The sequence below is a fragment of the Poecile atricapillus genome, chromosome 23 (assembly GCF_030490865.1).
Source record: "Poecile atricapillus isolate bPoeAtr1 chromosome 23, bPoeAtr1.hap1, whole genome shotgun sequence".
Classification (NCBI taxonomy): domain Eukaryota; kingdom Metazoa; phylum Chordata; class Aves; order Passeriformes; family Paridae; genus Poecile; species Poecile atricapillus.
In genome coordinates, this window is record NC_081271.1 from 5,010,996 (window position 1) to 5,154,107 (window position 143,112).

Below are 143,112 nucleotides of genomic sequence, written 5' to 3' on the forward strand. Positions count from 1 at the left end.
GAATCAGAACTAAACCAGAAAGTGCAAGAAAATAGAAAAGTTATTGAATCACAGCATAAAGCCATTCAAGAATTGCAGGCCAAGATTGTACAATATACATTGAATAGATGAAGTAAAGAGAAAATGCTTCTTAATTTAACAGAACAATATTACTAGTACAATTAATATTAAAGGATGTTGCATGTTGATTTTTGCGTTGAAAAAGTCATTATTCTGAGCAGGGGTGTGCACCTGTCCTGCATGAATGTGTGGATGAAGAACCTGAAAGTGTTTCAGTTGCTGGTAAATTATTGTTTATTATTCTGCCTTTCATGCAAAAGATGCAACATGGAATACCAAACAAAATAGACTTCTATCTTTTGGTCAAAAAAATTACTTTTCTGCATGAGATTTGAGAAACAAAAGTGTACTTCAAATATATTCTTCAATAATAATGTGGTTTCCTATTCGTTCCCTTTGAAATTAGTTTGCAAATGAAAAAATCAGTTTAAAACTGGAAGACGAGATATGTGAAAATAGAGATCTCTTGAAAGAGTAAGTAATACAGACAAATTTTGGTTTTTGTGAAACATTTTTGTGCTGAGAACTGTGCTGGTGTGAACAGGTATGTTTAACTGTTAAATTGTAAAGGTCATTACATTGTTAATCCACAGGGTCACAAAGTTTGTGCATTCCTGTGACACATATGATGGGGATTTTCTCTCTTTTAGAAGCACCACTTTGAGATTTCAAGGAAACCCTGTAGAAGTCCAGCAAATTTAAATGCTCTTTAACTCTGCTTTTAATTCTGTGTTTTGATTTTGGAGAACTTTCCCAAGACTCGATCAATATTTGGCGAGGACCAATCACCTTATTTCACTTGAATGTCTGCAGACACAGGGACAAATGAAAGTAGAATCTGTCCTTTTTCCTTCATTATCATATTATTCTTATTCTGTTAGATTTCAGCTCTGACCATAAAGAAAGAGTTGATTTAATGGGAGATATCAAGGCTCAGCTGCAGGACTCACAAAATCAGTTTGCTGACTTTATAGAATCAAAAAGCAAGAGTTCACTTTGCTATAGTAAACTGTAATTGTTTCTAGAGGCATAGAAAACAGGATCATGATAATTTTACTCTGTTACTATCAGCAGGAGAATTTTGGTGCATTGCAGGCCCTATTTTTGTCTGGAACAGACAAATGATGTGGGATCAGGACTGGCAGGGTAGTTTTTAGGACAAGTCAAACAGTGAGAACTTTTGAAGATTTCAAGAGGAAAAGATGTTACTTGAGTTTTGCACACTTACAGTCAGGTTCCACTGAAGAAATTTACTTTCCAGAACCAGTTTTTCAATATTTTAAGCAATTTATACTCAAAATACTTATAGAATATAATGCTACTACATTTGATCTGTGTTAAAATCTATAAATATAAATAATACTACATTTTATTAGCATTTTTCAGTAAATCTGTTTTTCTTAAATATAAAGTTGAATTGAAAATTCAGTTCTGAAAAGACAAATACTGAGCTATTTACCTCTTCAATTTTTGTCTTGGTTATCTCATAAAATATTCAAATGACAAGTTGGTATTATTTGTCCATTGTGGTTTTATTGAGCACAGGAAATTTCAAAATTTTCAGCCTTTTATTTAATTAGTACACAGTGCTGGGGGGTTTACTCAGAAGCTGAACTTTCTAAATGAATGTTCCGACCCCCGTTATCACCTGGTACTTAGAATTAACTTCTGTACTGCACAATACTGAGAGATTCAGCAAGAGTCTCAAACTTTGTGACAGCCTGTGTGTAGAGAGGCCTTTCCCCAGCAAGGGAGCCCAAAATCTCTTTGTTCTGTTCAATGCACAGAACAATGTTCTAGTGAGAGTGGGGGTTGGGACATGCTCTGTCATGAATGCGATTCTAGAACAGTGACAAAACTTGATGCAATATTACAGGTATTTCCACCTGACCTCAAACCTGTTTTGACAGCTGGAGAAAACTCACATGTTGTATCTTAGTTGAAGGAGAAGAATTGTAGCCACTTCCAGAATTTAAAACTGCAGTACAGGGAGTCTCAACAGTCCATGTACAGGCACTCCCAGTGTGAAAAATTATTTCCCTTTATCACAGTTTTTATTTGGGCTGGGGTTCCTTCTTCTGCAGGCAGTCAGTGTTGATAGCAGCCTGGGCCCCATCATCTGTTTCCTGGAGGTTATCTTGCTTTGCACAGACAGGACTTAGCCCTAACGTCCAAAATTCTTGACCTATGCTTAAGATTCGCTAGCAGGAGAAAAAGTCATAGCAAAAGCATATAACATATAGCATTCATCTTAATACCTGTGAAAGCCAATATCACAATATGGATTTATTATACCAATATAATTGCCACTCCACACTACTGAAAGTAATTTCCCAGTGGTGCTTACAAATTTGTGCTGTATAAAGCTGCAGGAGCAGAGTTTGCAAAATAGAATGTGGAAAATAAGAGCAAATCTGCAGAAATCTCAGTTAGGACTCACCCAGGAGTGACAAGCTGGATGCAGTGTGTCTTGCTTCTACCAGGAGTGTCTTGGAGAGGAAGAGTTCCTGAGGAAAACCTGCCTTCCCTTTTGCTTTCTTACAGCCATTTTAACTTTTAGTTGGAATCTGAGAGCAGCTTCCCTGTTGGGAGGCATTCACCTGGCAGGTCCTAGGTTGTCACACCTGGGTCAGAGTTTTACCTTCAACATTATTATGGTGCTGAGTTGGTACCGTTCATCCTTGACAATACTGCAGGAGGCTCTGGATTGTCTCTGGTGGTGGTTTGTTGTTTATTTTTTTGTTTAGCTTTGCCCTCAGCACAGTGATTGTGTAAGAGAAATATCTAGCACTTTCCGAAGACATGAAACCAAATCCAAAGGGCTCTATCGTCTGAGCCAAACAGCAAATAGGATTATGAAGTATTTTCAGACCATAAATGGAGATTGCTAGCATATGATATGCAACAAAGAGATTTGCTGTTTAATCTGTGGCTGATAGGAAATGCTGCAGCTAATCCTAGGAAAGAAAGAGAAGAGCAGACTGTGAATGTATAAATTTCAGAGATGAGAGCTGTGTTTTGGGCTGTTACAGAGACAGGCAATAGGCAGATTAGCTTCGAAAATTCAGCAGCCATAGGCTGTTTAAATGCAAAACCTGGCAAAAACACTTGTTTCTATGGCAGCATATCAGGATCTTATTTCCTTTTATCAGTGGAGGGCTGCAACTGGATGGAGTTGGAAATAATTCCTCTACCAGAATACTCATCTTTCAGAATCTGATTGGGTTTGTCTGTTTTTCATCAGCAGAGCTTCCAATTATTGGTTGTTTGCAAGTGAGGACATGTTTTTACTTTACTATCTACAGTTGCATACTTCATGGAAAGAAGAGTAGCCCTGCTCTGTAAGTAACCTGCTCATGAGATCACAAAGTTTTCTTTGTGTTGTACCACTGTCGCTCTATTGGGAATGGCAAGAAGAACAACACAGACTCTCTTGTGAGTTGAACAGGAGAGTTCCTCCAAGGTTTATTACCTCAGATCTTCTTTTATAGATCGATACATGAAAGTACAGAAAGGTAAAACTCTTATTGGTTAGTAAACTATTACCATCATTGGTCAGTGGTGTACACCACCCCTCGACCTTCTCTTGCAAGAAAACAAGAAATGGACAAACAGCACCTGCAAGGCTGTCTTCTATCTCTGAGGATTGTTTTAATTCCTCCTTATGATTTCCCAGGCCACTCTCTCAGGCAAGACTGAGAAAATTATGTGGCCTGCTTTTCCACAGGCACTGTGCTCCCTGCTTCTGCTCATATTTATCATCCATATACCACTACCAGAGGCAGAGTGAGTAGGAATAATATCTGATAACTTCTCATTGTTCCTCCTTTTATTTTATTTTAGGCATTGGTCAGTAACAGAGAATACTATTAAATTACTGTTACATAAGAGCTTCTGGTATGCACTGAATTTCTGTAGCCCATTACAGAGACTCCTGGGGAATGAACCCAAGGTTTTTATAATTACTAAATTCTATTTACAGATATCACTTTAAGCACTTCCTGTAGAACATCAGCACACCATCATTCACTTAATGAAAGCATAAAATCACTGATGTCAGGGAATGGATTAGTTTGGTTAACAGAAAGGTTAGAGATAAATAATTAACAGTGTAACTGGCTGTTCCAGAACAGGACTGCAAGGCTGGGCTATAAAAGCACATTAAAAATTCTATCACTGAGTCTCTGCAGGTCAGCAGGAGGGCAACCAAAGAAATGGGTCCGTAAGCATCAGACTGTGGATGACGGATTTTAGGAAACTATATGGAAGAAGCCTCAGGCACTCACAAATTTTGACACTGGACTTCGTTGTCCTGCCACAGTCTTTTATCTTGCTGCTCCCTGTGGCTTGTGGGATCTCACTCCCATCAGAGAGGTCCGTAGTGGATGAGCTCCTTGGTCACAGCCAGGAGGACAATCCAGGAGGTTTTTTAGGAGCTTGATCGTTTGTGTAAATTACTGAAGATATGTGAACACCACCCTTTAGACGGGCAGGATAGCGGTGCCAGCAAGGGAAAGGCAGCAGCCAAGGGGTTCTGTGACCATATCAGCATGGGGCTGAGCTGATAAGTAGCAGTCACATTGGTCCCAAGCTCCACTCAGAGTAATTTATTGCCCTTCCAGATAACTGAATTTTCATCCTGAAACCCTGCTCAGGTATTTCTCCAGTGCACTGCAGTGTGAAACTGACTGCTCCAGTGGTTGGTAATTGCCAGCATTCAGTATCCCCACACTGGGCTCTAAACCTGACGGGGGGCTCTGCACAGATGGAACCAAAGACATTGCATCTGTGCAATTGCCTTATCAACCAAACTTGTAATCACTGCAAACAATGAAATTGGGTTTGTGTGACATGACCTATTTTATGTAACATCAGTAATTATGTTTTCATCCGTTAATTCTTTATTGCTCAAATCCTGTATCAACTTTCTGTTATTTTACCTGGCTGATGGAGAGTTACCTGGGTCAACACCCTCTCCTTAAATATTGCCATGGTATTAGCACTTTCTTTTAATGTTTTGAAATTTCCTCAGTATTCCAGACTTGTTGAAATGAGCATTAACTAGATAATCATGTTGAGTTTAAAATATTTATTCCTTATGATTTATATAATAATTTTTGTTGTTAATGTGTGTGTGGTTGTTCAGCCACTATGTTTTCAAAAGCTTCAAAGTGCTGAAGCCTTTGCACTTACTCTGCATCAACAGCTTGTCTTCATCTTGTAACATTCCCTGACGTTATTATTGGCCTCTGTCTTGGCAAAAGTTTGTTTCCTACTCTTCAGCTTCCTGTACAGTTTTCTGTATTTTCTCACCTCAAACAGTTATTGTTGGTTTTCTTCTATTTTTATTGCTATATTTTTTTATTGTTGCACTCTCTTTTTCATTGTCATTATGACTTTCAAGCCTTGTTACAATTTGCTACTGACATTTGCAGACATTTCCCTAAACCTTGTTAAAGCAAATTCTTAAATTTTTTTTTTTAAACCGTAATCTCACCCCCACCCCCAGCTTTGCATCCAGTTTTCTCAGCTCAGAGAAACTGGCACTTTGAGGCAGCAAAGAGTACATGTCCTCACACTCTGACCTGTTCTCTGCCTGTGTTCTTATGGGGGGTGTTGAGACACTTTAAACCTGGATGTGGTGGTCTCCAGGGTGCACAAATCCACCTCCAACTGCCTAAAGCTGTGAATCTTTAGAGGAAAGAATCAGCTGTGCATGCAAGGGCCATGTGACACTTCTGCTTTAAGAATGCTGTTTTTTAATTCTTACTTTGAGAGCTTTTTGTCCTCTCCAGGTTTTAGTTTTATTAATTGTGTTATTTTCCTTTCAGGTTCTTTGTCTCCTTTGAAATATGCTCTGTATTTCCCAAGAACAAACGTTCTTTTCTGTGGTTAAAGCTTCTAATAACCAAGTCCATACACTTGTATGTGGAGTGTGTGTGTATGGACAGTGTATATATACATGTTTACATTATCTGTGTGAGGGTTGTGTACAGTATACTGAGAGAACATGTTTGTATTCCAAATATATCAGAAAAATACAGAGCTAAATAACATACTGGAGTAGTATTAGCAAAGTGAGTGCTACAGTCCTGTTGCTAAGTGAGATGGACAGATGTTACGAAGAGTACAATTAATACTCTGCTCATGTACCTAAGCCAGAAAGAGTTTTAAATATAATTATATATACTTCTTGAGAAATTATATGGTATAAATTAACCCAGAATTAAAGACTCCATGAAAACAGAAAGCATTTGGCTAGTCTTAATAGAACAAAACCTCTATTATGTTGCCAAAAAATGCTTGGAAAATTAGCCCAGGACACAGACCTGTCTGAAACCACAGGAAAAGGAGACACTATTATTCAGGAATTAGCTGAACACCCATTGGGACCAAATGGATCACTCCTCCAACAGCTCAAAGTGACCATATTTACCACCTCAAAGTCATGTGTTCCGTGTTTCTTATGGCTGTGTAAATAAGGAATGTGGTTGACCTGCATAAGACATCCATCAGATCAGATTCCAAATGGGAGTTAGGTGATTGCATGGAGGGGCACGTGTTCCCAGAGCTGCAGGCAGGGAGCTCAGGGAGGGGCTGACAGAGAATAGTGGCTTTGTCGACCTCTTCTCCCTCTTGCTCCCACAAATGTGAGTGTTTTCCCCCATCTGGGGACATTGTTTCATTGGCATTGATGCAATGTTTTGTTTCTTACTGTGCTGCGAGGAGTGATTTTGTAAGTTTTTTCTCTATCAATCAGTGCTGAGTGAATTGCTTGTTGCTTCAATATTTGCTGAGCAGGTTCCAGGCCAGCCAATTTCTGAGTGTGTTTTGCTTGAGCAGGTAAATCAGGCTGCAGAGCAATGGGTTTGATTTCAGGTTTGTTGCTTCATGGGCACCGCACATACTTAGAGAACCCCAGAATGGTCTGGGTTGGAAAGAAACTTAAAGCTCATCCCATCCCACTCCCTGCCATGGTCAGGGACATCTTCACTTTCCCAGGCTGCTTTGACCTGGAACACTTCCAGGGCTGGGACAGTCACAGCTCCCCTGGGAACCCTGGGCCAGCATCTCCCAGATGTGCCTGGTAAGGAGCAAGCACAGTGAACCACACCTTGTTAAACCTTTACAAAACACAGGTGTAAAACTCATCATCTGTGATTCTGGAGGACTCCATATCCATGCCAGCCTTCCTGCCATGGTCTTGCTGTCCCTATAGAGCAATTAAATTAATCAATAATAACAACTTTTTAAAAACACTGGTTAGTTTAAAAGCCTGAGGAGAGAATGACTGTTAATATAATTAGATTTCCAGCTCCAGTTTCCAGGTCAGGATATTATGGACACGTTTGTTCCTATCACATTTGCTTTGTGGTTCAGTATGAATTTTCAATAGATGACTTTGTGATAAGAAAGCAGCAATTCAGATGCAATTATATAAACAGTAAGATCAGCCTGGAATTAGCCTGGAGAGTATAAAGCACATACAGAGCTGGTGCTGGGTCACTGCCTCTCCCAGCTCAAGGCAGAATCAGGTTCCTGTAATAGGGAAGAATTCTGCTGACAAGAGGTTGGTCTTTCCAGACTGGTGTTGTTGCAGATACAGGGTAAACCAGCCTGTGTAACGGATGGCTTTACTGGGGGAAACTGGCAGCTGGGAGATACTAGAAGGTGATGTCCAGATGTTGGTAGACACTGTCATTTAAAGTTTATAATTTAGAGGCTCTAGAGTAGTTTCCTGAAATTGTCTTAGAGTTAATCAAGGCTTTGTTCTCAGGATCTCCCCTGCAGGTCTGAGAAATTAGGTCAGCACAACAGACAGATAAAGCAGGATCCACTGAATTGAACTCTTTGCTGATGTTCTTTATTGTAATTTGCTTGAAACTATTATTTAATTCTTGGCTGTGTTCACATCTTATCACGCCTCTAAGCCGCTGGAAATGGAAAAATCCAGTTTTATGCCTGATATGCACACCCTTGTCTTCTTGTCTCTTTAACATGTTGTAAGATGTTTTCTTTAGAAAATTGTTTTAAAGCAGTGAGATTATTTTAATACCTCTGCTTAATTCTAGAGCTTATGTTCTCTTACATGTCACACATTCCAATCTTTCAGCCCTTCTTATTTGTTCTGTGTCAGGATTTTATCACTCACTAGTGAGAAGTGTAATATGGTTTAATGGAGGGAAAGTGAATTTGTTCTGTGTTGTTAATGGCCTCTTTGCTCTTGTTCTCTGTTTAATGATCAGTATTACTTCAATAAAAGGACTGAGATTGGAAAGAAATTGTCAGACTGTAAATAGAAAGGTTAAGATTACTCTAATCTTAACCTTAACCAGGACAGACTGTCCTGGCTGTTCCTGTCAAATGCCAAGGACAGGGATGGAAGGCACATCCCATTTTACCTGTGGTTTGTTTGTTCTTCCCCATCCAGCATGAGTTCCTTCTTTGTGATGTCTCTCCTCTTTGGCCTGATTTTCGGACAAACAGCATCACTCTGTGCTCCTTCTGAGTACACAATCCATGTGGAGAAACGGGAATGTGCCTATTGCCTCGCCATCAACACCACCATCTGTGCTGGATTCTGCATGACTCGGGTACGAGATACAGATGTTTCTGTAACTGCCACCACTGCAAAACAAGGTTCTGTTCTCCCAGAAAATAGCGTGCAAATTATTTAATTGCCATAGAGTTTATCACAGGCGGAAGAACTGCACTGTCACCATGTCTTCAAGTTAGCGTTTTGCAAAGGTTTGGATGAAAAATGCCAAGCCTCTGTGGGCAGTTTGTGAGGGCAGGATGGAACAGGTGAGGGGCAGATTATATTGGGTCACTCTTAATTAATGTAAGTAATTTAGGTAACTTCTCCTCCCACTGATGCTATCTCAGTTGGCTGTGGGGACAACTCTGCAGCAGCCACACCACTCCATGCAACTTCACTGTTGAACACAGCATTCTGAGTTCCAGCTTGGGCAGCAGGGAGCCAGAAGAGATCACAAAGCACAGGGAACACTCTGAGCCACTGGATTAGTTAAACTATAAAAACAAGTGGAATGTGTGTGTGGGGGGAGGGAGCCCCAGTCACAATTAGAGCTCTGAAGTCAGTAGTACCAGAGCTGGGCTCAGGTATGAATTTTGGTCTCTGCACCTCACAGGGCCTTTCTGACACATATGTGCTTCAGTGAAACAATGCATTTCTCTTCTCTTTGTAGGACAGCAATGGCAAGAAGCTGCTCCTCAAGAGTGCTCTGTCCCAGAACGTGTGCACATACAAAGAGATGCTGTACCAGACAGCGCTGATCCCAGGCTGCCCTCACCACACCATCCCCTATTATTCCTACCCCGTGGCTGTGAGCTGCAAGTGTGGCAAGTGCAACACTGACTACAGTGACTGTGTCCGTGAGAGGGTCAGGACAAACTACTGCACTAAGCCACAGAAGCTCTGTAACCTGTAAAGCTTTCAGTGGGCTGCAGGAGAAATGTACTGTTCTGCTCACACCCGAACTGAAATAAAAGTGAATTTCATATTCGGTTTGCAAACTGCTGTGCACAAAGATTTATTCTGAAGGTGTATCATTCGTTGCTTCAAATAATTGGGTGTTCTGAGACAGGCAGAAAAAAATCATAAAGGCTGCATGTTTGTCTTGAGAGCCCACTTGAATTTACTTTGGGGAAGAAGGAAACAGGACTGTGTGGATGGATCAGCCTTTGCTCACAAATCCCAGGTATTTTGTGAAGAGATGCTCAGAGATTCAATATACTGACATATTTCAGAATTTGATATTGATTTATTTCAGACTTCACATATTTCACTTGATATATTTCAGAGTTAGAAAAGAGGCCACACACACTCTTGGTATTGAACATTTTAAATAAATTTTGATACACACTTACAGCCTTCAAATTAGCAGCAGTATTTTTCCATCTGTGTAATATTTAGACACTGCAAATCTGTGTCCTCCCCATTGTTGTCCAGATCTGTATTTACTGGGAATACTTCTCTGCATTAATGTCTCTGCATGAATGGCATAATGCCCCCTTCCCTGCTGAAATACAGTTTGAAATACACCTGTCTCTGTGAGCACTGAGGAATCACTGGAGCTTCCAACCTGGCTGCTCTGTTCTCCACAACACGAGTGTGGTGCCATCAAATGGAAAGCAAAACTCAAAAATCCCATTTTTCCCCACAGGTCAACAGGTCTCCTGGGAGTGGAAGGAGAGCTGAGCCCACCCTGTGTGCTGAACATGCACAGGTGAGAGGTGCAGAGCCAGGAATAAAGAAAAGTAATGCATGTAATTAATGTAAAACAACTGCTTCCTTTCCACTGAGATTGTAGCTCCCAAGAAATTACAGATATTTAATTCACACATTGTTTGAAATAGTAAATAAAGAAACCAGGATTCACAGGATACAAATATGAAATTTAACATTAGAAAAATCTTGCTTTCAGGATTGCAGTTTTCATGACTGTTCCTAGAATCTGACTGTTATTCCAAACACCTTCATACTATTTCATCTGCAGCAAAACCTGTGAGAAAGCCCAAGGGAAACGGCTGGTGCCCCCCTGGAGCAGGGGTTTGGAGTGGATGAGCTCCAGAAGTTTGTTCCAACCTCAACTAATCCAAGATAATCCAAGAATACATGTCACAGATTCTATACAAGGTATGAACTGCAATTATCATATGCATTATTTGGTGATAAAGAAATATCTTCACAGGCAAGGTTTGAAAATTTAAATTCTCCACAAACACGTTTGAAATTTACAGAAAATCCAGGGTAAGGATTAAGGCCTACTTCTGTAAAACTGATCCCTTGCACCTATGGTTTAAACAACCCAGTTATAGCTAATTTTGTACAAGACTATTTCTAAAACTCTTTGGAGCAGGAAAGGTTAGTTACAAATAAGGTACAAATACTTTCTGGTGGTGAGAATCTGGTCTTCCCAGCCCCTTCTGTGTATCACACAGAGGAGCTGTGGTCTCCCAGGCTTTTCTAGAGCTGCAACATGAACTGCTGCTGCTCTCTAGTTGGTGAAGAGCAGAGGAATGGTAGAAAAAACTTGAGAAAGAGGTATTTATTGAACAAAGCAGTCCTTATGGTATCTGCTAAATGCCAAAGAAACAAAGTGTTCGGCTTTAAGATCAGCCAGAGCTTTATCAAGGTGCCTGGACTGTTAAAATTGTGATTTAGCACAGGAAAATAGAATTCTGTTCACTATTAAACAGCACTTGTACTTAGTAAAACAAAGAAAGGGTACTTGGCCTACTTACACTACCAGCAGCACTGCTAAGTTATTGTAATGTCTTTTATAGCCTGACAGATTTGTCTTCAGTAGAAATAAAAACCAAGTCTACTTTTATGGTTAATGCCTATGCAAAATCATTGAGAGAAAAAGAACTAAATGTGCCTTCTTTTACACTTTAGAAAAACCCAAATCGAGACGTTTGCACTGTGCTAACACATCTATTCAACCATACCTTTCCATGCCCTCCGAGGACTGCGTCTCTCTGGCCCTTATGCACTTTTCATGCTCAATTTTAAGACCCCCCCCAGGCGCAGTGACAAATCCCTGTTCAGGTGATGATTCCTTACAGACATGTATTTATTACCTTCCACTTATTCTAAGACCGTTTACACGTAAGTGAGCGATGGATTTGCAGGCAATCCAAAGATCTTCACCTTTTGTCCGTAACTCAGTCCGGATGGGGAGAGCACAGAACGGGCTGGGGGGCCCGGGGCTGGAGTCGCGTCTGCTCCCGGCGCTCTGCGCCCGCGGCAGAGGCTCGGAGAAACACAGACCCGAACGCATTCACACGTGGAGCACGGAGGAGAAGGAGGAGAAGGAGGAGAAGGAGGAGAAGGAGGAGAAGGAGGAGAAGGAGGAGAAGGAGAAGGAGCCAGCGCTGTTCCCGGATCCCCGTGAGGGAAGGAACAGCCTGACACCCCCGGCCTACAGGGGGCGCTGTGGCGAGGGCTCTGAGGCGCAGCCCCGGGCACGGCCCCGCCTGCACCGGCCAAGCGCCCGCCGCCGCTCCCCCACGAGAAAGCGCCGCATGTAAAGCGCCGTGGGCAGCATTTGGGGACGGATTCTGCCCCTCTGTCCCCGCTCAGGTGACACCCCACCTGCAGAGCTGCCTCCAGCCCCGGGGCCCAGCACACTGAATTGGACACAGACTTGTCTAGCCCAGAGGAGGCACCAGGATGATCAGAGGGATGGAACAGCTCTGCTGTGAGGAAAAGCTGGGAGATTGGGATTGTCCAGCCTAGAGAAGAGAAACTTCGGGGTGACTTTACTGTGGCCTTCCAGTACCAGGAGGGAGACTACAAGGACGACAGGACAAGGGGGAATGGCTTCACACAGACAGTAGGTTTAGAATGGATATTAGGAAGAAATTGTTCCCTGTGTGGGTGGGGAGGCCCTGGCACAGGTGCCCAGAGCGGCTGTGGCTGCTCCTGGATCCCTGGAAGTGTCCGAAGCCAGGCTGGACAGGGCCTGGAGCACCTTGGTTAAACGAAATGAACTTTAGGGCCCCTTCCTGCCCAAACCATCCTCGGATTGTGGCGCGTGCAGCCAATGGGGAGCGAGCACCGCCCACAGTGAGCGGGGCCTCACCCGCACGCGGGTCCTGGACGGGAATTGCGGCGGCGCCGGGTTCGGATCCCAGCGGATCCCGATGCAGATCCCGGTCCCGATGCTGATCCCAGTCCCGATCCCCAGTCCGGGGCCCTGCCTGCCTCACTGGCTCCGTCACATGGAACCCACCCGGTGCCACCATCCAGGTCCACCTGGATGCACAGGTGAGGCGGAGGCAGCCCCGAGGTGCCCTCCGGGCCTGGGGGGGCTCTGGGCGCGCGGATCGAGTTCTCTCTGGGAGTCGTTTATTCCAGGTTATTTTTATTAGGAAGTTGTTTCAAATTCAAGACACAAAGCCGATAAAACGCCACTTCGGAACACATCATAGGGAAGTGAAAGTTACTTTCAGCCACAGAGTTAAGTTTGTTTTCTTTCAAAGCAAGAGGTAATTCTGCCACAGACTTGGCAGCATGAACTGAAACGCCAGTTCTGTCCAAAATCAGAATTTATGCTATGTACCATACACATTATCCTGAAAGTGGTTTGTGTTTTGGAGAACCTTGTGACTGGAGCACCAATAGAGAGGAAAAAGATTGAAAAGCTTTATTTATGTACATTTTCTATGAACAACCTCTGATGCTGTTAATCCGTAGCCTGCAAAGGCTTTACAATACAGCATTTGAGGGCTCAAGACAACGCAATTTCTTTTTCAAGACATGTGAAACATGTTTTGTTATAAAACTATCAGTATCAAGACTCTTCATTGTAGGGATGTCACAGGGCTGAGCTTCATTAGCTGCTGTGTGATCTCTGAGAGGTACCAAAACTGGCTGAGGTTTCCCTGTGACAAAGGAAGCTCCCACAGAAATCAGTTACTTAGAAAAATTAGACAAGGGAAATGTGAATAAGGATGTTTAGGGACACAATAAGGGCATCAGTAACTTATATCTTTATACTTTAGAACAAACTGTTTAACAGGAGAACAAGAAAACGTGTGTGATGTGCTTTCAGAATTCTATCACCTGGAGGGATCTGATCTTTTGTCACTTTCCTCTGACACAGGTACAAAGGGCAGGTTAAATGTGTATTTTTGCTGCCTTATGTGGCAGAACTCTCTCAAAAAAACCCTTTATTTACTAAGATGCAGAGAAAACTGCAATTATATTAAGTACCTCACAACAGCAGGAAACTACAAACGACCTTTATCCCTGGATTTTGTTAAAGGCACTAGTATATGAATAACGTTGATTTCCAGCTTAATTTATACCAATAACTCAGAGAACTAAACCAGTAACAGGTATTGTCCTGTTCCTGGTATGCAGTGCAAGTATCCCCTAGACCTAAATAACAGTAACCCTAGAGCTTATGCAGGAATGCTCAGAAAATTAATGCCCTCTTTAGAGGAAGAAAAAAACAAATCACAAACCCAAAACACTTCTGCAGAAAGTTTGGTGGCTGGAGTCTGAATTTATAGTTTTTTTTCTACCACTTTTTCCCATTTTCCTAAGGCACTGGGGTAGTTTTGTAGTTCTGGGGGAGTGGAGGGCTGGGGAAGCAACAGCAGGTTCTGCAAGCTGCCTTGGCATCCAGTGCATCTCAAAGCAGGAGTGGGCATCTTCCAACTTACTCAAGAAATAATAAATAAAGAGATAAACTGGTCCTGTCATTACATTCTGGTGCTATGAATTTGAGGAATGAAACCAAATTATGTGTAGATATGTTTAAAATGAATAGAATACTGTCATTATGAGGGGGAATGTAACACAAGGAGATTACTGTATTTGCAATCAATTTCTAGCCCAGTAGGGCAACAATCTTGGAACCTGAACCACTGGCTGTGGTGCTATTTTTACTGATTTTCCTGGAAAACTGACTTGTCCTGAGTGGCAAAAATGACACTCTACAAGAGTTTCTTCTTTCTGCCAGTACTACCTTGGGACAACACATCCCAGCTGGGCACTACCCCATCATCAACCATTGTAGGGACAGTCTCAGGGACACCTGGGAGCCAGGAAATTGCTTTGCTGGCTGCTGTGTTAAACTAATTGCTAAGTTTCAGCTTGAGACCTTCATGGATTTGCTGCCACTGCCATTCTCCCAGTTGAGTCTGTCTTAGGAGCAAGCAGCAGATCAGGGTCCTGTTTCCTGTTCTGGTTCTTGCAGAATGAGGTCCCAGGCCCTGTTTTTAATTAACATCCATTGCTAATCAGCTGTGACAGAGTGACACAAGCCTGATTCTTTTCTGGTGTGTGATCTCATGTGTCCCTGCCAGCCTAAAGTTCAGCCTGGACACGGCTCAGTCAGCTGTGCCTGCCCTGCCCAGCTCTTAGTGCAGTGCCACAGCTCATGGTTGGACGATTGGAAAAGAGAAATTCATGTAAAAGACAGCAAGATGTGTCAACTAAACAAGAGACTTGCAGCAGCAGCACTGCCCCAAGTCTTGAAGAAAACTGATGGGAGTTTGAGTTTCCTTGGGGAATATGAGATAAAAAATAAGTAATAGATAAAGGGTGATACATCCCACACAAAATGTGCACTAGAATACACATATTTCCTGAAATCCCATTTTGTTCCACTGTGTTTCAGCGGAACAAGGACCCCATGACTTGTAAATTCCAAGTCCTCTTAGGCAATGGTCTATTGGAATGTGTAGTTTGACTGAACTTCTCCCCATCATGTATGGAACAACTGCATCAGGAATCTGAAGTGGTGATCACCAGACCTGTGGCTATGGGGGTATAGCTAGCAAAAAGCAGTTCTCTGAAACTGTGAATTCCCTCGAGTAAGCCAAAAATTAAGAGATCCTGAGCATTTGATGTAATTTATTTTTCTGGGGACAACCTTTCTCCCTTCTAGGCTGGTTCAAAAGGAACATTCTCTTATGAATAAATACAACAAATAGAAAAACTAAAATATAGAAACAAACTGTAAACGCAAGCCCTGAGGTATTTCAAGCACACAGTGTAATTTTTATACCTGACATGCAATCTAAAGGTGCCAGTAAAAAAACTTACTTCATGGCTATGTAAAAATGTCCCATCTTTCCTTTCCTGCCTTCTGCCCCCAGGAAAGGGCGAGAGGTTGAGGTAAGAGCCCCGTGGAAGCTGTGATAGTCACAGAAGCAGAAACTGAGGATATTAAAGTGCTGTGTGTCTTTTTCTGACCACTTTCACTCTTTGTTTGGCTTCCACAGGCCAGTTAGATTCTCCAGAGATCTGACAAAGGGGCTGCTTTTCTGGACCTAGGCTCCACTCCTGCACCAGTTTGTAGCCACAGCGAGGCTTTTGGGACAAAGGGGCTGCTGAATGTGGATTTTAGTGGCCCCTTCAACTCACAGTTGGGGTTTTTGGTGTATCTCAACCTAGCTTGGGAAGCTTAAGCACACTTTCCACTGCAGTTGAACCCAAATGACTGCCTGGTCTTGCCAGCTTCCCACCTCTTTCCCCCTCTTCCTTTAGCCTGGATCTCCTTGGACGTGTTTTCTCCCCCAGAGCTTTCTGCATTTGCATGTAGGGTCCAGTCCTACAAAAAAGAAATACCCAGTCTCTGTATGACAGTGAAGTCAGTGGGTCTACTCACATCAATTCATGTTTGCTGGAGCAGGCCCTCAGGCATTAATTATTTTTTAAAATAAAGTCTAATATTATTAGTTCTACTCTGGGCTTTGGAAAATAAAATCACAAATGGATCATAGGTCTTACTTTTTACAGTGGCATTTGTCCCTCTGCTAATTCTTGGCAAATGGACTCGGTGTGAGAGGGTTCCGAGCTCTGTGTCCCTGTGGGATGTGCACATCCTGCACAGGGACACTCTGGATGCACACCCAACGTGTTCCATCTGCAGGTATTTACCTAGACAGGTACTGCACATCCAGGGACCTGCTCACATCCAGATGTGTTTGTGAGGAGAGAGATGCGTGTGCTTACACAAAATCTATACATGTGTAAACTCTTAACTGCACATATACAAACATTAAAATTCAAATTAGTCTTAGATGCACCTGTGCTTTTTTTTTTCATTAAAAAGGACATTTTAAACCCCTTTTTTTTCACTTCAGCTTTACTGTAACTAATTGTAACTAATACAATTCACCTGATCACCTAATGGGATATTTTCCTCTCAGTATGTTAAAACACTGATTAAAATGCATTACAATTATTAAATTGGGTAGAAGAGCACTTCTTGTAAGCTTAGTCTGGAACTCCTGGGGCACAGTTGTGCAGTGACAGTTTTAGATCATTTCTCTCATGTTACGGATCGTACAGCACAGAACCATGCTGAATATCATGCCAAAGATCTAGAAGAGAAGGGATGTAATTTAGGGATCCACTTACAAAACAGTTATAAAACAATTAGCATATCAGACAGTGTGAAGGTCTCTATGACAGAGTAGTGATGGCTTCCATCTACAAACCCCAAAACATCAGACAATAAATGTGGAAGAGGTTTCATTGTTCGTTGTTCTAAATGTCCAGGCAAGCACAACTGCCCCAAATATTAATGTTATTAACATCAGTTTCAGTCACATAATAACTGTGACTATTTGTGGTATCTTGGTATTGCAGCAGAGCATTCTGAGCTTCAAAATGCTTCTACATGGAATATGAAACACATTTGAGTAAGAGCAAAGGGTGATTCCAGAGCCCCTGGAGCTGGTGCTGAGCTCTGAATAATTCCTGTGCTCAAGAGCAAGACTATATGTTAAATCTGAATCCCCACTCGTGTCAGGGAACTTGTTCACTAGAGGGAATGATAAAAGCAGAGAACAGTGAGTGTTGCCAGAGGCTCTGCTTTCTTGCTACAGGTCAATTCTCCAAAGCAGCTGTCTCCTGAGGCTGCAGTGCTAAGGGTGGGAGATGGGCAATTAAAGCACTGGGTTCATGTCCCCTCCCCACAAACCTCCCTAAGGATGGGCACAGCTGAGCTCTCACAGCCCAGCAAGTGGCAGAAACAAGCACAGAAAAAGGTGCAGGTGCATTTCTGTCACTGAAGAGGTTGTGGTCACTTCAGGACCTTTGCTGTGTCTGAGGTGGAGATCCAAGGGGAGATGATCCCAGTTTTGGTGTGTCCTTGATGTTATTGATCTCTGTCTCACCTCTGCTGCCTGGCTGTATTTTTGAGTCCCTTCATGTTTCATACAAACCCCAGGATTGTTTAATATGCACGCCATGGTTTCTGTTACCTGCAGAAACCCTTCAGATATACACAGCTTTCAGTGTCCACATAATCTGTGAACATCCTGCTCTTCCCAGCAGCTAAAGGAGTGTTTCTTTACTAATATTGTGGCGCCTTGTGCTGCTGGTGGCTGAGTCTGAAAGAAGTGATGGCACAGACACGCTGGAAAAAGCTTTGTGCTAAAGCCTGGTGAGCCCCAGCCTGCCGGTCCTGCTGTGTCCTTGGGACAGGGTGACATCTATTGGTCACAGCTCTAGTGGCTACTTTCTATTCCTCATGAAAACTAAGGAATGTATCCTAAAGGATTTAAAGCTTCAGCCTGCAGTTGTTTTGGAATACATTAAATGCTGCTACAGCCTTCTGCTCTTCAGTTTGGTTCATGTGCACTCTGCTCTCCTACTCTTAAAACAGAAGATTGTTTTGGACCCTGTCTAAGGACACAAAATGAACTTGAAAAGCACAGTCACACAGCTCTGCTTGCACTGATGGGAGAAGTTCCCAGGGAGAAGACACACTGGAAATGATAAGAATTGAGGAATCTCACCAGCTGCTGCAAAATACCTTCCACAAAGCTTTGAGTAAGGGACAGGGTACTGGGCTCAAGGAGAGATTGGAGAACATGGATTTTACTCACTGTGATGCTAGCAATTGCAATTCCAACAATTCCAACTAAGTGCAGCTGAGTATCAATTACATTCTGAATTTCAACCAGGCAGTTCTGTTAAAAACAAAATTAAAATATTTTTTTATGCCTGGAAATCTGTATTTCAATCAATTCTATCAGCTGTTCTCACTGAATAACAGATAAACACAAAAATATTAGTGCAGTCACTGTCCTAATGCCTGCATCTAAACTTTGGGTTTTGCTGGATAATTTTCCCAGCATCTTCCCTTTTCTGGTGAGGCATCTGTACCTCTTGCCTGGAGAGGCTGACACATGCAAGTAATTTTCTTACATTGCGTTTTTTCCCCTAAATTTAAACTCCTTTATATAACAGGCCATGCTAAATCAGGAGGTTTGGTGCTTCATTTTGACATTGAACTCACAAGCAGATTCCAGAAAAGACAGAAATTACAGAAATATCTATCTTTTCTAGTAAGGAGGCTCCATGCACGACTAAGGTGGGCACTTGCCAAAATTCAGCCTCCATGGGGAATTTGGGGTCCTGTTCTGTTCCCTCCTTCTCCCTTTTCCTTTCAGATGATGCAGTATTGTCTCAGCTACCATGGGATGCCACAAACAGGTGTCACAACTGAGGGCAATATGACCTCCAGCTTAATTCTGCCTCCACCCTGCTCCATTCCATAAAGAATTTCATCCTGGAATTTGCAAGGTAAAAAGGAACTTCTTCCTTTCTTTTACTTACAGAATGTCTCCAATTTTGCTAAAAAAACAACATAAAAAAGTGTTTAGAACAAGCAGGACAGAGGACACTTGCCTTTGGCAGCTGGATGTTCTCTGGACAGGGTAATCCCGTTTGTTCCACATTACCTTTACCACAGCACTGGAGCTGAAAGAGAGACTGAAGGATCAAAGAGGGGGAAACCACCGACTGGTTCATACTAGAGGTCAGTTATTACTTTCATACTGAAAGTGAAACAATAAATAGCTAAAATAAAAAAAGCATCTGTACAGATCAAGTAATAACCTTATTCTCTATATTTAAACTGCTGCTTCTGGTAGAGTTCCAACTGCGTGGGATAAAATTCTCAAAAATTAGTTTCAATTGTCTGAGGCCACAGCAAACAGCCACATTTGTATTAACAACAATGTCCAGAAGGGATTTTTATTACAATATTTCATAACAAAGCAAACAAGTGGATTTGGGAAAAGCAGATCCCTGGCTTACAAGAAAACAGGAGTTGTTAAAGGGAGAATGCAGGAAGTTGAAATATCACATACAGAATTATGGGCAATGCATAAAAGCTACAGCAGGGAATGCTGGAATTTTATTTTTGACACAACATTGTGCTGGGTTTGGAGACAGTAATAAATCAGAGTTTCAGAGGGTTTGTTTTTCCTGTTTGTCTATCTCCCACAAATGCTTGGAATTCCTCTTTGGGTCAGAAATAAGAGCTATGGGAGAAGGACAAAAGGGTCTGAGGTTGTGAAATGTTTGTTCTAAAGAACGTGGGAATTGCTGTAAGGAGCAACAAAGCTTGGGCTTGCTCTCCATGGGAGGCAGTATAGATCCAGGACGGACACAAACAGGATTAAAGAAGTCACAGGTTATAACTCTGATTCAGACATTCACTTTTTGGGTGGCCTGAACTGTGTCACACGTGCTTTTGGTCTTTCACCGACTTGGTTCAGCCACACACTGTAGGTCCTGGGACACAGGTCACATTTTCCCAGACAGATGCAGAGGGATGCACACATTTCTCCTTCTCTCTGTACTTGTGAGTATTTCAATATCCAGAAGGGCCATAACAGTCATTTCTTCTGCACACAAAGACCAGAAGCATCAGAAATTTCAAAGCCTGGCTAATTGCACTTTCAAATGTAGAGATCCAAAACCCAGAATTCTGACAGAGCCCTCAGGAAACTCTCAGGGTTGTGAGCCTCTGACTGGATTTTAAGTACATTTAGTTCTACTTTGCCGTACCTCAGAGGGAGGAATTCTGGATTCTAAAGGGCAGTGTGACAGTGGAGCAATGGAGTGAGGTGTTAAGGTGGAGGAGTACTCACAGCCACATGGTAGCGATAGATGGTACTGTTGACCTTCCCCACTGGGTTTTTCATGTAGTCCTCATAAGCATCTTCGTAGATTTTCTGGGCTTCCTGTATTGCCTGCAGAAATCACACTTTTGAAGTGAATTGCAAATCAGTCTTACCCCCAGTCCAAGACTTTCACTCTGTGTCCTCAACCTCTACGGCAAAATTGTGCCTGGTGAACAGGTATGGTGACTCAAAAGCCAGGAGGGTTTGTGGCCTGATGGCATTCAGAGGGTTAGAATGTTCACAGGCTCTATTCTGTCCTTTGGTTCAACACTCTGAGTTGGGGAAGTTCAGTGCCTAAATTTGTTTGCCCTTCTCCCAGGGAATACCCTCTTTTCATATGCTTCCCCTTGATGTTCCTTCAAGGCTGAACCACATCTCTTTTTCTTGAACAGAGGAGGCAAAAACTTCATCCTGTTCTAAACTTGTGATAACACGAGCTCCAGATAAGCATGTCAGAGAGTCTTCCAGGGAAATGTCTCCTGGAAAGTTTTCCTATGGAAGAGCCAGGTAAGTGGGCACTGGAATCTGTAACTACCCCATCATTACATCAGATGCTGTTTGCTACTTACCACTTTCTTGCCTATGAAGGCAAATACTCCAGCAGTGACCTCACCTGCAAATATCACCAACAGGCAAGCAAAGAACTGCAGAGGAAGGAGACAATGTCACATGAGTGCAGCTTGTTCACAGGGGCTGCCAGCCAGCCCCTCGTCCTCCCCAGGCCTCAACAGCCCACACTGAACCAAAGCTTCTGAGGAGACTCTGCACAGGGCTGCCAAGGCAGGTTTCTTGTCACATTCAAACAAAGGGGAAATGACAAAGATGTGGCTCAGAGGGAGCTTGAGGAAAATCAGAGGGTAATTCCAGGGAATACATCACAAGGGACAAGCAAGGGCACCTCTACATGTATGCCAGCTCTGCAGTAGCATGGTGGCTGCTGAGTCCAGAGAAACTGGATTAGCCAATAAAAGGACATAAGAGGTGTTGGACTGTAAAGATCTTTCTGTTAACAACACCAAACATTGGATGCTTTGGATGGTTTTCCTGCACAGCCCAGGCCCTTGAAGCCTTTTACTCACTGTTCCAATTAAGCACTGGGACTCCCGTGCTGCTCCACAGCACCCGAAAAATCCAACTGCTGACATGATGGCCCCTGCTCCCACCAGTACATAGAGTCCTGTGGAAATCAGAGCCAGGCAACAATTTCAGAAGGTTTCTCTCCCCAGAGCCTGCTATCTATTTCATCAGCCCCACCTATTTACAGGTATAACAAGGTCTCTGGCTCTCACAAAACTGGTTGCACAGAAAAGGTTCTCTGACCACAGGAGGAGAGCAATGCTTTCTTCAGAATTCTTGGAGAATTAAATACGACAATTTGATATTAGCTCAGTTGGTTAGAGCATGGTGCTATAAATACCAACTTTGCAGGTTTGATTCCTGGAAGGGGCATTCACTTAGGAGTTGGACCTGGTGATTGTTGTTGGTCCATCCCTTCCAACTGTAAATATTCCGTGATAAGAATCTGTGTCTTCACCTTCCAAGTCTGCTGTCCCAGGGACAGCTCAGTGCAGGAAGAACAAGTGCCATACCATCCAGAACCCCCTTACACCTCTGCAATAAGCAATGTAAGGCAAAAAAACCCAGCTTTGCTAGAGGGCCTGTTTCTGGGAAACCTGGGGCTGGAAATGTACTGTAATGTTCTGCAGGGGGGGAACTGAAAGGAACATGGGAGATGGCAGCATAGCCCCATACAGACCTAGGACTCCAGCTGTAACCTGACACCTGGAAATACTACTATTTAACAGGTATTTTGGTTTTGGTTTTTTGTTTTGTTTTTTTGTTTTGTTTTTTTTTAATCTAGGACAAAAGGAAATCAGAGCACAGAGTTTTTCTTTCCTCACTTGTGAATGTACATTTTTTGAACTGTGCTTAGGCACCACATGGGTTCCTGTGGGAGTCAGCTTCCACCAGACCACAACCGTGGGCTGTGCCTTGGCTCTGGTACCGTTTCGGTGTCATTCTAGTCCTTGCCCTGTACAGGATATGCAGAAATCTGCTGTGCCAAGCCACTGCTGGGGAAAAGAGCTTCATCTTCCTTCTCCTGCAGACAGAGTGCACTAGAGGGCACAGTGAGCCTTGCTCCCAGCCTGGACTGCCCAAGCTTCCAATGAGAGCCTTTAGTGTGCTCAGTTATCAGTGTAAACATTATTATAAAATCCGACCCAGGGTTAGCAGAGTTTGCTGTTAGCAGGCCTTGTGTAACCTGGACTAGAAAATCCAGCAGATGACAGTTTGCAATTGCTAGGAAAATGTAAAACCTGTCAATATTTGAGTGCAGAGCTTCCATCCAGCTGCTCTGCCTCACTGGTGCAGCCTGCACCTGCAGGGAAGGCAAACTCCTGCCTGTTGCCCATTCACTGCCACATCATCCTCCAGCATCTGTGTCTATCCCAGTTACTGTGATCCTCCTCCTCCCCTCCCTCCCTCCTTCTGCCCCACTTCCTGCTGAGAGATACATTCTGCTAAATAGCAGTAAAACAATTACAAGTAATATGGCTTTGCCCTAAGAACTGTAGTACACACGGTGCTGGGGGGATGCTGTTTGCTGTCTGTGTTGGCAGTTCTTATTCCAGGTTTTCTGGGTTTTTAACACTCAGCCACCTGTGACTTACTGGGACTGAGCATTCTTCAGGCTGACACTTGTACACATATTCACAGCACTGTTTTTTACTGATGTACAAATATGTTTATGGCTCAAGGGAGAAAGGTCAGCCAGCCCTGGTGGAAGATGAATTGGAAAAGACAAAAACCCCTCGCTCAGGTGCAGAATCTGGTGCTCAACAGGCAAACACCAACACTGCCATTTCCTGGGATCTCCATGGTAACAAACACAGTGTAATTACAAAGATGTTTCCGGGACGTATTCAGTGTGTCACTTCCTACTCCTGTCCCTGTACTTATCAGGCCACTTAGCAAAGATAAATTTGAGTAAAGAGACAGGAAAGGAGTCTTCCCATTTCTGTTATTTGTAGCTAGGAAAGGCAAAACTCAGTGAATCTAGGGGCTGAGACCACTTTCAGGAATTTGGATTTGCATTTGTCAGAGAAACAGCCTGAGCATTTCACTTGAATGACTCAGAGTTAAACCACTACCTCAATCAGAACTTCCCTTTTAAGGCGTGTTACAGGAAGAACTCACACCAGTCACTAAACAAAGCTGAGCCCTACAGCTGAGCCAGCCAGGAGTTAAAATTCACCTTTTTCCATTTTCTGCTCAGGAGAGTTCATCCCACTTTGTCCTGTCTCAGCCTGGGACTACCACTTGCTGATACCCAGCTATTTCTAGATAGAAAATAATGTTGACACATAAAATTTCCACAAAAATAAGGATATTTTTACTTTTCTACTATATATACACTCATGTAATCTTTCACACTGGAATGAAACTTGTGATTTTGGGGTTGTCCTGAGGCCAGGACTTGGCCTCGATGATCCTTGTGGATCCCATCCAATTCTGAATATTCCATAAGACACATGAAGAGTAGTTTGAAAAAAATTCACAGGGGCCAAGTTACTTCTCAGTTTGCACTGAGAGGTTTCCCAGCACCCACATCCAGGGATGCTCAGGGGAAGATGACATCCAGGAAGGATGTCTGTCGGACACAGAACTGCTATAATTTATGGTTTAAACATCTTCATGAGGGATTTTTACTTATTGTAGTAAAACTGTACTACAAAAGCTGCAGAGAAGAAGACCACCACGCCCTGCCTAAGGCACTGCTCAGTACTCGAGATAAGATAAAGTGGCTCAGCTCAGCTCAGGGGATACATTCTTAGAGGGATCGAGTTTACCACGCTCGGGGTGGGGACGGCAGCCCTGGAGCTATCAGCGGCCAGGCCGGCACAGACCCTCGCTCCGGAGCAGGAGAGCTTTGGGTGTGTGATGACAAAAACCTCTGGGCAGGGGCAGCGAACGCTCCGCCGAGCACTGGAGCCCAGCGTGCGCCCCGCAGCCCGGCAAAAGCCGCATCCCCGCTCCGACAGCAGAGCCCGGCCCATGGAAGGCCCCCAGGGGTCCCAGCCCTGCAGCAGAGCCAGAGCCCCGCGAGGGACAGTGGCAAACGCAGCCCCCCTCGGGAGGCACCGGGGCCTTCCCACCTGCCCCGAGCCTTTATTAACCCGGATTCTGCACTTGCGGCGGCGCAGGACCCTCACTGCCCAGAGAGACATCGCTGGGACCCCCCTCGGATGGGTGATTGCTTCCAACCTAACCCTTGTTGCTCTCTCCCTGTCCGTGCCACCACCCCCCACCACCCATTTTATTTTTCTGTTTCTTTCCTTTTATCTTTGCCTCTTTCACTATTAAATAAAATATGTAATTATTTGGCACCAGCATCTAACCCCGTTTTGTTTTAATAATGTTTTTTGGGTAGATTTTGAATCTTTCAGGGTTTGATCTGTATTATGCACCGACTTAGTTTTCTTTGCTTTTCTGTGTTTAAACTAGTTTGTAACAATATCAAAGGTGTAGATGCAGAAATATCCAGGATGGTGTAAGGATGTAAGACAAGGATCTGGTATTTCTTTTTCTAATGGGCTGTTCACAGCAATGTAGGCATGACCACCTCAAATTCTTGGTAAGAATAGTCCTAAATTTAAAGTGAGACTCTCTAGAGAGAAAAAAAGCAAAGGGTGGCAATGTCTGGCACACAGCCCTTGGAACCCCAGCCTTACCTAAAGCCATCAAGCACTGGGAGCTGTCAGGGTCAGCAGTGCAAATCCAGACATTTGGTGGTTAATATCACAACTTTCCTTGCAATAGCGTCCAGTGTCAGAAGTACCTTCACTAAAACCCACTCCTTCCCAAAAAGCAGGATGGAAAGCCTTAATCAGCTTCTGTTCATCAGCACTTCCATTGTAAAATACAAAGCCTTGGCATGGCCTCCAACTTGGCATCTACAGCACAGCAGGGAAACCAAAAAAAGTCAGTTTATAGCCACAAAATTGAACAGGTTTGAGAGCTACAAACTGACACAAAAAAATCACAAAGCTGAACGTGGCAAAAAGAAGTGTGTGAGTCAGGTCAGGGTAGAGAGCTTGTTTTGGTGAGTGGAAAATGATGAGAAGACTGTCCAGTTGCAGCTTTTTGTGCAGCAGAAGGAAAAAAGTACAAGGTGGAAAGGAAACAAAGGTTTGTGGCTTTGTGAATTTTTTCCTTTCACCTCTTGTTGCCTCTGTTGATTTCCTGCAATTCTGCTCTTCAGTCTGTGTGTGTTCATGAAAAGGAGAGAAGGTTTGACACCTAAACTGAGAGCAGGGAATGCAGAGAGCAGGAATGCTGCTGTGGCATCAAGGAGAGCCAGACTGGCCCCAGAGACAGAGCTCTGCCATGTGTGATTGCCCACACTTGGAATATTTATTCCACCTGCAATTAGGACCCACAAACAGGTCACTCTCACCCCCTGAATGCAAAGGGATGAAGAGGCACATCCCAAAGATTAAAATCCATGTGCAAATCTGACAGAAAATTGGTTGATTTAGGTAGACACAACCACTGCACTGATTACTGAGGGGGTTCTGGAGGAAATAGGGACTTCTTTTAACCGCAAGAGGATGAAAAACAACTTGTCACAGGACCGGGGATCTTTGGACAGAGCCTATTCTCTTCATATTTTTTTTGGTGAGGAAATATTGAGGTTTTGGGGTGTGGTTTGTTTGTCTGTGCTGTCACACTGCCCCCCTCCAGTTTTTTATAGATGTGAAGAGAGATGAACACTTCTCCTTTTATCAGTGAGTCAAGTGAGAGAACACCTGATAACAAATTTGTTTCCCTTCTGGCTGTAACGTACTTAGTGTAAGAGGGGAAGCCTTTTCTTCTGTCTTTGTTTTATTTTGCAAAGACAAATTTGGAAAGCTGTAAAACAGCAGCTTTTCTGTGTATTTGATTTTTGGATTCATCCCATGGGGAAAATCATTCTTTCCTGAAAGGAAATTATCAAATGGGGGCATTCCCTGTGAAAATTCCAACAGGAGGGATTCCCATTTTCTAGCAGACTGCTTTGTAATTAAAAGGGGAATTAAAATGTAATCTGGCAGTCTCAGAAGATCCCGTGGCTCCCCGTAGTGAAGAATGCAAATCCACAACTCAGCAGATCTCTGGATCAGCCTCAGTGCTCATGGCAATGAGTTCTTCCCTAAGAAACTGTCTCCTCTGGATATAAGGACACATCCCTTCTTGGGCTGTACTTGGAGACTGCAAGTCTGAAAAAGCACCTTAAAAAGGATCAAGGGATTCTGTGTGTTATTTCTGAGTGAACAAAACCTCTGTGATTAGCAATGGTAGAGAATTCCATCTCTTCAGACCAGATAGAAGGATGGAATTTTATAGCTACTGGCTGCAATATATTTTTATGTATATCAAAAGTGAGGGAAGGATCAGCCTGGGCTGGAAGAGGTATCATTTCAGACTCTGGAAGACAACCCACTCCCAGAGCTACTTTTGTTTGTTTGTTTGTTTGTTTTTCCCCAAGTCTTACTGAAGGCTTGAAGCACAAATCCCTGTCTGGAGCCTACTGTAAAGAGCAAGAGCAAACAAACACATCCTGTCTCTGGCTTTATTTCACATGGGTTTCTTGTTTACCTGGCTGCTATGGGCACTTTCCATTTGAAATAATTCTCCTTTTTTCCCCTCTCTTTTGGGCTGAGTAAATAACACTGAACAAACCCCCAACTGTTTCTACTCCACAGAGAGAACAAGCAGCTCTGTTCTGGGGGTGAGGGACCCAGTGGCAGTGACAGCAGAGCCTGGGACCCAGACAGGGCTTGAAGGGATTTTCCTGGGGTTGTGTGTTCCTTGCAGCCCGGGAGGCAGATGTCCTCTTCCACACTGAGGCTCTCCAGCCCTTAGGAGAGCACCAAGGAACCTCTAGCACAGACACACTCCTGGAAAATATGATAAACACATGTAGGAGTTGGAAAAAAAACTGTCCAGACAGGGACAGTTGTGTGTGTGGCACCAAACTCAGCTCCTGAAACAGGCTTGTTACTAGAAATTTCCATTGTATATTTATTTATAAAATACATTTACAGAACTGGAGAAAAGCTGCAGAGGCCTCTAAAGTGACATGAATTTCTGTAAAAGTGGAACATACCCTTAATTTGAGCATAATGGATGTATCTGATTAAGTGTCTTGTGTGAATTCAGCAAAGATTTCATGGCTAATCTTCCTGGAACCACAAAAGCATTACAGGCACCAGTCAGTTTGGAGGCTTTTGCTGATGCCCAAATCCTGAATTTCAATTTAAAAGCAGCCTCACTGTAATTCAACATCCCAGCCCACTTGCTCCCTTTCCTACAGAACACCAGCTCTTGTTACGTATTTTGCTCACATGCATCCCAGAACCCTAAATAATTATGGCCCAGATTCACTCGAGGCATTGTGGCAGTGTGTTCCCAAAGCTGATCCCAAAGGCTCTGTCAGTGTCTGTCACCCCACAGGCTGCTCTGAACTCAGGTGTCACCAACACACCTGTTCCAGCTGGAGCTGTTCTACCCCTGTGGCAAGGGATTCTACAATTTAATGAGGTGAAGTGTGGAAAAACTTTCTCACATGGGCACTATTTAGAGTGCACACTCTGATCAGAACCACAGGGTCAAATGTCTTGGTACTTTTTCTAGTTTCGTTGCATCCTTTTTGACTAGAACCACTCTAGAACCACAGAGTGTTCAGGACACTAAGTGCACTGGAAATGTACACAGTGACATTTAAGATTTTTCAGTTGGATTCCCATTTCCTTTCTTCATAATTCCTGACATTTATATGCCTGTTTGACTGCAGTAAGCAAAGCACTTTGTTGTCAAGAGCAACTGATAGTGAGTCTAAGATATGTTCATGTGTGGTTGTGGCTAATTTAAAGTCTGTCAGTGTTTGTAGCGCTTACATTATCTGTTACCACTTGCATTACTCTGTTGATAATGTATTTCTTCTGCCTTTGTAATATTCAGTCATTTGGTATTCTGAAATCCTCTTGAGATTCTCTGCAATTCTCTCTAGATTAGGACACTCTGGATAATCTTGTGTGAGCATGACCCAGCTCAATCCAAAACCTCCAGAAGATGTTTTTGGATTGACACACCCCAAAAAGGAGCCTAAGGGCTTTTTGGTTGCTGGTTTGTTGTCTTTTTTTTTTCCAGCAGACAAAACACTTTCCTCTTAAATGGCTTCGAAGTGGACAATCCAAATGTATTTACAGCTCTGTCAGAGTGAAACACAGCACAGGACATTTCCCTTACAGGAGTTAAAATGGGTTATACTGGTTTGCTTGTTATGTAGAAACTGCTTCACAGCATGTAGAGCTCCTTTTAAAGAGAACATGTATGAAAATGGAGCTTGAGCAACCCTGGAGTGTGAGGTGCTGCTCCAACAAGAGGAATCATGGAATCATGGAATGGTTTGGGTTAGAAGGGTCCTTAAAGATGATGTAGTTCCAGCCCCCTGTCATAGGACACCTTCCACTATCCCAGGTTGCTCCAAGCCACATCCAGCCTGGCCTTCGACACCTCCAGGGATCCAGGGACAGCCACAGCTGGAACCAGGGTGGCTTTGAGGGAGGAGAAGGAAATGGGGTAACTGCGGGTTCAGCTGCCGCTGTGGGGTGGGACTGGCTGGCTTTTACACAGCTACAGCAGGGAAAGGAGGGTGGGAGAAGTCACCCAGGAGGACAATGTAATGGACAAAAAGTGATTAAAGAAAAAAAAAACCTCCTGACCTTCAGCATCCTGCAAATATGCAGCAATCACCCTGAGGCAGATGGAAGGATTGTTCCATTAGGCTAAATTAGCTTGTTTTATCAGATTTGCCTTTATCCTTGCCTTTATTCTATCAGGGGGAATACTAACTCTTAGGAACTGCTGCAAGGTTTTGTGATCCAGAACAGAGACTGAAGACTTTAGAACAACTTTCATTTTGAGTAAGGTTTTCTCAGGGGGTGGTAGTGGTGGTGTCATATTTTTAAAGCAATTTTCCAGTGCAGCAGCTTCTGTTTTCCACTCAGGGCCACTATCAGCTTTTTCTAAACCACTCTTCCTGAGTGGCAGAAAAAGAGAGCTGCACACAAGATGATAGGAAGAAAGACAAATTCATTGCTTAAGTGTTAAGTACAGACTAAAAGCCTCTCCAATACATGATGGCAGGATCATTTAATGCTCTTCTTGTGGTTTCACATCTCTATGCAGAGGCTGTTTTGCCAACAGCTCTCATTTTAAAGGCTGGTAGAGTTTGAGAGGTGGTGGATTAAGGAGAGAAAATCCTGTTGACTAAGGGTATAGTGCTTGACTCCAAAATACATGAATAAAACTTGAACAAAGTGAGGCACAGGAGCAGAGAACTGCAGTACACATGGATGAAACTCCAGCCAACTCCTGTTTGTATGGGCATCCACTGCTATGGAGAAAAACTACTAATATCCTTCAGTTCCAGACATGACTTCATATCCTAAGGCACGCTCCATCTAACTGTACCTTTCAAAACCAGCAGCATCACTCCTGCTCTCACTGACCCCAAGAAAAAGGCACAATCACCCTAAAACATTTGTCCACAACTCTTCTGGCCCTGATGGATGCCTGGACCACAGATTGGATTATGGGACTGAAATCAAGAACAGAGCAGGAAGGTTGTGAGCTCTGGCTGTGCAGGAGAAGCAACATTTCAGGGCTGAGAAAGAGCCACCCAGATTGATTTGTTTGCATTCACCAGGTTTTGTTACCATTCCTGAGGGGGTTTGTTGAGTACATACACTTCACTTTTATTGGCGCTGGCAGGCATGGGACTCTCTGCACTTCGTTTCTGGGAAATACAGAGTTTGTCCTGCTTGTTGCCCTTTGTCCACCAAAAGCAGAGATGGAAGAGTGGGGGTCTGGAACTGATCCTTAAAAAGTCTTCATGTCAGTTTTTGCTTCACAGGCCCTCTACTTGTACTCAGCAGCACTTGGTCTCCACTACTGTGCTTTAGTTATTAAAATTAAGAATGTAACTACTACAAGAAATTAATTAAGGACCAATTAATTGTGAGACAGCAATGCTGACACCCTGGGTTCCCACAAGCATCTTATTTCCTTCTGACTGTTGCAGACCTTCCTGCCCAGTAAAAAGTTTCCTGCTGTTGGTACAGGAGTCTCCATAAGGATGAGCAATCCAAGGGAATTCACTTAATTCTACAGGCATTTTCTCCATTTGATCAGAGCCATGTCACTGACAACTCAGATAAAAGGTATCTGTCAGTTATGGACCTTTGCTGAAATTATCCTTTTTTCTTTCATTTTTTCTTTCTCAAGTACAGCTAAGAGAGGGTCTATGAACTCTACCAGAGCTGAACTGCAGCTGGACAGGGAAGCCACAGTTTTGCTTAACCACTTGAAGCACAGGCACAAAAACTGTACTGTGAGATGAAGTAACATAAAAATATATCCCAGTGTAGAGGGAACTCCAAAAGCTGGGGAGCTGCAGTGACAAGATGTCCCATTTTAGGAGCCTGATCCAATGTAAGATATGTCTGGTGACATATGATTGGAGACTGTGTTGGTCAAAGAGTTCCAATTCCAACCTTTTCTGTTGTAGGTTTTTCACTGCAAACTGCAGTTGGGAATATGGATCACCAAACAAAACCACAAGCAACAGAAAGCTAGGAACACATATGTGCTTGCCCACAGCACTGCTGCCTGTAAGCTGTTCTCCAACCAACAAAAACATCTCAGTGGCTGGAAAAGATGAACAAGCCTGGTTGCCAAGTCATGGCCTGAACTATTCCAGGGGCAGAAGAGACAGCTGGACTGCTGGTTAAGAACGGGGCTATTTAAGGAGACTCACTCTGGCCTAATGGAAAATGCAAGGATAGAATTATCAATTATTTTACACTAACCCAACATTTCAGATCCAGGAAAAAAACAATCATAAGGAAGCAGAAGAGAGAAGCTGGTTAGATTCGGCTGGCAGCTCAATCCAGGTACAGAAAGAGCAGAATGTGCTGCCCTTTAGAAGAAAGAAAATTAACTGGTTTTCAGAAGATGGTGATTCTGGAGTGTTTCAGCCTACAAAGCAAACTCCAAATGCACCTGCACTGTTGTTCCAAGCACTGACACAAAGTTGATGTGATCACAGGGCCTTGGGTTATCACAAGGAGCCACAAAAGCCATCAGTGGAACAGAGATAAAGAAATTATTTTTGGATGTATAGCTATATGCTGATATTTTAAGTTACACTGCTGATCTGCTTTCTCTTTCAGCCCTCAGGGCAGCTGCTCCTGGTGTGCTGCACAGTGTTCCATATTAAGAATTCCTATGCAAAACGCTGGCTGCCACCCAGAAAGCATGTTAGAGAGCAAACACACAGAGCCAAATAAACAACAGTCCCGGAGACTCTGAGAAAGGCCCAATACACAACTGCCAAGGGGGACTCTGAGCTGAAATCTCCTAGAGAGGGAAAGCTCTTCAGCATGACCTTCAAACACAGCTTTGTCTGCTGCAAACCCCACTGTAACTGAACTTCTCACTGTCCTTTTACCACGGCCTTGGTCCCAGACTGCTGACAGCCTCAGCACAGCTGTGCCATCAGATGCTCAGGAGTCACAACAGCATTTAGCAGGATTTGTAACGAGGGAGGGAGGGCAGCAGAAAACTCTTCAGTTTTCTTTCATAGGAATGCTCTGTTCAGTGCCTATTACAAAAAAGGGCAAAACTTTTGCTTTAGAATTCAGTCCAAAGTGCAAGTTTAAAAGAATTCTAAACACCTCTGTGCCCTGTTCCTCAGCATTTCCTCTCACAGTTATGTATTTCAACAGGCAGCTCTATAAATACATGTGGCAACCCAAGAGCTGAATGTCATGGTGTCTGACGAAACTTTTACAAGAACATTCCCCAGGGCTTCTCAAAATTAACAACTTTGAACAACTTTTGTAATTTCTATTCAGGGCAGAAGCAGACTGCATTTTTTGGAGATTTAAATACACATGTACCAAAGAGTATCTTGTTTACACCGTGTGTTCCAGGCTGTACTGGAGCTGTGGTGCTTATTTACAGCACAGGATGTAGCACTTTCCAACAAACCAGCAGCACTTGATTTTCAAGGCCAGAGCATCCTTCTGTCTTGTTTGCTCTCCTGGGACAAACATTAGTGGATTGGGCAGGGAAGCATTCCAATCTACAGCACAGGGGATTCAGCAGGTATGAAATGGATCTGGAAATGAAGTTGGTGATCTAATATACTGCTGTCATAGCAGCTTAGATATAAGAGGAAAAGTAAATCATACTTCCTGGCTCTCTGTGTCAGTAGAGGTGCTGTAGGGTGTTTTATAATAACCCTCAGGTCCCAAACTACATTTTCATCTGAATGGTTTTCTTCAGCCTCACAAAATGCCAAGGAAACATTGCTGGACATAACATTCTCCCCATCTATTCCCATGGCTGTACAGCCAGTTCTGTTCCTCTAGATGTTAAAAAACTGGGCCTGGGGTTGTGGTGGATCTGAATCAAAGTCTCCACTGAGAGAATTGGGGTATTTAAGGTAACTGCACAATCTTGGAGTGATGGGTAACTGCTGCAGGACACCTCTGGTCAACTCTCAGTCCTTCCACTCTGTCAGAGTAGCTTGACAGCCAGGACAGGACCGGGTATTCACTCACACTTGGCATTTGTAGATAGCAAAAATGTTTGCACCAATGGGATTTTACTGGGTCCATCTCCAGGGGTGATGTATTAAACAGAAAAAAATTCAACTTTCCTGGTGTAAAGGTATGTTACAGTTGCCAGTGACAGAGTGCTGCAGTTGCTGCCAGTCCCTGACATCTGCTGTTTAAGGGTATCTATAGATATAAAACACAAGTGGCTTTTCCCAAAAACCCAACTGGAAATCCCAGAGAAAAAAAAGTTATCTTAAATGCTAAAATTAGACATGACTCATCCCAGTTCTGTGGGCACAGGAACTAGCTGATTCCTGCCCAGGTTGGACAAACAGCTCCTGAGATGACTGAACACCAGGTAGTTTCACTTTTCAGCTGTGGAAGTGTTTGCTCTGACACTTTGGTCCCACTGAGGCCTCCACAGGGAGAACTCCTAAGCAGAATTTTGCTGCTGTCCTGATTCTGGGAACATTCTGAAAGGACACTTGTTTTGTTTGCTGGCAGCTGCACAGAAAATTCTGGAGGGATATATTGGTGAGCCCCACAAGTCTCTGACCTGTCTCACCTTCTATTCTGAGAGTATTAGCACAATTCACTTAGGATATGTGGGGACTGGATCAAATCCAGGAGAAGAGATTAGTTAGATCTAAGGAAGTGGATGCCAAGCAGAGAAAGGTCAAAAGCCTCATACACATGGCAGACAGCAGCAGAATATCCAGTTTTGTGTAGGTCAGCCCAGGAATTGTTGACTTTCCTGTAAGTCAATGCATAAGGTGTGTCACTTGGCCCAGGATGCAAGCAAGGCTGGAGGCTGCTGCCCTCCCAGCACTGGAACTTACCCATGAAGAAAAGTTCCGGGCACTTTTTGTCTGTAGCAAACTCCGCCATGGGCCCACCAAACCGCAGCCAGAGCCCGAAGGCAATGACAGCCAGTCCTGCCAGCTGCAACACAAACAGAGCAGTCAGGGTTGCAGTCACAAATGGCTGGAGAGCAGCGCCGGGGTGTCTTGGCATCTTGTGCTTTCTTGAAATCCCTCAGCTCAGAATTGCACTGTCAGAAAATTCATGCTGCACTTGCCAGGGTCTGATAACAACAAATTCCTATTACAGTGCAGTATACTTATTTCTTTCAGCTCTTCAGTGTAGTGGTGTTTCTGAACTTACTAGTGACTCTCAAACCTTGTCAGTCATTCAATCATCAAAACTGGGCCTGAATTGTCATGAAAAATGGAGTGGGGCAGGGGACCCCCACCAAAACTAGGAGGCACAAGGATTGTTACTGGGTAGATACCTTGGATCACAGAAATTACAAATCAATGATAGATGCTGTCAAGTGCAAGGAAAAATTCCCTTTAATGTGAACAAAACTAGGTAACAAAGGAGTGTCACAGCATGTTGTTTGAGGGGAAAGATCTACAGTCAGAAGTCTCAGCCTCACCACATGCCAGACAGATCATCAGCCTGCCAGGCAGTGCTGTGTGACCTGGCAGAGAACTCCAGCATCCCTCAGGAGCCAGAGCTGTGTGTCCAGCAGGCAGCTCCAGCATCCCTCAGGAGCAAGCACAGTGTCCTGCTGCTGTCCAAGCCCAGAGCCTCAGTCTGTGGCACCTGCACCACCTGTACAAGGCTCACAAACACCTGCTGCTTCCCACGTGGGTGCCAGCCTGGCATGGTGCTCTCCTAACCTGTCCTGCACTCCCTGGCACTTGATCCATTGGCGCAGCTCCACAGGCCAAGAGAGCAGGCAATTGTACAGCTGGGGAGCTCGGGATCATGGCTTTCCTCACAGTGTCCTAGCAGAGGGTGAGGGTCCCCTGGCACCCTGTCACAGCATGGGGACCACCCCGCTGGCAGCCTTGGGCTGCCAGGGCCTCTCCAGGCTGTGGAGTGCCCCTGGCAGCTCGGGATGAATGTCCCAGCCAGCTGAGGAGATGGTTCCTTCCATCTCAGCCAAAAGCCAGATAACAAAACACAGTACTTGTCACTTTTGAGAAACAAATAACACAAAGCTTTGTCCTTCTCCTGCCTTGCAGCTGCAGCTGGGCAGCATCACTCTGCCCCTCCAGCTTGAGCACAGCAGCACTGTGTCCCCGGAGCACGCAGCGCTGTCACCACGAGGGAACAGCCTTTGGTTTAACTGTGCTTCAAGCATAAAGGAGACAAAAGCCCAAAACTGCTTGGTCCAGAGTGGCTGAACAGGATGACTTTGTGACTTCTTTTAAAAAGACCCCAGTGAATCATAAGGAAAGAAAAAGACATTTAAGAAGATAACATTGCTGATTGTTTTCTGGAAAGCTGAAGGGAGAACAGAGCATGAGGGAAAGTGAGAGAAGAGAAAGCGTGAATTCAGCTGCGTGGAACTGTGAGACTATTGAAAAGTTGCAATGAGGGGAGAATGGACACAGCATTCCCTAAATCTCTTGGGGGTGATGCGAGGACTTTGTCTTAGGATGAACTTGTAGCAGCTGTTGGCTCCCTATTTGAAATGACATTAGGAAAAGCACCGTGATGCTGTGAAATGTTCTCCTCACTGCGCTGCACTGGAGGAACCTCTCGTGCAACCGCGTGGTTGCCGCGGAAATGATCGCTACTTTAAATGATCAGTTTAGGCAGATGCTGTCTCTGCTCAGCAATGTCATCTTACACCGAGCCGGTGCTTTCCCAGGCAGAGCTGTGTCTCCTTGGGAGCGAGCAGAAGCGGGAAGCGCTGGCTGGGCGCTCCCGCAGCCCCAGCTCGGGCAGCCGATCCCGCAGGGCTGCCCGGAGGGACCCGCGCCGGTGCCACCTGCCCGACCCCCGCACCCCGGCACCCGGCATTCCCGGCACCTCGGCACCCCCGGCACCCCCGCTATCCCGGCATCCGGCATCCCCGGCACCCCCGACACCCCGGCACCCGGCATCCCCGGCACCTCGGCACCCCGGTACCCCCGCTATCCCGGCACCCGGCACCCCCGACACCCCGGCACCCGGCATCCCCGGCACCTCGACACCCCGGCACCTTCGGCACCCCCGACACCCCCGCCATCCCGGCACCCGGCATCCCCGGCACCTTCGGCACCCCCGGCACCCGGCATCCCCGGCACCCGGCACCGCACCGGCAGCAGGTGTCCCCGCCCCGCCCGGCCCCGCTCCGCCGGACCCCGCTCCGCCCGGCGCGGCGCTCACCCAAAAGGTCAGGTTGAAGATGAAGAGCAGGATCTTGATGCAGCGCATCCCCCCATAGCCCACGCCCATGGCGGGCGCCGGCTCCAGCAGCAGCTCCCGAGGCGGCTCGGCCCGACTCCGGCGGGGCGGCCCCGGGGGCAGGTGCGGGGCCGACGCTGCCCGGGCGGATCCGCCGACCTGGGCCCGCCCCGGGGCGGACTTTGTGCCCGGCGCCGTGCCCGGGGATTCTGCGGCCGCAGCTGGCCGGGCGGGGCAGAGGCGGGGCCGGGAACCCCGTTTGCCCCGTGCCCTCGGTGAAATCCCTCTCCACTCCCCGTGTGTCTCTGAAAGGCGCTCAGATCTTGCAGATGCTGCCCATAAAATTACAGTCAGGATCAAGACTGTGATGTCGTTAAACTTGTCTTGGGTCATAGCCATAGCTAAGAGTCCCTCAAGTTCATTTTCCGATCATCAATTTACTCTCTAATTTGACCCAAAATGCTGATTCTGCTGTCAGAATCTTACAGCTTTCTCATCTTATAATTTTTTTTTTTCAGCTGCTCCCTCGAGGTCTCCAGAAACTCTGAGTCCAAAGTTGCCTGTGGGGCTTTGATGGGAGCATGAGGTAAGGTTGTGTCTCTAGAAAAGCGGGGTTTCTATATTTTAAACATTTCTTCGTATTTAACAAAATAACAAATAAAACACTTATTTCCTATTTGTTTTAGTTTGTGCTCTAGTCATAACTGTAAAGTTCTATCTATTCAGATTATTTTCAGGTTTTGAATAAATTTTCCCTGAGGTGTGTATGGAAAACATGCAAAAATGCGTGGGAAAAGATGTTTGGTGTTGTTATTTCAAATTACACACATCTAATGATGCAATAATACCAAAGGATATTGGAAAGTGGTTTCCTTTTTCACTCACTTTGCTCTTCATTTGTAGTTACGTTAAAGCCAGGCCACATTTTAGAAAAATAATTCCAAACAGTTTATTTGAATTGCAATGACAGAGTTCAATTAAAAATATCTTATTCCATTTGCAATGAAGAACACTTTATTGGTGTAGTTGTTTAGGTTTTTTTTAAAAGAAACATTGAATCTACCTTATAATTCAGAGTAAAACCCCACAATTTCACTCTTCTTTTTCTTCTGTGATGCTCTGCTAGATGGTGTTGACCTACCAGGTCCGATGTATTCCTTCTAAAGTAACAAAAGCATTGAATGCATTTGAATAATCAAAGTAACTTCATGAAAATGAGATGCATCAAACAGTAGCAAAAGTCTTCATTATCCTCTGATACATTTGAAACAGAGGAAAAATGAGGGAGCGGTTTTGCCTTGAATTGAGATGGCAACATAAAAGTCTTTTTTTAGGCTTCTCTATTTCTCTAGTAATTTTCATGCTGATTTTTTCTGGAAGTATAGGAATAGAGCATTCAGCCTTCATAAGTAGTACGTCTCCTTCCCACATAATTCTTGCAATGAATTAATCCCAAAGTGCTGCTTTTCAGCACGTGGTTCTTGGCATCTCTAGGAGCTCTCAGCTCCTCACATCTTCCTCTCACAGCTTCTCTCAGCTTCTCAGGCATCCCACGGCTTCCTCTGGCACTGCCCAGGGGGTCACACAGGTTCGGGTGCCCGGCGGGGTTCAGGCAGGTTTGGGGTGCACAGCGGTTACATGAGGCTGGCAAAAAGTCACTGGTGGGGCTCTGCTGGGCTTGGTTTTACTTGGTCAGTGCGCTGCAGTGTCTTCCTAAACGACTCGGATCAGGACTTGAAAGGATACTGAGAAATTTTGCGACACGAAACTGGGAAGAGCTGTTGGCTCCCTCGGAGGCAGAGAGATCTTGATAAATGTGAGGGCTGGGCAATCACCAACCATGCGGAGTTTAACCATGCGGAATCCTGTGCCTGAAGAGTTGCAGGACCTGGAAACCCTGGACGTACGGACAGAGTGGGGAATGAGACTCTGCAAAGTAGTGCCGTGGAAAGGCACCTGGGGATCCTGGAGATGGCAACTCGGATGTGAGTCAGTGTGCCCTGGGGCCAGGAGGGACATCCCCGTCCTGGGAGCACCAGGCACGGCATCGCCGGCTGGCGGAGGGAGGGATTGTCCCCTCCGCTCAGGGCTGCGGCAGCCTCCAGTGCTGATCAGTTTGGGGTGTCACAATATGAGAAAGATATAAAGTTGTTGGAGTGTCCAAAGGAGGGGCCACACGAGGAGTGGTGAGGGTGCTTGGTTTGTTCAACATGAACGAGCCTGAGGTCAGAGCTCATCGGGGGCTGCAGCTCCTCCCGAAGAGCAGCGAAGGGACAGCTCCGATCCCTGTGACAGGGACAGGACCCAGGGAAGGGCTGGAGCTGCGCCAGGGGAGTTTAGGATGGATCTCAGGGAAGTTTCTCACCCCAGAGGGTTCTGGCACTGGCCAGACTCCCCAGGGAAGGCGCAGAGCCCTGAGGCTGCCAGAGCTCCAGGAGTGTTTGGGCACCGCTCCGAGGATGCCGAGGGTGGGATGTGGGGCTGTGTGTGCAGGGCAGGGTCGATGATCCCCGCGGGTCTCGGGACATTTCCCAGCCCCGGGAAGGTTCCGCGGCTCCCGCTCGGGCCCTCACGGCCCGGCCGTCCCGCGGGCGGCAGCGCCCCCTGGCGGCCCGTGGCTCCCAGGAGCAGCCGCTCCACGGACCCAGCGAGCCTCGGCACGGGCACAAAGGTGAGCGCTGCTCTCCCTTCGGAGCCTGCTCGGAACAAAGCGATAGCGTTGACGGGAGAGCCATTGAATTTTTGTCAGTAGGATTATCAGATTGTGAAGGAAGCATTTGCTTGGTAGACAATTCACAGTATTATTCCATGAGCTGCTGTAATTAGTCCTGTTTGCTGGGAAGAGTGACATTTCCGTCTTGAACATGTCCAGCTTCAAAATCCATGGATTTCATTGCTTTTTATATTAAAGACCCTTCTGTTATCAAAGTGTCCTTTCCCCCTGAGGTTCTTAGATGAAACAAACGCGTGCATATTTGTAACAGGCTTCAAGTCTAGCAATTTCTTTGCAGTTAGATTTAAATTATGCATATCCTGGGGAAAAGACTATTTGGTTTTAGCTATTTTCTGACTGCAGACCATGCTAGGAAACTTTTCAGCAAAGTGTTATCCAACTGTAGTATTAGGTGTTCAGATACTGCTAAACACATGGAATTACTTGTAGTGACAGATGGAAAAGAAACTGTCCTTGCTAGAACAAGTGCTGTTTAATTTCAATTACTAGAAGAAAGCCTGACTTATTATTCCATAAATTTCATCCTGACTTGAGAACTAAAATATTTAAAAATGTATTTGGGTGGGGGAGGAGGTGAATTTTACCATTTTCCTTCCAGATCTGACCTACCCTTCTTCTGTTTTTCAGTCTTCCAAATAGTTCTCTGTAACCCATTAACCTTTCAGATATCAAGAGAACACAATATTCTTTTTTCTTTCCGGTGTTTTACTGTTTCCTAAGTGGTTTACAATTCCAGTTTTATGCTTTGTGAACAGCAAAACTTCTATGAGTGTTTCTTAGCTCTGCAGAGGATTGCTCAGATTTCATGGAATTAAAGAAAAAATTATAGAATGGTTTGGGTTGGAAGGGACTTTAAAGCTTGTTCAGTGCCACCCCTGCCATGGGCAGGGACACCTTCCACTGTCCCAGGCTGCTCCAAGCCCCATCCAGCCTGGCCCTGAACACTGCCAGGGATCCAGGGGCAGCCACAGCTGCTCTGGGCACCTGTGCCAGGCCACCATCACCCTCACAGGGAAGGATTTATCCCCGGTATCCCATCCATCCCTGCCCTCCCCTCCGGCAGTTTAAAGCCATTCCCCCTTGTCCTATCTGCTTCCTGTTTCTCAGCTGCTTCTATGCATGATAAGCTCAAATTCCCTATCCAGGGTCCAAAATAGCCCTTCAGAGAAACATCAGCCAGGGAGTGAGGATAAAATAATCTTATTCCCTGACTTAAATATTAAATTTATGTGGAACTACAACTGATTTTAAATTCCAAGCAAACAGCCCCAAACCCATAGTGGACTCCCATTCTTCCAGGGACAATGAAACTTGCATCATACCTTTGGCATCTGTGTTGCTGTTTCCATTTCCACTGAGTAATTGCCGGAATTCTGGGCCTGGCAACTCTGTTTCTGTCTCTGAATGCAGCTCAGGAATTGCTCCCTGGAATACAAAGGAGGTCAGAAGAGACTACTTCTCAAAGTGTCTGGGCAATTTGTCTGCTCCTTTGTTTCCTTCCATGCTTTATTTTTTGATATATTTACTTGCTTTGCATCAGGCATTTGCAATGCTGGGTCAGTCTGCAAAGCTCACATGGCGCTGTTGAGAACTGGTTGGATGCCCTAGCAAATACATTGGCCTTGTTTTCTTTCTTCAGGAGGGTTCAGAATATGCTGTGCTTCAAATCCCGGCCTGTGTCTGAAAGCTGCATTGCAAGGGTGTAAAATCCCAGAATCTTGTCATTTCTACAGCAAGCATGATCTGGATATTATTTCTAGCATCACCCCTTAAACGCCAAAGTGGGAAGGAAGAGAGAACACCAAGTTTTCTTTTCTGTTGTGTTCCAACAAGCCTTTCCCAGCTCCGCACTAAACAAACAAGAGAGGTTCATCTAATTACCAGTTATATTCTCTCTTTGCAGATCCTTCTGCTCTTGGGCCTGGTTTCTTTCTACTCAGGTAGATGTGAGCTGCACAATCCCTCTTGGATTCAACTCTTCCTGCTGAGTCCCTCTACAAGGTGCAGGTGAGTGGTGCCTGACACCCGGATGATCATCATGTGTGTGATTTTGGTGGGCAGGAACAGAGAATGACCTGGTTTGCAGGGTCTTGTAACAGGCACAGCCTGCACAGCCTCTAAGATGTGGGTGTTCCAAAGGAACATTCCCACTAAATCTCCTCTTGCCAAGGGAAAGAAGCTTCTGTATCATAGTTCAGCCTCTCTGTCCCACTCAGGTGGGATCCTACCTGCCTCCAGCCCTGGGGCCCAGCACAGGAGGGTCCTGGAACTGCTGGAGCCAGTTCAGAGGAGCCACCAGGGTGATCAGAAGGATGGAACAGCTCTGCTGTGATCAAAGGCTGAGATCTGAGATTGTTCAGCATGGGGAAGAGAAGCTTTGGGGTGACCTTACTGTGGCCTTCCCAGAGCTGAAGGGCTGGACAAGAAAGACAGGGAGACACTCCTGTCCTTGGAGGGACAGGACAAGGGGGAATGGTTCCCACTGGCAGAAGGCAGGGATAAGATGGGATTTTGGGAAGAAATTGTTCCCTTTGAGGGTGGTGGGGCCATGGCACAGGGTGTCCAGAGCAGCTGTGGCTGCCCCTGGATCCCTGGGGGTGTCTGATGCCAGGCTGGACAGGGCTCGGAGCGGCCTGGGATAGTGGAAGGTGCCCCTGCCCATGGCACGGGGTTGAACGAGAGAGGCATTAAGGTCCTTTCCTTCCCAAACCATTCTGGAATTCTGTGATGTGGTAAGAGCTGGAGTTGGTGTCCATGGGAAGAGCCCCTTTCACACATTTTTGCTGTAGCAACATCCCAGTCTCAGCAGTGGAGTTTCCTTGACCAAAACATAGAACTGCCAGAGAGGAACATTTGATCCTGGTTAATGTTGCCTCTGGACATGAAGTAGACTTTGAAAAAGCAAGCTTCATTGTTTCAGCTCCCCCATGAATCAGTAGCACATTCTGGACAGTTGACGTTGATTTATCCATGAACCATCTCTGACAAAATGTAATAAATGCTCATGAAATGTTTTAATTTGGCATCATTTCCCTGGAAGGATTAGAAAAGTAAGAAGATGCTTTGTTTCCCAGGAAACCTGGCCTAGAAGATAATAACATGATCTGTCAAACTGTGAGAAACACGAAGGAAAAACAGGTTATCAGAACTGTTGCTCAAGTTTAATTAGAAGGAATTCTTCTAATACATGTGATGGCTGAGGTCTTTTTGAGCTCATCTGGCTGTTTGGGTCAGCATGGAAAATGAGGTGTGGAACTGATTCCATGATGAGTCACAGGGGGTCTAGGACAGCTGGACAGGGATTATTTCTTTTTGCCCAGGCCAAAGAGTCTGTGCTGTGGATTACAGTGGGAGCAGTTCCCAGGAGAATGGGGTCCCTACTTGCATGTGGATATTTCTCCTGTATTTACAACCTTCCTAGTGAGAAGGATTGACCTTCTAATCCTTGTTCTTACAGACTGAACACCTTGAGAGACTGCCTGCTCTCAATGCCCAGTGACATAGAAAAGGCTGTTTTTCCAGAATTTTTGTGCGTTCATTGCCTCCGGGCCCAGAGGCTTCCACAGGTCCAGGGGATATGTATCACAACCAGTGTGGAGTGGAGATTTTCTGCAGAGATTAGGCCACTGGAGTGATCCCAGAACTGTAAATTCTTGAGTCTAGTCCTAGCTCAGCCCTGTGGTTTACTCCCTTATAATCTGTTGTTCTCTTCAGGGAATTAAAATCTAATACATATAAAAGGGTCTATGAGTGACTTATTTCATAGTGCTCTGGAACTGTTTATTACAGAAAGCCTATTAAAAAGCTCTGCTAATCTCTGAGCTGTATTCCATCATCTTTTCCAACCTTAATGATTCTAGGAGCTAGAGGAGGGTGTGCAGCTCTGCCCTTAGCCTGGAAAGTAGCAACAGCAGAAACCCAGGGTGCTGTACAGAGATCCAAACACTGCCAGCCATTCCAGGAATACTCCTGGGGCAGTCCCCTGGGGGCACATGGAATTTCATGCAGTCAGCATGAAGGTCCCAAAGGCCCTGACTCACAATCTGCATCACAGGAGGGAACAAGCTGTTGCTGCTGTCTTGATTTGAAAATTTTTTGAGCCAAGTAGGAAAAGGAAACTGCTCCAAAGGGCAGTGGAAAAAAAGAAAATTACTCAAATTCAAAGCTTATGCCTCAGGATCAAGGAAGTTTACTAGACAGGTTTTAAACTGCACATTTCTGTGGTCCTTCAAAAATGCATCACGGCTGGAATGTGAAATCAGAGAAGTGAGTGGTGAAACGTGCCACGTCCTCTCTGCTTTCACTTGACTGCCATCGGGGACTGGGCTGATTTGCAAAACCATGAGAAATACCAGTACCAGACCAGTGAGGTCTGGGAGCTGGGTCAGCTCCTGGGGAGGGAGGGATGCATTGCTGGGTGTGCTCCCTCCAGCAGAGCCTGGCTGCAGTTCAGAGCTGCCTCCAGCTGGCAGGAGATGAAGATTTCAGTGACAGCAGGGGCTGAGTGGCACTTGCCGGGTTTGCACCTCATTGTGATGAGGGAGAGGGTACCCAGCAGACAGCAGAAATCCTTAAAGAGAAGTGTCTGCTTCCACAAAACTGCATTAAGCTGGGAATTGATGGAGGTTTAGGTATTTTTTCAAGTTTCAGTATAAGGACAGCAGCAGCAGGTGATGTATGAACTGTAGCAGGTGCTCGGTATCACAGAGAAATACTCCCTGAATCCCAAGGCAAAGGGAAATCTGAACACATTTATGGCCTTTAAGGATATACATTTGTTCATTGGTTAAACAGAAGAAAACAAGGGAACAGAAGAAGACTAGAAAGCCCATTTATTTTGCTATTTCTCTGAATATTGATGGCTTTCCATTAGGAAAGGCAGCTTTTAAAACAAACAGACAAATAACACTATGGAGTTGAAAAGCTTCATAATTATTAACATTTGGTTATTGTTACATCTGGGGCACCACCATGCTGCCTGCTCTACCCTTACTATGAAATGTGATTTTCTCTTGGCACAGAAGAACTCTGCCTGTGTTGTATCAGAAGAATATTTGGACACAGAATTCGGTTATCCGAGGGAAGTTTTGGTTTCTGTTCAAATAAATTATCAGTCCAACATGTTTACGATAAATTATTTTGTTACTTTTTTGGGAAGATTTCTCTGTTATTTAATCTGTCCTGCAGGCTACAGGAGGGCTCCATACAAGTTAAACTGGCAGCAGCAGTGCCTTTCTCCAGCTCCTCCTCCTCCTCACTCCGAGAGTAAATTTTTTTGCTGGGCTGCACCTTGAATTCAATGGTTTTAACTTTGGTACTTCATATGCACCATCAGTGCTGGGGAAGCTTTGGGGTCCAGAGCCTCAGCACTGATTAAATGTAAAATTGTCCCTGCAGGATGTGCTGCTGAGAACAGAATCCCAGTCAATGACAGAGGAGTCCAAAGAGCTTTTCTGAATTCTACTCCAAGTTGCTCCTTTGCAAGGACAAAACAGAAGGGAAAGGTCCAAAATGAGCTTTCTTGTGTGAGTGGTTTCTTCTCAAATAAACAGAAATGCTGCTGAGTTTTCTATTTTCCATGGAAATTTGCTAGAAAGCAGAGAAGCTGAGGAGAGGAGGAACTTTTTTAAATGATGGATCCAAAGCTATTCTTGTGCTATTTATACAAAGCCTTTGCATCAGTAATTGCATATTAGAGAGGTACAAAATGTCCTTCCAGAGCAAATGTACTCAGACTAATTCAGACATATTTGGCAATTCATGAAGGTGTTTAACTGTTCATGGATCTGGGTAGAAAAGTCAAGTACTTTTGACTTTAAGACAGAAATCAGATGCTAATAATGACTGATGTTTATCTCAAGAACCTGCCACTAAGACCAAAATGTCTATTTCCATGCTAAGTCAAATCAACCCATGTCTAAAATCACTATTTATTGCATATTAACTACAGAAAACTTCACTGAGTTTTATAAACCTCCTCCCCTTCCTTAGTTCTTATTAACCCCTGTAAGAAACACTCATAAGGACTGCTGCAGTGTGGAAAAATATTTGCAAGTGTGAAAAGGAAAATTATGGCAGTAGGAAGATATAATTCCTATTTCACATGGATCCCTATTTCAATCATGATAGAATCTTATTTACTGTCCCATTCACATGAGTGGTGCTTTTCTGCTTCTGGCTGGAACACTTGAAGGAAATATATTGATGTGATTGTGGTGTGATGCTGTTTGGGTACAAGAAGAGAAAATTTCCATCAGGGAGAGCTGATCTGAGCACAGCTGCTGCTGCTGCTTGGAAACTTGCCAGTGTTTTAAATAGACTTCTACATTTTCCCAGGTCTAAGAAGTAATAGAAAAGGCTGTTAAGAGTGGAGTAGGATTAAGTGTTTAGGAAAAATTAGGGGAAAGGTATTGGAGTCTTCGTGCCTGGCTGTGAATTGCAGAGGAGAATTGGAGAGACCCATTTCCAGTGCTCCAGTCTGTGTAGCCATGAGCCAAGGGACAGGACTCTTCCTTTGAAATCATCCCACAATTCAGCCTGCCCTTATTTCCATTATTCTCACTCTACATTTTCTTCTTCTGATCTTCTTAAAACAAACATCACTGAATTCCAGCAGGCCAAACTGGGAATGTGCTCCTCCTATTCCTACCCTTACATTCCCAGGCTGTTTCCTTTAGCATTTACTGGCAGCTGCCCATAAAGTGGACAGGCCATAGGTGCTACCAGAACATACATTTATTTCTCTGGCATTCCTTTCAAGTCAGCTCTGAGAATTTCACTACTATGCAAGATGTCTGAAACATTATCTGTCCCCAGCCTGTGCTCTTCCCATTTCCACCTTCAGTCTGGAAAAAACAAACCCATTTGGTGCCTGAGTCTGTTCGCTCACATGGTGCGCACACGACTGCAGCTAAATCAGAATTAGCTAAAACAGGAAGCTTATTTCAAAGCCTGTGCAGCCCAGCCAGGAAACCTTCCAGAAACATGTGCTCTGAGATGATCTCAGCACGTTCATTATTCAGACTGTGAATAGCTTTAAAAGGGCCAAATTTCTTCGGGTTGAATCAGCTAGGAAAGTAATTCAAATGGAGCAGTAAGAATTGCTTGAGCAGTTCAGGAAATGTTTGTTGGAGCCACTAAGAATGCAGGAGGTAGAAAAATAAAATCTACTTTGATAAATATGTATTCAAAGTTTGGGCTTATAAGAAACTGGAAAAATAAATAGAAGTACCATATATTTTTTTTGTAGAATGGTGATGTTCTAAATCCTTTTATATCAAGAAAAACAATCCAATAACAGCAACACCCCACAAGCAGATATAATGGTCATGAAAATATCAGACATGTTGAGTAAATTTTGCTGTTTTGGGGATAAAGTGAAAGTGGCCATAACTATCATTCAGCAATTTTATTAAAAAATTACAATCACCATCAATTTTGCAGTGAACCTGTTTTTCACAGTGGCTTAAGTCATGAAATTCTATGGATCTATAGAAATGCTTCAAACCATTGAGAAACCCTCTCATTTCATACCAAAAACTTGGGAAAAGCATGGACTGGATGTTCTGAAACCACACTAGAGGGCACTTGAGCTGCTTCTTCTTGAGTCAGAGTAGAGGGATGCTTAACCAGGAGCAGCAGTGAACTGGACATGGGAATTATCAGGATTTATCAATATTAGGTTGGTAGAACGATCAGTGATTTCCCCCAACAGCTTAATGGGGGGGAATAGGTGTGAATTTCCAGGCCTAAATTTTGCTTGTAGGTACTGTAAGCAATTAGGAAGAAATAATGTAAAAATTGCTGATTGATTGCAATCATGTTTTTTCTCTGTACATGGATCAACCACAGAAACGTGGGATACTTTGGGAGTTTCACAGAAAAATCTAGTCTCAAACAGAGCAAATGTCTGGAGAGCCGTTCTTTGCTCCCACTGTAATGGTCTTGCTCCTGTACTGTCCCCATTTGGAGTGTGATGTCTTAAAAGGATTGATTTTGTGGGAATGGAACCAACAGCACTTGACAGCCTTTCTGTAAGTTATCCATAATAAATACTGAAGGCTAGGAAGGTACTGAACATCCCACTGCTTATAACACACTTTCAGAGGTTTGGTTAAAAGAAATTACTATGTTGATCTGGTTCCCAATGTGGGAAACACCCATGGAAGTTTGAGTGTATTTAGAGAAAAGGAGGCTCAGGGGGAATTTCTGGCTCTGCACAACTCCCTGATAGGAGGGGCAGCCAGGGGGGGTTTGGCTCTGTTCCCAGGGAACAGGGACAGGATGAGGGGAAATGGCCTCAAATTGTGCCAGGGAAGGTTTAGATTGGATATTGGAGAAAATGTTTTCACTGAGTGATCAGATACTGGCACAGCTGCCCAGGGCAGTGGTGGAATCCCTGGAAGTGTTCCAAAGTCATGTGGATGTGGCACCTGGGGACAGGGGTTAGTGGTAAACACAGCAGTGCTGGGGAATGGCTGGACTTGATAATCCTAAAAGGCTTTTCCAGCTGAATGATTCCATGATTCTCTGATCTCTCAGGAATCAAGGCCTCCCTACCTTTGGTGCTGGGCCCCATGTTTCAAGGTCCTGGAGCCCAGCCCTGGCAGAGCAGCTCCTGGGCACCTTCTCTGCCTGTGCAGAGCCTGGTGGGCTCAGGTGCTGCTGCACAGCCCCACTGACAATTCATTTCCTGCAGATGACCACGTGTTTGTAAAACAAACTCTGGTCAGGAACTAGCTGCCTCTGCAGCAGGAGCCACTGGAATGGCTGAGTTTCAAACAATTCTCCTTTTTCCCTGACAGGCACAACCAAACTCCAGCTCACAGCAGCTTCACTCCATCATCACTGAAACAAAGCTACGAGCTGCAATTAAATTAAAGTCAGATTTCTTATGAAGGACGTGGACTCTTTGTATGTATTGTGGAATACCCGTTTTTTGTGGATCACGCTCTCCCAGTCCCAGGGAATTTCTGGGCAGTTTTGTGACCTTTCTGTCTGTGTTTGCTGTTCCTCAGCCTCTCATCTTCCCCCTTCCTGTGCCCTTGTGAGACCCCACCTGCAGCAACTCTTAAAAAACCTACAGCTGAATTGCTGTCCTACCACTTCTGCCTTTGAATACATGTTTCCTCATGAGTATCCAGGCACAGTGGGAGTTTTCCTGCTCCCAGCAGTGAGGTAGGACACGTTTGTTGACAGGCTGACACGTGCAGCACGTCCTTGCAGCGAGGACAAACTGAAAAAGCCTTGGGAGAGCTGGACAAGCCCTCACAGGATCCAGGAGCCACCTCAGACCTCTCTGCATTCCATTCAAATGCCAGGTGTGCTCTTTTGATCTGGCTCCAGGAGCAAGGAGGCACAGAGTGAGGCAGGAGCACCTCCATGTGTGTTCCATGGATGAGGAGAGGGGGAGGATGTCTTGTGGCAGATGCTGGCTTTGCTTTTTTGGAGCACTCTTGGGTTATGCTTGCAACCTCTTAATGAGGATTAATGCAAAAACTGAGTGGGATGGAGTGGATGGAGACACAGATCTGGTTTTTACTACTGACATATTGATCTAATCTCTCCATGCTTTCCATGTATATCCTGGATATTTATGGCATAAGAACACACCACTAGAAACACTGAGCACCCAAATCCTCCAATTTTTATCACTTTTGTAAGCTCCTTTTTGAAGTATCTTGAAGGGGATTTTTTGCAGTTTAGTTATGATCAGAATTTAGAGCACATGTGTAATAAAAGGAGTTATTCTGTAGTAACCTCCTGAACGGTAACAGTGCTGTGTACAGGGGAACTTGTTTGTCCAAAAGGAGCATATCCTTTAGAATTAAATAAATTTACCTCCCTAGGAGGAGCTTTCTGTGCCTGTAATAAGAAGAAATTACCTTCTTTCTGATGAGTGGGGGTTTTGCAAATATATTTTGTTGTTGTTGGGTTTTTAAATTAATTTTATGTTGTGTTTTTTAAAGCAAATACCATAACTTGAAGTTTTTGGTGAACTCCCTCATTCCCAAGTGGTTTTGGGTGGAATAGAGAACAGAACTGAAAGTTTAGTTGAATTCTGAAGCTAATAACTTGGTTCTTTAGCTTAAATTAGATAGTTTCCATGACAATCCTTCAGTTAATTGCACTTAAGCCACTTGATACCACAGTTTCTTCTGGGCTTCCTGTGCTGCTGCATGTGTGGCCTGACAGGAACTTTCTTAGCAAAACATCTGAAATTGCATCAGAGAGGACTCAGAACACAGAAAGGAAAAGAGAAGTGAGGAAGAATAACAGAACAATGGACAATAAGTGTGAGTCTGACCCAAACTGCTGGGATGCACATGGAGCTGGAGGACAATTTAGGCAGAAAGGAAGGAATGAGAACAAAAACTTCTCCCCTAGGTTCAAAGCTCTTGGTAAAAGCATAGGAGCCCCTTGAGTTGCTGAGGTCAAACATGGAGGAGATGACTGTGTAGAGATTTAGGATGTCTGGAACTGTCAACTTTCCAATTAAATTACAAAACAGTGCTCTGACCATGGAGAAATGAGCAGGAAGAAAGCCTATATGGTACCATATGACTTGATTTGGGCAGAGCTGGCAACAGATCTGGACTCGGAATTTTGACCTGTTACTGAAAAAGCAGCATTTCAGATTTTAGACATGGAGTTGTTTCTTTGAGCTCTGTGTCTGAAGAAAACAAGATGAATGTGATCAGATCTCAAGATCTGTGAGAATTTTCTGGAAGTCAGTCTTTTTCCTTGGATCTTTTTGGTAATATAACCTGTACCAGTTCCCTGTGCTTCTTAGTGCCTATCAAGTGAAGCTGGGTGATGTTTTGTTGGACAATATTTTCTTTTACATAACCTGGATAATGGGAACTCTGACAGGGATTTATGAATGACAACAAAGCTGTAAAATGCTGCCAGAATGGGGGAGGACAGAATTCGGATTATAAATGACAGACTGGGGAAAACCTTTAAAAGAGTAGCTACTTAATCATAGCACAGAAGATGATGTGTAGGAATGATCATCACAGGGGCAGCATTGGGAGCAAATGGCCAAGTAAGGTCTGCAGTGAGGAATTTGGGAGATGCTGTGAGCTGAGCAGAAAATGCAGGTAAGGAGGCAACCCCTGGTAAATGGGAACAGGTCCCAGTTTGGGGGTGACCATGACAATCAGCACTCACAGCCCCTGTGGGGTTCTGCTCCACAGGGAAAGGTGGGAACCACTAGGGGACAATCCAGACCAACTTTCAGCTCTCTGATCCCTCTTGGAGCTGTAAACATGAGATCATTCCAGGATATCTCCTGCATATGTCCTACATATGTCTCAAGTCTTCACTGTGAACTCTGCAAATACTGCAAAGAATAATATAAAAACACAGCCCAGATGAGGTGGTATCAGAATATAGGAAAAAAGATTAGAATGTAGGGGGAAAAAAAATCCAAGTGACAAAAGCTGGATGAATCTGGAAACTTGCTCCTTTGTAGCTTTGTGGTTAGAATTCTGCTTTTTGTCTTTCTTTGGCTGTCCTGTTTGATTGCTCAGAATTCTGTGAAGTCTAAATCCATTTCCTTGATTCTTACAGTCTAGCTGAATTTCTTTTCCAGCCCTCCCCTGCACTTGCAGGCCAGGTAGGTAACTTCTCATGCATACTTGATAAAGGATGCCTTGCAAAGGTGTTGGTGCTGCTCAAAAGCTGGAAATCACAGGATTTCCTCTGATGCTGGCCTGTATCTGGCTTTCTTCTGTGACCTTCACAGGTCCTTGAGAATTAAGCACTTCTGCTGGAATTGAGGTGATGTGGGAGGGTCACCATTCCTAAATCTTTTTTCTTTCCACCCACATCTCTTGGGTGTTTCTGTGCCTGCCAGTTGTATGTCACAGTCATGCCCTGTTGCAAACACTTGGGGAGACACAGATTTGTTCTGGCTCAGGATGTTTTAATGCTTTTCAGGTAAAAAAGGGACCAGCCACCAACCTTTCCTGCCCTGACGACTACTACCAGCTCTTCCTGATCCTGCAGAGGGAGGGACATGGATAAGGGTGGGTTTAGATCAGATGTCAGGAAGGAATTGTTCCATGTGAGGGTGCTGAGGCCCTGGCACAGGTGCCCAGAGCAGCTGTGGCTGCCCCTGGATCCCTGGAAGTGCCCAAGGCCAGGTTGGACAGGGCTTGGAGCAGTTTGGAATAGTGGAAGGTGTCTCTGCCATGGCAGGGGTAGGACTGGATGAGCTTTAAGTTTCTTTCCAACCCAAACCATTCTGTGGTTCTACAATCTTACAACCCCATCAAAACAATACTTATTATTAAACATATTAATTTTTATTTTTTTTTGCTGAGCAGTAACTTTCCTGTCAGTTTTTTGTGGCTGCAGTGAATTCTGGGCTAAGCTCAGATATCAGGGTACTCTTGGTCCTGTACTACTGGTGAGACATCAACCAACATTTAAATGTGTATTGAGTCCTGTCTGATAAACCTGGCAATTTGCAGCTTCCCTATAAATGCCACTTTGCACAGCAAATATTTTTCAATCACTATCATCTGTCTTGCAGGTTTTGTTTCTTCCAGGATAACAAATCCCTCCTCTGTTTGCAAGAGTTTTTGCTCTTTCCAAGAGTTGCAAACTATTTACTGAGGATACAACCTCAGTAAAAAGAACCATACGGCTGAGTTAAGATCCTCCAAGGAGGAATATGGCTGGAAGCAGCTCAGGTCTCTGCACTGAGCTGTTAAGGCTGAGCTTCCAAGTTTCTAATCAAAAGCTGAAACCAGATGGAAGCAAAATGTGAGGAATAATATGAAAAATATGTTGCTGAGGAGATCAAATGGAAGAAAGAAAATGAAAATGTTATCAATTGACTGCAGGGTTCCTTCAGAAGCAGCTTTAGAGGAGTCACCTTGTTTGTCCTACACCTTTATTTTGTCCCTAGGTGCACCCAGGTGAAGCCAAGTAGAGCCTGTGGAGCTGGGGCTCTGCCACAGTGCTAGTGCCAGCACTGAGTAACTCAGGTTTTCTGTGTTACTGAATCAGATTCAGGAACCTTATGGGTTTGCTGTGCTCTCCAAAGGCTCTCCCTGCAGTAACCAGCTGAAAGGACAATAACTGAAGGTGTCTGCTCTGCAGGTAAAACTCTGCTCTTGTTTATTTGAGGCAGTTAGGATGACTTTCTTTGAAGAGCAAGATTTAGAAGGACCTGAAACCTCCTGGTCTGAAGATCCAACAATTCAAGAAGGAGAAGGGAAAATAAATAATTAAATCTCTCTGACAAGCAAGATGTGTCCTTATTCAGAGAACAGGAATACCATTCTTTCCTTCTTTGGGGAATACATGAACAGAAAAATGAACCCAGAGACAATAACATAAGAGTGTTGTCAAAGTATTCCAAAAAATAACTGAGACTTGTGCAGATGCCAAGTCTAACTTTGGCTGATTCTCTTTTTTAGGAATGTTGTAGAGCAATTTTCTGAATTCTATTAATATAACAAGCAAACAGACTTTGGATGCTCTGGATCTACATTGTGGGAAGTCAAGGTGATTTCTTGGAGATTTTATAGAGGCCAAAAGCGTGCATGCTTTTGAAATATGAACTTAAATGTTATTTATAAATTTAAAAATTGTTAAAAGTTTAGGGAAGGGTAAGAGGGATGCAAGGCCTATAGAATATGCTGGTAGTGGTACAGGATATGTGCAGCCCATGATGAGGGATGATTACAACAATAAATTCTGTTTATTCCAACCATGGCAGGGAGGATGGAGAGGGAGGGTCTGTCCAGGGCTCTGAGTTGATTCCTTCCTGTAGCACTTTGCCTGCTGCTACAGCAGCTTTGTTTGAATGTACATTGCTGTGTCCTTCTGCAAAATTAGGACAGGAGTGAACTGCTGAACCTTCCACCACTGAAGTGCATTTGTCTTTCCCAGACTCCTGGTAACACTGGTGTGTCCTAAAGGTCCTTACAGGGCTGACAGTTTGGGTGGTGAGTTCCAATACAGGAGGCTGAAATGTTTATTTGAGTCCTTGCTCATTCCCAGCTCCCTCAATGTCTTACATTTATAATGGAAGAGTCTAAGCAGAGGCACAGATACTTTTACAGCAATACCAAAATCCTGTTTAGGTGCTAAAAGCAGCTGGTTTTGACAAGGTTAAGAAGGTTTTTGGGTTTTCTGCTGTTAGCTCAGGGGCTCTGTATTTCTTATCTCTGGTTTTTTTTTTTCCTATTTGCTTTCTTACCCCGATAAAATGAACCAAGAGCCTTGAGGTTTTCCCCCCTTTTTCGGGAACCAGACTGTTCCAAAGCCACCACAATTCCCAGGCTGAGAGCAGTGGGCTCAGCTTTCCTCTGTTACTGCTCTGAACACCCCTCAGCTGGAGCCTGAGCCTCTGTCTGCAGTGTCAGAGTTGTCACAGAGGAGCACCACCATGTTCTGCTGCTTCCATCACACTGGGAAAATAAATAAAAGAGATTTCATTTTGACCTCTGGCTTAGAGAGGAAGGCAATTTAAACACTAAGAATTAACACAAAATGGAGGATGCACAGTTGAAGCACTACCAAGTCATTCCTACGTATTTTGTTTATCTTTTGCTGTTTAGACTCTGCTTGACAAAGGATCTTCTGTGCCTTCACAGCAAAGATGTAAATGAAAATAACAGGAATTTAACAACAACAGTGAATTAGTTCTTGTAATGTTACCTGTCAGCAGTAGCAGACAAGAAGCTGACAAATCATCTCCAGATGATTTCAATTTCTCACATCTTCTATCTTGTAAACAGCTTTAGGTAATATTCCAGCAGTCAAAGAGTAGGAAAAGCTGAGTAACGGTGTCACCTGAATCAGGAAATATATTCCTAAGCATGCTGTCACAATATGACTGCAGGAGTGCAGATTTAATGAACTTCTAACAATATGTGTGTCAGATTTCCAGGCATAATTCACTATTTTTATGATGTGTGGATGTGTGCAGAAAGTACTCAGAGCAATCTGCTGGAGCAGTGAGGAACAAAAATTAATAAAACTCATTTGAAGGGGCTAAAAAGGCAAGGTTGTGTAGGTTGCAGCCTTCATTCAAAGTGAAGGCAAAGACAAAAATGCCTTTGAGAGTAGAAATGTTTTGAATAAGAAGCACAGCCTTGAGTGGAATCTGCAAATTGAATGAGTCCAACTCAGAAGAAGAAATGGGAAAACACTAAGAAGGAGAAAAAAAACCCAAGCCACTGTTAGGAGATGTTGCTCCAAAGTAGTTGATGAGGAAAAATGAGTAGGGGCTTAAGTTTCTAAGGTCTCAGAGGCTGGTTAAGCTCTGGCTGGTGCAGCACAGTGGAGGTGCAAAGACCATGTTCCTGCTTCCAACTTCATGCTGCATTTGCACTTTCTAACTCTCAGTCCTGACGAGCTTATCTCTCCTGCTGGATCACTGATTTAGGAGTAGTCTTTAGCTAAATATTTCCTAGAGCTCTTGAAACCTACAATCTAGTGAATCAGGAGAGAGTGTTTGAAGAGAATGATACCTTCCTTTTCTGATCTCCCCATGTTTCTCCTTCTTCTTTCTGGTTTCCATTTCATGATGTTTGAGTAATACGAGCTGAACCAAATGGGTTGGTATTGGAGATCTTAGAATTCCAAAGTGGTTTGGGTTGGGAAGGACCTTAAAGCTCATCCAGTTCCAACCCCAACACTTTCCACTAGACCAGGTTGCTCCAGCCTGGCCTTGGACACTTCCAGAGATCCAGGAGCAGCCACAGCTTCTCTGGGCAGCCTGTGCCAGGGCCTGCCCACCTTCCCAGGGAAGAACATGAACATGGCTGCAGATTTGCTGGGTGCTCCAAGTTTTTTGCTCCCTATGAACAGGCAGAGCACTCAAAGACACCTCCCTGTAGCACTTTTCTCCAGGCTTGGCTATAACCTTGCCTTCTGTCCTAGGCAGACCACAGGCACATCTCTCAGGACTGCTGCAGGACTTTGTCTAAACATTTTCCCACTGGATCTAATCCAGTCTGGGATCGCAACTGTCGTGAGAATGCAACAAATCATTCTGGGAAGTATCTAATTTTGCCCCTATTGGTCAAAGCAATGTTTATGCACAGCCAGAGCCACATGACAGGAGAGGGTACTCTTGAACCCTGTTAGCAATGTGTACTAAAAAAATACCAGAGCTCCCAAGTTTTTGTATGAGTAAATGGCAAAACTACTGTTTCATAGTTTGAACAACCCCTGATTTGAACATCACTGGATAAAAGCCAGGAAAGCAACTGGAGTCAGCCCAGAAATATTTTTTATCCTTGTGACTGCTTTATTTAATCAATAAACAAACAAACAAAACCTCTAAATAAACCAGAAAAAAGCTTTTAAAAAATGTACTTTTTCTTTGAAAAGGTGTTTTAGAGCTTTACAATGATGCTTGAGATGTGCTACCTGTACAGAGACTGCCAGGGATATGTGAAACATAAAATAAATGCCATAAGTGCATGTGGTTCTGCTCGTTTTCAGTCCTGCCTTAAATAAATAATTGAATAAATAAAGCATTGTTCAATTCCTCTATAGGAACTTCTTCACATTTCCCAGGTGTCTGCAAATGCCCAGCCTTGCAGGGATCTCTCTTTAGCAGTTTTCCAGCACAGACCTCTCAAAAATCCAGGACAAAGGGTCCATGGATTTTTTCCATGAGTTGCTCTGATTCCTCTGGAGGGATGAGTTTACCTCCAGCTCTAACTGATGCTTGAGCTGAAAGCCAGAGCATTAAAAAGGACCTGAGGGGAAGATCTGAGGCAGCTGAGTGGCAGAGGCTGCGTCAGGGAAGAGGGAAGCAGGCAGGAGCACCGTGCTGTGCAGCCTGTCCTGCAGGAGCTCTGCAGGGTAAAATGTCTTTATTCCCTGGGCACCACTTCATCAAAAGCACTAAAACTGGCCAAGGTGCTCCTGCCTCCAGCTGCCATTTCACCTTAGGGTATTGACAGGGAAGGAATAAAACCTGGTTTGTAGGCTCAGACTGATGGAGCACCCATCCTGTGCGTGGTCACCTGCTTGGGGGGAGTCACAGCATCTCATGGGTGACAATTTGAGAAACAAATGAAGGTGCAAAGCAGGTAAGTGAAATATATTGCAAAAAATAGGAAAAACAGAATGAGAGCTGCTGCTGTTGAGGAGCATTTAAAAGTTATACTAATAAGCAAGATCCTGAGCACAAAAAAAAAAAAAAAAAAAAAGTCTATGAAAGTTAGAGAAATAATAATAGGATGGAGAAAATGGCTAAACCAAAACAGAAACTGGGCGATGCTGAGAAAGTGACAGTGTGAAATGTTTGTTGAATCACTTTTGATGCTCAAACACAAGATCCTGTTACAACTGGTTAACACAAACCCAGGGCTGGTTGATGGATGGGAAGATAAGTGCTGTATACTCTGTTTGAAGAATGATGGGTTGTTATGAACATTAAGAATAAACTATTACAATCAACATCATTATTCAGCCCAATGCTGAAGGAGCCAGAGAAGATCCAATTTGCAAAAAATCTCATTTATTAATTTGACTCTCCCTGTTTGCCCTCACATGGCTTTGAAGTTCCCAAGTCAGTGTTTAAGCCTTGCTGCTGATGACAGCTGTATTTGAAGTTATTAATCACCAAATGAATCATCTATTCACTCACATTAGACGATGTCTAAGCAGTTTGATAAAGCTGAAGGTGATCTGAGTTTAGGGAAGATGAGATAATTTATTTTTTTTCAATTTGTCCCAAATCCATTGTAGGTAAGATAATCTGTGTCTTAAATCCTCCAAATAAATTTCTGGCTATTTTTAAGCAAATCAGAAAATCTTGACCTGTAATGTCTTTAATACATTGGTGAAATAGAAGCAATTTAGTATTTCAAGTGCAAATTTCAAGGAAGTTTTTGGGTTGGTTATAGTTGAGGTGCTGGGGACCCTATTTTGCATTTTCAGAAAGAAAAATCTCTTGATGTAACTTAATTGGATGGTTCTAAAGTGAGAGAGAGTAGGTTTAGATCAGATGTCAGGAAGCTATTCTTCCCTGTGAGAGTGGTGAGGGGCTGGAATGGATTTCCCAGAGCAGCTGTGAATGCCCCTGGGTCCCTGGAAGTGCCCAAGGTCAGGCTGGACGGGGCTTGGAGCAGCCTGGGATGGTAGAAGGTGTCCCTTCCATGGCAGGGGTGGGATGGGATGGACCTTAAGGTCCCTTCCAACCCAAACCATTCCATGATTCCATGATTGTATGAAAATGGGGGTTTGTCAGCAGTGCTGAGCTTATACAGGGTCTGCTATTCCTGGAATATGTGGCCTTAATTTTCACAGTTCCACTCTCCTCCCTGTGCTGGCTGTAGAAATTGCAATCAGAGTAACTGACTGCACTCAGGGCACAGCAAAAAGCCTCTGACTTCTCCCAGAAGCTTTATTACCACCATTCTCCTGGCTCTGAGCTCTCTCTTACTGCAGCAGCATGAAGGAAGCATGGAAACTCCAACAGAAGGTTGTCAAGAGCAAGGAACATGAATGTTTGGGTTTTTTTCTCTTTCCTACATCAGCAATTAGTCACTAATTGTATCAGTCCCTTCTCTGCATAATGAGCTGCATTCTGTGTAGTCACTGCTGATGTGGCCAGGGTGGAGCAAGAAGATGCCGTTAGTTAGACGTGGCTTTTCTGCATCAGCTCCTGGCCTTGTGGCAAAAAGGGTTTCTGCAGTTCCATGGCAGAGCTGTGTGTGGCAATTCTGAGCCTGCAGCTGGAAAATCACACTGCAGTGGTGGGGATGGTTTTGGGGCGGGTGGTGGTGCCCGACTGATCTGTCTGGGCTCACAGCTTGCTGCAGACACACAGCTGAGGGGTTGTTTGCTTCAGCCTGACAATAACCCTGGCCAAGTTTGTTGTCTTTGGCTTCAGGGATCTGCTTTGGGAGCGCACTTTGAAAGGGAACTTCAAGAACTCTTGACTTCCTAGAACGAGAGGACCGGGCTTCCATCATTAAACAGTCCCAGTTTAGAACAGCACTTTCCCATTAGATACTGCTTTTCCCCAGTAAACAGTCCCAGGTTAGAACAGCACTTTCCCATTAGATACTGCTTTTCCTGTGCTACTAATCATCTAAAATTATGGATATGATTCCAAAACCTCTTTTTTGCTCTCCTTGTCTATTCTGATTTATAGTCTTGAGAAGTTAACAGAGGATTTTTCACACGATTTTGGATTCTGGTCACCTTCACTTCTTCATTTTAGCTCATTACAGATGTTCTGATTCAGAATATTGTTAACAAAGCCTCCAGTTTTACTGTTTGCTAAACAACATTTGTGGCAAAAAATTCATTATAGTTGTTTTCAGTGATGAAAAGGCTTTTAAAAAATTTGTGCAAAATCTGTCTGTTTGGTTTTTTTACCACCTTAATAGGAAAATGTTTTCCATGACTTTCTAAAAAGTATTCTGCACCTTGTGTGAGAAAACAAAATAAAAACTTGGGTTTTACATTTATAGGTTTGATATAGTGGACACTGTCTAGCAAATTGAGCACACTCTCTTGTTATTTCCCTGTTGAGCAGCTCCTTCCTATGTTCAGCATGTTCCACCCCACTTAAAATGTCAACTTACAGTGCCTAAAGGCTTGGAATGCACATGCTTTTAGAAATTTGGGTTCCAGTCTCTGTAAAGAGCCTAGAACCAAAGCAATCCTTTGCAGCTGATGGCACGAACACTTTTCCTTTCCCTTTTCTCCCTGTGCATCATCAATCCAAAGAGAAAACAAATAGAGCTTGAATGTCAGTGCAACAGATCAAACTGACTTTTGGAATGAGTGCTCAGTTTAGCTCCTCGATCAGACAAGTCCTGCTCTAATTAGAACCTGTAGTAAAAGGCTCGTTATTTATTGCTTAATAGACCTGTCACCAGGGAATTGGGGTTGTGCACGCTCCTTCCTTCCTGCCACAGCTTAACTTGTTCTCAGACTTGGACTCTGTGCAGTAGAACTGGAATGTAACCAAATCCAATGATTCAAGAGGAAAAAGGGAAACGGAACAAAATCCCCAGAGGACACATCTGATCAGTAACAACAGCAGATGTGTTTTGCACAGAGGTGCCACGAGCATCTGCGCCGCGTTCATCCGAGGCTGAAGGTATCACCTGGGCTGAGGTTACTGCGGCTGAGTCACTCCTGCACCCATCACCGTTGGATCACAACCCCAAGGGCAAGATCTTGCTAAATGCCTGACAGGGCCCACTGTGTCTGCTGGATTATGGAAATAGAGGCGATAAAAAAAGAGGCAGTCCGTGAGTCAGTGTGCTCAGTACAGGCTTGCCTTTTCCAGGCAGAAGGAGCCTTCACACAGGCGCTGGAGCCGAGCACCACTTTGCAGAGTGGGTCTGGGGGGGTTGTGCAGGAGCTGCTGGCAATATTCTATTTAAAAGCCATGTGTGCCTAAGCAATGCTTCAAAAGAAAAAGCCATTTGCATTTAAAGCAGAAATCCATTTCACTGCCTTAGACATGAGCAGTTTTGGATTGTTTTTATTTTTCTTTTGGTGTCAAGTGAGACATTTTTTTCCTCTAGAACAGTTTGTCAGAAACACTACAGAATAACCTCCTGCTCCATCCCAGCTGCTTTAATTGTCAAATTGTAGTGTCCCCATCATCCAGACAGCAAAGGTGCACAGCAAAACTTGGCACCTTCATTGCTCCTCTTCATGTCTCGGAGAGTTTAGGGAAACCTTCCAAAAGCCATGAATTTCTGATTCCCTCTGGAAGTATTTGATGTTTGAAATCTGGAAGGACAAGAAGGAAAACTCAAAGAGCACTGAGAAAGTGCTGACTAGATTGTTGAAGTAAAGACAATTATTGCAGAACAGTTATCACTGTGAGGATAAGGACTAAATATTTTATCTGGTAATTTGAGGCCAATGCCTGGTTTCTGCTGTAAAATTGGGCATTCAGGAAAGAGCTGATCATCTGATCCTCTTTAACACCAACCAAACCAAAGAACATCTATTTTTCTAACAAGATTTTGGTCCTGTCAGGATTCCTGTCTGCTGTCTAAAACCAATGGGTGCTGTCTCCTGGCCAGATCAGGAACTAGATAATTCTGTCTTGTATTTTCTTAGTTTCAGCCCTGTGCCAGATGTTCTGTTGGAGTTTTTTCTCTATGGATTAAACTGCTGTTCAGTGGCAATTCCATATTTCGTTCTGCTTTGGGCTACATTCAGTGTTCCTTAGGTTTTGCTGATCCCTTTTCACTTCCCAAAGCAGTTTGGTTGAAGGGTGATATTGAAGTGTCAATGTACAACCCTTGATGGTTTTACTGACCAAGGGATTCTGGACTGAATGTCAGGCCCAATGGTTCATATCAGGCTGGAGATGCCACATCAGAACGTTTGTAGGCACAGAGACACTGACTTCTCCAGAGCAGGGAATTCCTCAGGAAAACAGACTGAGAAAAGTGAAAACACACACACACAGTGATTCCAAACCCTGCAAGTAAATTCCCGGCGTGGTTGTAATTGCTCTCCTGAGGTGTTGCTTACTAAGGAAGAGCTGGCAAGGGTGTGGCTGCTCCTTAATTGCATGTTTGAACAAGGGATTAGAGAGTGGAGCAGCAGTGTCATGTAAGGGTTGAAAGGAAACTGGGAGAAAGCACGACCCGTTATGTAAACCATCTCTTCTCTGTCAGTGTCAACATTTCCTGTCTGTATTGCAGCTGAAGTGAAAATAGTCACCCAGGCCTGACGGAGTGCAGCCTGGTTGCAGGTGTAGGCATTGGAATGGGCTTTCTGGCATTCCAGACCTTCTGGCATTCCAGGCTCTTGGCATCCCCCCAGCAGCAGCAAGGGCTGAGTAACCTGTGGGGTTTCAGATGTGTTGTTGCCACCCTCCCACACCCCCCCTCAAAAAAGCCCCACCAAACTAATAACAGTGACGAGAGGATGAGTCCCATGCTGGGTGAGGGAAACTGATTATAATCCATCTGTCCAGAGATTGATCTGTTTTTCTCCAGGCAAAATTTAACCTTCACTCCTTAGTCAGACCCGCTGAGCAGCAGTGAAATTGTGGGTGTCAGGCATTTGGCTAAAGGTGAAACCAAATTGATCTGATTTGCTTTTTAAATATAAGGATCTAGCTTTTCAGTCCTCAGATCCTAAAGAAAATTTCAGATTCTTGAATTAGTGACTATGCAATTCTTCCAATAAAACTGCTTCATAGCAGTCCCTCTAGTTGATCTTATTTTAGATGAAGTAGCTTTATTTTTTCTTAGCCATAAATGTTTTCAATCCTTATATTTAGAAACAGGGCTTTAAGAAGACATGAAGATGTTCCATCTTTAGGGAAGCAGTTGGTTATCATGCTTATATATATATAATTAAAACTGGTAGACTTCTTAAACAGTCAGAAAAGAATTCAGCACACAGTGAGTAGCACTTGTTCCAAAAGCAGTGGAAAAGCTGAGGGTGCCAGAGGAACTCCTGGGAAATGCAGAGAGCTGTGAGTGAGCAGTTAATGCTGAACAAAGTTGGTCTGTAGAGACCCTTCCTCACAGGTTTTTCAGTTATTGTCACCTTACACAAAAAGCTGAGCAGGGCATCAGCTCCATTCTCCACACTGAGCTTCAGTCTTGACTCATCACACAGATCCTAACGCAGCTCTGACAAGTGAAAGTAACTTCTCTGAGTATGGATGGTCCTGTCAGATCTTGGACACAGCAGAAACAAAGCAGATGAGGCTGATTTGGGTGCCTTTGGCAGCATTTCAGCAGCATGAGCTGAACTGTGATGTTACCTGGCCCTTCCAGCCCTCACCCCTTCTCTTGCAGTTGTGGGCTCGGTTGATCACCTGAGATCTCACTCAGAACCCAGCAATTTCTTGCTGAGCAGTTAAACCCTGCAGATGTTTTCTTCTTTCCCTAAAGTGACATCAACAAACAGTTTTTCCCCTTTGCTCTGCTGTGTGGCCTCTTGGTGTGGTCTGTAATTAGGGATGGCAGCTCCCAATATTGCTTTAATTATCATGGAATTGCAGAATGGTTTGGGCTGGAAGGAACCTTTAGGATCATTTTCTTCCACCCCCTGCCGTGGGCAGGGACACCTTCCCAAGGTGCTCCAAGCCCTGTCCAACCTGATCTTGGACACTTCCAGGGATGGGGCAGCCACAGCTGCTCTGGGCAGCCTGTGCCAGGGCATCCCCACCCTCACGGGGAGGAATTTCTTCCCAATATCCCACCTAAATCTATCCTCCTTCAGTTTAAAGCCATCCCCTCCACTATCACCAAATGTCCTTGTCAGAAGTCCCTCTCCAGCTTTCCTGAGGAAGAAAGGCATCACTTTCAGGGCTTTTGAAGAAATGCCAGCTCTTACACATGTTTGGAATTACCAAAGGCATTCAGAAGACACTTTCAATTGCAGTTCTCTTATGTCAGTGGTAAAATAATTTCAGTCTCCATAAACCTAGGAGTCCTGAATGAGCAGCAGCTCCATTCTTCTCTAGTCCCTTTGTGTCAGGTCTGGAAAACGGTTCTACAGCAATTTGTTACCGTGGCTTTAAGGCCACTGAGCAGCACAGCTGGAAGCCTGCTCCAATTCCATGCTTTCCTCTGCCTCAGAACACTACTGATCACTGATGTCCCTCCATCCCTCCTGTGATGGTGGCAGGGACGTGGCTGCCCCTGCTCCTGTGTTCTGCTGTTGTGTCAAGGCATCTGATACCTCTGTGATTGCTCTCGAAGCACCCTGAGCCTTCCCTGCCTCCCCCTGCTCCAGAACAAGTTGTTATTTGGAGCATCAGGACAGCCAAGAGCCTGCCTCCTCCTCAGCCTTTCAGATAAGTGATTATTCACGAAAATATTGCAAATATGTTGTTCTGGAGAGAGTCATACTTTGTCACTGGGACATTGCCACCTCACACTGTAAAAACTGATGGGAGGGGAGTGAAAACTGGCAGAGCAGTGATGGTCAGCAGTGGTGTCTGTGCCCTCCACGTCACACAGACTGGCACTGTCCCACCAGGAAGCACCTCTTGCCTGGCCTGGGGTAATTCCACTGGCACTGTTTTACCCCAGCACATTTCCTCTGGAGATTTGCTGCCCTGCTGTGCTGCTTACGTGGAGGAAGCAAAGGCCAGCTCTGCTTTTTGCATTAAAGCAAGAACCGTGCAGGAGGGGAGGCGAGGGTGGCTGTGCCCTCTAGGATTTGGAAGGGACCATGCTGAAAAACCTTGATGGTATTTGTTTTGAAACAGTTTCTGCAATGGAGAACAGCTGCTCTTCCAAGGGAAACAACGAGAGGATCTGCAGCTTTTGGAGAGTGCAGTGAAACGCCCAGCACAGGCTTGGGGCTCCACTGGGTATTTCTGGAGGCTGATGTCCCCAACACACAGAAATCTTGAGCACAGGGTTATTTTGGGTCCTTGCTAAAACACAACCTCAGTGATTTTTTTAATATTTATTTTTTGATTTTATTCTGTCACGCATGAAAAGACTTGCTCCTATGGCAGGTCCCCATTACCAGAACACTGGCTTGAGAAAATTATCAAATTTGGATTATAAAGCACATGAAATTTTTTAATTTATATAAGCATATTGACATTTGAAATCCCATCACCCTTATAGAGCTCTGAAGTAATGAGCTGTAAAATACCACTTTAACACAAAAATACATGCTTTCAGATTCTACTCTTGTGCAGACAAATGTTCCAAAATAATTCAGAATTGATTATTTTTGCAATGAAAATATTTTGGCAATTTAAAAATATGCACTAAAGGTCTTAGAAATTGATCTGGCAACAATGAAGAACTAGTGTTTCAACCAGGATTCACTAAGATGATTAATTATATATGATTAATACCTTTATGGATAATTAGTAACACTTGAAAGAAGTTTTGAAAGTTCTGTTTCGGTCTCTTGGCATTTGGACAAAAAAATTTCAATTGAAAATAAACCTACAATAAACTGGCAGGGAAGTTTTCTTGTAGAAGAAAGCAATATGTGTGAAAACTGTGTGGAAAATGTTTTCTTTTTGCCGAAAGCTTGTTCAATAGCCCAGAGTTGTAGAGGTGAATGAAACCGAAATGAACACGCATTTTAAAGAGCTCTGCCAGTAAATAACTTACAAAACACCAAAGGTTTCCAAAAGAGTTTAATAAATAATGAGGTTCTTTCTGTACTGTATAAACTATAAATATACCATGCAGTCCTTTATAACTTAAAATAATTTACAGGCTGAGGTAGGGGGGTCGGAGGGCGCGGGCTCAGGGCCTGGCCGCCTTCCTGCTGAGCACGCAGACGCAGGCGGTGTCGATGCGGATGAACCTCCAGGCCGCCTGCTTGCCCTCCATGGTCAGGGCCTTGACGAAGGTGTGGGTGGTGGTGCAGTACGAGTTCCAGTGCTTGGCATCGATGCCACGGCACCCGCCCGACACCGGCTTGGGGTCCCTGCACTTGGTCTCGAAAAAGTACTGCTTAAAGACATTGTTGTTGATGTTGACCTCGCCCAACACCGTCACCTCCTTGCCCTTGATGTCGGTGGCCGTGGTTTTGTCCCCGACCCACATGCTGACGCTGTCGCACACCGAGAACTCCCCGCGGTGCAGCACGGGGTGCGTGCTCCTCCTGCTCCTGGCAGTCCTGTTGGGAGCCCCCATGCCGCTGAGAAATCCCAAATTCTGGTCCTGCCCGGCCACCGGCGGGGGCTGCGTGCTGAACAGCACCCGGGGAGACCGGAAACGCCGCTTCCGAAAAATTTTGGGGTCCACGGTGATGTTTACGGCTTCTCTCCTGCCGAGGCTCCACGTGGCGTGGCCGTGGGATGTCTGCGGAGCCGCCTGGGCAATGTGGTGTCGGTCGCTCCGGGTATTGGGCAGGGAGTGTTCTGCAGGAAACTCCAGTGGAGCATTGTCCTCTGACTTGGGAGCTGCCTGTGTGCCGATCAAAAAAGCTACAGTCAGAGTGTAGAACAGCATGGGCATTACGTTATGACCTAGAAGGAGAGAGAAAGGCACTGTTACTGCAGTCAGAGTGAAGAACAGCATGGGCATTATGTTATGAGCTAGAAGGGGAGAGAAAGGCATAACTGTGAGCCGGGCGGGCACAAACTGCTGCCATTCTGGCCATAAATTTATCAGATACCCGGGATCATACGGATTTCATCAGGTATTCATGTGAGTGCCAGATGTTGTTCTTCCGGAAGAGCTCATTCAGACAGCATCAGTGTTCTTAATAAAGCGAGAACATTAGAAAATAATAGCTAGATTATTATTAATTCCTCTGGTATTTGTTGTTAGAGCACTGTTTATGAAGCACTTGTTTGGTGTTATTAATGTGGAGACCATATGGTGACAGCATGTTCCCAGGAGTCAGATCTCTAGTGAGTTTTGCAGCAACCTTTTTGGCCAGGGCCGGTCTCTTGGCTGCAGAGGAGTGAAAGTAGAAGCAGTTCCTTGGCTAAAACAGCTGTCCATCCCCTAAATTTGTCTGCAGAGGTGTCCTCAGGGCTACGGTGGGGGCACCAAGCCAGTACCTCGGGCCATTATCACAGCCTTGGCAGCCTCACTTACCTGCTGTGTGGCCAGGCCCCACTGCTGGCTGGCTCAGCAGCCTCCAGCAGCTGCCAGCTCTCCCCCCTGCCCTTTCAGGACACACCACATCTCTGAGTTAGGGCAGATGAGGCTCCTTCCTTGAGCTCAGGTATCTGTCTCACAAGGGCAGATGGAATTTTTCCACAATCAGTGGCAAACATGGGAGCACTATGGGTGCCAAGCTACCTCTTGCCATCTTAGATACAGCAGAGCTAAAGCCACTGTGGCCAAAGTACTGGGAATTCTGGACTGGGAAACACCTGTTTTTTATAGAATGCCACAGGCAAGAACTCCCCAAATGTCCCTGCAGAGCAGAGGCAGTACCAGTGCTGGTCCTCCTTCAATCCAGAGGACAGACACATCTGTTTGGGTGTAGAAAAGTGCAAGCCAAATGTCTAAACCTTTGCTAAGACCCATTTCATGCTGGAAGAGCAGCAGCAGCAATACCTCGTTGGGCAACTACCACGTGCTGACTAATTCAGCCACATGTTGGGAATGAGAGATTCAAAAATGCTCTGGAGCTGCAGTGAAGGGCAGACATTGTATTTCCTCTGTAAGGACTTAATAAGCAGAGACAGGGTATAAACAGAAAAGCCCGGGTGAGGCTCCTCCCCGTCTCTTTGCCTTGTTTTCCTGACATGTCTCAGCTGGCCCCAAGCTCTGCCCTGGCCGGCCAGCAGGCAGGGAGCCCCAAAGCCACTGGACAAACAGGGTTTTGTACCAGAGGAATTGGGCTCTGCAGTTCCACTGTGATTTCCCAGAATGTCTTAATGTTTTTTCTGGGTGTGGGTCAATTATGGTTGCAGTTCTCCCTCTCTGTGGAGCTTTCTCAGATTAGAATCCCAAGCAGTACTAAAGGACTCGACCAGGGTGCTCTGCCAGAGCATAATCCTGTGGAAAATGCAGAACAACCCTAAGATGTCCCACAGGACCTCGTGTGTCTTATCTCAGACAGGAGCTGAAATGACATAAACAGCAGGGTTTGTGCAGGGATAGCAAACATTTAGGAAACCAGCAGGAGACGCCAAGTGAAGGTAGTGACTGAGGAGGGCGGAGAAGTGGAGCCTGCCTGGAGGGGAGGAAGAGAAAGGCCAAAAGCCATGTGAGCGCTTGTCTGTGCGACTGCTGGGCTGGAGGCACTGGGGACAAAATGATGACGAGGCGAGTCAAGTGTTTGTCACAGAGCAAATCCTTACTGTTCCAAAGTCACTTTAATTTGCTTAAAACAAGGCTGAGGGTTGCTGTTTTCCCACGTGCTGCTCGTGCTGGAGCACTCGTCATCCTCTGTATAAGGAAACAGAGCTGGGTGTAGCTCGGCTTGGCTGTGCACCCTCCAGAGAGTAACCCCTTGTTCTACAACCAAATTAAAGTCAGATGGTTCATTACATCTCTCAAGAGCCAGCTTTCCCGACAGAAATGTTAATGGAAAAGGTTTGCAGAATAAAATCCAGGCACAATTTAGCCATGCCAATAGCAGCCTCAGTGTATTGTGTTTATGTATAAACCCCTTTTTTATTATTTCCTTCTATAGGAAAGAGATGCTTCAATGTCAGCAAAGAGCTGGTTCTGGTTTTGTGCTATACAATATTTGCTGCTCTAAAATGCAGCTACATTTACCTTCCTTCTCTGGGTTTGTTATTTTGCCTGTGCTAAGATTTTTATTTTAAGGCCATTAACACAAAAGCAGAAAGACCTTGCCTGCTTGTCTTTTTTCTTTAATTGCCTTGTATATCCTCTCCTTGTAGTAAATCATCATGTGGAGTGGGGCCCAAACAGAGACAGAATGTATTTGGGATATGTGGTAACTTTTCTGAAGATTCAAAATTAAATATTTTTATCAATCAGTGAGTTAGGGGAGAATAGAAAGTGGCACCTTAAAAATGTGAACTCAATGACAACACAGGCAAGAGAAGTTAACATTAAATAATAGGTGTGCTTTGGGCTGTGAGGGTTGTGAACTCTTTTGCTGTCACATAGAGGTATTTTACTGGCTATTTTGGGGAGTTTGGGGTGTCCCTGCCCATGGCAGGGGGTTGGAACTGGATGAGCTTTAAGGTTCCTCCCAACCCAAACCATTTTGGGATCCTATGATTCTCTCTCCAAACTTTGTCACATAATTAGGTATCAGAGCCTCTGACGGTGCTCTCTGGAGATGTTTGCAGTGGATGCCTCGTGCAGCCACCTGAACTTGCAGGGGATGTGCAGCTGCCAGTTCCAGTGCTGGGGGTCCCTGGATGTCTGATGGGAGCCCTGGCCACAAAGCTCATCGCAGGCATTGGAATGCCAAAGTCACACCACCTGTACTAACCCCGCTCCTGTGCTGGGCAGGTGGCATCAACCCTTCCTCCAGTGCAGCTGCTGTGGGAGCCTGGCCATGGGTGACTTCAGGCTGCCGTGGGAGGGAGGGCTGCCTTACCTCTGAGTGGACTGCACGAAGAACTGCTCCCCCAGCACGGTCCTTACTTCATCCAGAGCTGAGCCGGGCTGGGCTGCACCTTGCCATGAGGCCCTGCTGCTCCTGCCAGCTGTGGCTGCCGTGGGTCACTAGAGGCAGAAGGGTTTGTGTCAATAATTAGCAAATTAGTCTTCTCAGTGTCATTCCCCCCTTGGCAGCAGGAGCTCAGGGACAAACCCCCTTGGCTTTCTGAGCTGTGCCTTTTTCCTGTCACAGCATCAAGCTCGTCCAAAGCAGTTCCAGACTTTGCAGAGCAACACATTTGTAAGACAGGGCTGCCTTTACTCAGCACCTTTACTAGACTGTGGTTATTGATCCACTGCTTCCCACTCCTCTCAGACACCTTCCAGGCTCAGCAAACCCAGGAGTGGGGCAGCAGTACCTGGTGGCACTGCACAGCAGCCAGGCACAAAACAGGGCCCATAGACCCAACATCTGTTCTGGGAAGCAAATCTGGTTTCAGTTAAATTCAGGAGGAGAATCACAGATTGCCGTTTATTGGAAGACAATTATCTGACTGATATTTGAGAAGAATTGAAGATACAAAACCTGCAGGCACATAAAAGCACATACTCAGGTATTTGCTGTGTTGCTGCTGTAAGGGCAGCAGTGACTCCAGTCATAATCACTACATTGTGAGTGGTCATATAGACCCCAGCTAAAGGAAAACCATTCTTTTCTTCACCAACTAAATCAAGCACACTGACACCTTCTCAGCAAAACACATTTTCTGATTGTAAATTCATGGCACTGAAAGGGATAGAAATAGTATTTTATTAATCTTATTATTCAATAGCTTATCTGCTCTATTTCATAAGGGAAGTAGGGGTTGCATAAGGTAAATAGGGGTTGGATAAGGTACTCCCATACTGCAAAAATCCTGCTGCATTCAGCCTGAAGTGCATTTGCTAAGAAGAACAAGCTGCTAATGCCAAAGCATGAACTTTCCACCTGCACAGCGTCTGTCCGCGGGAGCACTGGCTGCCAGCAGAGGCAGCCGCTGGCTTTGGCTCTTACCAACACCCAAGTACAAGTTACTTGATGTTTAAACCTCCAGCTGAAACCTTCCCAGCCTGTTTCCATCAGTGCAGGGCACAGGAGTCACCTGGTTACGTGCTCCTTGAGCAACACTTGTGCAGTGGTTTGGCCACCCTGCCTTTGGGGCCGTGGCTCAGGTTCCCCCTGGGTGTTGCAGTATTTGGGAGCTGAGCAGGTCACGCTCGTATCAGCGTGTCAGAAAGGTCATGCAGAGTTCCAGAATCCAGTGCTTCATGCTACAGATGGAGTATGCTGTATTTTTGCAGGAATGCACTAGTGAAGTAATAACCCTTTCAATGAACTTTGGAGGGCTGAGTACCAGTAATGATAGAGCCATAGTGTGCTGGCCACTGCCAAAAATAACCCAACAACTTTTCCAACTGTTCTGCCACCCTAAGCAAACACTGTTTCAGTTCCAACTGGCTGATTTTTAACCACAAAAGCATTTATTTTCAGCAAGACTTTTTTTTAAAAGTTCTTTTACTGTCTTTTTCCCGGATTCCTGGCTGTGGTGGAATCCAGTAAATGATGCAGTGTTATTCAGCATCCATAGACTATTCCTCTGTTCCACCACTCCCAGACATTCATAAAATATCCTACTGAAGTGAGTCTTTCTTCAGGATTTACATGCCTACAGGATGACAGACCTGGTGGGTAAAAAAAAACTCGCTTCAGTCTCATTTCTTAGTCTTAGCAGTTGTAGAGTAGAATTAAAGAGTTCCAGATGGGTTTGGGCACAGGGTGCCCAGAGAAGCTGTGGCTGCCCCTGGATCCCTGGCAGTGTCCAAGGCCAGGTTGGATGGGACTTGGAGCAACCTGAGATGGTGGAAGGTGTCCCTGCCATGGCAGGGGGTGGAACAGGATGAGTGTTCAGGTCCCTTCCAATCCAAACCACTCTGGGATTCCATAATTCTGGAGAGTGGTGAAATGGATCACACCAAAAAGCAAATGGCTCTGTGTCTTGAAAAGCTCTTTGCTTGCAGGACCTGTAAGTGCAACAAGTGCCAAACAAATCATGTTTAGGGAATTCCCTTTTTTTATTAAAGTTACCCACTGAATCTGAGGAAAAATGGATGTCCTGGTTTAGGGCAAACAGGGAATGTTGCCTGGAAAGTTATCAGGAATGAAAAGTTAATAAATGTACTAAATTAATTGTTTCCAATAAGAACAGCAGTCAGTGCAGCCTTCTCACTGCACATTGACCAGATGCCATTAAAGCAGCTCCTACACAGAGAAAAGATAAATTAATGCTCATTTGACTCAGTCAAACACAGCAAGTAAATTATTTTCTAAATAAAAATAAACATAGTCAATAAACATAAGCATAGAATGTTGTAATCTAAGGCATGATACAATTTGGAATGTTGTTTTCTGTCATTCTTGAAGTTGTTGGCGTATTTTAGGGATGTGCAAAAAATAAACAGAACTGCTTGGCTGTCAGTGCAGCAAATAGGATCGTGGAGGTCACCAAAATAAGCAACAAGTAGTGAATTAGATTTGTCTCATTGCTTCTGGTAGTGAGAGAGAAATGAGGGAGGCAGTTGCTGCTGAAGTTGCTGGTAAAGAGAAGGAGCCTCTGGCACATCTCTCATGGAAACATTTTCACAGGTACATGAGTTATATGAATTAAAATTTAGCAGCAGCAACTCAGGGAAAAGATTTCTGAGCCCTGGGAGACCTTGAAGGGAATCCTGAAGACTGACTAAGAGCAGTGTCAGAGGCACAGCTTTCCCTTGATCTTAGCTGATGAGCAAGAAAATGGGAATCTCTAATGGACCAAACATTTCATTCCTCCATTATATCTTCAGTGACTCAGCCTGTAAATAAGAGGTTTATGGGTGCTGGAGAGCCAGCTGGAAGCTACCTGTGTCTCATACACTTCCTTTTTTTTTTTATATTTTCCTTTTTTCCAAATGCCTCCGGCACTGGAATGTTCCTTTGAGGATTTCTAGGGAGAGCAGTAGACTGAGAAAAATGCTGCCCTGCAGCAGGGAGCATCGTGTCACCGTGACCCTCCTCGTCATCAGGATGTGCACCCAGCACCTGCCCCCAGAGCTCTGACTCAGCCTTAGCCCAGCTAAGGATAATGACAGGATAAAGATGGTTCACAGCCCACTGAGCCTCTTGTAATTTGGGGTGCTTAAGGGGGAATTGCACCTTGAGTCTTGACCCATCCCTGGAGGTGCTCGAGGCCAGGTTGGGTGGGCTTGGAGCAATCCAGGATAGTGGAACATTCCCTGCCCCTGGCAGGGAGTGCAGTCAGATCATCCTTGAGGTTCCTTCCAACCCAAACCATGCTATGGTTCTGCAGAGTGGGGATGCACCAAATCCAACACTTTTTAAGGTTTACTCTATATTTATTGGGGTATAAGTAATTGAAGTAGCTTATTTGCAAGGGCCTAATTTTATCTCTTCTTTCATCCTGAACCAGTACATCAATATTTCACTTGCTGGTGTCTCTGTCAAGAAGTCCAAGGAGAGGAAAATAATTTTTCCTGTCGCCTTCATTGACACCCCATTCCCTCAGAGCATTTGGTGCTGAGTGAGGCCACCTGTCAGGAGAACTCCAGCCTGGAGCCACAGCTGGAGGTTCCTGACAGGAGGTGACAGGTCTGGTGACACGGGACAGGCACAGCTCACCTTTAGAAGGATCACTTTAAAACTTCTGAGTGTTTTAAACCAAAACTTCTAAGAATATAATTATTTGTTTTTCTTCTCAAATTTGTTTTACAGTGTTTGGCATCATGATACTCTCGCTTGTAGAACATGCTCATGGGAATTCAGAGGCATCAACAGTCATCTAAAATGTGATTCCTTTGGGAAAAGCCCCATGATCTTAGGTCAGGGTGGCTGTACCAGTAAAGGCTTGTGACAGGATGCAGCCCTTGCTGTGACAGATTGGCTGTTAGTGAGTGTTAAACATGCACAGAGCCACCCTGACAGAGCAGAAAGCTTTATCCTGCTGCAGATAGCAAAACCAAACTGACAGTTATTAAATAAAAGATAAAGAAATTGTCAAGATAAGATTCTCTTTAAATAAAGTGAAGGAAAACACATCACTTACAAAACTAGTGACAAATCTGAAAATAAAGGACAGAAAACAGCTTTTGGACGAGCATGTGAATGTGATTCTCCTGAAGTCAGTGACCTCAATGGTATAAAGCTGATAAATTAAATGAGCTAGAAATAAAAATCCTGGATAGGAGTAAGTTATTGGAGCATACCAGGGCCATATATCATCCCTATATTATCATTCAGACAGCAAATCCTAAAATCAATGATTGGCATATGATGATGGCTTTGGAACTTTCCATAAGGCCTTGGAGCAGAATATGTATATTTTATAGGACTCCAGGGTTTCATATATCCTAATTCATAGGCACCAAGGAGTGACTAAAGATCTCAGGCACTAACTGACAGGAAAACTACTGCAGGATAAATGGGATAAATCCATCCATATAAAGCTGGATGCCTCCATCCTACAATCCTGTCCAAACACAGCAGGACTCATTCCCTATTGCTGCTTGGAAAAGTGAATCCAAACACCTTCCTGAGGCTGGAGCATGGCCTGCCCGTCTCCCCTCTACACCTTTCCCAAATGCATTTAAATTTGGGAATAGCTGCCTTGCTATACTTGGCCCTGAGTTTTCCAATACAAAATTACCAGGAATGAAAGAACTGGAATTTCAGACTTCACAACACTACCAAAATCAATCTGGAATTCAGCTGGGAACAGAAAGTATGAGGGCAGTCAGACTGTGATGTTACATCCCCTCTTACAGCCAAGAGTAGTTAAGACAGAAAAATACAATATCTTTAGGGCTAGTAAACCTTTCCAACTAGTGATCTTATTCCAGCTATTCAGAAGGGAATAGAAATCCTGATTCTTTTCCAAACCCTGATTAATAAGAACCAGCTGAATCCCAGCAGCAGTGCTAGCATTTAGTTTTTATTCAGGCTCATAATTTTCATTTATACTCTCCTTTTTCACTTTTCTACAACTGCACAAATAAACTTGAACACAGGCGATTTTTAGCAATTGCACGTCTTGTAGTGTAAGACGTCAATGTAATGACTCCAAAACTGATGTAGACAGCAAAAATGAGCTGGGATGTCATGATCAGATTCCCAAAGGTAGACTCCATCATCTTCAGTGTTTCTCTGGATGATGAATTTGGAAAAGAACATTCTGTAAGGACAAGGAGCAGCAATAAATTATGGCCATGACTTTTCAGACTTTCCCGTTCTATTAATTATTTACATCCAAAAGGAATTTTATCTTCTACAAATCTTCCAGTGTGTTTATAACTATTTTAAATGACTCAACGATATTTTAATGGAGCAGGAATTCTGAGAAGTTCCAAAGGGAAGCTGAAGGGTGTTTGTGCTTGGCAAGTCAGAGGACAGAAGCATGCAGCAAAGGATAGCTGAGAGAACTTGAAAACCTCTGTTTTACTGAACTGAGGACCTGGCTGCACCTGATAAAAGGTTCTGTAGCTGAAGCAATCCAAACTGATGTGTTGGATTTTTTTTTTTTTCATTAAAAAACCCCTTAGGGATATAGACAAAAATCTACAAAATTAAATCTTATGACATGGAGGTGCTCTTGTGTTCACTCAGAGTGCTGAGATAGGGAAGAAACAGTCAATACTGGAATGGAATATTGCTGTGCTTGTGTAGGATTTTTCCATCCAGAAATGTCGAGTGCTTTTACAAACACTTAATAAAATGATCCTCCCCACTTGCTTATGGTCAGTAGAATTTACTTCTGTAGCGTGTGAAGAACCCAAAGAATAACACAGGATTCTTGCCAAGCAGTAGCAATGTTCCTCTTCTCCATTGCCCACCTCCTTTTGTTTTCTTTTAATTTCTAGGATATTCTTTCCCATTTTTAAATCTATTTTACTTTCACGAGACCTACAGAATTCAATTGCCTATTTAGGGAATGAATTCACTCTCTTATGATTTACTTTACATTTCAATAGGAAAATCATGACAAAAAACCCTAAAATTACACCTTTAGAAATCAAATTCCTTATTTTTATGGCAGCTGGAAATGGGTATTGACCCCAAGTAGTCACAGTCATTCTGTGTCCTTATTGTAACTTACAAGGCACAGGCATAATACATGAAATACTTGAAATACAGGCATGAACTATTGAAAAGTGTTAATATTTTTCCTTAAACCAGCATACCCCAAGATGAATTGTGTGTACAAAAAAACTCAATCATTGGGCTGTTGCTCAGTAGCTGTTTGATTTCTGTATTCTTTGACATATCCTGTACATTTGAGAAGTATATTTCCATATTTTCTGGACAACTGGACATAAGCTTTGTGTTCTGCTGTACAGGAGGTGACCTTCAAGATTTGGGTAGATATTTGTCTATCTGCTCATTGCAAAGCCTGAGTTTTTTCTGCAGATTGTAAAGATGTGGTAATGCTCAAACCCTTGTACTCCACCTGCCTTTCCCATTTGAAATTGAGTTCAAAACAATTTCTTCAGAATTCCTAAGCAATCCACTACAGAGATGTGAAATACAGAATGTGGGTTTTAAACTAAGCAGATCTAAAGAAATAGTGATATAGTAATATATTATAATAAAAAAATATATTAGGTAACAATCTTAGTCTTAAATCTAAACTAAGTAAATACTTCAGCTGGGTGCAAGAAAGACTTTAAGCTTTGAAGTTTATTTGCTACTTGCTGGTGGCTTAAAAATTTAGTGACCAAAGAGGTGGGAAAAAGGGTTTTCTTTCCCTGCACAGCAGGAACCTTTTAGATGTGGTGTAGTTTTGAAATGAGAGGGTGAAACCTCCTAAGAAACAGAGTAGAGATTTCCACAAAAAAATCTGGAAACACCACCAAATAAAACAAAGTAAACCACAGAAACACTGAGTTATCAGATTGCAGTGTCATCTTGTAATGTTCTCTGCAAGCACAAGTAGTTCTTGCAGGAGAAATAGGAGTCTCCTGACATCTAGGGTAGTTTACCAAGAAAAACACGAGGTTTTTACAATTGCTTAGACTTTTCAGATATTCCTTCTAATGCTGTGGCTCATCTGAACACAGTCAGAGAAAGGAAACAAGCAAATGGGGTTTCACCTTCCAGTTCCAGCACTCCAGACAATGGTGCTGCATCGTTTGCCATGAAGAGACAGAGCTGGTTTGTAAACTGTGGTGCTGCTGGAATTTTTACCCCTGGGCTTTCATACTTTGTACATTTGTACTCAGCACTTACTGAGGATTAAAGCCTGCTTTCTATGGAAGTGTGTTGACACCATGGAAAATGCTCCATACCTACATTTTTCCCCTGTATGTTTTTCTGAATTCGGCCTGGGAGATCATCTTGATTACTTGGCACAGAGTAAAAGCACTGCAAAGCACAAGTGTTCAGGATGTTTGGGAAACTGATCCTATTTCTTCACATGCTTTTATTTGCCTTATTGTCCTTATTTGTTCATTGTATTTTAGTGTGTGTATGCCTCAAGTGGTAGAAAAACAAGAGTGGTTTTGCCGGGGTTTGTAATCCATGTACCAGCTCCTTCTCTCTTTACCAAAACCCTTTTCTGCACCTTTCTTTATGGAGTGGATGGATGAAAAAGCAGCAGGAGAGTGAGAGTGAGATCTGTTCTCTGGCTCTCTCATTCCTGCCCCTGGTCATGCCTATGTGTTGACATCCTCTGTTTTGTTTCCTCTCCAGCTCCAAGTGCTGCTCCACGTGCTCTCTGACTCCTTTATCTGCAAGGCTCCTGTCTTCTCCTGTCACACATTGAGTCCAGCTGCCTCAGAGCTGCTGCCCCACACAATCTTCTCTGCATCAGACCTCTTCAGCATCTTGGCTTTCATCTGCTGTGGAAGGTATTTACTCCTTGCCGTGTGATTAACTCCTTGCTCTATTAATTCACAAGGCCAGACAACCGCTGGCAGCCCTAAAGAGGGGTGGTAGCAAAATGTGATGGATTCTGTACATTAGCAACAAAATATATATTCAGAGAAACGAATCCAAGTTGTGTTTCCTTGCACTGAGTTAGCACAGAGATTGATTTAGGGGTTACTTCATTCCTGTGCTCTGAGGATCTCAGTTCTCCTTCAGCTGCGACCCCAGCAGCAAAGCTGTGAGGCCAGAGAAACACAGCCCAAACTTCAGCACCCTCAGTATCCCGAGTGTGTCAGGCAGCTGCTGCACAACAAATCTGCTCACGCTCCCAGGGAGCAGAGACAGTTTGAACTGGGGCCATCTTTCAGCTGTACATTGTGGGCTGCTGGGCGCGGACCCAGCGAGCAGTGGGGAGTAGGAGTTTTCCATCTTTGTATTATGTCAGAGTCTGAGAGGAGGCAGCTGCTGAGGATGTTTTAAGATAGGAGGTTTTTATTCCCCGCTCAGCCATTTAAGGTGAAATGAAATTTAAGGTGACATTTCAATGTGGGAAGGGATTTGTTTGTCTGGATCTTGAACCTCTGGAGCTCTGGAATATCCTCACCTCACACAAAGCCTGAAGGATGGTCGGTGAAACACGCAGAGAAGTGAATGATGTTGCAGTGTGCAGGATGTCCTCCCTTGCTGGGAGCCTGCAGCTGTCTCTGGAATAAATTCCTGTGTCTTTGAACAGCTCTCCTGACCACACAGTCCCTCTGTGCAAAGGGACAATTCAACAGAAAAGTGTCTGTAGAGGAAAGATAGATCTTGTCTTGTGCTGTGGGAATCCTTCAAGCACAGAACTGAGCACAAAGAAGTTTAAATGAAGTTCAGCAACCTTTGCTTAAGAACAGGAAACAGGGAGTTGGACTGACCTGGCAGTCTCAGCAGCTCTTATAAATCTGTGTTTGGCAACTCACTTGTGTGAGAAGCACTTGAAGGGTCTTTACATTTTCTGGCATTATCTGGTGGTTGAAAGCATTTTTTGTTGCAGTGCAAATTATAATGGGAAAGATGCTCCTTTTTCCTTTGAACTGTGCTCTTGAGTGTTTCTACCACTAGAAATTTCTAGAACTATTTTCTAGAACTCTCTTTGGCCCTGCTCTAAATCTGAAGAACTCTGAATCCCTGAATTGCAGCACAGTGATGGCATTGGATATCTTTGGAGTACTCACACTTCAGCTTTCTGTGGGGTTCACTGACTTCCCTGGTATGTGGACTTGGAAATTAGGGAATTCTGATAAAAGTAGGCCAGGATTAGATTATTACTATTCCTGGGTTTACCAGCATATTATTTTCCTTGCTACCTTTTATTATATTAGATATGAACCTTTTTTTTCCCATTTACACAGCAAGAGCAATCAGTGGATTGAATGTAGGAATTCTTAGGCTGGGAGGACTAAACTGCTGTAATGAGTTTCCTCAACCTACATTCACCAAAACAATCTTGCAGAAGCTGATAAAACAAAATCCCTTAGTGCTGTGCCACAACTTCAGAGAAAATAGTGGGGAAGAGTGAGGGCAGGAGAGGGTTCTGAAAGCTGTGAAGTGGTACCGTGATACAGCAAGGAGAAGCTCCAGAACTGAAAACTTTGTAAACAAAATTTCAAGGCTGCAGCTGGTGAGTGAAATTCAGTGTGAAGTTCACAGGGTCATTAAGGTTGGGAAAAACCTTTAAGATCATTAACCCAGCTCTGTCATGTCCACCACTAAACCATGTCTCCAAGCACCACATCTACATGTTTTTTGGACATTTCCAGGTATTCCACTCCACCACTGCCCTGGGCAGCCTGTGGCAATGCCTTCAGTGAAGAAATTTTCACTAATATCAAATCTTCCTCTGGCACAGCTTGAAGTCACTGCCTCTCCTCCTGTCCCTGGGAGCAGAGTCCGAATCTCCCCCTGGCTGCCCCTCCTGTCAGGGAGTTGTGCAGAGCTAGAAATTCCCCCTGAGCCTCCTTTTCTCCAGGCTGAGCCCCTTTCCCAGCTCTCTCAGCTGCTCCTGGGGCTCCTGACCCTTCCTCAGCTTCATTCCCTTCCCTGAACATGCTCCACTCATATCATGCTTCTTCCAGTTCAGTAAGGAAAAAATGCTGCAGAAAAATGCACGTGTGCTCCTGACAGCACAGGATGTTGGGAATCTTTGGGCAGGGACACATTCCACCATCCCAGGCTGCTCCAATCCCTGTCCAGCCTGGCCTTGGACACTTCCAGGGATCCAGGGGCAGCCACAGCTGCTCTGGGCACCTGTGCCAGGGCCTGACACCCTCCCAGGGAACAATTCCTTCCCAATATCCCATCCATCCCTGCCCTCTGGCAGTGGGAAGCCATTCCCTCTCATCCTGGCACTCCAGGCTGTCCAAAGTCTCTCTCAGAGCCCCTTTAGGCACTGGAAGGGGCTCTCAGGTCTCCCTGGAGCCTTCTCTTTTCCAGGCTGAGCATTCCCAGCTCTCCCAGCCTTTCCTTGATCCCACTACAAAATGGAGCCTGTTTTTCAAACCAGTGTGGATAAAAAGTCATGGCCTGCATGGAAGAGAGCTATCTTTGTGCAAGCTTTGATGTTAAAAAATAGCAACTTGAACTCACAGATGTACTGATTACCCTGCTAAAAGAAGATGTGGAATCTCTTCTCAGAATTACAGCATTTTAATTAGAAGAATGTGAGCAAAGCCTTAATCTTGTTAGTAGGGATAGATACGGATGAGGCAGAAACAAAATCCACAGCAACATAGTCCAAACACGAAAAGCTGTGTCTTGGAGGTTGGTAACAGCACCAGAACTGCTCCCTGCCACTGCTTTTCCTGCAAGACTAAGCTTGACAGTGACTAAGTTGGAAGAAATAGCTCTTCTGCCTTGTAGCACTGAGCTACATCTCACACAGCTGTTTGAAAAAAAAGAGATGAAATGTGGGAAAGGTACTTCAGACTCCCAACCCAAATCCACAGATACTTGATTATTCTCTTTAAAGTTCTTTTTAGCCCTTCTAAATTCTTGTGACATTCAAGGATCAATAAGAATTTCATCTGTAGCTGATTCTGACAGATGTTAATCTTTGCCTTGGCTTTGCAGTCTGCTTGAAATAGTACTTGTTCCTTCATGTCAGGCCTCTGGCAATGCTTACAGAGCCAGGATTACAGTCTCCAGTGAATCCCATTTGTACTGTCATTAACTTTCTAAACTGTTCCCCATAGCTGGCAACCTTTCCATGCTTGGAGATCTACTTAGTGGGAAGCTGGGAGAGTGATGGGTTTTGCCTGTCTGGAATCATTGTGCCTTTAATTGAGATTTGTTTAATTTTGTCATTAAGTCCATTTACATTGTAGGCATTTCATGACCATGATTACACACTATGCCTGTACCCTGGCTGTGTTTTGTACCATTTGCCTATTAAAGAAAGAGGAAAAAGCTCTGTGTTTACTTAAGATTTTTACAAGTAGCCTTTTTTTTTTTTTTTTTTAATTTCCATTAACTTAGTTAATAAATTAGCCTAATTTTTGGATTGGAAAAAACCACCCGATCTGCAGATTCTCTGCTGTGTTCTAAGGAAGTGATTAGATTTATTTGGCAAAATACAGGTGAGGATTCAGTACCTGCTTGTCTGGAAGGATTTGTCAGAATGCATAAACATGGAAATTATGGTTGATTCCAAATTAGGGACAAATCTCAATCAGAAAGCAACAGGAATGGGAACATTTCTTCTGTAAATGCCAAGGACTTTGTGGTGAACAGAAATCCCTGTATCCCCCAGTCACAGAGGTGTGGGAGGGCTTGGAGCAGCCTGGTCCAGTGAAAGGAGTCCCTGCCCGTGGTAGGGGTGGAATGAGATGAGCTTTGAGGTCCCTTGCAGTTCAGAGTAGTCTGGGATCTGTAATTCCATAATTCTCTGACAGATCAGGGGTGCAGGAATTCCTTCTCTCCAAATGTGAGTCAGGGGTGACCAAAGCTGAGTTCCACCACGAGCTCGACAGTGATCATTTCAGCAGCTGGGGAAGCCAAAGACTTGCTTCTTAATGAGAGAGAAGAAAGCTGATTAATCAGCTGAGTCATCCTGCTCTGCCTCAGTGCTGGTATGAGTGGCATTCCCTATGGATCAGCCTATTCTGAGGGAAAAGCCAAACCATAATCAAGGCTAATTGACTGAGCTCAATCAGATGTTTCAAAATACCACCCATGAGTTTGACATCAAATAAAAAGCAGGGATATTCCCAGTCAGGCAGTTAATTGCTTCCTGAAAATTTGTTCTCTGCAATAATTTGAAGATTTTCACCAGTGCTCCTTTTTATTTCCATTTCCTAGGCTTACAGTAGGTTACAGTGTAATGTACAGATTAACAGACTGGAATAAGACACTTGCCCTCTCACATTTCTTCCTTCTAAATGATGCTGCAGTGCTGCCTTGTCTCTGGGACAGAAAATTTGCAGCCTCCAGGAGTTAAAACAAATTTTTAGAAGGTTTTAGAAAGATAAATAATACCATCTCCTTGCAGCTATTAGTACTAGCAGCAAAAATTGCAGTATTTTAGAGTAAAGCCAGTAGGCTTTTTAGTCATTATGTTTAGAGAATTAATCCCAAAAGGATATTTCTATGGGTTTTGTTTCTTACATACAGCAGAAATTGTTTCAAAGAGGAGCTGAAATGTCAGACTTTTTGCAAGAGTTTGTCTGGTGGAAAATAACGGTGGTGTTTAAACATTTGTCTGGTTCCTGATGTGCCCCAGGTTGTGTGCAGCGATGAAAAATCAGCAGCACATCTGTAAGTGAATCATCTTTTTCCCTGCACGCACATGGTTGCACAATTGTATCGACTGCTTTCTGTGATGAATATTTGATATTTGTCATGTGAAGCCATCCCATGCCATTGTGATATCAGAAATTCCAAGCACAATTAACAACTGAACCTGATGTCACAGTTAATGAGCCCCAGTCCTCACAGCACACAGGATGAGCGTGGTCAGTGACACCAGGGCTGAGTGAAATCACAAACATCTGGCTGCAAACCCTATACCTGGATTGGACATTTCCTCATCTGGCTCAGAGTGCAGAGCAGGTGGGAGGACCTCAGGTGAGGTCCAGCATTAGGAAGAATCAGTATGGAATCCTGGAATGGTTTGGTTGGAAGGGACCTTAAAGCTCATCCAGCTCCAACCCCGACATCTTCCACCATGCCAGGCTGCTCCAAGCCCTTTCCAGCCTGGCCTTGGACACTCCCAGGGATCCAGGAGCAGCCACAGCTTCTCTGGGAAATCCATTCCAGCCCCTCCCCATGCTCACAGGGAAGAATTCCCTCCCAATATCCCTCCTAAAACTTTCAACCTTTCTGTCCAGCCCTGCAAAGGGAAGTGTTTGGGTTTCACAAGGAGTCTGGGAACACCGAGCCCAGAGCTTCTAAAATGCTCCTTCAATTTGGGATCCGCTGGGAAGGCCCTGGTGGGACCCCCCAGCTCTGGGATGGGAGCTTGGTCTTTGTTGTGGGGCCACAACAGGGGGTGCAAAATGATTTAATGGGTGTGGTGGTGTTCAAGCAGAGGTTGGATGTGATGATCTTGGAAATCTTTTCCAACCTTAATGATTCTGTAATAAATTCCATGATCTTTTTTCCCCGCATAATCATGATTCTGGTTTGTATTTCACTTAAAAATCCATCACTCTTGTGCAGGAGGACATGAACACAGGTGTCACAGGCTTCACACCTTCTGTAGCTCCACAAAAAACACTCAGAAAACTCCCATTCCAAATCTCAACTTCCATGGGGGTTGTGCCAACATTAATTAGCACAAATAACCTGATACATTTGAAATTAGCTGTCATTATAACACTTAACCCCATATGTAACTACATATTTTCCTTGTCTGGATATTTGCTGTGCACCTTGTATTTATTACAGTGTTATTTGTTAATGCTTTTGTGTGGTGAATCAGTTGTCAGGAAGAATCATTGTGGTTACAAAAAAGGAGTTTTATTGTGAGCTGGAAGGAAGAAAATATGGATGAGGATGGAGTAGGAGGAGACAGAAGATGACATTTGTAGCCAGATGTGATTTGTAGTATGAAAATATTAAATGCTGTTGAAAAGTGGGACCCCACAGATTATTGACATAATTGTGGCAATAGGAATAGATTTTTCTTTGGTATTTGCCTATTTTTGCTAGAATTTTCATCAGATGATGAATATATGACAATTTTACATTGTCTAGCAGAAAAAAAATGGCTTATTATTCTATTTTTTAAAATAACATGTGTCTAGCAGATTTCTAACAGAACCATCTTTTTAAAGAAGCCTACTGTGATTGAATTTTGCATCTTTCAACTTTTCTCTGGGGTTACTTTGCATTAGTATTAGGTTCAAAGCAATAATCAAGGTCTAAGCCTTACAAGATCATTTTTTGCCTGCTTAAAATGAAAACCAGAGGGGAGTTTTGCTGATTAGGTGTGTACTTCAGTTCTGTGCTCAATGCCAGAGTTTAAATACATGTCACTTGGAAATGAGCTTTTGCAAATTCAAAGGGAGAGAAGTGAACTTTAAATCTGAATTTTAAACCTCACATCAGTTTTCCTGTGGCACTGGAGATGTGTTATTTTCACTCAAAGTGTTTCCTTTTGCTTTCAAGTGATGGCACAAGCAAGTGCTGAAGACTGATTTCAAATTACTCAAATTCTTTTAAAATTTTGAAATACTGAACAAAGGGGAGAAATCAAGGTTATTAAATGGTTTTCTGATTTCTTTTCTTTCAAAGAGGAGGGAAGAAATGAGAAGGAAAGGGCCACACACTTTTCTGTCTCAGAACAGAGAAATGGTCTCTAGTCCAGCCCTTCCCACCAGGAACGTGCACCCAGGGAGAGCTCATGGATCAAACTCCCTCTGATGCTTTGGATTCTGGATGCTTTGCCAAAACCAGAAACTCACACTTTTGGCATAGATAGTGTGTCCTGGAATGTGAGGCTGAGCAGTGACCCTTTGCACTCTCCTCTTTACAGCTTGTGCCTGAGAAAATGATGAGAGGGAGGTTTGGCAGGAGGGACTGGGGCAGGGAGTGTTCGGATCCAGGCAGAGCAAAAGCATGGATGTCGAATGTTCAGAGCACTGATAACACCAAACAGAATTCCAGGATGGTTTGGGCTGGGAGGGGCCTTAAAGCTCATCCCATTCCACCCCTGCCATGCACAGGGACACCTTCCACGGGACCAGGTTGCTCCCCAGTAATGAGGGAAGGGATGGAAAAGATTTTTGATGTGGAAAATAAATCCACACCTCGCTTCAGTGGCTTGTTCTGTGCTTATTTATTTCTCTTGACACACTTCGTGTACTTTCTCCTCCCAGGTAAGAAGTGCAGTTACTGAGGGAAATGGATAAAATTGCTAACACTGAGCAGAAAGAAGAATAATCAGCTTATTCCTTTTTCGAGAGAAACCTTTTAATGTCCTCTCAGTGCAGGAGAATGACCAGGTGAAGGGCTCGTTGTCTCTGACGGGGGCAAATAGAAGATTCTAAGAGCAAGATGATTATTTCATGATATAAAGAATTCATATAAACAGATTGGATGGCTATGGGAATGCACCCACCTCAAATGCCTTGCTGGTCTGGTGCTGGGACATGGAGTATCCCCAAAGGATCATGGAATAATGGGCAGGAAATGATGCATTTGGAAAATGCAGGCTGTGTCATCCACCACAGGGCAAAGCTCTTTGTGAACAAGCACAGGTCTTTTCTCATACCTGACTCATCCAGCACATAAAGACGTCAAAGAAAAAGAATAAAAGCTATGTTTCAAAATAGAAAAACACATATTCTGTGAGCCAGAGCTCTTAAATGTATCATAATCAAAGTATTACATAGCAATGAGGTGCCTGGCAAATCCCCATCACAAAAATTTCTGAAGAACTCTTTTTTTTTTTTTTTTAAGAGCCTGGATCACATATGGTTGTGTCAGGAACAAAATAAAACAGTCAAAGTAAAGCAGTGAACCAGACCAGTAAAAAAATCTTTGTCATCTTTCTACCTACACAACAGGAAGAAATACAAAGTGATTAAGAGATGGAAAAAATCAAAATAGTAGTTTTTCACCTAGCAAAGTTATTAAACACATAATCTGCTCCCCAGCTGTATTTACACTGGGCTAATTTACTCATTGCAGGTCAGAATTGTCAGAATCAGCATAATCTTTATCAATTTCTTGGGCAGTTAACAAGTAAATGAACTAAGGCAATTTTTGCTGCATCCTCTTTAAGGCAGCAACATTTCTCACAAATATAGCAGTTCAAAAGAAATGACCAGCCCTGAGTTAGAAACCAAATTCATTTTATCCATCAGTCATTCATTTAATTCTTTGCTCTGCTTTTATTCTTGGAGGAGCTTCATATTTGTATAATATAAATGGTCATTATGGTTTAGTGGGCATCGTGGTGTTCATCAAAGGCTGGGCTTGATGACCTTGGAGGTCTTTCCCAACCTTAATGATTCCATGATTCTGTGATTTTTGTCAATAATACATAAACCAAGGCCCAAAACAAAATCAAAGAACTTGTTTTACCTTCTGGTTGATTTTTGTCTGTCTTTTTGCTTGAATCTTTTCCCACTGAAATGTGTGGGGATTTTGATTCCTAACAAGTCAATGGGAGCAGAATCTGATCTTTTATTAGCACATTGTTATGGACCCTGTGGGGACAGGAAATTGGATTTTGGGGCCAGGAAGATAAATGAGGGAAAGATTTTCTGGAACCAGTTTATGGTCTGTGTTAATGTTCAGTTTTAGAAAACCCCTGAATAGAAGAAATCTTGAGCTACCTCAAGTGGTCTGGTCACTGAAGGTTTGATTTCTGTCCCACTGAGGGGGGATTGTGTCAGGGTTTGATTGTGAAGTCCAGGCCAGGCAACTCCTCACCTTGCTGCATTGTCACCACCTCTCAGGTGACACCTTTCTTCCAGGAAATGCCAGTGTGAAATGTGGCAGTCATGTCCATGAGATGGACAAGGAGGAATGGATTTAAACTGAGAGAGGGCAGGGTTAGATGGATACTGGCGACAAATTCTTCCCTGTGAGGGTGAGGAGACCCTGGCAGAGGTGCCCAGAGCAGCTGTGGCTGCCCCTGGATCCCTGGAAGTGCCCAAGGCCAGGTTGGACAGGGCTTGGAGCAGCCTGGAACAGTGGAAGGTGTCCCTGCCATGGCAGGGGTGGAATGGGATGAGCTCCCTTCTCACCCAAACAATCCTGTGGTTTTATGTGATAAAACCAACCCTAGAAACAGACAGTGTGTGACTGATACATCTTGATTTGGGTCACCTGATGGTGTCAGCTACTGTGCCATAAAATCTCAAAGCATTGCTGGAAATGCAGGGAATAAAGAAGAAAGGTGATAAACAGCTGCCTCCATGATAAGGAAAAGTCAGAGGTGTTTCATGCAGAGAGCAGTGGTCTGGGACAACTCAAAGGATGGAGAGAAATGTGGCAGAAAAGCCATCAAATGTTATTTCAAACTACCTGCTGCAGTCATTTGAATTTAGATAATATGCCAGAGGCCTTGTTCGTGTGTGCATTTAGGGACTGATTTCTCCTTGCACTGGGCAACTTTCAGCTCTGTGCAGGCTCCAAATACTGAGCAGCACTTTGCTCATTTTCTCCTGCTGTCCAGCCCTGGTGTGATCTGAATGTCTCTCCCAGGAGCTGCTCTGACTCTGGGTTGCTGCAACCAGCTCTGGATGTCCTTGGTGACTCCCCAGCTCTCTGCCAATGCACTCAGGTTCTTGGCAGCCAGGTTTCACTGCTGGCACTGCCATTCTCTGCTGCATTTCTCAGGGTGATGCAGTTCTCAGAGTGAAGGGTTATTGTCAGTGTTATTAATGAGGCATTGCCCTGCTGCTTTTTACTTGAGATTTATTTCTATATAATATTTTTAGTGGAAGCTGTTAGAAAAGACCTGAGTTCAATAAAAAAATTCAAATAAGATGTCAGCTCCATAAAAAGACAACATTGAGATGAGATAAAATAGTATTTCCCCATTTCAGTGAATTTCACAAAATGCCCCAGGATTCACAGGCCCTTCTCCACTATCTCTTAATCTGCTCAGACACTGATTGGCCTGAAGAGCTGTAAATCTCATCACTGGTGCCTTTCTGTAGTGGTAACATCCATGAACGCTGGCCTACACCTAATTCTTGAGCAAAAACCAAAATGAAGGGTGCTATTTTACCTTTTCATTTTGCCAGAACTGCCACTCTTTCACCAATGAACTGGCAACCCACAGTAAATATTACACAGTCACCTTTTTTTGGGGTAGGGTAGCTCAAGTATTTGACAGCTGAAGCATCGAGGAGAAGGAACTAGAACAGAAGTGCATCCAGGTCAGGAATTCTGCCTCCTGCAGCCCCTGGGCATGGCTGGGGAATGGGTACACACAGAGCAGCCCCGTGGGGATCATCCCCTTGGGCTGCTCTCGCACTCAGAGCTCATTCTGGAATCCCAGATTTATGGCCCCACAGGCAGCAGCTTTGCTCTCAGCGTGCCTGATTGCTTCCTGAACCCTGGCACCTGCAATGTCCCGTGGGGAGGAATTCCACAGCTCCCTTGTGCCCAGAGAGAGGAGCCACCTTGTTTTGGTTGCCTTGACATTGCCACCTGCCAGTTTTATTTCCTGCTCCTCGATTTTTCACAACAGCCATTTCCTCTCAACGTCTTAAGGACAACTGTGACTATAAATATCTCCCTCACACCCCTGCTCAGCCATCTCTTTTCCAGACTTAGAAATCATAATCTCTGTAGTTTCCCTAAATATGGAAAATGTTCCAGCCCTTCATCATCCTGCACCTTTTCCTGTTTTACTTTATCATTTTATCCTTGTAACCAGTTGTGGTGACCAGAACTACAGGCAGTCCCCAGGATTTGGGGATGTGATGGGTTTATATTGAGGGTCTGAGATCTTCCTTCCCCCAAAATTCCATGGCTTTAGTATTAGTAGCACTGGGCAGACAAGAGTGCAAAAAACTCACAGTGATTGACACTGTGATCTCTTGGCAACAGCAAAAATGAACTTGCTTTGCTTGACCACATACTTTTTGGTATAAATTCACATCCACACGCACACAAATATTTAATGAATTCTGTGGGGCTGCACAAAGGGCATTGTGGGGAGGAAAAAAAAAGCCACAACACATCCCACAGGACATCTGTCCCTGAGCTTTGGTTGGAGAAATGTTCTTAAATGCTTTGGCCTCTGTGACCCTCCTCAGGTCAGACCCAGCACATGGAGAATTTCCTTCTGACCAGGGCAGGAATGTAGTGTAGGAGTGTTGGTGCATGTGCCTTGTGCTTCCACAGAATCATGGAATCATTAAGGTTGGAAAAGACCTCCAGGAAGATTGAACCCACACATTAACACAGCATCTCCGTGCTCATGGCTGAGCCACGTCCCCGAGTGCCACACCTGGGCATTTCTGAACACTCTGGGGTGGTGACTCCACCGCTGCCCCAAAATCTGCCAACCCTTTCAGGGGAGAAATTTTCCATGATATCCAACCTAAACCTCCCCTGGCCCAGCCTGAGGCCGTTCCCTCTCCTCCTGTCCCTGTTCCCTGGCAGCAGAGCCCGACCCCCCCGGCTGTCCCCTCCTGCCAGGGACTTGTGCAGAGCCACAAGGGCCCCCTGAGCCTCCTCTGCTCCAGGCTGAGCCCCTTTCCCAGCTCTCTCAGGAATTCTCCAGCCCCTTCCCAGCTCCCTCAGGAATTCTCCAGACCCTTCCCAGCTCCCTCAGGAATTCTCCAGACCCTTCCCAGCTCCCTCAGGGATTCTCCAGACCCTTCCCAGCTCCCTCAGGAATTCTCCAGCCTCTTCCTCAGCTCCGCTACCCTGGGACAAGTTTCTTTCTCTTTCTTTCCACCAGATAAATTCAGTGGGAAGAGGTGTTTCCCCCTTTCTCTGGAAATAGAACGAGATTTAATAAATACTTCGGTTTAACCTCTGCCGGGCAGCTGCCGGCAGAGGTCACCGTTGCTGTAGCTGGGCTGGAAGGGTTGAGTTTCCCCGGCTTTTATTTGCCTCACATTTGGGATTGACAAATTCTAACCCCACAAATCCAGCGCTGACTGTTGCTGTTACAGCACTGAATCTTTCGGAATGAAACCATCGGTTTTAGTAACCCTTTATCTTTTTTTTTTTTTTTTTTTCCCTCTTTATCAGCAGTTTGTAAAATGGAGATGAAAAAAATCAAAGATTTCTTTTAACTTCTTAAAATTACTAGTATTTTTTCCACGTGCCTTTAATTTAAGTTAGTAATGCTAATTAGTACATATTCAATATTCTGGTATTCCTAAAAGCATTTTGTAAGGAAACAGAAAACAAATTAATAGAATCTGTTCTTAAAGGAACATTTATATGGCCAAAGCCATGGAGCAGTAGGGGAATTTATGGGATTTATTCTATGGATTGAAACAATCTAGTTTTTAATGTGGTCTATTTGACCACATCCTTGTTCTAGACATCTCACTAAATAAAGATATTTCACACTTGAAAATGCTAATCTGAATACGTATTTTAGGTATTTTTTTAAACTGATTTTTAAAAGCAGTATCTTGTCGTTATTTCATAGGCTGCTCAGTTACCCTATGAAGTAATTGTTTATTTAGCACATGGGTTAAAATGATGCTTGTGCTCATTGTAACTCTCCACTGAGCTTAAATGAAGACATGTAAAAAGATAATTTCAGATTTCGATGGGGGAAAGGGGCACTGCTCAGCTACGAGGATGAGGAAACACAGCCACAGTTACTTTCTTTCCCACCTTGTTGGGAGGGCCAGATCCCTGCAGGGTGAGTGGCTGGGATTGATCAAGCTGTGAAATCACTGGTACTGCACAGATGTGTCGGGGACTCCTCTCCAGACCCCACCGAGATTTGCTTTAAAATTATTCATATCTATGATCATTAATACATTTAAAGGCCAAGTCTTTCTTATCATACTTGAGAACTCTCCAATATATTTGATTCTTCATTCCATCCCTGTAGCCTCTTGGGGAAGTGCAGAAAATATTGTAACCCTCTGAATTTCAGACAAAACTGCCTGAAATTGCAGTTGGCAGGGGGATTTTAAAAGCTTGTTTTCCACAATATCTGAACCAACTCAGAAGTACCACAAGCAGGAATGTACAGACAAAGTCAGCTCCCTCTCTGTCTTATTGCAGATAATTGTCCCATTTTAGTTTGGTTTAGCAAAAGAAGTGCCCCAAAAACTTTATTGTGATACTCTAATGCACGAAAACATCCATAAATTATCCGTCTAATAGTCACAATGCAACTTCCAAGTTGTGACAACTTGGAAAACCAGCCTGACAAGCATGCTCACTTTTGGTGTTTTTCTAAAACTTCTTGAGCTTTATAAGGAGAATTTAAAGTGAAGAAAGAACTGAAGCACAAACACTTTTTGTTCTCAGCACACAAATTCCTTCTGTCTCCCTGCCTGGGGTCCCCGTTTTTATCTGTGAGCAGTGTCTCAGCTAAAACAGTGTTATCACCAGCTATAAATCAATAAACATTGTCAGCTCCATCCTGTCACTACACACAGGCAGCAGGGAGGTCGTGAGCTTTTCCAAGTGGACATCCCAGAGGAGATAGGGTTCCTAGTGAAGTACTGCTCTGTCTGCAGCTAAAAGGAACCTGCCTTGGGTCAGTCACGCTTCGATTTAGCAGAATCCCTATTTATTTATATTAGTAAAGAAAGAAAGAAAGGAGTTTTTATCTAGAGTAGAATTATCACTGGGGAGGAAAAAAGGAAATAAGAAAGCTTCAATATTCAGAACAAAGCCAGTAAAGAATTTTCATATAGGTGTAACTGCTGTAGAATGCAAATAAAACTAAGCTCCCATATACCTGGATAAAAAGAGTAAGAACTCTTGCATTTCCTTGAGATTAAGCTGCTCTCGCTAAAGACGTTTTTCAAGCCTTAAGCTTATCCACAGTTGCCCCACCAACACCTTCCAGATGTGCGTGCAGCCAAACCTGCCCAAGCAGATGCGATTTTCGGTTTCCCCGAACCACGCCGCGCTCACAAACGCTGCTTGCAGGCAGCGAGCTCTCGGTGTGGCGCAGACATCCCATCCACGCCTCCCCCGTGGGGCCAGGGCCAGCGCTGGGCACCGCACCTGGGCGAGCACAGGGCACGCACCTGGCCCGAGCTGGGCACTGCACCTGGGCGAGCACAGGGCACGCACCTGGCCCGAGCTGGGCACCGCACCCGGGCGAGCACAGGGCACGCACCCGGTCCGAGCTGGGCACCGCACCTGGCCCGAGCTGGGCACCGCACCTGGGCGAGCACAGGGCACGCACCCGGTCCGAGCTGGGCACCGCACCTGGCCCGAGCTGGGCACCGCACCCGGTCCGAGCTGGGCACCGCACCTGGGCGAGCACAGGGCACGCACCCGGTCCGAGCTGGGCACCGCACCTGGCCCGAGCTGGGCACCGCACCCGGGCGAGCACAGGGCACGCACCTGGTCCGAGCTGGGCACCGCAGCCGGTCCGAGCTGGGCATCTCACCCGGTCCGAGCTGGGCACCGCAGCCGGTCCGAGCTGGGCATCTCACCCGGTCCGAGCTGGGCATCTCACCCGGTCCGAGCTGGGCACCGCAGCCGGTCCGAGCTGGGCACCGCAGCCGGTCCGAGCTGGGCACCGCACCCGGCCCGAACTGGGCACCGCAGCCGGTCCGAGCTGGGCACCGCAGCCGGTCCGAGCTGCTGCAGCCGCGCTCCGGCCGGGGCTGGGCGGGTCACTCACCTCAGAGCCCGAGCGCTGCTGCCCGGGGGCTCGGCGCTGCCCGAGCGGTGTCCAGGCTGCTCCGCGCTCCGTGGCAGCCCTGTCCTCGGCCCCTGTGCCCGGCCCGCAGAGCCATTCACATTCCCGCTGCCGTCGCAGCCTCATTCAGCGCTCGGGGCTCCGCTCTGATTCACAGCGAGCCGGCTCCCTCTGGGTCCTAGCGCTGTGGACGTGTGGGAGCTGCACGGACTCGCAGGAATTCAGGCCTTGGCTCGCTGCCGAGCGCAGGCAGGGATGCACAGATGTGCGGTGAAAGTTTCAAAGCGTGGCTGCTCGTGTGAGTGCGCTCGCAGAACGCGCAGGGAACCCTCCGGCTCTGCGGTGCCGCTGGCAGCGACTGAAACCCTCTGCGAGGGATGTTTTGTCCTCAGCCTTTCCACCCTGCATCCTAAGCCTTGCCCTCAATTTAAAGATGAGGGCTCCCAGAGCGAAACTCCCAGCTCCTTGATGAATGGGTCCTTTAGAAAATCATCTCCGGAGCCCTTTGCTCGTCTCAGGAGCATGGAAACAAACCTGTAGGAACACCAATGGTTAACTGGGGAAGGAGTGGACTGGCAGAAACTGTGCAGTCCCCATTATCAGCTGGCTTTAACTGAGGTCAGCCAAGCACTGGTTGAGAGTAGCAAAGAAATATTTGACCCTGACTTCAGGCAGAGGAAAAGATTATATAAGAATCCTTCCAACAGAAATACTCTGTGTTTAACGCGTTTACCTTCAGCAACAAAGAGACATGGAAATGTTTTCCAGCGTGTTTGAGGAGAAGGATTAAGTAGTTTACAAGGGAACAACAGTGGGATTTAGGCAATGGTAAATTTAGAAAAGAAATGTAAAAATTTAAAACTCTGTAATACATACATATAAAAGGCAATTTGGTTAAAAACTCTTAAAAAAGTTGGCAGCTCTGTTGAGGATTATGAAGCCGCCCCTTAGAATTTCATAGTTCTTGTTCTGGCACAGTGGAACCTTTGTGATTATACAGACCCAAGGGGAAAAAAAATTAAAAGCAGATCATTTTATCTAAGTGGAAGTAATCAAACACTTTTTGATTCCATCCAGGAGAGGGCAGCCAGCTGGAGAGACTGGTCTTTAAATCCTTTGGGAAAGATGTGTGGAAGGCACTACGTAAAGGCGAAGAGCAAGGAGGCAGAGAAGCCTTGAGATAATCGAGTTATTTGCCACAGGGATGTGCTGCTTTCTGAACCTGGAGCACCCATGTCCTCATGTTTTATTAGCACCAGCAGAAAAACCTTAAATGTCTTCCCCACAGAGCCAAAGTGGCTTCAGTGCTAGATTGATTCTTGGAGGTGATGTGTGTTTAAAATTGCCTGGAATATCCTTTCAGAGATTGCAGCACAAAATGCTGGACATGAGTGCTGAAATTGCCTTCCCCATTTGCCAGGATTATGCAGATTGCTCTGTTTTTCTCCAAGAAAAATGCTTCTGCATGTGATGGCAGTCACAGGCCAAAGTGTGTCTTCATTTACAAAGGGAGAGTTTCTTCAGATGTTGCCTGCAAACCTTGACCCCGGGATTTGGCCGGAGCCTCAGGGTGCATGGCAGAACTGCCAGGCTCTGCTTGTGCTGAGCATTTGTCTCGCTTCATTAGGACATCCTCAGATTAGGACTTTGTGCTAGAAAATTGGAAAGAGCCTTAGAGCCCATTGTGGCTGCAGCAAACAGCATCAGATGAGAGCTATAAAATGTTGGGATTTTTCTTTTCTTTACATGGAAGTTAGTGCACACTTGTGTTGAGCATCTCTAAGAGTATTTCTTGGCAAAAGCTGCCTGTTTTTTCTTAAAACTGTGTCACAAAAGCTCGTTTGGACACAGTAATCAACAGTACATTGTGTTTGTACTTAATCTGTATCACCAGCACTAACTTCTGTCCTGAAGAAATCCTCCTCTTGTCCCACATTCTCGTCCCTCCTGAGCTCACCCCAGCAGGCTGATGTTAGCAAGCAGCACAGCTGGGATCCCTGGGAAGAAGCAGGATCTTGTCTGATTTTTCTGACGTTCCCATGTCACCCAAACAAACACCAATTCAGCTTTTGGAGAAGGTGTGGCAGCAGTGCACGGAGGAATGTCTGATCCCAGGGCGCTGCTGTGCTCGGAGGTGAATCCTTCTCCTTCAGCAGTGGCTGGAGGCACAGATTTAAAGAGGAAAGCCTTGCTCAACCCCTCCATGAGCCGAGGGCTCTCTTCCTTTGGCAGGTCACTGGTGCAAGGTGAGGGATTGGAATGTTAGGCTGAGTAAGGGAAAGATGTGCTCTGGAATCAGATGAAGAGTCTTGTGAGCACAGGATGAATGAACTCTGATTTGTGTCCAGTTGTTTCTCTGCTTCGATTACAATTTAAGGTATCCCATGATCTCTTGGATGAGCTTCTGTGAGAAGCTGTGGCTGCCCCAACCCTGGAAGTGCCCAAGGACTTGGGACAAGGGATGGAGGGACAGGACACAGGGAAGGGCTTCCCACTGCCTGAGGGCAGGCATGGATGGGATATTGGGCAGGAATTTTCCCTGGGAGGGTGGCAGAGGTGCCCAGAGCAGCTGAGGCTGCCTCTGGATCCCTGGAAGTGTCCAAGGCCAGGCTGGACAGGGCTTGGAGCAGCCTGGGATAGTGGAAGGTGTCCCTGCCATGGCAGGGGTGGAACAGGATGAGCTTTAAAGTGCCTTCCAACACAAAATGTTACACAATTCTATGGATTCCTCCTGGAATCTGTGTCCTTTGTGCTACTGAAAGTCTCAGAGAAGACATTTGGAAAGAAGTGTCTGGGCTCTTTTTGTTTAGAAGAAACAGCCTTCGAGGAAAAATGTTGCTTTTGATGAATCCTCATTTATTTCTGAAATCTGTGTGGGTTTGGAAGCAACATGGGTGAGTACAGCTGCTGTTCATAAAATCTTGGCACTTTAGAGAGGTGTCAGGTCACTGAGAAAGGGACCCACAGAGCATCAAACAGTTTTCAGAGATCCTGTAAAAGTATAAAGGGATGGAATGAGCTTAACAAGTTTTATTTTCTTCAGAGACACTTATTTAAATGGGTGCGTGCATTACATTCAATACTTCCTTGTAATGCTAAGTCTTTACATGAGAAAAGATGTATCACAAGTAACCCTCTTCCCCTGCCTGTCCTGGGGGTGCTTTGATGTGAGTGGGAGGAGGAGTTAAAAGCAGCTCAAATTGAACACTCAGAGTGGAAGATGGTGTCTGTTTTACCTGAAAGAATATTTACCTTTTACACTTTTACATTTGCAGGAAGCAGAACACTGTGAACTTGTATAAACTTGTCTGAGAGCTGTTCCCAGGGCTAAAGTGAATGGAAAGAGATCACAGAATCCCAGACTGGTTTATTTTGGAAGGGACCTTAAAGCTCATCCTGTTCTACCTCTGCCATGGGCAGGGACACCTTCCACTATCCCAGGGTGCTCCAAGCCCCATCCAGCCTGGCCTTGGACACTGCCAGGGATCCAGAGGCAGCCTCAGCTGCTCTGGGCACCTCTGCCACCCTCCCAGGGAAAATTCCTGCCCAATATCCCATCCATGCCTGCCCTCAGGCATTGGGAGCCATTCCCTGTGCCTGTCCCTCCATCCGTCATCCCAAGTCCCTCTCCAGCTCTCCTGGAGCTCCTTTAGGCTCTGGAAGGGGCTCTGAGCTCTCCTGGAGCCTTCTCCTCTCCAGGTGAGCACTGCCAGCCATCCCAGCTGGCTCCACAGGAGATATTAAACCTTTCCAACTCAGCTGGAGGAAGCTCAACCATGTTTGGCTGAGTAGAAGTTAACCAGGAGACTGGAAGGAATGATCACAATGCAAATTCTCTTCTTCTGTTCATTACAGAAAATGAAAAAGTTGATAGAGGAACTGAGGGTCTGCTTTGCCTTTGGGGGTTTGTGCAACACCACTGCTGGGTTGTGGGGAGGGGAGACATTTCCAGAAAAAAGCAGAAGCTCACTTATGGGTCATGAGTAAATGGGTCAGACAAACAAGTTGATTACTGATTTACTGTAGGACTCAGTCTCCTGTAAATATTTTCTTAACTGTCTCTGCCTCATGGCTTCACAGCTGAGTCGATACCACATAGGGAATGCGGCTTGGGCGCGTCGGAAAATCGATGGGAACACGATGCAGTTCCAACAGCCTGCAATCCAAACCAGGCAGGGAGACAGCCACTCATCTGTGCTGGATTGCTGAAGTGATTTGCACTAATCCTTTCTTTCTCTTTCGCTTGGTTCTGTACTGCACAGGAGAAAGAAACCCTTTGGCTCTAAATGAAAACATCTCAAAAGCCTGAGCTGACTAAAAGCAAAATGTCTGGTGATGATTCAAGTGCTGTTACAGACAGAACATAATTGTAGTGGCAGTGACATATAGACAGAGCTCTGAGAAAAACTTCACATTCTGCTTCAGACTCTGCACAGATTTGGCCTGACAGTCATTTGAAGAGATAACAACTACTATCATTTTTTTCTGGAGAGCACAGACTTGCATGCAATACATGCTTTATTTAATATATGTTTTTATTAATGGCTCTAAACTGAAAGAGAGTAGGTTTAGACTAGGTGTTAGGGTGAATTTCTCTCTGAGGGTGGGAGAACCTGGCACAGGGTGCCCAGAGCAGCTGTGGCTGCCCCTGGATCCTTGGAAGTGCCCAAGGCCAGGTTGGACAGGGCTTGGAGCAGCCTGGGATGGTGAAGGTGTCCCTGCCATGGCAGGGTGGAATGGGATGGGATTTGAGGCTCTTTCTAACCCAGACCATTCTGTGTTTCTATGATTAATTCTCAGCTATTCATTGGCAGAGAGGATGAAATGAGAGCGTACATGCTATTTAAAATATTAGAGGAACTATGGATTTTGAGAATCAGCACTCAGATGTTTATTCCATGCTCTTCTGTGAGAGGATGAATATTTTTAAGAATTTCTGCTTAGTAGCTGCAAAGTTTTTTTCCCAGGATTGAGCTTTTTGCACTTGGCTGAGCCAGACTTGGGTTGAAGTCTGAGTTCTCCTTGGAAACCGTTGTTGGTCAGAGTTTGCTGATGGTGGATTTTGTTTGAGGTCTCTCTCCTTGGACAGAAGCTGCTCTGGTGGGTTTTTAGAAGAGGAACACCTGCTCTGCTGTACCTTTCACATTCATCTCTTTGACAGAAGCTTTTAAAGAGCCAGAAAAAACCATCCCTCCTCGGTGCTGGGCTTGGGTATTTTTGCCTGGTTCTGAGCTGCCCACACTGTGCCAGCATTAATCTTCCCAACAGGCACAGTTTGACAGGGGGATCCTGTTTTGGGGGGTGCCAGCATGGCCAGAAAAGCTCAGCAGCTCAAGGACTCATTCCCCCAAAGCCAGCATGAGGTGGGAGTGCTCTGGGGGAGGTCTGCACGTTCCTTCTGTTGCTGGGCAGTGGGACCATAATTCCAGATTCCCTGAGAATCTGTGGCTTTGATGTTGCTCCTCTCCTTGCTGCAGAGGATTTGGAAGCAGAGAGGGGCATCAGCCCTGGCCCAGAGTGACTCCTCCCTGCTCTGATGGATGAAATGGGCCTCGTGTTTCCCCTCTTTGCTCTCCCACTCTGCAGGAGCTGTGCCTGTCCAAGCCTGGCCTCCCCTCGCTGACACAATGGGAATCATTGGCCTGTGGGACCCTGCTTTGCTCATGACCTCTGGCAGCTGGCAGCTGCTTAAGGGATTTTCTATCTGTAGGGGATGAGCATTAAAACCTGATCCTTTTTGCCCTGTTAGTGGGCAGATGACATGATCACAGCACAATTCTTCCTCCGTTCAGGACTGAATCCTCATGTGCAGCAGCAGCACTGGGGCCGCAGCTGTGGGATCAGGTTGTGCTTGTTCTCCAGGGATGCTTCCACGGCCCTCAACAGCAAATTCATGTACACACCACAGGAACTGTGGCCACTGGGCCAAAGATTCTCCCATAGAAGTATCTGCTTTTTTCAGAGTGCCCCAAAACATTCCAGGGTGCCCCTTGACCTCCTGCTGTAGAACAGACCCCATGAGAGAACTTGCTGCTCTCAGAGAATGTTGCTTTGTTGCTTAAATCTTGTGGAGGGGGTGGGACAAACACTTTGGCATTTGAGTTGCTGGTATATAATTTTTTAAGGGTAAAATTAAGCTTTTCATGAAACACCTTGTCCTGCTCTTTGGTCTAAACATGGTCTTTTTCTGTGAACATTCTGCTTACAGCTTCCCTCTCAGGCACTGGTTTCACTGGAAGTTTTAAAGAAAAATTGTGTGGAAAGGAGACAGAAATAATAACTAACAAAATGTCACCAAGCTATGGAATTGAGGAAAAAAAAAGGTAATTTGGCAGAGTTAGCAATTACTGTGTGATAACAGGAATTACCTGGCTGCTTTAAAGTTCATCTAAGATTTGTCCAGGCTCTGCTACCAGGACAGGCTTTAGCATAAATCAGCCAATTTCTTCAAACATTTCTGCCCTGTATAAGTTTTCCAGCTACCTGTGCTTTACCATAAATCAGCAAACATGAGAGAGGCCACACTTCGGGGAGAGCCCCAGATTGCCCCCCAGTCATTCAAGATTTAATTTCCTTAGGTTGAATTCCAACTTTGAAAAAGAATCCCATCTGCAGGATTCTCCCTGGCCAGCCCTTCTCTGTGTTTCCAAGAAGGAGCACACTTAGGAATTGCTGTAAAACATGGCTCTCTGTTCCTAGCACTGGTGCAGGGCAGTAATTAAAACCAGGACTGTTATTCACTCTTTGCATACCAACGCCTGGAAGCGTGAGCTCTGTGGGTCTGTGTTCTGTGGGAAATGGACTGGGTTGGTTTGACTTGGAATTTTGGTTGAATTACAATATTAATAATAACATTAATAATAATAATAATAATAATAATAATAATAATAATAATAATTTTAAATTTTAAATTTTAAATTTTTTTTGTTTTGTTATTTTATTTGTTACTATTATTATTTGCTATTATTGTTACTACTACTCGTATTTCTTTAGGGACAGAAAAAAAGCGTTTAGTGACTACGGCAGATTTGAATGAATTAAAAATGCACTTTGTCCCCAGAAGTGACAGCTGGAGATAAGATTTACTCACAGTCGTTGCAGGAGGGATGTTGAAGGCACACCCCTACCCTAATTCCATTTATATCTGGATGAACCTGTTGTCCATGAACTCGTCTGCCTGAGGCACTGTTTGCTTCCAAACCTTTTCTGGCAGCAATATCCAGAAGTTCTCCACTCTGTAAAGTCCTTGTGCATGTTCTGAGCTGCTCTCAGTGGGTGCCCCCAGGTTTCAGCAGTGTCAGGGTTCTTGAGCAGCCCTTCCATCCCCACCTCATCCATCACCTTCCCCTCTCTGCAAACCTTCCCCACCTCCCTCCCCAGCCCCAGGAGCCACAGGCTCACCAGGCAGCTGTTTCATCACTTTAATCTCTTTCCACGCCCTTTTGTGAGCCTTTCCTCACTCTCCTGAGCCCTTCCAGAGCACACGGGCTCCGTGGGTGGATGCTGAGAGGTGCAGGGGATTTCTGAGCCTCACATATTTCCTAATTCATTTGCAAGCAGTGATGATATCCAATAAAACCATTTTTATGTGCACATCATCAAGCCATCTGTTGCACTCAATGTTCATTAAAAAACCCAAGAAATCCCTCTCCATGTGAAGAAATCCTTTTCCATTCTGCAGGAGTGTATTCCAGCTCGTTGGTGCCTGTTTGCATGTCCCTACAAGCTGATCACTCCAGCTGCTGTGCTGTCCTTTGCTCTTGTCACAGGCCAATTGTAATTTCAAAATGTTCTTTTAATTAAGAAAGAAAATGTGCTTGAAGAGGCCTCCCCTCTGTGGGGACACCCAGGCGTGTTTACCCTGACCGAGAGAAACAGCCCAGACCTGGACACAGCTCACACAATTTAGTGTGGAATGTCTCTCTTCTTCACTGGATTTTATTCATGAAAGAGAGCAGTGCTATTGCTTTGTGACGCTGATCCCTTGTTTTTCTGATGGTTTAAATTCTGCAGATGCTGAAAAAGCTTTTCTGCTTTCACAGGAGTGAGGTCAGACCTGGCTGCCGTTTTTCTTCAGGCATTTGGGTCCTGTCCCAGCCTGGACACAAGTGCAGCCTCCCAGGCACCTCTCACCTGGCTCAGGGAAGCTGGGTCTGTCTCTTTTGGAGGAAGCTCTTTTTTTTAAGGTTGTCATCACTGGTGAAACCACTTTCTCTCACTAAGGATCAGAACATCAGAGCTATGAAAGTTGTCCTGGCATTTGTAAGAGTTCTGTCACCCAGTGTGGGTCTGACCCAGTCTCCTGCACTCAGCTTCATCCTTCCAGCACTACCTGGGCAGCTACAAGGGAGGCAGGAGGGAATCTTGCTATGAAATTAGGAATTTAAACATCAGTCTTGGAGGGAGATGCATTTGACAATTTGCCCCATCCCTGGGAGTGTCCAAGGCTAGGTTGGACAGGGCTTGGAGCATCCTGGTCTAGTGGAGGGTGTGGAAGAAGTTAAGCTTTAGGGTCCTTTCCAACCCAAACCATTCTATGATTTTATGATTCTGTTGGGGGTTTGACATTATAAAGTAGTTGAAAAAAAGTGCTCAGTTGGAGGCACCCTGCCCTGACACCAGGAATTCAAAGGACAGACTTGCCCTTCATCATCTCTCTGTCCAGTATCTGCTTATCTTTATTGATAAATCTTAATGAGGCTTTGGGGAAGGCTGAAAAGAAGTGCAAATAATCCCTTTTCAAAGCTCTAGAAATATTTAATATCATACTCATCTTCCAGGACCTGAGCTCTGTATTGTATAACAGTAGAGATAATGAAAGTGTAAAACACTGGAGCTCCCTGCCAATGTTACAACTTGTTTTTACTACTAAAAAAGGCAGTAAATTGGGAGGGCACATCCACCAGTGAATTGCTTTGCACCTTCCCTGTTTCTTACACTTGTTTTCTACACTTCTGGGCTCTGCTGGAGGCAGAACTCCAGGCCAGAACTACCTTTGGGCCAGCCTGGGAGTGCTCGTGTGTGTTCAGTTGTTCTGCAGGAAAAGGCAAAGTTCTGCCTGTGACAATTCTTCTGAGTGAAAAACTGAATGAAAACAAAGCTTTTTAGTTTTGCTGGGAGGAAAGCTAGGCATGGAGTGAGCCCCTGGTAGGGCTGTCACTCTCATACACCAGGTTTTTATTTCAGTATTGCAGACTTTGTCTCATCTTCACCGTGATTTCCACCTCTGGATTGCTAAATAAAATAGTTCGCGAAATAAAATCCCTCAATTATCAGCAGTGAAATGAAGCTCTAAAGCAGCTCTTATGCATCCTGGACTTCCTTGTCCTGTGAGCTGGCAGGGGAGCACAAGGGCTGGGGGAGACTGGGGAACACAAAGCTTTAAGGAGAAATCGTGGAACAGCTGGAGCAGAGATGTGGGATGCTGCAGAGATGGGGTGAAGTGGTGAGGAGGCACAAGGAACCAGCAGTAACCCTCTGCACAGATCTGCAGAAATAATAGTGTGTTTTCAATGCAATAACAGGGTTTTCAATGCAATAATAGTGTTTTCAATGGAATTATAGTGTTTTCAATGGGCTTGTAGGAAAAGGGAGAATTTTGGGATAAGGAAAATAGCTTTTCATGGTTTTTGACAAACCATGGTAGTGGATCAAGCCTTGCAAACAGGAACAGCTTTGCATTTCAGGGACACTTTGACACTCCCCTCCCAGGGGTGTCCTGGAGAGCCTCTGTGGTGTTATCACCAGACCTGCAATACTGTGACATGAAAGTCCACCTGTGAAAATCAGCCCCAATGCAGGTTTAAGACATGCAGCTGCAGCATGGGTCGAAAGTGCTCTTTGCATGCACAGAGGGAATCCAAACCAATTTGGGTTTGAGGAGAGCAGGGTTTACTCCAGGACACAACACAGCGTTTGTAGATCATTGGACAGCTCACTCTCGTACAGATCATGCCTTTTTATGGGGACATTCCAGCTCCAAAGAAAGCAAATTCTTCTCAAACACATTGTCTTAGTTAAACTTTTAGTATGTTTTGATATTGCCAGCAGCAGCTTTACATAATGCAGTCATGTAGCAAACAAAACTCACTGTGTGCTCTTGAGGAATGGAAGCCCACAGATGGAGGGGATGGGTTGGCACTCTGGGATTTGCAGTGCTTCATGCCTGGAATCAATGGGTTAACAACTTCCAGCACTGCCTCAGCACTAGGAAGTGCAGAATGTTCCAGAAGCAGGTGGAGAGGGCAAGGTTTTGGCCACCTCACCTTGAGCTCAGGTTCTGGATGGCAGGAAAAGCCCCACTTAGACCAAACCAATTACAGACTGGGCTGTGATCCCCAAACCAGTTACAGGCTGGGGTTCTGATCCCAAAACCAGTTACAGACTGTGCTCTGATCCCCAAACCAGTTACAGACTGGGGTTCTGATCCCCAAACCAGTTACAGACTGGGCTCTGATCCCCAAACCAGTTACAGACTGGGCTTCTGATCCCCAAACCAGTTACAGACTGGGCTTCTGATCCCCAAACCAGTTACTGACTGGGCTTCTGATCCCCAAACCAGTTACTGACTGGGCTTCTGATCCCCAAACCAGTTACTGACTGGGCTTCTGATCCCCAAACCAGTTACAGAATGGGGTTCTGATCCCCAAAACAGTTACAGAATGGGGCTCTGATCCCCAAACCAGTTACAGACTGGGGTTCTGATCCCCAAACCAGTTACTGACTGGGCTTCTGATCCCCAAACCAGTTACAGAATGGGGCTCTGATCCCCAAACCAGCTACTGACTGGGCTTCTGATCCCCAAACCAGTTACAGACTGGGGTTCTGATCCCAAAACCAGTTACAGAATGGGGCTCTGATCCCCAAACCAGTTACAGACTGGGCTTCTGATCCCCAAACCAATTACAGACTGGGCTTCTGATCCCCAAACCAGTTACAGAATGGGGCTCTGATCCCAAAACCAGTTACTGTCTGGGGTTCTGATCCCCAAACCAGTTACAGAATGGGGCACTGATCTCCAAACCAGTTACAGACTGGGCACTGATCTCCAAACCAGTTACTTCTTCAAACCTGGAGATCAACACCGTTCCCTCTTTCCTTAGTGCAATGCACAGGCGCTTCCCAAACATCAAGAAGATAAGACTGGAGCAGTCACTGCCATAAAAAGGAGTTTGGATGGTGGCACTGCTCAGTGTTTCTGGAGGCTCTCCCTCGTGTCCCTGAGCTCTGGGAGCCTGGCAGGGCCATGGGTGGCTCCTCATGGGGAGCATCATGCCTGGCTCCTGCCCGGCTGCCCATGATCTGCTGAAGGCTTGGCTCTGCAGGAGCTCCTGCCATGCTGCTGTGTCTTGGCACCCTTCTCCTCGCTGTGCTGGGATTCCTTGGAAGCACAGAACCATTTTATGTCTTGAAACTGTTCTTCATTATGCACCAAGGGACAGGCAGTATTTTGGGTTGTCCTCTCTGTACTGTTCTTTTCAGGAGAGCAAAGACAATTTTATGTCTCATTTGTCACTCCACTAGCCTTTCCAAAATCTGGGGCATACCAAATTCAAGCTGTCACATGTGTAAAGTAATTCTGCTTGGAAATTAACCTGGGAATTTTAATTGTTACTACATTAGGAGCAGAACTCACACTTGGAAATCTCAGGTAATAATATGCTTTATGTTTTCCTGTAAAGAACAACTGCTCAGAAATTCTCGAAGTCCAGGGTAACTTATGGGATATTCAAAGAATGCCTCCCTTATTCTTTGAGTCTAATACTGACTTTATACCTGCAGCTCTTTTGTGGAACCTGAGTCATTTTACAGCATTGTGGTCAGTGGGAAAAGTTGTGTTGTGCATGTGCTTTTCCTTTTTCTATCCTGGATTTTCTGTTTACATGTGGCCTGTTGATTCCTCTGCCACTTGAGCACAGCACAATTGCTTTGGGACTGGAACCAGGCTTTGAGACAGCTCTGCTGACAAGAAAGGGACGTCCATTCCCTGCAGTTTGCTTGGGATGCTGGGGAATAAGGAGATGTGGAAATTACCATCCGTAATCTTGGCTGTAAATGATCAAACAAATCATCACCCATGTTTGTAAATCTTATCTCCTGAGTTCTGAGGGGCTTTGTCCAGGTAAAGCAGAAGGAAAGAGGGATCCAGGAGTTGTCATCAAGGTGGTGGAAAAATCTGTAACTTGTCTGAAGTACAGGGCAGGCAGGGCATGGAAAGACTGCCCAGTGCTGCAGTGGAAGGGAAGTGTTCATCTCTATTTTTAAATTACTCCCTTTCTTTTAGAATTATGTTCAACACTGTGATGTCTCTGGATGTCCAGAAGTTGAATTATTAGCACTTAGAGCATTGATGAGAGCCAGCAAACCGAGCTGGAGCACGGCTGGCAAAGGAGGTATTTGTGTAAGAGGTGACTGACAGCAACTTATCCCCATCTGCTAAGTTTCTTCTGTGACTTCTGTGTCAAAAGTGAGTTCTTCAAAACCTCCAGCTCCCCCAATTTTTTAACCTGCTTGCTGGGAACAGGAAAATGTCTCTTTCCCAGCATTCTCCTTTTCACATTGGCCTTGTTGCAAGCAAGAGCTGAGTGAAAAGGAGAAAAGCCCAAACCAGAACAACAAAAAACCCCCAACACAACCTTCATTCCAGAGTCCAATTTGCAATGAGAATCTTTGAGTCTATTTTTGTCCAATTCCATTTGGACAAAATTCAAGAATTTGATTTTTCCCGTTGCTTTACTTTGTACTCTGGTTGACTCGGAAAGCACGGGCTGAAACCAATGCTGAACCACAAAATTCAATTAAAACACAGGGAGTAAGCAGGGAGGAGAAATCAATGGGTGGATTAGTCCATCAGCTGCTGTTCCCATGATCTTCTTATCTTCTCCTGCACTAGGAGAACTGTTGGGAAGTGGAGTCATTCTAAAATCAGCTCAGGCTGCTGTGTCTTCTCAGCACAGAGCAGAAAATTGGATCAATAGCCTGAGCCTATTCCTCTCTGCTTTCCTTCTAAACAGCTGGACTGCCAAATCCAGCCAGAGAATGGAGGCTAATCTGGGGTTTAATCCTCTGCTCTCCCACTATGAAGTTAAATAACAGAGCCTGAAACAAGCAGAAATCAGTATATATTCCAAGCCAGGTTGCTTAGTGTTTACATATATTTATAATTTTAATTTTTTAAAAAACATATTTTGTCTGCTGTTTTTGCATCTGGCAACTAAATCAGACATTTGGAACAGAAATGTTTATCTATCCTTGAATTACCTGTGGGTCTATCAAAAAAGAAAACCTAAGGCAGGAGGGAAATGTTCTAAAATGACAATATTTAATTTTTAATTTGTTTCTCCTTCTATCATATATTTCACTTTTTATGCAGACCATAATAGCAGCACTTCTGAAGTTTTACATCAAAGGTCCTTGATATGAGGGGATGAAAACAGAAAGGAGTGAACATTCTTGACCTTGCATGAGCTATTTCAAAAACTGCCAATTATGACCTTTTCCAACCTTAATGATTCTATGATTGGTACCTGGACCTCTATTTAAATAGACAAATAGCAAAATATACTCATTTTTATTCTTTTACTCACTAGCAATATTAGATTGGTTTGCTGGTGGAAAACTGTGTAAGCCTGAATGGGATTCCTGACTCATGGAATGGCTGGAAAAAAGGAGGAAAAAGGGATTGATGGTGGTTTCCTTGAGATAACTCAGGGCAAGGGGTCTGCACTGTGCTGCACAGCAACCCCCACGGGTCTCTGGTGCTGAACAAATTGGAACATCTCCCTGCAGGAAAGGCAGTCCAGCACATCCATGCACCTGGAATGATTGGAACATCCAGTTTGGGGTCACACAGGGCCATTCTGATCCCTCAGTCCCTGCTCACAACTTGAAATTTTGGTGGTTTTGGCTGGGTTCAGGTGGCAGAGAGCAATGTTTTGGGGTTGATGTGGGAGGGCTGATGGAAATGCAACAGGGATGGGCTTTGAGGTCCCTTCCAGTCCAGACTATTCCACAGCTCCTCCAACTGTGTCTCTGTCAGAACATTTATCACCATGGAAAGAGCAAGTTTGGAATGTGCTGTTCAGGTGGCAGGCACAAGTTTGTGTGTTGGAGTTGGTGTTTGGGGTACAGGATGACCTGCAGCCTTGTGTCAGGATGGGCTGCGTTCACACTCTGCTGTGTCCTCACAGGGAGTCACAGAATCATGAAGGATCCCAGGCTGGTTTGGGTTGGAAGGACCTTTAAGATCATCCTGTTCTGCCTTGTAAAACACTGGAATGAAGTGATAATTGTTGTCCTCGGAAAGTGGCTGCTTATGCTGCTGGTTAAAGCCGATAGATCCCACTGGGAGCTGTGTTTATATCAGGAATTCCAGCTGTGCACTGATCTCTCAGGCTGTGCTCTCCAGCACCCCAAATCTCACCTGGCCCAGTGGGAGCCATCCCTGCCCATGGATGGAACCACCCCAGAGTCCCTCCAGATGTTTTTCAGCTGGAACATTTCTCACTGTGGAAGGAGCAGGTGTTTGGAATGTGGTGCTACAGTTCCAGCAGGAGAAGCCAAAAGCAGCATCTCAACAAACTTCAGCTACAGACTGAGGTGTAGGAAATAAACCTTGGTACAGAATGACCAAATCCTGGACTGGTCTGGGTTGGAAGGGACCTTAAATCTCATCCAGTGCCACCCCTGCCATGGCTGGGACACCTTCCACTATCCCAGGTTGCTCCAAGCCCCATTCAACCTGGCCTTGGACACTTCCAGGGATGGGACAACGTCCCAGTCTTCTGCCAGAAATGGATAACCAACATTGCTCTGGGTGGTTTGAATGTTTTCCTGAGCATTCCTCCAAGAATATCTTGTCTTTCTTAAGCACCTCCAAGCACCCATAAACACATCATGCTTTCTGCACTTCCCTCAGAGTATTTATTTTTGCAGCAGGGAGGGGGAGATGGAAAATCCTCTGAGCAGTAGCCACAGAAGCTGATCCACCACTGAGCAGGCACATGGCCAAGTGGATGCATGGGCATACATGCAGACAGCCCAAAGGACAGATGTATCAAATCAGATTTATGAGGTCAGTTTTCCCAGCCAATAAAGCCCAGATTGCTGTCTGCCCCATTATAACCTTCCTGTGTTTAAATGGATGTGAAACAGATAATCCAGCCTTTGGCGGGAACAGCACTGATAAAACACAAACATTATTTCTGTAGCCACATAAGATTATTTTTCCAATTCAGCAGAAAGTATTGGCTTGAAGATTGTAAAAGAGGTCACAGTATTTTTATACTAGTTGTGTGTGAATAAAAATTTTCTCAGTCCAAGAGGATGTGTATTAATTATTACTATTATTATACAGTAAAGGACAGCAGGAAGGGACTTTATCTCTTGGTGTGATGAGATCTGTCCTGGACAAACCTGTGTAACTGATATCTGCTCCTCAAACCCCAAATAAAATGGTCCTGAGCCCTGGGCCAGGCTGCTGTTTCCCTCAAGGTGAAGGCTGTACCTGTCTAACTGGTTGTTCTATGAATGGGACAGGATTTTGAGAACATTCCATCCCACCATTTATAATGATTATTGACCACATTATTTCCACAAACCTATAAAATGAAATGCAAATGCCCTATTAGGAAGGTCTATCCCTTATCTCCAGGATAACTGCCTGAAAAAGTTGCATTTTTCCTTTTGTTTTCAGTAAAACAAAGCAATTTTCCATTCTTTAAGATCCTTTCTCTCAGCAAACAAACCTAAATTGGTTCAATATTGTTGTTTGATTCACTATTTACTTATCCTATGGGAAAGAAATGTAAATTAAAATATGAACATTACATGCAAGACACTTCAAGAAGATATTGAAATTGTACAGTAAAAATAGCTTTCTGATGGGAATGTATTAAATAACATTGAACATAAAGACTCATTGGCGGTGTCATTTGCCAGCTGCAAAAACAGTATTGGGATGGGAAACACGCTAGGAAGAAGCAGGCACTTGGGAAGAATACATTAGTGAAAATGCTATTTTTATTTAAAGTTCTATACAGTCAAAGTTCATCTTCCAATGTTTTCTAAGGATTAGGCTTTCAGTGACTTTGAAACTTTTGGCCCAAACATTCCTGGAATGACATTGTCCTGTCTAGAACCAAATGAGGAGAAATTAATGCATTATATTAAAACTTATTGTTGTGAATTTAATGAACTGATTTTTTGTTGTTGTTTTCCCTATCAGGTTCTTTGTTCTGCCTTGTAAAGCAGTGGAATGAAGTGATAATTGGTTCTCCTGGAAAGTGGCTGCTTATGCTGGTGGTAAAAACCAATGGGTCCCACTGGGAACTTTTATAGGAAAGAAGCAGCAAAGAGAGGTAATTCAGAGTTTCACAAAGCTGACACTGACGTGAGCAGCTCCCTCTGGCACCAGCAGAGTCCAAAGGAATCTTTGGCAGAGCTCTCAGATGGGACTTTCCCCACGTTCTCTGAGAAGAGCTTCCTGGCATTTAGAGTTCTTTTGTCCTGGGAAGAGATTTGCTGAGCTGGGGCATTTCTCTAATTTCAGCTTTAGATGAAAATGTGTTTATGTCAGGAATTCCAGCTGTGCACTGATCTCTCAGGCTGTGCTCTCCAGCACCCCAAATCTCACCTGGCCCAGTGGGAGCCATCCCTGCCCATGGATGGAACCATCCCAGAGTCCTTCCAGATGTTTTTCAGCTGGAACATTTCTCACTGTGGAAGGAGCAGGTGTTTGGAATGTGGTGCTACAGTTCCATCAGGAGAAGCCAAAAGCAGCATCTCAACAAACTTCAGCTACAGACTGAGGTGTAGGAAATAAACCTTACCATAGAACCACAGAATCACAGAATCATAGAATCCTGGATGGTTTGGTCTAGAAGAGACCTTAAATCAAATCCAGTGCCACCCCTACCATGGCAGGGACACCTTCCACTATCCCAGGGTACTCCAAGCCCCATCCAACCTGGCCTTGGACGCTTCCAGGGATCCAGGGGCAGCCACAGTTCTGGGCACCGTGTGCCAGGGCCTCCCCACCCTCACAGGGAAGAATTTCTTCCCAATATCTGATCTAAATCTTCTTCTTTTCATTTTAAACTCTTCCTTCTTGTTCTGTTACTGTCTGAGAAGAATCAGACACAAATTCTGTGTGAGAAGGAGGTATCACCCCAAAGGAGAGAGCTTTGGTCCTTTAGCTCTTGGGACTGCAGTTATTCCATTAATTCTTGTGATGTAAATGCTAAGCACATGGTGAAGATCACTTCAGACATCTGACCTTTTCCACTTTCTTATTCCCCTTCCTCAGCTGAATGGGGGAGGTGGTTATGGAACTGCCAACAAAGCCTGTGAGGACCAGATAACAACGAGGTGATAGCACACAAATGTCAGCCTTCATCAAATTAATCCCTGGACAGTCACCCGGATGCATTTACAGCAGATAATCTAAACACAAACACAGCGTTCTAATCTCTGCCCTGGTGACTCACCAACAGATGCAACACAGCCCCTTAACCTCAAGGCAAAGATCAGCATCTGTTCCAGAGCTGTTGGAGGCTATTTGGAAGGTATTGCTTTTATTTTCATCACAATTGCAATTCTGTTTCTCAGTATTCAACTGTCCCTCGAAATTCTTAGAAGTGAGAACAGTCAGCAGTGGAAACCACTAAGGGATTTCAGATCCTGTCAGAGCAATTAAGGAATTCTTCCCCCAGAGGGTGCTGGCACTGCCCAGGCTCCCCAGGGAATGGGCACGGCCCTGCCAGAGCTCCAGGAGAGTTTGGACATTGCTCCAGGGATGCCCAGGGTGGGATTTGAGGGTGTCCTGAGTTGGGCTCAATGATCCTTGTGGATCCCTTCCAGCTTAGGATTTTCTGTGACTGTGAAGTTAACTATATAATCCTGATGTACAGCATTTTCTGGATGTTTTCTCTTGGGAAAAAGAGAAGTCTGTGGTCTAGAGTACACCTGTGGCTCTTCAAAACTGTTTAGGCTGATGTGGAAATGTCTGGTGGAAATGTCTGGTTATTATCATAGGTGCTGGAGTCCATTTCTTTTCCATCTTTTTATTCGGGGTGAGTTGGTTCCATGGCCTGCAACCCTCCAGACACACCAAGTGTGGACTTTCCTTCCTTTTTCTGGAGACTCTGCTTGTTGGCAGAGGGTGCTGAGGGAATTCTGCAGGGTCATCCCAGTAGAGAAACAAAGGCTGATCACTGCTGGTTAAAGCTGGAACTCAACAAGGAAAAACCAAGATGAGTGTCATTTATGAGGAGTCAATATCCTGAGGAACAGTGACTTTCCATCTGCAAAATTAAACTGCAGAGTAGCAGATCACCAGGTTCAACTTTTAATAGGCTGGTAGGTTTACAATTATAATAATGGGATATTATTTGGTATTATGACATTTTTGCCATCTAGCATTAAAAAATAATTCCCTGTAGTCATTCCCTGGAAAAGAAAACTAACATTCATTGACTGCCACTAAGAGATGAGAACAAATTCCATGTAGCTCCTGAAATATTGCCAGATGATCAATATAATTTTTATTCTCAGACTGTGTCTTTTTTCACTTTTACTTCTCATTGGATTTCAAACTTTAGACTTTAAATGTGCCAGGGTGGTTAATCAGTAGCCTCAGGGAATTAATGTCAGACAATAAGTTCTCCACAGAGGGGTAAAGAAACCCAAATTTAATCCTGGGAGGGGGGAAACGTGACTGAATGACACAGAAAAGGAGCTGAATGTTCATTCAAATACCGACCAAAACCATGGCAGAAAGTTCTCAGACCAAGGCTCCCAGAGGACATGGAGACAGAACTATAAAATAAATACTGAGGAATATGGGACATAAAGAAATTCTAGAAAAAAAACTCAATGCTGCCAAAAATATCACCTCCCATCCAGCCCAGATAAAAGGTGACATTTGTACATGGCCTCTTGCATTCAAAGGCTTCTACAGAGCCAGGCTCTGACTGCAGAAATCAGAGGTCGAAGTTTGGTCACCTAAATTTAAAACAGCAATGTGGAAAAACCTCTGTGTATCTACTGCACTCCCATCAGCTGTCATCCTGCTCTTTTATTTCCAAGTAAATGAATTCCCTGGAGATGCAGCAGACTTGGAAGGGCTGAGCCCCGTGGGCTCTGAGTGGAAGGGGCACAATCCCTGCTCCGAGGGCCTCATTCCCTGTGTGTTTTGGTATATTCCATCTCCAACACATGGTTCAGAATTCCACAGCTGAGATCAACCACGGAAAACTTCAGTGTTTCCATCGTTGTTTTAAAGTTGTCTGCAAAGATTTAAAGTGATGACATATAGAATTTGGTAACTCTGATTATTGACATCAGCTGAGAGACAAAATGTTCTAGAAATTATTGACAACACTGGTCAATTTTGGTATCACTGTTTTTTATTAATCAAGTTGTTTAAGGATTTAATTGCCTTATAAAAATATGTGTCAAATTATAGCATAGAATTGAAGTTGATAATTGTTATGCATTCTGTCTTCCTGACAAATCTAAAAGCAGCAAAGGCACAGAAGCTCCACAATTCCTCTTCACTGTCCTGTCCTGTTCTCCTCTCTTCTTTTCCTTTCCTCTTCCCCTTCCCCTCTGCCACAGAGCATCAAATACAGCCCCAGGCTGTGGAGGAATCCACGTGCTTTTCTCTGAGGAGATCCCGTTAATTACCACTTATTGACAACTGTAAAATCAGTTACTGACAACTGTAAAATCAGTTATCTTCAGGAAAAATGATTCCTTGGTGTCCCTGACTCTATCAGGACATTCACCGTTTGTTCCAGTAGTGATACAGCAATCCACTGCTAAGGTGTGTTTGTGTTTCTTGCTTTAAGCGACCTTCAGATAAAATTTCACTTTTCCTTGGTGTGATGTCTCCATGAACTGATCTCATTCTGGAGCCAGGTGAACTGTACCAGCACAGATATAAATATTTACTGCTGTTCTGTGAACTCAAACCACAGACAGTAGTAATGACCTCTTCCTCAAGTGGTCAAACAGAAGTTCTGTAAGGAGCTGTATGAATTGAAATTACAACAAATCTGGGTTGAGTGAACACTCCCCTCTTATCCCCTTCAGCCTGCTTGGAATTCCTCATCTTCACTAACCCAACACTGCCCAGGTCACCACTAACCCACGTCCCCAAGTGTCACATCCACATGGGTTTTAAATGCCCGCAGGGATGGTGGTTCCAGCACTGCCCTGGGTGGCTGTGCCAGGGCTGGACAGCCCCTTCTGTGAAGAAATATTCCCCAACATCCATCCTGACCCTCCCCTGGCCATGTCCTCCCTCCTGTCCCTGTTCCCTGGGAGCAGAGCCCGACCCTCCCTGGCTGCCCCTCCTGTCAGGGACTTGTGCAGAGCCAGAAATTCCCCATGAACCTCTTTAAATGCTTCCACTCTTTAAGTGGTTTCACTTAAATGGAACCAAATAAAACCATGAAATTCTCTAGTCTGAAACAACCTCAAAATCATAGCGATGCATTTCAGAAAGCCAATTTCTGTGCTGACACTGCTGGGCTGTTGTGGCCCAGGAGAGGAAATTCTTTATGGATCTTTTAGAAGGTAGGAAGAAAGGTGGGATTAAAGAGTCGATTTCCAGGAGATCCTGGGGTCTGAACCCGGGCTCATGGTATTCAGAAATTATTAGGAATGGGAAAATAACAAGGAGACTCTTTTTATGGTGGGCTCTGGTCTTCAAACTCCCTGAGGATTTGCAGGAGGATGTTATTACATTTTCTGTCGAACTGAATGAAAGGTAAAGATCAGTATAGGTGTGTGAAGTGATGTTCCAGGATTATATTTTTGCGAAAAAACCCTTCAAAAATCTGATTTTGCACTAAGAATAATTGGCTCTGAGCTGACTGTTCAGAATCAGGAAAAATCCCTTTGGATGATTTGTTTTTAATTAGTCTCTAATGTGAGAGAATAAATTCTGTCACTGTGAAAATTGCCTGGGCACATGTACAGTTATTCCAGTGCTCCAGGGTGAAGGGAAAGCTGGGAAAGGTTTGAAGAGGAGTGAGAAGGAGAATGAGGGGAATGCAGATGTTTTTCATGCAGAAGGAGAGGAATACATGGAATACTTTAGTTTGGAAAGGAGTGAAAATAAGGGGGGAAAGGAGTAAAATAATGGGGGAAAGGAGTAAAATAATGTGGAAAATGGGGGGAATTTGATGGAACTGAGTCCTGAGAGCCATGGCAAAGGTGATGCTGTGTGCTTTTACAGCATGGGAAGCAGGGGGCAACAAAATCCACTCAGAAAAGAGGATGGATGACTGTTTTTCCCATTGCTGTAGAAGATTGTGAATGTGGGAAATTCCTGTAGATTCTCAGGAAAATGAACACATTCCTGGGAAGGAAACCCAGGCAGGACCAATGCTGACTTCTGACTTGAGAAACCCCTAAAATGCAACTTTCTGGAGAAAGACAGAATACCCTGGGTCCCTTTAATACATGGGTGTCCTAATCTTATACATTTCCATGTCCTCTAGATGATTGTAGGGAAGATATTTAATTAGGAGGCAATAAATTGAATTAATCTGTGTTTGATCTGATCCACTGCTTGTGTGAAGGGAGCTTGTGTCAAATATTTTTTACATTTATATGGAATTTCTTGAGAAAGGAACCAAAGTTTTGAGTTTTGAAGTTGCTACATTGAGCAAGACAGTTGAAAGTAGACATTTTCCTTCCGCTCTTTTTTTATTTTTCCTTTTGCCTCTACACAGGGTTGAGTGGAGGGAAACCTGCTTTTATGTCAGTTATTTATTGTGCATGGCTTTTATACTCTTCAGTTCTGGATAAACACAGCACTTAAAGCACTTGCCTACCTGAGATACCTTAGGCTGTCAATGTAAGCACCAAAACCAGCAAAAGGGTATGGAAAAATAGGGGATAGTTACTGTAATACAAAGATGTATAAAGGTGAGAGAGTAATTTTTACATCCTGTTACGTTTCTAGTGATTGCATTTATGTATCCTGTAATGTATTACATACATAATACAGTATATTATATATATATATATATATATATATATATATCAGTATATTATAGGTTATATGTATTTTTTTACATATATTTCAATCATTATTTTATTTTTTTTCTGGGTAAGGCTGGTAGTCTTATGGCTTAGTTTTAGGTATTCCTGCATGGAACAGGGAGTTTGGCATGACAATCCTTATGGGTCCCTCCTAATTTGTGATATTTTATGATTATTTAAGGAAAAATATTATGACTTGTATGGGGTCACAGCCCAGAGCAGACTCATGGGATGGCCTTGCTGAGCTTTCATCAGGCACTTTGGTGCCAGGCTGTTCCCTCCTGGGGTGAGCTGGGAGCCACTGGGCACTGAGGCTTTTTGTCCTGTGTGTCCCCACATTCCTGCAGGAAAATACTGTCATTTCAGATTTCTGTGCACACAACAGAGCACGAGCCTGGTGAGGAGCAGCTGAGGGAGCTGGAAAGGGGCTCAGCCTGGAGAAAAGGAGGCTCAGGGGGAATTTCTGGCTCTGCACAAGTCCCTGCCAGGGGGTTTAGGCTCTGCTGCCAGGGAACAGGGACTGGAGGAGAGGGAACGGCTTCAGGCTGGGCCAGGGCAGGTTTAGGCTGGATCCTGGGGGAAATTTCTCCCCTGAAAGGGATGTGCAGTGGAGTGGGCTGCCCAGAGCATCACCCTGGAGGTGTTTGGAAAGAGTGTGTGACACACGGGGCCAGGGGTCAGCAGTGGCCTTGGCAGTGCTGCATTAAAGCTTTGGTGACCTTAGAGGGCTTTTCCCACCTAAATGATTCCAATATTCCATGGTTCTGCCATCACTGCCCACAGCAGCCAGAGGGACAGAGGCTTCTCAAGGGCAGCACCAGCACAGAAGAGCTTTTGGAGCACACAGAAGAGATGCCCGCAGTGTGGAGGCTGGAAATGTGCTGAAATAACAGCACCTCTGTGTTTATGGGGCAGCAGTTGCCAAACCTTCCAGGAATTTTTGTGCTGATTCTATTTTCCCCATCCAAAACACACCTGGAGCTCTGTGGGAGCAGCTGCTCTCCCTCTGGCTGATGCAGGGTCAGGTTCTGCACTATGTGGGACAAAATCTCCCCAAACCTCACATCCTCCCAAAGCCTCCCCAAACCTCACTTTCCCAGAGCAGGACAGCAGTTGGAAGTGGTCACAAAAATTGGACAAACTGTTCGGTAGCTTTCACCTAAAAACTCTAATCATAGCCCAACAATTTGACCTGTATTAAAAACATTAGTGTACTGCAGCTGGTTATTTGTAATATCTGATTTTTAGTTTATTGGAGATACCTGGGGTTTAGTTCATTGGAATGTCTTATTTTTAATTTATTGGACAATTCTCCATATTTATTATTTCACCTTGCTGTGGTGACTTAGGATAAAAATGAGACTATAATAACCAGGGTTTTCTCTAAGAAATGATACAGTTATCATAAACCTTCAAAAAGCCTTAAGGAACAGTCATAAATCCAAAAACTTTTGGAAAAACGACTCCATTACTGGAATGTCAGTCAGGTTTGTGCGAGCAGTGGGGATGAGAGGAACTGGGCACTCGTGAAGTGCTGCTGTTACTCAGCTCAAACATGATTTTCTTGCTCCATGAATCACAAGCCAGGGCTTGGCTCTGCTCTTACCCCTCGAGAGCTCCCTCCCAGCGCTGCCTGAGCGTGTCTGGGCATTCCCACTGCGCTGTGGGAAACCCTCAGCGAGGGACAGACACGCTCTGAACTCATCTCCCTGCTTCCCCCCATTGCACTGGGCAGTGGTTTGGGGCAAGAGAGTAAGAGTGTCCCTGGAGAAAATTTCTAATTTTGCTCCCTGGGCGAGCTGAAGCTTTTCCAGAGCAGGCTGTGGGCTGGTCTGGGTGGAGGAGGGCTGGGAAAGGTCAGGGATCCCGTCTTGGCTCTTTTGGTCAGCACTGTGCTGGTAAAACCCCACAGACGTTCTCGTGGGCTCTCTGCTTACAGCGAGAGACAGATCATTTCCCCCTCTAGATTTATAAGACTGAGGATGTGGCATCCTCAGGACCCAAGAGAAATAGCTGGGAAAACTGCAGCCACGGAAAGTGAGCGAATGCTGCTGGCTTGGTCCAAGCAGTGCCAGTCCCAGCTGCTCTCACCAAGCTCCTTGGGCAGAAATCACACTGATTGCTGCAGGCAGAACCTTGAACAATCTATACTTGGAAGGCAAAATGCGGGAAATTTCTCTCCTCCGACTCCAAAACATTCAATTTTATTTTTTTTTCTATTTGGTTTTTAAAAATAATATTGTGTCCTTTTTGGGCACACATAAATATAGTGATGCTCCTTCTGTGTCTCATGTATTCCGGCAAACAAGCTGTCAGATTGCCTAAGTGGATGGTATATGTGGCAGGAGATTTATGAAACTGTTCCATCGTGCTTCTAAATAAATTAAAAAACGTCATGGGTTTGGGAAATCAAAGCTTTCAGAGCAGTGTTGTGGTTTTTGTTGCTCTAAATTAGTGAGATGAAGCATTTCATTTAAAAAGTTCCCTCCTCTGACAATTGTTGGGGAGTTCACACGAATGGAGCTTTTCATTTTTGTGGAGAAAACCTAAATTGTGTAAGTGATGTCATCTATTTTCATACTCTGTTTAGACAGCCTTGCAGACTACAAAGAGCATTTTCTGGACTGTGGATCTGAGTTTTCTGAGGGAAGAGATCAGATATCTGTGAGGAAATGTTGGGGTTTTGTGCCCCTCTGCCCAGACACACCCCCAGGGTGTCTGCGAGAGAGGAGCACTCAGGAACCCCTTGTTTGCAATACAAGGTTAAAACACACCACGTTTAACTTCATATTCCAGCATTTCTCATGGAAAGTGGAAACAGATGGATTAGACAAAGGCACAGTAATCGTGTGTCTAACACTAACCAGAGGGAAGAAACCAAAGCAGCTATTCCCACATTGGCGTTTGCTTCTAGAGGATGTTCCTGCACTTCAACATTTGTTTAAAAACCTGAGCAAGCCCATGGATATCTCCTGGCTGCTGGCCTGACAGGGAATTCCAGAGGGATGGCCCTGCAGAAGGGTGAGGGACTGCTGTGGGATTAGGAATGGCAAGATGATTTCTTAGTCTGAAACAAAATCTTTGCTTAAAGCAGGAAAAGGAACTCCAAGTAACTGACCATGAGAATGAGCAAAAGTCTGGTTAATCAGAAAACAATAATAATTTTGTCCGAGACTTTTCATGCTAGAGAGGCAATTTAGTAGTGCCTTACATGGTAAATCCAAGGAACAGGTGACACTATTCTGCACAGGTCTCTATTGACACAGAAATATCTTTAAAAAGCTCACAGAGATGTCAAAAACAGCAATACCAAATTATAGTAAATAATTAATAAATAATACCAAATTGTAGTAAATATAGTAAAAACAATAAAAAACAGTAACAAAATAATAAAACAAAATAAAATAAAAATAATAAAACAAAACAAAAAAAAAGTCTGTAAGTGAGAATCAGTGAATGAATTACAGTAATCCTTAAACAGTAAAGCCAAACGACAAAAATTCCAAAACTTTGTTGTGGAAGGAAATACTTTTTTGGCACATGCAAGGTCTGCATCATTAATCCATGGTTTTGAAAAAGTCCATCTAGAACTCCTGTATGTTACTAAATTATTTACCTTAATCCATTCTATTGAATTCCATTATTCTATTAATATCTGAGCTTGGGTTTTGTTTCAGAGGATTTCTTTTGCTTTCACCAGCTGCTTCTACTGCTCATCCCTGTGAGTGAAACTTTTCCAAATGTAAAATATTTCCTGAGAACAGTTCATTCCTTTGTACCAGGTGGGTACTGACATAACAATTTAATAATTTGTATTGATTAATTAATTACTAAAATCAAACTTATAAATTAACTTTAAAATAATTTTATATTAACTTAACCAAAGCTTTCTATCCTTCTTTTATTGACTCTTAGTTTTTCCTTAACTGTGCCATATCCTATATCTTCTTACTGCTCAGCATTTCCATATATTTGGATTTCATCTGACCAGGAGTTGTTTGATTTGACAGATTCTGTATTTGCAGCATCAAAATATGTTGCTATGGAAAAAGTTACGAGTTCTAATTAAAAATGCAGAGGTCACAAGTTTCCCAGAACCAGCAGGGCATAGATCCTAGGAGAAAAGAATCACAACATAAAAAATCCAGAGATATGTCACTCTGCAACTTTCCAGATCTGAAAAGGGAACAGCAAGCATTCAGGACAAAACAGGAGGATGAAATTCATTCAGATGCTAAATTCTCCCTTCCCACTGGCACAAGCTGCTTCTGGAATTCATGCAGAGCACTGAGATTGGAAATGTCATCCTAATACAACTGAAACTGAGGAGAGAGAAATTAGATGGGCATTACTAAAGAGAAATCAGAGCTGCCAGGTCACCTTTCAACTCCAATACCAGTATGGAACTAATTTTCACGTCATGGTGCTGAGGTTTCGATGAACTACCTGTGTCCATCACTTCCTTTGAAAGATCATCATGTTGGAAAAGGCTCAGGTGGGGTTTTGGGGCTGTCCTCTGCAGGGCCAGGAGCCAGGCTGGATCATCCCTGTGGGTCCTTCCAGCCCAGGATATTCTGTGATTTCAGCTTTGATTTCCCTTCAATACCCTGAGCTGTTTAACTGTTTACAATTTCTCTTCTTAATTATTGTGGGTTTCCTCTCCTTTTGCTCCAGTTCAGCCAAACTAAGAACCACCAGTGCCAGCACAGGCCTGGGTCCGAGCTGCCCCACCTGGCACAAGGTGTGCCCACACAACTCCTCAATATCTCAACAGATAATCGATCAATATCTGCATCAGAGCACAGGATTTCAGACCAGCCCAGCTGGACCAAACCTCTGCTCCAGTATGAACATGCCTGCTCTGTGCTAGGTTGGCCATTTCTGCAATATTGTGCCAAATGAAACAGTTAAAACATCTAATCATAGGAAATCCTAAATTGGAAGGGACTCACAAAGCTCATCGAAGTCCAATAATTCTACTCAAAATGTATTTGGCTTCTAATCTTTTGACAGTGCTGGAGCTCTCAAAGCTCCCACTGCAGTAATTTTTTATTTTTAAATTATAAATGTTGTGTAAATATCTTCCAGTTTGTGTCCCCTGCCCCACAGGAGCAGGAGTTTTTCTCCCTGAAGTCTGCAGTTCAGGGAAGTGGTCCTGCTACACCCAGAGCCGAGGGATCCCCAGCTCCTCTCTGGGAGCTGCCGAGTTTCTGTCTTGGGAAAAAGGGAAGCCTGAGGTCTGATGGCTCCTGCTCCTCAGTTCCTCTTCTAGATAGAGAAAAAGTAACATTTCCCCACAGATATTTGATACTTTCCCACAAAAAACACAGAGCCACATTCCAGAAAATGTACTTTTGTGAGGGTGAGGAGGCCCTGGCACAGAGGGCCAGTGGAGCTGTGGCTGCCCCTGGATCCCTGGAAGTGTCCAAAGCCAGGCTGGATAGGGCTTGGAGCAACCTGGGACAGTGGAAGGTGTCCCTGCCATGGCAGGGGTGGGATGGGATGGGATGGGATGGGATGGGATGGGATGGGATGGGATGGGATGGGATGGGATGGGATGGGATGGGATGGGATGGGATGGGATGGGATGGGATGGGATGGGATGGGATGGGATGGGATGGGATGGGATGGGATGGGATGGGATGGGATGGCCTTTAAGGTCCTTCCAACCCAAGCCTGTCTGGGATTCTGGGACTCTGTAATTCTGGGATTCTGTAATTCCATGTTTGGATTACCCACATGTGAACCTTGGCTTCAGTTCTCTGATAAAGGTCCCACCAAAGGTGCAGCACAAGACTCACCCTCGCAGTTTAATGCATTTGCAGATCTAGAATTGTTTTCTCCCGGTTCCTGCAGGAATTCCAGAGTCAGTTTCTTGCCAGGGTTATTTATAGTTCTCTGTCATGGCCATGGCCTCAGGCCACATCCCTTAAACTGAGGAGACAGGCAGTCAAGTGCAACACCAGAACATGGAACTGAGTTTGTTGCTGGCACAACTACAGAGACCAGCACTGGATCCTGTGTTTCAAAGCCTGTATGCACCATTTTACTCTAATTAAAGATGCTATCATTGATAAAACAACAATAGATCTCCACCTCGCCCTTTTTTGGGGGGTTTAAACCACTATATCTAATTAGGATGAGGGCTAAATGCCTTTCTGAGGGCTCACAAATGCTGATCTGTAGTTTTGTAAATGTAGACAATGCCATTCTGCTGTATTTAATGAGTCTTGTTTATAGTTCTGAAGTCTATAAACTGAGCTAATTACCATGAAAAATTCCAGGCAGCTGTCTTGAAACTGTTTTACCAGTTTCCCTTTTGCCCTGCTTTGGTTTTTAATAAGGCAAGAAGCTTTCAGATAGTTACAGACAATATTTAGGATTGGGATCCATATTTAATGTTTTTCCATTCTACTGCAGCAAGGTCAACTCTAAAATTCCTTGCTCTAATTCATAGCCAAAGTGGATGAGAAACTGTGTGAATTCAGATGGCAACTCAGACAGCAAATTTGCTTTGAGAAGGAACAAACTTTACCAATTTATACACTATTAATTTTAATAACTGCATTAATTGAGCTCATAATTTAAAAATATTTCCAGTGTTATATATGATACTCTATGATATTATATAACAGTTCAATATAATATGATTGGCATACTTAATATTTTATATTCAATATTTAGAGTCAATAATTTATATTTGTTCTAATTTTAATATGTAATATACAATATGAAATATTTACTATATAACTCATATTTGAGACAGAAAACAGTAGAGTTCCCATTTTTGTGTGCAGACAGCACAGCTGTTTTCTGTCATAAAGCAAAAAAAACTCCCAACATATTATAGTCATTTTATATACTGCTATTTCTATGCTCCCATGTTAATTTGGAGGTATTTTTAGTGCTACCCTGGCTCCCCTATAAATTTATTTTTAAAAATACAAGCAAGACACTGAAAGAGCAAAAGGGAAGCTCTGGACATCTTTCCCTGAGTGGAGTCCCCTGAAAAATTTCTCAACCCTGCAGATTTCTAAAAGGCAAGAAGCCAGAGTGAAACTGTTGGGAAGAGCGTGGAGTAACAGAAAAGGCTCCGTAAACTGATTTTGTACTAAAAATTGTGATTCAGGGTGTTGCTAAGTGCAAACAGAAATATTTCTCTGTCGGTTGCCAAACAAGCGGAAGACTTTGGGAGTTTCTTTTCAGCACTTGGAGCTCTGAACAAGGTGGTGGGAGGGGATTCTGCACAGCCTGGCAGGGCCTGGATCCCTCATGGGGCTGGGTTTAACCCGTTTGGGCTTCTCCAGGGGGTGTAAAACCAGCTCCAAACCAACCCCGAACCAGCCCCAAACCAGCTCCAAACCATCTCCAAATGAGCTCCAAACCAGCTCCAAACCAGCCCCAAACCAGCCCCAAACCAGCTCCAAACCAGCCCCAAACCAGCTCCAAACTAACTAACCCTAAACCAGCACTAAAAGAGCCCCAAACCAGCCCCAAACCAACCCCAAACCAGCCCCAAACCATCTCCAAATGAGCTCCAAACCAGCCCCAAACCAGCCCCAAACCAGCTCCAAACTAGCCCCAAACCATCTCCAAATGAGCTCCAAACCAGCTCCAAATGAGCTCCAAACCAGCTCCAAAACAGCCCCAAACCAGCTCCAAGCTAACTAACCCTAAACCAGCACTAAAAGAGCCCCAAACCAATCCTAAACCAGCCCCAAACCAACCCCAAACCAACCCCGAACCAGCCCCAAACCAGCCCCAAACCAGCCCCAAACCATCTCCAAATGAGCTCCAAACCAGCTCCAAACCAGCCCCAAACCAGCTCCAAACCAGCCCCAAACCAGCCCCAAACCAGCCCCAAACCAGCCCCAAACCAGCTCCAAACTAACTAACCCTAAACCAGCACTAAAAGAGCCCCAAACCAATCCTAAACCAACCCCAAACCAGGCCCGAAACAGCCCCAAACCCCAAAACAGCCCCAAAACAGCCCCAAACCAACCCCAAACCAGCCCCAAACCAGCCCCAAAACCCCAAACCAGCCCCAAAACAGCCCCAAAACCCCAAACCAGCCCCAAACCAGCCCCAAACCAGCTCCAAACCATCCCCAAACCAGCCCCAAACCAGCTCCAAACCAGCCCCAAACCAGCCCCAAACCAGCTCCAAACCATCCCCAAACCATCCCCAAACCATCCCCAAAACAGCTCCAAACCAGCCCCAAACCAGCCCTAAACCAGCCCCAAACCAGCCCCAAACCAGCCCCAAACCAGCTCCAAACCAGCCCCAAAACCCCAAACCAGCCCCAAAACTCCAAACCAGCCCCAAACCAGCCCCAAACCAGCCCCAAACCAGCAGCCTCATAATTGAGACCCGCTTTATTCAAGTGCCAGGCCCAGGACATGGTGAGGTGCTGGGCAAGGCCCTCTGCCTTCTGAGAGCCACTGGGATACGAACGGGAAATTAAAATAAAATATAAATTCACTTGGTGAGGATTCCATGGGAAGATTTCCACGGCGGCATCAGGCCGAGGATGTTTCTCACATGCCCTGATGATTTCACTTAATGAAGACAATTATGTGAAAAAGTTTTTTGTGTGATTATGGGATGAAAAAAAATCCGTGGAGTCATTTAAAAAAAAAAAAACAGTATTTCAGAAGAAGCCATATAAGGCACAGAGAATTCGGCCCCGCTGACTCGGGCCAGGCTGGGGACCAGCACTTAAAGGAAAAGTGGAACAGCAGCAGTTCTTTCCCTTTGGGCTTCCCTGACCCAGCTTTGGCACTGATCCTTTCATGGGTATTTTTGCTGTGTGTTCTAAGGTCTGTTATAGCTTTTAACAGGTTTTTCGAAGCCCCTGAGGCTGGGGTGTACATATATGTATATATATATATATACACCCCAGTGGCCTTAAAAAAAAATAAAAATAAAAAAAATTGAAAAAAAAATATATGTATGTATGTATATGTATAGGTGTATGGAGACAGATAGAGATAGAGATGGAGATAGAGATAGAGATAGATAGATAGATAGATAGATAGATAGATAGATAGATAGATAGATAGATAGAGATGATAGAGATGGACATAGAGATAGATGTGTGTGTGCATATGTATATATGTATATATGTGTGTGTTTAATATATATTATCATACATAAAATACATATTTATATATTTGTGTTTTATTTATTTATATTTTATGTATCTTACATGTTTCTATATTTTATATTTATGTATTTATAGATATACACTATGCTTTCATCTCCACTCAACCTATACGGATGAGCTCATATTTAAGCCACATGCCCAAAATCGCTTGCCAAGAGGTGCTGAATGGCTCTGGCTGCCCCTTCTGGCTGCACCTGGAAGGAGCAGGCGCTGCTGGAGGCTCTGCTCTTGGGAAGGGAGCTGGAAATCTCATTTAACTCAGTCAGGATAGCAGCTTTGGGCAGTGGGTTTGCACCTAGACAGCCCTGGAAGGGGCACAGATTCCAGCTAGGGCTTTTGAAAGGTTATTGATAGTAAGGGTGAGTTTTTAATATTAAACTATTCCGCATCAAAGCTTCCTGGGTTTAATTTTTGACCTTATGAACATTGTGAGGACTTGGTACAGACTGTGGCCAGTAGATCTCGTGCTCCTCTCCTGAGGAAGGACTCTGGAGTATGGGTTTATTTGAAGAGTGTTCTTAAACTGCTGCTGTTCTCCCAGAGCCATGCTGGTTTTGGCCTGGAAAACTGGTTTTGTGTGAGGCACTTGGCCTTCCCTCTGGAATGTGTGGCTGGAGGGTGAATTGTGGAGAGCAGCTCTGAGAGCCCCAGCAGCAGCAGAAGGTGGTGGGTGAATTATGAGGAATGCGTTGTGTGGAGATTCTGGGCTTGGGAGAACCTGGCTGAGGGAACAGGGAGCATGGAAGAGCTGGAATTTGTGGGACTGTGGTCAAAGGAGAGGGGTGTTAAACATCTGTGATATCCTGGAAACCCAGAATTATTTGGGTTGGAAGGGACCTTAAAGCCCATCCTGTTCCACCCTTCCATGGCAGGGACACCTTCCACCATCCCAGGCTGCTCCAGCCCCAAAGTCCAGCCTGGCCTTGGACATTTCCAGAGATCCAGGGGCAGCCACAGCTGCTCTGGGCACCCTGTGCCAGGGCCTGCCCACCCTCCCAGGGAAAATTCCTGCCCAATATCCCATCCATCCCTGCCCTCTGGCAGTGGGAGCCATTCCCTGTGTCCTGTCCCTCCATCCCTTGTCCCAAGTCCTTCTCCAGCTCTCCTGGAGCCCCTTTAGGCCCTGGAAGGAGCTCTGAGTTCTCCCTGAAGCCTCTTCTTGTCTGGGCTGGCTCTCCCAGAGTTTTCCAGGTGTCCATCCCTCTGCCGAGCTCTGGCTGGATGAAGGGACACACACACACACACAGAGATTTATACCCTGCAGGAAGGTTCCTCCTCTTTCTCTGTTCATTTCCCCCCTTCCAGCCATCCCACAGGTGCTCTTCCAGCCTTTTCAGGGCTTTGTCCCTCCTCAGAGCAGGGACCAGCGCATGGAATCACAGCCAGGGGTTTGTATCGATTGTGATCCAATTGCAGATTGTGCCAGGGGCTACTGCCAGGGCAAGGGCTGGAAATAAAACCCGGGAAGTTCCTTATCCACTGTGGATCCTACAGGAATCTTAGTTAAATATGTTGATATGAAATAAGTCTTTACCAAGCTTTAAACACAAGAACCTGGTGATGCAGAGCTGTAGCCAAACCCCATTTTTGGATATAATCCATGAGTCAATTCACTATTCTCAGTCTATGGATTGGGTACAACTTGCCTAAAATAACCATCAAAGCAGGTCACTGTGAGAGATGAGTTTTTCCAGAGGCTGTGCTGATGCTCTTGTGGTCATTCTGTGTTCATTGTGTGAATTGATAGACTGTAAGTTCATCACAATTCAGGGCTAATTAAGCTGTCTTTTCACTGTGCTCCTGCTTTCCCACCTGAGGCAGCTCCTGGCTTCTCCCCTGAACTGGTGACCACAGCTTTACAAACACCCACTTTTAACAAACTGAGCACTCACTGGGTCCATGGGCTGTGTTCAGATCAGTTGAGTGGAAAAAGCAATTTAGTTTTGTATTTGCTGTCTGCTGCTCTGGCGTGCTGCAGCCAGGCTGACCTCTTCAAAACCCCCAGTTTGTTGAAATTTGATCAATAATTTGGGATTAACCAGCATGCTGATCTTTGTATTCTGAGCTAGGTACAATTTAAATGTCTATTTTCCGCCAATGAGAACAGCAGTGTTTGAATTGTAGTGCTCAAGCTTTATTCTGCCAGTGACATTTCCCCTTTGTTATATATATATATATATATATATATATATATTCTATATTTTTTTAAAAAATTCTTATATATATGTAATTCCTTTTTTATAGGATTCCCTATAGGAAATCCTGAATAAATACAAATGTACAGGTGCAGTTAACAAAGGGCAAAGAGCAGTTTACCAGTGCACTCTCCCAGTATCACCAAATTCCCCAAATCCCACTGCTTTCTGTAAGTCTAACACTGACTGAAATAAACACTACATGAAGTAGTTTAGCTGCAGTGTTTCATAAATATGTCAGAGCCAAATCTCATGGACCAAATGTATTCAGTACCTGTGATCCTGGCTTTAATCAGTGCCAGTTCAGCATAATGTTATAATTTACAGCAAGAAATAAGAGATTTTGGATTGTTGGGGCTTTTTTGGTTGGGTTTTTTTTTATGCAACAGCTCAAAAAACTACATGAAGTTACCCACAGAAATAATGGGGGAATTTAAACACCTCCTACAAACATACTGGATTTGAAAATTGAAACCAAAGGGAAATTTATTTATTACAGCAAATTTGTAAAGGAAATTTCTTGTATCTCTTATAAAATTCAGTAAGGTTTATTGCAAGGCTTAGCAATGAGGATCCCTGCTGCTGTGCACGTGTGTGTTTGGGAACAAGAATTGAAGTTCCTTGCAGGATGACCCAGTTGGAAAGGTGAGTTCTGCTCTTGCAGGCTTTGGGAGCACATTGAAAGCCCAGTGCAGGGTTCTGAGAGAGGTAAAATCTCATCCCTGTCTGCTGGATCAGTGTAACAAACAGGAATAGCCCATTCCCAGGTGAGAAACACTTCTCACACACAGAAATAGTTCTGGACACAGATCTCCCAAGTGCTCATCTCAGTAAGCAATGTATGTCGTCTGTGTGCTTGATACTTGGGAAGGAAAGAAAAAGAAAACAAAAAGTCACCCCCTTTCAGGCACTTTTACACAATACACTTTAAATCTAAGGTTCCATTCAGAAAGACCTTTGAAATAAAGAGTGAAGCCACTGCTCAGTAGCTGAGGAGCCACCAGCTCACTGAGGAAAATGGTATCAATGAGTGCTCTGAAGTGGATTTGTCACAGATGGAAGGAAACAAAGCAGTGAGATTATTTTCATGCTCTGTGAATTTATCTCCCCATCTGGGGGGGTTTCAGAGGAGGGAAGCACACAGAAATAGGCAGGTGTCCCCCACACCACAGGAGTTTCCTGGAGCTGAGGGTACCTGAATTCTTCTTCCCAGCTGTTTGCAACAGCAGCATCCGAGGGGAGGAATGCACAGTTCCATCTGCCCAGTTACGGCCACTTTGATTCATCTCAGTGGATATCAAACTCCTTTTTGAAAGAGTAAATGCATTATTTAAACATAAACAGAGCCACTCACTCCTACAGAGCAAAATAAAGATGAAAATATCCTTTACACCCTTCCAAGTTAAGTGGAATTGCTGCAGTGCTGTGTGTGAGTGCCTTGGGCAGCAGAGGATCACACAGCATCCCCCAGGCTGCCACACAAGGCTGCCTTTTGTCTTGAGTCATCCATTGATTTCCAGCAGGGAATCAGCCTCCTGAAGCCACACAGCAGAGCAAATTCTGAGTTCTGGGATGTGCAGCTCAACCTGTGCAGAGGGAAAACAAATTAACTTGGACTGAGCAGTGGGGCTGATGTATGGGAAGGTGGAATTGATGCTCCTCAGGAATAGCCAGTCTGGCCACTGGGTCTGACAGAACAACGCTCCAGGGAATTTTTGAGGTGGGTTCTGCCCTCAGACCTCTGCCCTGCCCCATCTGGTTATGAGCACACAGAAGTCATGGACTTAAAAATATTACAGAGAATCACAGAACCGACTGGTTTGGGCTAGAAGAAATCTTAAACGCACCAACAGCTTTGAGAATGACAGAAAACAACATTCCAAACTGTATCATGCCTTAGATTACAGCATTCAGTGGTTTTGTTTATTTACTATGCTTGTTTGTATTTAGAAAGTTATTTACTTGCTGTGTTTGACTAAGTCAAATGAGCATTAATTTATCTTTTTTCTGTGTAGGAGCTGCTTTAATGGCATCTGGTCAATGTGCAGTGAGAAGGCTGCACTGACTGCTGTTCTTATTGGAAGCAATTAATTTAGAACATTTATTAACTTTTCATTCCAAATAATAACTTTCCAGGCAACATTCCCTGTTTGTCCATTTTTCCTCAGATTCAGTGGGTAACTTTAATAAAAAAAGGGAATTCCCTAAACATGCTTTGTTTGGAACTTGTTGCACTTACAGGTCCTGCAAGCAAAGAGCTTTTCAAGACACAGAGCCACTTGCTTTTTGGTGTGATCCATTTCACCACTCTCCAGAATTATGGAATCCCAGAGTGGTTTGGGTTGGAAGGGACCTCAAAGCTCATCCTGTTCCACCCCCTTCCATGGCAGGGACACCATCCCCTGTCCCAAGTCTCATCCAGCCTGGCCTTGGACACTGCCAGGGATCCAGGGGCAGCCACAGCTTCTCTGGGCACCTGTGCCAGGGCATCACCACCCTCACAGGGAACAATTCCTTCCCAATATCCCATCCATCCCTGCCCTCTGGCACTGGGAGCCATTCCCTGTGTCCTGTCCCTCCATCCCTTGTCTCCAGTCCCTCTCCAGCTCTCCTGGAGCCCCTTCAGGCCCTGGCAGGGGCTCTGAGCTCTCCCTGGAGCCTTCTCGTCTCCAGGTGAACATTCCCAGCTGTCCCAGGCTGGATGAGCTGGCCTCAGTGCTCCAGCAGGGAATGCTGCTCCTGTCCTGCTCTCAGCCAGCTCTGCAGCTCTGCAGGAGAAGCTCCTGAGCTCAGAGGGAGCTGAAGCTGCCTGTGGAGCTTTGGCAGCACAGCAGAGTTGCTGTGTGAGCCTGGAGTGCAGGCAGGGCTCGGGGATGGCACCAGGGCACAGCAAAGCCAGCTGTGAACGCTGCACAGGGAATTCCGTGTGGATAACGCGCTCCTGAGAGCTCCTGTGCTGCTGTTCCAGGCCTGCAAAATGGCATTTATCTCCCTGCCCTCATCAGTGAGGCACTCTTCATTTCCCTCAATGAAGGCTTTGTCTTGGTCTTCAACATTCAGCACAAGGTTTTTGATGATCAGAATGAAAAACGCTGAGTTTTCTCCTCAGGCTGCCAGCACAGGAATATTGCTGGCTGAGGATGGAGCTGAGAGATGGAAAATACTTAAATAAAACCACCGGATTTTTCCTCCATGTGTGGCTCACCAATAATAATAACTAATAATAAATGTATATTTAATAAATACTGATGCTAAATTAATAATTATAAATAATAAATAAATAGTAAACAATATATATAATTAATAAAAATAAATAAAAATAAATAATGAATAAATAATACCAATAATAATAATAAATAACTTATAACATATAAATGCTATTTATAATGATTATTTATAAAATTATTCTGAGATTCTGTGTAAGACTTGAGGACTTTTCAGTGTATTTCTGGATGCTTGAGGCTGTTGTCCTGCATACAAAGTGCATTTAACTGCTCAGCTCTGTCCTTCATACTTCAGAGAAACTCAGGGAGACAAACACTTCATGGGCTTGAGTAAATTTTCCTCTAAAATATGTCTCAAAAACATGTCCTGATAATAGGATAAATAACATGGGTGACTATTTTCAGTCTACACTGATGTTCTCAGATGTTTAATTTCCTGTGAATATGGGCCCTAGAGATAATAATCACAGTGATAAGAGGCCTTATTTTTTAATTTTTTTCAACTTTCTGCTGCACTATGGATTCAGTCTGGGGGGGAAAAAGAACCTTTTGATGATAAGTAACTGAAATGAAAACTCACAAATTCACTAAAGGAAAGGTCACTGTAAGAAGAAATAAGGGCTGTCTAAGAGTTGTGTGTGCCTGATGTGTTTTTATAAGATAAGGGAGCTATTTCTAGAGGAATACAAAGACTCTTTACCATCGGAAAGAGGAGGGTAGCACTGAAGGCATCCTTAGCACTGCAGGTGTCAGGATCCCTAAATGATGAGAACATGGGAATAGGTGGGAAAACAGTCTTTGGGCAGTGGAAGCAGATTATTGGATGGCTGAAATATGGGAGAAAAATCTCAAAAGAGAGAGTTCAGGGGACAAGAGGAGCTTTAGACATGAGGAAACTTCTATTTCCCAATTATCTCCAGCTTAATTGCAGAACGAATCATTTCTTCCACGGCTCTCTCCTGCCCAGATGTTGCTGCAGATGGCAAAGCTTCTGCCAAAGAGAGCTTGGAAATGCACACCAGGACTGTGAGCAGCCTGATTTAACTTCCAGTGACACTTCAAAACAAATAAAAGAATGCTACATTTCCCTTTGCTTCCCACACCTTCTCCCCTCAACTGGAGTTCAGGGATCTCCAAAAGAAAAGTGTTCTCACCCATCATCCCAGCCCCTCACAGTAAGTGAACAGGGAAAACGAATCATCTGCACTACCAGAGATCTAGGAAATATTTTCTAAATTGTATCACAGTAGAACAAAAAGCTTCCTTGAGCTGTAGGGTCTAGGAGAAAGGAGGTTATATGTGGCATTAATTTTCTATTCTCTAATGGAAACCATTGTCCGACTTTGCCACAGCCATGGTTTTCTAATGGTTGGGAGTAATTTGCCCAGATTAATGCTCTCTGTTCAATCCATTTAATGTGACTTAATTTCATAACACTACAGGCTTTATCAGTAGTCAAAGTAACCCCTGCAAAACCCCAGCAGGCAAAAATGCCTGTCGAGTTTAGCTGTTGAGGCTGGATGGTGCTGCTTGGTGAAAAATGAAGGAATTGTTTGGAGGGAAAGGACCATCAGAGAACCACTGGCTCTGCCTGAATTCTTTGTCTTTCATCAGACGTGTTCTTGGGTCACAGCTCGGCTTCATCTTCACGTTTATCACAATGTGGGGTTTGTGTCTGTGGCCATTTGGGAGCTCTGTCAGCCTCCCCCAGCCTGCCCTGCACAGATCACAAATCAGACACCCACAGAAAATCCCCCCTTGCTCTTTATGGGCTTGAATTTGGGATGTCACCTCTTGCAAAGGTAAAGGCTCAGATATTTTTATTGCAGCTTCAGTTTGGAAGTGTCAGCTACACAGGATGGTAAAAGCTGTTGTGTTGGTTGGGTTTTTCCTCCTGTGGTTTTTCTCATCAGCTTTCTCTCCACAGCACATTTAGGAATATTCACAGCACATTTAGGAATATCCACAGAACATTTAGGAATATTCCCTGTGATATCTTTTCTCCCTGAGATGTTGCAGCACCCCAGTTCTGCCCCAGAACAGCAGCAAGGGCTCTCAGTCAGTCACTGTCCTGCCTTTGACACCCAACCTGCTCATTCTGACTGCTAAAGTAACCTTTGATTTGCTTTAATAATACCTCACATGGCACTCAAGACTGTCTTGGCCCCTTTTATCCTGAGGCTCATCATAGGAATTGAGGAGAGGGGGATTTTGGAATTGTGGACATGTTAAATGTGTTTTTAGTGTAAAAGATTTGTCAGAAATCCCATTTTGCAGCCAGGATCTACTATTTTGCCTTGTCTTCTCCCAAAAAATCACCCCCAAGGTAGCTATAAAGCAACTGTTAACAGCATTTCCAGGTTTTCACCCAGTTTGAGTGGTTGTTGCTTAGGGTTGATGGCTTTGCCAGGAGTTTCTGACTGAGGTATTGCTCATGTGATCTCTGTAGGATTCACACTCCATGTCTGGCACTTTGGGGGTTGCCAGAGTTAATGATGAACTCCTGAAAGGCACAACTCTGGAACTCTTACCCTTAAGAAAGGTTTGCTGTCCCTCACTAGCCAGGGTTCCTCTCTGCTCTGTTTTGGGTGTCATTCCACCCACTCAAACTTCTCAGGAAATTTCTAAGTCGTTGGACAAAGCCATGGGGAAATATATCCTCATGGGCAGAGAGTGATGGGATAATGGGGAATGGCTTTAAGCTAAAGGAGTAGAGTTTAAATAGGATTTTGGGAAGGAATAGCTCCCTGTGAGGGTGGTGAGACCATGGCACAGCTGTGGCTGCCCCTGGATCCCTGGAAGTGTCCAAGGCCAGGTAGGACAGGGCTTGGAGCAGCCTGGGACAGTGGAAGGTGTCCTTGCCATGGCAGGGGTGGCACTGGGGGGGCTTTGAGGTCCCTTCCAACCCAAACCTTTCCAGGATTCCCTGATTTCTGTGGTTCCATGCACTGCAGAGCCAGGAAAGAGTGAGAGCACTGACACATGAGCCTGGAACGGGGCAGGATTGCACCTCAAGGGTTTGTGGTGGTTACTCACCCACAAGGACCCACAGAAAGCTTTAAAATAGTAAAAACCTCAATGATTTTGAAGGAAAACTTGAGGAATTGGCATCCCAGGCCAGAAGATCCTTTCCTATCTCCTGATATTGCCCTTCCTCCTTCAGCAGCCACATCCCAATAATCCAACACACACTACAGTTGATTTAATCCCCTTCAGGTCAGGAAGCACAAAGTGCTCAAAGCTGAACCTTGATGGAGCCTGGGCTGAGTTTTTCCATGGATAAGGGCTGTGGCAAACACATTCCTCTTTGTGACCAGGATTTCTCCTGCCCACCCACTGAGAATGACCTGGCCAGAAGGTGCTGGGGAAAGGGGAGGCTGAGACCACCCAGCAGTGGCTGCAGCAGCCTCAGGCCAGCCTGGGTGGCCCATTTGTTCCTCCCCAGCTTTTCTTCTGCCCTTTCTGATCCTTCCCAGTATGGACCAGGGCATGTTTGTGGTCCTGCAGGGAAGGGGAGGGCAGATGGGGCTGGACTGCTCTGAGCTGTCTCATCTGGGACAAACGTGGAAAGAGAGGGAAGGAAGAAGCTCTGATGGAACATGAGGTGGAGTTCTGTGCAGGAGTGGCTTTTTGGAGAGGGTGTGGATGCAGTGGGTTTGAGTTTGCTCAGCCCAACACACTGGTGATGATTTCCTTATGCTCATTATTTCTTAAGGAGAAGAAAAGGGGTTTGTATTACAAGAAAACCCAAATGTTTATGGTAAATTTCCTAAGCACGAAAGATGGTGCAAGAAAGAAATGTATTTTAAAAACCACACCATGTAAAACATCAAAACCCCACCAACCTCAAATCAAACACAAAGGAAGAGATGCAGAGTCTCCTCTACAACTGAGAGCAAATTCAAAATGCATTGTCTGATGCAGCCCTGGGATGTCCACCAGAGCACTCACCTCTGTTAGAAAATCTCTTTTATTTTCTGTTTAGTCTGTGTTTTATTTAGAGCTTACTTAATGAGTTTCCTCTCTGCACTAACTTGTGATTTTTATTGCAGAGATTTTTCACAAAATCTGGGCAGGACTGCCATCCTGTGAGATGGGCAGAGTGGTGGAAGAGATATTTATAGAGTGAGTGGACATCTCCAAAGTCAGTGTAGTGTGACACAAACCCTCCGAGGTCTTCATTTCTTCCTCCACAACTTCGTGTCAGCAACAAAAGGAAAAGCTGCTTTGTAATGACAAACAACGAGAATCTCCTAACACTGAGAGGAAGTTAGAACTTACTGTGCCTTGTCTCTTCGAGATAATGGCTGGCTTCCACCTGGAAGTGTGTATTTTTAATTAAATTACATTTTTCAGACTGTATTTTTGATTTAATTAAAGAGATGTCCATCTGGCCCTCGTCCTGCACAGTGTTAGTGCCAATATCCATTAAAAATGGAAAGGAGAGAATCTCTGTGAGGAGGAGATCCCACATTCAAGCACAGAGATGGAAGGTGGGACTGCTTTAGGACAGAGCCAGGTGTGGGGGCCTTGAGGGTGCCCTGAGGAGAGGAGGGGGAGGCTGCAGAGAAGGAAATAGCCTTTGAGTGGGGAGCTGGGGAACACCAGACACCTGCCTGGGACCTCACAGCACCTCACTGCCCTCAGAGCTCTGGCATCCCTCAGCCACAGCCCCACCGCTACTCCTGGACACTTGGAATTCTCTCTTTCTTCACTTCCTTACCCTTCCCAGCACCTCCCACCAGATCCCAGACTGGGGGTTCTGAGCTTCCTCCCGGCTTCCCACCTTTGATTTCTCAAAGGCATCTCCATGCTCTGGCCAGCTTCTCTTGGAATTACTTAAAAACCTCCCCAGGCTCTCCCCTTCTCTTCTGAATTCTCACTCAGGTCCATCTTTTCCTCTGTGTCTCACAGAGCCCTGGGAGGGGGAGATGCTGCCCAGGGTATCCACAGGGCAGCTCCTTGGTCTCACAGATTTCTTCTTCCATTTCCCCTTCCATTTCCCTCTTCCATCTTCTTCATTTCCCCTCACCTTCCCTTCCTTCTTTTCCCTCTTTTCTTCATTTCCCACCTGCTTTTCTCGCTCTTCCCTTCCTCTCCACACCTGATTTCTTATTTCTGTCCTTGTTCTCTTCCCTGTTGCACCCTCATTTTTTCTGCCCATCCTTTCTCTCCTCTCTCCTTTCCCCTCACTCTTGCCCCCCATTTCTCCTTCTCCCTCCCTATCTTAAAAACTCACCTTCCCTTGTCTCATCACTCTTCTTTTTTCTTTCTCCCTCCCCTTTCCTCCCTTTCTGCCACCCCTCCCTTTAAGCACCAACTCAGATGAGCAGCAGCTAAATCCTGCCCCAAAACACCCCAAGACACCCTCAAACCCCACCTGAGTGCTCCCAAAACAACCCTGAGACAGCAAGGCCAGGTTGGGAAGGCAGATTTGTTGGTTTTGCTGGGTTAAGCCTCTGAGGACCAACTTGGAAGAGAAGCAACGTGACCAGAATTGTTAATTTCAGTGACATTTTCCCAAGGAACTCTGTAAACACATAAGAGGGAGCAAACAGGAGAGAGCAAGAAGTGTTTGAGAGGAGAAACACCAAGTGCCATCAGCCTTTACTGTCAACAGCTGGAGGAATCACAGAATCCTGGAGTGGTTTGTGTGGGCAGGGACGTTAAAGATCATCCAGTGCCACCCCCTGCCCTGGCAGGGACACCTTCCACTACTCCAGCTTGCTCCAAGCCCCATCCCACCTGCCTTTGGGCACTTCTGCTGGGCTTCAGTCCTTTATTAATACAGATTTTCTGCACGAGGCACATCAGGAGTGCCTCTCATGGAAACTTCTCCTGGCTCAGGCACACGTGGGGGGATGCAAAGGAGCCTCTGGCTGGGAATTTGTCTGCTCAAGGTCATCAACCCTTTTCCCCCTGTGACAGAGCTGCAGCTGGGGCACAGCTCCCAGGGGGTGTGGGAGTGTGGGAAGCTGTAAAATCAGAGTTTTTGGTGTAAAATCAGCGGTTTTTGTTGTAAAATCAGAGGTTTTGGTGTAAAATCAGAGGTTTTGGTGTAAAATCAGAGGTTTTGGTGTAAAATGACAGGTTTTGGTGTAAAATCAGAGGTTTTGGTGTAAAATCAGAGGTTTTGGTGTTAAATCAGAGTTCTTGGTGTAAAATCAGAGTTTTTTGTATAAAATCAGAGGTTTTGGTGTAAAATCAGAGTTCTTGGTGTAAAATCAGAGTTTTTGGTGTAAAATCAGAGGTTTTGGTGTAAAATGCCAGGTTTTGGTGTAAAATCAGAGGTTTTGGTGTAAAATCAGAGGTTTTGGTGTAAAATGCCAGGTTTTGGTGTAAAATCAGAGGTTTTGGTGTAAAATCAGAGGTTTTGGTGTAAAATCAGAGGTTTGGGTGTAAAATCAGAGGTTTTGGTGTAAAATCAGAGGTTTTGGTGTAAAATCAGAGTTCTTGGTGGAAAATCAGAGGTTTTGGTGGAAAATCAGGTTTTGGTGTAAAATCAGAGTTTTTGGTGTAAAATCAGAGGTTTTGGTGTAAAATCAGAGGTTTTGGTGTAAAATCAGAGGTTTTGGTGTAAAATGCCAGGTTTTGGTGTAAAATCAGAGGTTTTGGTGTAAAATCAGAGGTTTTGGTGTAAAATCAGAGTTCTTGGTGGAAAATCAGAGGTTTTGGTGGAAAATCAGGTTTTGGTGTAAAATCAGAGTTTTTGGTGTAAAATCAGAGGTTTTGGTGTAAAATCAGAGGTTTTGGTGTAAAATCAGAGGTTTTGGTGTAAAATGCCAGGTTTTGGTGTAAAATCAGAGGTTTTGGTGTAAAATGCCAGGTTTTGGTGTAAAATCAGAGGTTTTGGTGTAAAATCAGAGGTTTTTCAGCGTTTCAAAGCGGAGCTGCGGGCGCGGGCCCCGCGCGCCCCCCCGCGGCCGCAGCCGGTACTGCAGCTCCGATCCTCGGAGCGCTCGGCCGGGCTCCGCCGCGTCCCGCCGGCAGCGGAGGGGACGCGGGACCGCCACGGTTGTCCCCTGGTGTCCCTCGATGTCCCCCCGTGTCCCGCTGCCCCTCCTGGTGTCTCCCGGTGTCCCCCTGTCCGCGCTCTGCCTCCCCCTGGTGCCGCAGCTGCGGGCCGGGAGCTCCGTTCTGCCGCTTTTTTACCGATCTTTGCGTTTCTCTGCCCTCGTTTGCCCCGAACCACGCGATTTGCACTTCCCGAACCTCGCTCACGCTCTTTACTTGGCTGTTTTAGGGGGAGCCAGCCCAGCCGGGCAGAGCCAGGACACCGCGCTCACTGAAGGCAGGCTGGCTGTCCCCGCTGTCCCCAATGTCCCCGCTGTCCCCAATGTCCCCCGCTGTCCCCACTGTCCCCAATGTCCCCGCTGTCCCCGCTGTCCCCTGCTATCCCCCGCTGTCCCCAATGTCCCCGCTGTCCCCCAATGTCCCCAAGGTCCCCGCTGCCCCCTGCTATCCCCCGCTGTCCCCAATGTCCCCGCTGACCCTCGCTGTCCCCACTGTCCCCCACTGTCCCCGCTGTCCCCAATGTCCCTCGCTGTCCCCACTGTCCCCCACTGTCCCCGCTGTCCCCAATGTCCCTGCTGTCCCCAATGTCCCCACTGTCCCCGCTGTCTCAAATGTCCCCACTGTCCCCGCTGTCCCCGCTGTCCCCACTGTCCCCACTGTCTCCAATGTCCCCGCTGTCCCCGCTGTCCCCACTGTCCCCCACTGTCCCTGCTGTCCCCGCTGTCCCCAATGTCCCCACTGTCCCCGCTGTCCCCGCTGTCCCCCGCTGTCCCCCGCTGTCCCCTGCTATCCCCCGCTGTCCCCACTGTCCCCGCTGTCCCCCGGTGTGGCAGCCGAGGGCAGAGGCCGATGTCCCCAGAGCCTTCGGCCCAGCCAAGCTGCCCCCAAAATGCCGCAGTTTAAACAGGACCAGTTTCCTCTGAAAGCCCGTTCCCATCAGGATGTCCAAGGAAACCCCGGACAGGAGCATCAAACGCACCTTGGAGACTCTCAGCTCTTAGAGCAGCGCTTTGAAAAGTGCTCTGCTGCCTCCAGCAGGTCCCTGCCTCGCTCTCCAGGGCTCCAGGAGACTGGGGACTTGTCCGGGGCTTGCCAGTCCCAGGGATGCTCTGAGAACCTGGCTGGAAACCATCCCAGCCACCCAAAAGCACGTAGAGTGCCTCTGGAAATCTTATTCTCCTGCCTTTCCAGTTCTTGTGCAGAAAATCCCATACCTGGGAATTCTGCAGGGTTCCCTGGAAGCTGCTCTGCTGCTCAGCTACACATTAAAAACTTTCAACAATTTAGTGCAGAAGGAAAAACACAAATACCAAAGAAATGCACCGATGTGTGAAGTTCTCATTTCTGTAATTACATACAAATCCTTAAGTAACCATTTAAGCACACGCTGCAGTCATGTGGAAATAACACACTTTTTCTTCACAAAACTGGTTTTGTGAGGAAATACATGCAAAGTTTTTTGTGTTTTATTAAAGCAAATGAACTGCAAACACAAACAAGTACAACAAATACTTCAGTACTCCAAAATGCAGGGTAATAAAGCAGAGAGGGCTGTTGGGCAGCAGTCAGCAGGGGAGTGTTTGTGCTCGTATTGGATACACTGGATACAGGAAAATTGTCTTCTAGAGAGATTGCCGGGTCCACAAAATGCAGAGAATCGTTTAGGCTAGAAAAGCCTCTGAGATCAGAGTCCAACCATTCCCCAGCACTGCCAAGGCCACCACTAACCCGTGTCCCCAAACGCCACATCCTCACGGCTTTTAAATCCCTCCAGGGATGGGGACTCCATCACTGCCCCGGGCAGCTGTGCCAGGCCTGGACAGCCTTTCCGTGGGGAAATTTTCCCTGATTTTCCCAAGCTAAAGCTCCCCTGGTGCAACCTGAGCCCGTTTCTCCCTGTCAGCTGGTGCCAGGGAGCAGCAGGGAGCTCCCCGCTGGATTCCTGTCCCTGCTCTTTGCCGTGTCCCTTCTGGTGTCCTACGAGCGGCTTTTGCCCCAGCACCCAACAAACACCCCAGGGCTCCGAGGGCTCCTTCGCCCCGGGCCAGGCTGTGAGGGAGGTGACACTGGAGGTGACACGAGAGGTGACACGGGAGGAGACACGGGAGGTGACACCGGAGGTGACACTGGAGGTGACACGGGAGGTGACACGGGAGGTGACACGGGAGGTGACACGGGAGGTGACACGGGAGGAGACACGAGAAGTGACACGGGAGGTGACACGGGAGGTGACACGGGAGGTGACACTGAGGGTTCAAGCGACAGCCGCGCGTTCCTGCCGGGCTCCAGCTGGGATCGGGGCTGGAGGAGCCCCCGGTGCGGCCACAGGGAGCGCTGGTGTGGGTTGTGGGCAGAGGAGGGTCACGGCCCCGCCCTGTGCAGGGGTGGCTGATGATGGACGGGCCGGTGCTGCCGTACCGGGGCCGCCGTGAGTCAACGCAGCAGCGGAACGGCCCAACGGCGCCGGGCTGCTATTACACCGAGGTAGAAGGGATGGGAGAAGGGTGGAAAGGGCACTAGGGGCTCACCGGGAAGGTCGGGCGCGGTGTCCGGGCCCGATCGCCCGGGGGTGTGAGGGGAGGGCGGCGGGGCCGAGCGGCGCCATGTGGGACCCACGCGGGACTCGGCGGCATTTCCGGGTTCGTTTGGCAGGACGGTGTCCGCGCAGGGTCAGAAAGCAGCGGAGCCTGGAGTCACGTGCTCACGCCTTCTTCCCTGGAGCATGCCGGGAACTGTAGTCTGTCGTCTCCAGGCTGCCGGGTGACCCGGCGTGGTTCGCGATGCATGCCGGGAGATGTAGTTTTTTCTACACACGCAATGACCGCATGCGCACTAGGAGGGCCCAGCCCGGCTCCCGCTGGCGCCGCCCAGTGAGTGCGGTGGGTGCTGCAGGCGGAGCCCCCCGGCCGCCTCAGCGCCCCCGGCGGCGCCATCTTGGCTCGGGGCGGGGGCCGTGACGGGGAAACCGCCCAGGGAAAGGTAAAAATCGAGCCCGTCTGCTCTGGAGCCAGGATGGGAATGTTCAGCCTGGAGAAGGGAAGGTTCCGGGGATACCTGACAGCCTAAAGAGGCTCCAAGAGAGCTGGAGAGGGACTTTGGATAAGGGCCAGGAGTGACAGGACACAGGGAATGGCTTCCCACTGCCTGAGGGCAGGGATGGATGGGATATTGGGAAGGAACTCTTCCTTGTGAGGGTGGTGGAGCCCTGGCACAGGGTGCCCAGAGAAGCTGTGGCTGCCCCTGGATCCCGGGGAGTGTCCAAGGCCAGGCTGGACAGGATTTGGAGCAGCCTGGGATGAGGGAAAGTGTCCCTGCCCATGGGAGGGGGTGGAACAGGATGAACTTAAGGTGTCTTTCCACCCAAACCATTCTGAAATTAAAAAAAATTATTAAAAAATCCACTCTGGTGCACACAAAATTTGTTTCTATTTATTCATTTCATTTATTAATTTATTTTACATGGACAAACACCACTTGATGAGGTGTTGGCACTCTGGGGAGAGAAACCAGCAAGCACCGGTCAGTCCAAGCAGGTTCCTGTGCACCCTGTGCCACCATCTGCAGGGTCTGAGCTGTGCCCAGCCCTCCCTGTGAACCCTCTGGCTGGGAGGGGAGCAGGGTGGCAGCCACCTCCTCCAGCCACCCGTGGGAGATGAAGCCCCTCCAGAGCTCCCTGGGAGCTGCTGCCTCCCACAGCCCCTTATCCCACCCACGTCCCGCAGCCGGGTACCCACCGAGAGAGATGCGCCGTTGGAAGAAGAGCTGTCCCCGGATGATGTCCTCGTCCTGCTCGAAGGGGACGTCCCCACACACCATGTTGTAGAGCAGGACGCCCAGGGACCAGATGGTGGCTGAGTGGCCGTGGTAGCGGTGGAAGCGGATCCACTCCGGGGGGCTGTACACCCGCGTTCCTGCGGGACACAGGAGCTCATCAGGCAGATGCTGCCGCTCCAGATCCTCACCTGGGCATCCCTGGGGATGCAGGAGTTTCCCAGGGGCACATGGCAGGACCTGCTGCTTTCTCTCCTGCCCCTGGGTCTTGGTTACAAACTTTGGAGTGTGAAATGAAGCTCAGTGCTGGAAAAGGGCAGTGCAGCCCTGGGGAAGGCCCGGCCGTTACAAGTGAGGTAAAAAACCCACCCATGTGTGGGGAAAAACCTGTGTTTATCCTCCCCTTCACTGGCCAAAATCCCCAATCATGAGCCAGGGCAAGCAGGGGAAGAGGAGCAGCCCAAGCCCTTTGTGCTTGCAAATGAAACCAGACATAGCCCAGGTTCTGAAGCTGCCTCTGCTGCCCCATCAAGGGTGTTTTTGTCACACTGGCCCCAACTCCAGCCCCCACCACAGCCAGTGGAGGTGACGGAGGCTGTCAGCAGAGCCAGGAGCTCCTGTTTCACAACATCCATCTCTTGCCAAGCAGTAACTTGGCAGTGGATGTAGAATTAATCCCATTGCCCCAGCCAAGGGGAACCTCCAGAGCATGGTGGCCTCACCTGCACTTTTGGTCTAGAGGAATGTGCCACAACTGAATTCAACCACAGATTTATTTAGGCTGGAAAAGACCTCTGAGATCATCCAGTCCAGCCTTTGTTCCCCACCTTGACAACTAGACGAAAGCACTGAGCCCAGTCCTTACTTGAACACCGAGTTCACCTTGCCCGTGGCCAAGTCGACCAAGCCCTAGGAGAGAAGAAGCCTTTCAGGACACGGGAGGGTTGAAAGCATTTTTATAAAAGGAAGAAATATTTAAAATGAGGGGATTTTCTTCAAACCCGCCCGTTTGGGAAGGCTGGGACTGACAGCAGAGGGCGGCACGGGCTCGTCCTGACGCCTCAGCACCGGTACCGGGACCTGCCGGCTTTCCCCGAGCCAGCGCTTTTTGCTCCTTCCCTCACCTGCTCCCAGGGTACGGGGAGATATTTCGGGGGACAGAGCGAGCCCTGGCTCTCTGACAACGAGCCCAGCATCTCCAGCAGCTTTCGATTCTGAACGACAATGAAACTCGAGAGAGAAGAATCGGTTCCTTTTCCCATCCCGAAGCTGAAGCAGAGAAAGGAAACTTCAGAGCTGGCAAAAATAGCACATTTGAGGGTACCCAGCTGCAGGGAGAGCACTGCCCTCCTGATCAGAGGGGCTGTGTTGGACTAACGAAGTTTCCAGGAAGGAGCTGGGTGGAGACGCCGCTCCTTCCACCCGGAGTTCAAAACCCTGGGATATTTATCACATATAACACATCCAACAATGTTATCACAAATCCCCTCATCCCATAGCACGGCTGCAAACTCTGGGAAATGGGACCCATCCCCCGCGGGAGCACGGACTGTCCGAAGATCACTTTTAGCATCTGTGAATCCCCGCAGAGCTCCTTTGGGTCCTGCCGTCCCCTCCTTGCCGGCAGGCTGGGTTGGCTTTGTTGTTCCTCCCCAGCCCGAGGGCTGGATCCTTCCCGGAGTTTCCCCTCCCGCTTTTCCATGGCAATTCACACATCATCTTCTCCTGCTTCACTTACTGCCTTTATCAAGGTTTTGTTTGGAAACACCCTGCTAGAGCAACAGAGGAGTGACCCCTGCGCCCTGCCGAGGGTGGGGGGCTCATTGTGTGCTCTGCCCACATCCTGCTCCGCTCCCAAAAGGTGGGAAGACCCACCCTGGAGGGTGAAATCCAAGTCCTTGGCATTCACAGTTGGACCTTGATTATGTCAGGCGTTGATTAACGAGGGCAGGAGCCAAACTGGACCAAATGGAGCCAAATCCGTGTGCTTTGTGGGGGATCTACACATACCTGGGATGTGTGTGCTCCCCTGCGAGTGTGGGAATTCTACAGGGAGCAATCTACTCCGCGGAGTAGCCTGGCACTGAGACTGGGGCTGCCACGGCACATCCGTGCTGCACGCTTGGCAGAGCACGGCTGGATTCCCTTGGGGCTGCTTCTGATGCTGAGGGCCCCAGCCCTGCCTGCCCATTTCAGGGACAAAGATGGAGAATTTGGGTGACCTGAAGTGACATTTTGCCGCTTCTGTTTCTCTCACAGCTTTCTCAGCGGGTGAGATCTCCATCCCGACACCCGCTTGCCCCTCGTATTCACACACACGTGCCTCTGTGGTATTTGAGGGCCGCTGAAGTGGCTGTTGCAGTTTGTAACAGGAGCTGCTGTTTCATTTTTGGGGTTGTTTAACCCCCTCCTAACTGTAATAAACCCAGTGAGCAAGGACACAAAAATATTACCCTGGAGGTAGGGGGCCAAAAGCTTGGAAAGGGATGAAAGAAACACTTCCATTACAGCTTTCAAAATATGTTTCTCTAGCTGAAGCTGCTAAATTTGACTCAACTTTACATGCTGGAAAGGTTTTGCGGTTGGTTTGGGGTTTTTTATGGTGAATAAAGTGTTTTTTCCTCTTTAAAACCCCCACCAACTCGCAGGCTCAGTGATGCAGTTTCGATGTGTCACGGAGGCAGGGTTAGCGCGGATCTGCTCTTGGAACAGTCACTGTAAACCCCAAAACACGAGACTCTGGTCTTGAGTGGGGCTCCAGGTGCCTGAAACCAGCACCTGGCCCCCCTCACTGTCCCAGCAGGGTGGGGAGTGTCACAGGAAGCCTGGGAAGGGACAGGTTTCACCCCGGTTTCACACTGAGAGGGGGCAGGGCTTTGGTCTCCTGCAGGATTCAATCCCCTGCCCAGGGGACTTGGGGACATCGGGGGATTAGAGCTGGGAGCTCCTGCAGCAAATCCCAGCCTGAGGAAAGAGGGCAGGGGAAAGCAGGTGAGCTGAACCTCCACCACAAAAGGTCTCCAGCGAGTTGGGTCACTGTGCCTCGGTTTCCCCGCATGGAGATGATGCTGTTGCCACACAGGCCGCTGTGCTCAGAGACTGATTTCCACAAGGGTTCATTCCCGGGGAGCCGTGGGACACATGGTTTGCTGATAATTCACCTCGACCTAAGGCAGGAGTCAAAAATAGCTCCTGTGACTCACTGTGCCAAGAAAGCCAAAGGGTTTGAGACAGTGCCTGGGGGCAGCTGGATGTTTTCCTTAGGATAGGGAGGTGATGAGGTGCCACCTCCGAGTTTCTGGCTCTTCAGGTCCCTGTGGTGAGCCCGGGCTCTGCTCCCCAGGTGACTTTTCTCCTTGGTGCTCATCTGCCTTTCTCCAGCCGTGGCAGAAGTTTGGCTGTTCCTCATCTCCCATTCCCAGAAAGGGATGTGTAAAACATAAATGTCCATTTTGCTGCGGCTCCAGGCTCCCCTGGCTGGTCCTTCCTGCATCACCAAGCACCTGAGCTGGGCATGGATGTGCACAGAAAGGCACAGGTGTGATGAGTGCTGGCCCTTTGAAAGACCTCAGTCAACTGTGAGATTCCAGTGCTTCCAGAACTGGAGTTCCAACAGCCCAAAATCTCCTCCTGGTCTTGCTTCGTTGGTTTTTTTTCCAATTTCTGCATTGTGGGTGCAGAAATTGTGGGTGTCCTGACACAGGAGAGCAAGTAAAATTTGTGAAAGGGAGGCGGGACAGCAGTGCTGCCTCTGAGACACCTCCCAGTGGATAACTCCCGTGTTTTCATCCTCTCCTGTCATATCTGATGGCCCCAAAGTGCAGGAAATATCCCCTCTGAGGAAAAATGAGGGGTGAAAAGGGCTCTTCTTTCCTCCAGGCCCTGAGTACGATGGTGATGGGCAGCCTGGAAGGGAGAACAGGCAACTCCATCACATCTGCCATGATCCCTTCCCTGTGGCAGAGACCTGGGACATTAATCTGGTGGCTCTTGTTCTCATGAAGGTGCTACTGCTCAGGAAGGCTGGTGCTCAGAGAATCAAACATGCACTGATCCTTTTCCAGAGAAAAGGACATTGGGACACAAATCTGGTGGCAGTCAGACTTGTGTATGTATTACTGCTCAGGAATGCTGGGGCACTGAGGATCAAACACACACCAGTCCAACACCCAACCCTTGGACATGACAGTCCCCCGGCTCAGCGGGATCCTGCTGGGGACACGCTGGCTCTGTCCCGCGCCTGCAGCACAAGCCTGGGGGTGACAAAATCACCAGACACAGGCGGAAGCCAAGGGACTATCAGCCCCCAGCTCCACATGGGACCTGCTCGACCTTTCTGTTCAGTTTTCTAAGAAACACCGCAACAGTCGCGAGCACTTACGGGAAGGGTGGGCCGGGCTCAGCCTGAGATAGTGTTTTGGGACTGCTGGGGGGGACAGTGGCCACAAGAGGGGCTCAGGGGCTCCATGGGGTAGCAGGAGGTGTGGTGGGGATGTTTGTGTTCGTGTAAGAGCAGCTTCCCGGATGATCTTGAGGGGGAAAGAGAGAGAGGAGGGTAGATGAAACCACATCTCAAAATAGGCCTAAACTTTGACGGCGCTTGGAGCTGCGCTTCCTGCTTCGAGCAGCCCCAAGGAGATGAAAGATGCAGCTGAGTGAAATAGAAAAAAGCAAAACAAACAAACCAACTTAACACTTCCTTCACCAAAGCAGAGACACAGATGTGATACCAGGTCACTCCATGAAGCTGGGATGTGGCTCCAGGACCCCCCATTCCCTCCTAGCAGCCCCAGGGCTTGGAAAGCAGGACAGGAGAGCCCGGGCTGAGCTGGGGAGAGGGACTCACTGGACACA

The 143,112-nt window shown here is 45.4% G+C and overlaps 3 protein-coding genes across 6 annotated transcripts; 1 reads left to right on the plus strand and 2 right to left on the minus strand.

The window, feature by feature from the left end:
• Positions 1 to 8,237: 8,237 nt before the first annotated feature.
• On the plus strand, positions 8,238 to 9,597 carry TSHB (thyroid stimulating hormone subunit beta). The gene is made up of 2 exons (XM_058855720.1): positions 8,238 to 8,654; positions 9,270 to 9,597. The coding sequence occupies exons 1-2, from the start codon at positions 8,493 to 8,495 to the stop codon at positions 9,510 to 9,512; spliced, it is 405 nt and encodes a 134-aa protein (XP_058711703.1). The 5' UTR covers positions 8,238 to 8,492; the 3' UTR covers positions 9,513 to 9,597.
• Positions 9,598 to 12,936: 3,339 nt separating this feature from the next.
• On the minus strand, positions 12,937 to 36,577 carry TSPAN2 (tetraspanin 2). Of its 2 annotated transcripts, none has more exons than XM_058855715.1 (8): positions 36,366 to 36,577; positions 34,040 to 34,142; positions 21,609 to 21,706; positions 21,099 to 21,173; positions 20,497 to 20,598; positions 19,247 to 19,318; positions 18,442 to 18,525; positions 12,937 to 13,488 (listed from the first exon to the last, which is right to left on the minus strand). In XM_058855715.1, exons 1-8 carry the CDS (start codon positions 36,432 to 36,434, stop codon positions 13,393 to 13,395), a joined length of 699 nt encoding a protein of 232 aa, XP_058711698.1. In that variant the 5' UTR covers positions 36,435 to 36,577; the 3' UTR covers positions 12,937 to 13,392. The 2 variants fall into 2 exon arrangements, with proteins under 2 accessions (XP_058711698.1, XP_058711699.1); XM_058855716.1 differs by having other exon boundaries at positions 12,937 to 16,929; positions 36,366 to 36,573.
• Positions 36,578 to 64,203: 27,626 nt separating this feature from the next.
• On the minus strand, positions 64,204 to 91,377 carry NGF (nerve growth factor). 3 transcript variants are annotated; one of them, XM_058855713.1, is made up of 3 exons: positions 90,815 to 91,377; positions 68,071 to 68,198; positions 64,204 to 65,056 (listed from the first exon to the last, which is right to left on the minus strand). In XM_058855713.1, exon 3 carries the CDS (start codon positions 65,043 to 65,045, stop codon positions 64,329 to 64,331), a length of 717 nt encoding a protein of 238 aa, XP_058711696.1. In that variant the 5' UTR covers positions 65,046 to 65,056; positions 68,071 to 68,198; positions 90,815 to 91,377; the 3' UTR covers positions 64,204 to 64,328. The 3 variants fall into 3 exon arrangements, 2 of the variants coding, with proteins under 2 accessions (XP_058711696.1, XP_058711697.1); XR_009279391.1 differs by having other exon boundaries at positions 64,879 to 64,994; XM_058855714.1 differs by lacking the exon at positions 68,071 to 68,198.
• Between the last annotated feature and the right edge of the window lie 51,735 nt (positions 91,378 to 143,112).

Bases quoted from the DNA above. Each gene is read 5' to 3' on its own strand.
- TSPAN2 (XM_058855715.1), bottom strand. From the start codon at position 36,434: ATGGGCGTGGGCTATGGGGGGATGCGCTGCATCAAGATCCTGCTCTTC. The intron at 34,143-36,365 runs GTGAGCGCCGCG...TTTGTGTTGCAG, and splicing joins TCTTCAACCTGACCTTTTGG to CTGGCAGGACTGGCTGTCAT. The intron at 19,319-20,496 runs GTGAGTACTCCT...TCTCTCTTTCAG, and splicing joins TCTATCGCTACCATGTGGCT to CTCCAGTGCTGTGGTAAAGG.
- NGF (XM_058855714.1), bottom strand. From the start codon at position 65,045: ATGCCCATGCTGTTCTACACTCTGACTGTAGCTTTTTTGATCGGCACA.
- TSHB (XM_058855720.1), top strand. From the start codon at position 8,493: ATGAGTTCCTTCTTTGTGATGTCTCTCCTCTTTGGCCTGATTTTCGGA. The intron at 8,655-9,269 runs GTACGAGATACA...TTCTCTTTGTAG, and splicing joins CTGGATTCTGCATGACTCGG to GACAGCAATGGCAAGAAGCT.